Source organism: Xenopus laevis, chromosome 9_10S (genome assembly GCF_017654675.1).
Source record: "Xenopus laevis strain J_2021 chromosome 9_10S, Xenopus_laevis_v10.1, whole genome shotgun sequence".
NCBI lineage: Eukaryota > Metazoa > Chordata > Amphibia > Anura > Pipidae > Xenopus > Xenopus laevis.
The window spans coordinates 112336231-112480409 of record NC_054388.1 but is presented as its reverse complement, the minus strand read 5'-3'; the positions used below and the strand labels follow the sequence as shown (position 1 = coordinate 112480409).

The window sequence follows — 144179 nt, the reverse complement described above, 5'->3', positions numbered from 1 at the left end:
AACAGTGTGCAAATAATGCCTACAAGGCCAACGTATACACTACTACAGCGGTGGATACGGATTACGTAAAATATATGAATGCTGCTTGAAAAAAGTGACTCCGGTGTTTTTTCTGGAGACGGTAATATTATGGATATTTAGACAGAATGGGAACAAGGTCACACAGCTCGATGGCGGGTTGAAGAAAACAGTGTGCAAATAATGCCTACAAGGCCAACGTATACACTACTACAGCGGTGGATACGGATTACGTAAAATATATGAATGGCTGCTTGAAAAAAGTGACTCCGGTGTTTTTTCTGGAGACGGTAATATTATGGATATTTAGACAGAATGTGAACAAGGTCACACAGCTCGATGGCGGGTTGAAAGAAAACAGTGTGCAAATAATGCCTACAGGGCAAATAATGCCTAAAAGGTCAACTTATACACTACTACAGCGGTAGTAAAATAAAAAAAAGTAAAATAAAAAAAAAATGAATATTAAAAAAAAAAATTAAAGTTGGTGCTGCTGAACTACTAGGAGCAGCAGATTAGCACACCAGTCCCACTCCCCAACACTGCTAGACTAATAGCACTGGGCTCTTATAGTAGTAGTAGTAGTAGTAGTAGTAAAACAACAAAAAAATAAATAAAAGCAGTCCTTACAAGGACTACTGTTATTGCAGCAGTCAGCAGATGAGATCAGAAGCAGGACAGCTGCCCACTGCAGCTACATACAGAGCACTGCAGTAGAAGGTAGATTACTAGCCAGCAAAGCTACCTAAGCTAAATGTCCCTCAAACCCCTGCAGACTTCTGTCCCTCCAATAACAGAGCAGTATCAAAACGATTACTAGCCAGCAAACTTTCAACTGTCCCTGAAATCACTAACAGGCAGCAGCTCTCTCCCTACACTATCTCTTCAGCACACACAGGCAGAGCTGAAAAAAACGCTGCAGGGCTTCGGTTTTTATAGGGAAAGGGGAGTGGTCCAGGGGAGAGCTTCCTGATTGGCTGCCATGTACCTGCTGGTCTGGGGTGAGAGGGCAAAAAAAAGCGCCAACAATGGCGAACCCAAAATGGCGAACGTCGCGCGACGTTCGCGAACTTCCGGCGAGCGCGAACACCCGATGTTCGCGCGAACAAGTTCGCCGGCGAACAGTTCGCGACATCTCTATATATATATATATATACCAGAGAACAGCACAGCTTCAGTGTATTCAGCTTGAAAATGGAACTAAAATGTTCAGAAATCCTGCTATGATTCTATTAGTTAGCCAATAAACGTATCACCTTTATACCACTTTTGTTATTTTTTTATTTCAAAAGGGTTGTCACATGGTTACAACAACTTTACCTGCAATTAAGTGAAAGTAAGTTCTGCTAGCTGACCAAGGGGAAGGTGAGAATATATTAAAGGCCTGTGTGCTGCAGTCTAGGCTGTGATATAAATGAAGGTAGCACTCCAGTAAGAAGGAATGGAATATTTATTTGGTAGGCAGCTGATGATACGAGGCCTTAAAGGAGAACTAAAAGCCTAAACTAAAGAAGTAGGTGTACATGATGTTTTGTGCTTCTGTACAAGCCCAAGGCAACCACAGCCCTTTAGCAGTAAAGATCTGTGTCTCCAAAGATGCCCCAGTAGCTCCCCATCTTTCTTTTCTGCTGATTCACTGATTCACATGCTCTGTGCTGCTGTCACTTACTGAGCTTAGGGACCCACTCACAATATACAGTTACACATAGAATAAAATGTCTAAGTGATGGGCGAATTTGCGCCGTTTCGCTTCGCCGAAAAATTCGCGAATTTCGCCGCGAAATTCGCGAAACGGCGAAAAATTCGCGAAACGGCGCCGGCGTCTCGTTTTTGACGCCGGGCGCCCGTTTTTCTGACGCTGGCGCCCGTTTTTCCGACGCCGGCGCCCGTTTTTGACGCCGGCGTCCGTTTTCGAAAAAAAAAATTTTGACGCCGGCGAATTTTTTCCGCGAATTTTCGCGGGAGTTTCGCGAATTTATTCGCTGGCGGCGAAATCGCGCAAATTCGCCCGCGAATTCGCGCCTGGCGAATAAATTCGCCCATCACTAGAAATGTCACAATATAAGGCTGATCAGTAATTAATACAGATAATTACTACATGGCAGCACAGAAACCAGTTGCAATTAGCATCAAGAATTTACTAATCAGCAAACCTGTAGCCATCACCTTATATTACAGACCAAACCTCATTTTCTGCTGGGATAATTTGTTTTTGACCCCTAAGCCATACCTCCCAACATTTTGGAAAATTTTTGGTTTTATGTGTTATTACATTGTCTTCAAAAATAGCCTCTTTACAGTGACAGAACTACCGGGGGAGCAGGGGGGTGCGAGCGGGCCAGGGCCCACACCCCCTCACGGCCCCCCGGCAGCCCGCTCGCCACTGAAAGCCGCTGTGCACGGAGGGGGGCAGGGCCCGGCTGTGCATCACGCACCAGGGCCCGCCCCCCTCTAGTTACGGCACTGCCTCTTTATTGGAGCTCCCCATAGAGGAGATATTCTGTGTAAAAACAAGAATGTGCCAGTGCATTTTACTCTTTTAAATATTAGAATAATTGTGCTTTAAAAAGTAGTGTTTCAGGCTGATTTATTGAATATTTCTGCAAAATCCCTAATAATCCCTCCCTTCCACTTGCTGCTCCCCTGAATTCCCAGGCTGTGCACTCAGCTCACTGCACTGTAGGACAGGAACCAATCAGCAGCTAGCAGGACCTGATATGTCCCAAGGCTTATTTTCAGTAAAAATAAATTATTTATTAGTATTCATATTTTAAAAGGTTTTTGATACATACTGACCCCACATGACCACCTTACACATTTTGTACCTCCGGCACTTAGTCATAGGTCTCCTATTTTGCAGTGTCTTTGTTCTGGGCCCTGGAACTCCTTAGAATCTGTTCTTTCCAATAAAGTGTAGTTTTTTAGGGGTAAAACCTACTGTTAATGGAATGTTTGGCCTTGAAATCAGATGTATGCAGTTTTGTGGAGCAGTGCTTTGCAAATTTTGTACTTTACTGCTTCGGTTTTTGATCTATAGAAGTGAGAAATCTGAGTAAAACTATATATATTTGGTATTGGCGCGTTCAGGAGACATAGAACTTTCCAAATCTTTTTTTTACACTTTGGGGCAAATTGAAAGAGCACAAAATGTTCAAAAATGGTCTGGCAATAGAAGTTCCAACTTGGCCAAATGATTGGCAGTGATAGGGTTAATCTTATTTCGTTTGAAGATAACTGTTTATGTTCCACTGTATTCTATTATGATTAAACCCACAATAGCTGCTTTATTGAAATGGGTTTTAATACCTTGCTGTATATACAGTTAAGCCAAGGACACACCGAGCTGATTCTCAATATGTGAATAAATGGAGGATGAGAATTAGCCCCTACTCTTGAATCAGTGGTCTTCTGTTCTGCACCCGGAACCACTGCATGAGCCCAGGTACAGGCACATGAAGCAGACGTTGGAAGTAAGTGCTGAAATCCACTCCATGTGACTGTGGCAGTGGTTCCACTGATTCAAGAGTTGGAGAGATTCTTAGCTGCTTTTATCCACATTCTGAGAATCAGCCCAATGTGCCTTTGGCCTTAATGCTTGTGTTCATTTATTTATTTTTGTTTTCACACTCAATTCTGGTTATTATGGTAATGATTGGACCTTTTTGTGCTATTTATTTACACTGGGGAGGGCTTTTAATGGTTTGCAACTGCTTACACTCATGTTTGTTTTTCCCAGAGTTATGTGTGGTACTTTTTTGTTATTTATATATTTTGGGCACACCTTGCTAAACAACATAGTTAGTTAATGTAGTAAGTGAAAGTCTAAGACAATTACTGCAAGAATCAGTGAGTTAATAAAAAACATATTTGCTAATGTTAATGCACAATCACATTTTATTTTCACATAGAAATAAAGAAACAATATTTGTGGCAGGCACTGATATTTGATGGAATCAATTCTATCCTAACACAATGAACAATGTTTTATGTGCCACTGGCTGCCACAAAGCTCCAAGGCTTAATATAGCTTCTCCCATGTGTAACAGTTAGTAAGCTGTTTTTTTATATTACTTGCTGCCCTTTATTTCTTCATATAAACCTTTGGAGATTGTGGCCAAAGAGTTTAGTTGTTACTTCATCAGTCCAAAAGATCTGACATGTCTAGCTGCTGGTTTATATACTTTAGATGTTGGTGTTGAGATGACTCGTTCATGTAGATTGTGTTTGTGCAAATAATTCTGTGCCATGGAACAGTACAACACCACCGCTGTATCACCCAAACCTTCCCGCGGCTCCTTTGCAGCCATATGAGGGTTTGTCTTTCTGTCTGACATATGAGCAGTTCTCTGCTGAAGTATTTTTTCCTCATTTCCTTTAAACTGCTATTGTTGATGGCATTACAAACAGTGGACATTGCAATCTTTAATTGCCTTTCCATGCTTTGTAGGCAGGGCCACCATTAGAAATCACGGGCCCCATACAATAAAATTTTTGAGGCCCCCTGGGCCCCGCCCACCCCAGCACGCAAGCCCCACTCCAGATTCCGCCCAATCCACACCACAGTTAAAAGAACACACAGATATCAGCGCTAAAAAAGGTAACCCCCCCACACACACAAGTTATAAAATGCTATTGATGGTCTGGGCCCCCTCATAAGTAAAAAAAAAATAATTGGTGACCAGGGCCCCCCTTAAAAGTTAAAAAAAAAACTGGGGCCCCAAAGAACATTTTTTAAGAAAACATTGGTGGCAGGGGCCTATAAAAATATTAAAATAAAGCACTGGTGGCCAGGGGATTAAAAAAACACAAATTGGTTTCCAGTATAATTGAGCTCATGGCTTCAGGACTTCAATTTCGGCTGTTTTCGTGACTTCGGGTCTTTTTGCCGCTTCAGGACTTCAATTTCGGCTGTTTTCGTGACTTCGGGTCTTTTTCACCGCTTCAGGACTTTGGCTTCGACTTTTTCCATGGCTTCGGGTATTTTCGCCGCTTCGGGACTTAAATTTCGGCTGTTTTAGTGACTTTGGGTCTTTTCTCCGCTTCAGGACTTCGCCTTGGCTATTTTTGTGGCTTCGGCTATTTTTGCCACTTCGGGACTTAGGCTTCGGCTGTTTCCATGGCTTCTGGTCTTTTCACCGCTTCGGGACTTTGGCTGTTCGGCTTTTCAGCACTTCCACATTTCGGCTCTTCAGGATTTCGGAAATGGTGGCACGGCTTCGGCGCTGTCAAGGGGGGCCTGGCTCTTTTGAAAGTGCAGCTCTGCCGGGCCCCCCTTCAGGCCCAGGCCCGGTACACTTGTACCACCTGTGCCCCCCTGATGGTGGTCCTGTTTGTAGGTATCACTTAGCTCCATTTTCAGATCATTACTCAGTTGCTTAAAAAGCCCATGGTTGTAGAGTGACAGCCCAAAGTTAAGACTGTCAGAGATTTTATTAAGCTCTGCAATTGTCAACTGAAGACAACTCTTAAAGGATAAGTAAACCTTTAAAATAAGTCAGTGAAAATTGATGAGGGTAAGAACTTTTGCAATGCACATTTATTATTTATTCTTTTTTCATTCCAAGATATTAAGGGATACATGACCAGTCTGACCACCGAGTAGTCAAGGAAGAAAGAAAGAGGCTGCTCTGATGTTCTTCTGCATAGGAAAGATTTGAGAAAGGTTTCTAATTTTATTCCTAAGCAGAAGAACATCAGAGAAGCCTCTTTCTTTCTCCTGACAACTTCCTTGACTACTTGCTGGTCAGACTGGTGGGAAACTGACCAGCAGGTGGCGCTGTTGGAACAAAATTCATTTATATTAACAGTACACGTATCCCTTAATATCTTAGAATAAAAAAAGAATAAAAAATTAATGTTCATTGCAAAAGTGCTTAGAAAGGCATGCTCATCAATTTTACATTCACTTGTCTTAAGGCCTTTTGGGGTAATTATGGTCATAATTGAACAAGTGGAAGGGGGCCCAAGCTTTTTCCACTTACAGAATTACCTAATTATGTAAATTAGCCAAGGGAGCCCAAATATTTTAATTAAACAATATGTTTATTCATATATATATTGTAAAGTATATGTTTCTAATTAAATGTTCAAGTGTGCTGGTACCTTATACTCATATACTGATAAATATATATATATATATATATATATATATATATATATATATATACATACATACATATATACAAACTAAAACTTGAAAAGAAAAGCTCATATAAATATCTTTTTTTTTTTAAGTCAACAGAAACGCCCTAAATGAAATGATACAATCCAATAAAGAATCTAAGCTCTCTCTGAAGAACATCCTGGACATTGGGCAGGAGAATATAAATGAAGTTGCTCCCCAGACTGTACAAGATCTTCCCTGGGCTTAGGAAACTGATGACTCTGGACAGGACTGCAAGAACAATTCAACTTGACAATATTTCTAAAGATTCAGGAGGGCATACTGATGCTGTAAAACATGAACATTCTCTACAAATTGGTTCAGGGGAAGCTAATGATGGCACAGAAGAAGATGTATCTCAATATTTAGATTTTTATAGTAAAGAGTCTACTTCATTCAATCCTTTAGACATTCTGTGTGTTCTCTTGCATTGCTCAGATATGTTGTTACAGCAGAACATCTTCTCCAAAATGTCCATGTGTCAGTTTGCCGTCCCACTGCTGCTCCCTGCTGGTGATGGGCCAGGCTGCACCTTCATGCTCTGGGCTATGAGAGACATTGTCAAGAGATGGAGACCCCACACTTTGGCAGAGAATAAAGGATTTATAGAAGAATACCTGGTTAAATCAGAAATGCCATTTTTTTCTTTTGTGAGACTGGGGCATATACAATTATCTAAATCTAAAATCCTCAATCAAATGCTCAGCCCAGCCCAACAGTACCAGGACTTTTTTATTCATGAAAATATGATTGGTGGTGATAATGAGAGAGAAGTATCTAATGGCCTAGTGGAAATCTCCTGGTTTTTACCTGTTGGAAGAGGAGAATTCTGACACTTTCCCAGAACCCATAGCTGTTACTAATTTACGTGGAGACATAGAGTCTAACTGGACCCCAATTCAGCTTCCTAACCCAGGTCTCATCAGCAGTGTTTGTATTTTCTGAGAGTATTAATGAGAGAGAGTGTGAGCTATTAGCCCAGTGTAGTAAATCCTACTCCAACTTCTATTTCATCATTACTCCAAGTGGCACAAGTGTCAGTAAAGAGACTGTGAAATTCTTAAAAGAGTTACAACCTTTGCTACATTTCAACCAATCACATATACTGATAAAAGACAAACAAGCAAATGAGGCTGGGTTAGTAAAAAAATTACAAAACATAATCCAGATTTTTTTGAGGAAAACTGACAAGAAAGTAAAACTGGAAGATTTAGCAAACACAGCCACTGAACTTGGCATAAATGTGGATGAAAATTCCCAGGAATGTCAGAAGCAAAAGAATATACCACTGAAATAATTAAAGAAATACAAGATATGGTAAAATATAAGAAAGAGACGATGAAACTACAAGGGGATCTGTGGAAACAAGTGGCCCAGGTAGAAAAAGAATTGTGCAGAATGAAAAACCAAGGGGCTAAAAATACAGAACAATATCGATCTCAACTGACTGAAACCCTCAAACAATTACACAGGGAGCAGAATCAACATGTTCTACCTGATACGATGAGTAAGTTTATTTCTGCCATCACACATTTGTCTCAATCAGAGAAACATTATTTCCTGACATGGATGAAATTTGCACTTGACTCAATGGCTAGAAACAACCTCTCTGTGTTAAAAGAAAAATACAAGGAAAAATATAATAAAACAAATAATCAGGTAGAACTGAAACAGTTAGACCAGCAAATATGTGACAGTTCTTTGGGAGTAGAACATTTTCTGCGTGAGATGGGGCAGTTTTATGAGGCAGAATGTTCGATGGTGAATCAAGGAATACTCAAACCAGATATGATACAGTTTAGTCTTCTCCCAGGAATAGCTGCTGATTTATTGCTGGATGGCTTCCCATTGGAGCTGATGGATGGAGATGCCTCCAATATCCCCCTGAAGTGGGTCACTGACCTTCTGACTGAGCTGAATAACAAAACAGGAGGGAAATGCAGAATGAGAGTAATCACAGTGCTGGGAGTGCAGAGCACAGGGAAATCCACTCTCCTGAACACCATGTTTGGCTTGCAGTTTTCAGTGGCCAGTGGACGATGCACACGAGGAGCTTTCTTAACATTGATTAAAGTAAAAGAAAACTTTCAGAAGAACATAAACTGTGAGTTTATTCTGGTAATTGACACTGAAGGTCTTAAGGCTCCAGAATTGGCTTCTCTAGAGGACAGCTATGAACATGACAATGAGTTGGCAACTCTAGTGGTTGGGCTCAGTGATATCACTATAATCAATATGGCCATGGAGAATACAACAGAAATGAAAGATACACTGCAGATTGTGGTTCATGCATTTCTTAGAATGAAGCAAATAGGGAAGAAACCCAACTGCCAGTTTGTGCATCAGAATGTGAGTGATGTTTCTGCTGATGATAATAACATGAGGGACGGAATAAAACTTCTGGAGCAACTGGATGAGATGACCAGAATAGCAGGCAGCATGGAAAAAAAACATGGAATAAAAAGCTTCACTGATATCATTAGCTATAACATTAAGAGAGACAATTGGTACATCCCTGGGCTTTGGTACGGTGTCCCACCCATGGCTTCTGTAAACTCCGGCTACAGTGAAAATGTGAATGAACTGAAAAAATATTTGTTTACATTTATGGAGAAAAGTGAATTCTTCAGCCGCCCCAGAATGTTGTTGAATTTATTGAATGGATAAAAAGCTTGTGGAACTCTGTTAAATATGAGAATTTTATTTTCAGTTTCAGAAACAGCCTGGTAGCTGAAGCTTACAATCAATTAGCAATGAAATACTCCCAGTGGGAATGGGACTTCTGCAAACACGTTCATACCTGGCTAATTAGCACTGAGAATACTATCAAGAATCAGTCAGCAGATAAACTGCAGCCAGAAATGTGCAGAGTATTTAAGGATAATTTAATTTCTCTACTCTGGAAAGAAGAGAAAAACATGTTAGATTTGATAAAAAAATATTTTGAAAATAAAACCGATAATGTTCATCTGATTGAGAAGTACAGAGAAGATTTCTCCAGAGGGGTGAATTGTCTTCGGAAAGATCTGGAACGTTCTGTCACAGCAAAGATTGATGAGACTATTAGAATCCAAAAAGGGAAATATCAAATAAAGAATATAGAGAACAGTTATCAAAAGACCATTGAGGAGAAAGTCACTGATCTCCTAAAACAGGTCAGACAAAGGGAAAGTCGACTTGAAAGTGATGAAATAGAAAAGGAATTTGAGAACATGTGGGAAAGTACAATAGCTGAGTTACCAAGGAATCTTTTACAAAAACGCAATGTCAGTCAGGAAATGTTACTGGAGCTCAAACGTGACTTGTCCAACAGAGGGGCCTCTATAAAGGAGAAATTTCTTAAGATAAAATATTTAGATGAGTTTGGAAAAGATGAATTCAAGATTAAAGAGCAGCATGTTGACTTGAAATGGTATTCATCACTAAAAGGTGTGAAAGAACTGTGGACCAATGAATGCAAAGATAAAACTGCCAGTCTGGCTTACTCTTTAATAGAATTATGTTTAAATTATGTAACAGAGAAGGTTAATACAGGAGAAGACTATGATGGGACATATTGCCAAGAATTGCTTAGTAAAATTAATGAAAGGCTCAGGAAGGAAGATGTTAAAAACCTGCACATTACCCATGAGTTTGACTTGGATATAAAACTCCATATCTTGGGGAGTGCGGCTCGGATGTTCCAGAAGATGCATAAGAGTTTTCTTCAGACTGATCCTATGTTGTCTCTGGAAACTCTAAAACCTCATTATTTGACAACTTTTAAAAATCTATTCCAGGAAAAAGATGAAACACAAAGTAGAGCCAAACAATTCTGTGATCTCTGCCTGAAGCCGGCAATAACCAATCACATTAACCAGCATCTGGGGAAGGACATTGTAGATGATATTCTGTCCAATCAGTGTCCCAAAGAATTGAGCAGCCGCACTTTCTTTCAATCACATGTACTTGAGAAACTGCTGGAAGAGGAGGAATTTTCTCAGTATGTGACTTACATTAATTCTTATGAGAAGTTTGTGAAAGAATGGCTAAAACAATACATATTAAATATGTATAAAAAAGGTTTAGAAAAGTTGCAAACGAATATTCTCTCTGATATCTGTAACAAAATCAGGAGCACACTCAAAAAGCCACAAGACATGCCCACTGTTTCAGAGTTCTTGAAAGCCTTTTGTGAGATGTTAAGGAGTGAATTGGTCATTTCTCAGATGGAGTTGCAGTTGGTCAGTTTCCAAAACCAAGCAGACATCAGGCAGTTCTCAAAGGATATTGAGTTTTTTCTCACAGAAACTGAGACACAGATCAGATCAGAGATGGAATCTTCCAGCACAGAATCTGTTCTTGACAAACTCCGACTGAAACCAGAGGATGTTCTGTTTAAGAGAGTGTTTGGCTGTGGGAAGCGGTGTCCCTTCTGCAAGGTCCCCTGTGAGGCTGGAGCTACTGACCATAAGGAACACTTTGCATCTGTCCATCGGCCTCAAGGTTTGGGAAGATATCGATGGATATTTAGTGACAAGTTGGCTACAGAATTATGTTCAACACATGTTGTCAGTGATTGTGAATTCCAGAATTCAGATACAAAGATGGAATCTCACCCTTATAAAGAATACCGGACAATCTACCCAGACTGGGCCATTCAGCCTGACCCCAGCATTACAGCCTCAGACTACTGGAAGTTTATTTTTAAACAGTTTAACAAGGAATTTGCTAAAGAATATGAGGCAGAACCAGCAGATCTCCCTGAAACCTGGCTCCAGATAACAAAAGAACAGGCTTTTCAAAGCCTAAAAGAAACATTTAATATGAAGTAACAGCAGTGAAACAGGTTACAGCATTATATTCCCAAAAACCTTATTTCACTGTACAAGCAGCATTTCAATACATTTTTGGTTGGATATGGGCATATTTACTACACCTTTAAAGGGGATACATATTTTACTTTTTTATACATACTATACTAGTTTTCAGTACAGACGATGTATACTAGTATTAATAATAACAATAATCAAGTTGTATTATAGACGAGATCTAGACTGACCAATAAACAGAATGATGATAATGATGATTTTATATAACCACTGTGTCTTCTTAATCAGAAATCCAAATAAATAAAGAGTTTTCAATATAATGTACTGCCTGACTTATTTGTTATATAATAAAAGTGGAGAAAGAAGTATAAAAGTACATAAAGCACATGGGACCATGGTGACCTGACTAATGTTACAGAAAGCACAACAAGTACCAATCAATATATTGCAGAATGGAGACAAACAATAAAACATTGATCTAGAAAGGTGAAACATATATCTAAGCAATCCCAAGTCAAAATGATTAAGTCAAGTTATCCCACTCCATTAAGGTTGTACAGAGAGGGGAGACAATTCAAGTCCTAATGGAGTGGCCTGTGGAACTAAGGGTTCTCACATCTTAAAGGAACGGTAACACCAAAAAATGTAAGTGTTTTAAGTAATGTAAATATAATGCAGTGTTAACCTGCAGTTGTAAAACTGGTGTGTTTGCTTCAAACAGACTACTATAGTTCACATAAACATGCTGCTCTGTTGCCATGGGAGCAACCATTCAAAGTTGAAAAAGGACAAAAGGCACAAGATACTCAGAAGATAACAGATAAACTCTGTAGTATAATTACAGAACTTACAGTATCTGTTATCTTCTGTGTATCCAGTGCTTAAATGGCTGCCCCCATGGCTACACGGCAGCTTGTTTATATAAACTATAGTAGTACTTATCTGTTATCTTCTGTGTATCCAGTGCTTAAATGGCTGCCCCCATGGCTACACAGCAGCTTGTTTATATAAACTATAGTAGTACTTATCTGTTATCTACTGTGTATCCTGTGCTTGAATGGCTGCCCCCATGGCTACACAGCAGCTTGTTTATATAAACTATAGTAGTACTTATCTGTTATCTACTGTGTATCCTGTGCTTGAATGGCTGCCCCCATGGCTACACAGCAGCTTGTTTATATAAACTATAGTAGTACTTATCTGTTATCTACTGTGTATCCTGTGCTTGAATGGCTGCCCCCATGGCTACACAGCAGCTTGTTTATATAAACTATAGTAGTACTTATCTGTTATCTACTGTGTATCCTGTGCTTGAATGGCTGCCCCCATGGCTACACAGCAGCTTGTTTATATCAACTATAGTAGTACTTATCTGTTATCTACTGTGTATCCTGTGCTTGAATGGCTGCCCCCATGGCTACACAGCAGCTTGTTTATATCAACTATAGTAGTACTTATCTGTTATCTACTGTGTATCCTGTGCTTGAATGGCTGCCCCCATGGCTACACAGCAGCTTGTTTATATAAACTATAGTAGTACTTATCTGTTATCTACTGTGTATCCTGTGCTTGAATGGCTGCCCCCATGGCTACACAGCAGCTTGTTTATATAAACTATAGTAGTACTTATCTGTTATCTACTGTGTATCCTGTGCTTGAATGGCTGCCCCCATGGCTACACAGCAGCTTGTTTATATAAACTATAGTAGTACTTATCTGTTATCTACTGTGTATCCTGTGCTTGAATGGCTGCCCCCATGGCTAGGAACAAGGCAGGATCTCGCACACCCAATAAGTAACAACAATATGCCTGGTGCACAATGGTAGAGATTTGGCAAGCCCCACAACAGAGTACAGCAAAGGAATTCCAACGGCACACAGGACTATAGGAAATCTTCAAAATGTATTTCAAAGCGGAGTGCGATGCAACCTTTTGGGGAGTAAAACCCCTTTGTCAAGCATACGTGATCCACATACAAAGTGCAAATAAATAGAACAGTGCTTCATTCAATTAGCGTGTCATTATTGATTGTCCAATCAGTGTAAGTTAGAAACACATCTAAAAAACTTTCTCGTAGATAGTTAAAATAATCCAATAAATAGTGTACAATACACAATATATAATAAAAATGCATACAATAGAAAAACTAATAACCACAGAAGTGTACTCAATAGAAGGAACAAAAATACAGTGAGTAGTCAGAAAAGATTATTCCATTAATATTTACTGTATCACAATGCAGCCATAAATGGTTAAATTAACACTTGCAGGGTATTATTCCAAATTAGATCTTACCCTATACAGGAAAAAGAGATACTGACCCTGCTTGCAATTTACGCTGCCATTTGTAGTGATTATCTGTAAAAGAAAAAAGATATAATTTAAAAATTAACTAAACTAAACAAAGTTTTTTTACAAAAAGCGTGACATGTTAAAATCCTCATTAAGTCCCTTCGGATCACGAGTTTGAAGAAGCCAAATCCAAAAACATTCTCTTTGGAGAAGCAGCCTGTTTATATCCTGCCCTTGCCTTACGGTGACCTTTTCCAATATCTGCCATCTGACTTGTGACACTTGATGACCATGGGAGAAAAAATGTTTAGCCAGAAGTGTCTCTTTTTTTTGTCTTGCCCTTCTCTTTGACTTCGCTATTACTATCTGATTTAAAATTTCGTATAAACAATTTGTGCTCATTTAGGCAAATTTTTATTGGTCTAGTGGTTTGTCCTACATAGGACTTACCACACGGGCATTTTATACAATATATGACATTCTGGCTGTCACATGTGGAAAAGCAGTTAACCTGGTGATTAGTCCCCAATGATGGCCGCATCACCACATCACCAGCAATAATCCCATTACAATGACCACATTGCCTACAGGGAAATGTACCTTTGATATTGGTAAATGTAAATCACCTCTTTTACTGGTACGTGTTCTAATAAGATCCCCAATGTTTTTCCCCCGTCGTTACAAAAATATTGGGGGAAGGTTAAATATTTGTCCAAATTTAGGATCTGCTTGTAATACTCCCCAATATTTCAAGATGATTTTTTTACAGTTAGCAGAATTCGTATCGAAGGTGGAAATAAATGGGATCCGTGTGTTAGCTGAACGTGTTTTTTTATCCTTTTGTAAGGTATCCTGTCTAGAAATTGTGGCAACATTCTCTTTTATTGCCACAAGCTCCTTTCTATTATAGCCTTTATTAACAAATGTCTTAATGATCTCAGAGGACTCCTGCTCAAACAATTCGTCATTAGACATAATCCGTCTTACCCTAAGTAATTGACTCTTGGGGAGATCCCGAATTATACCTGGTGGATGTTGGCTAGATGGACGAACCAAATTATTTTTATCAGTTGGTTTAGTGAAAGCTGATGTTACAAATCTGTTACCCTGCTGTGTAATGTTTACATCAAGGAAATGTAATTCCATTGCGTGTGCCTCAACAGTAAATTTGACACACTATTTAAATAACAAACTCCATCAAATTTTCGTAACTGCTTGTCAATAGAAAAAACGTATCATCCACATACCTCATGAATGAGTGTATGTGGCCTGAATACTCTCCATGTGAAAATATAAAGGTTTTTTCGAATTGGTCCATGAAGATGTTGGCATACGCCTGCGCCATGTTGGCACCCATTGTGCAGCCTTGTGTCTGTAAATAATACTCACCCCTGAACTCAAAATAATTGTTGATTAATACGCATTCAAGTAATGTGCACACAAAATTGATCATATGTGTCTGTAATGGTCCTTGGGACAAGTAAGTCCGAGCACACTCGATGCCTTCATCATGGGGAATTGATGTATAAAGGTCCTTAACATCAAGTGAACAAAGTAAGAATGGTTCTGTTGGCATTACTATCCATTCCAACCTGTTTAAAAAATCACCTGTGTCAATTAGACAAGCACTGAGCTTTGTTAACACATCCTGTAAATAGGAATCCACAAAAATAGCTAGAGGTTGCCAAACAGATCCTACATTAGACATAATAGGGCGTCCTGGAGGGTTCACCAAATCCTTGTGTATTTTAAGCAAAAAGTAAATGTACGGTGTTTTTGGAGACTGGGTTAACAACAATTTAGGAGTTTAATCAGAAATTATGCCGTCGAGAGTGGCCTCATTCAGCATAATATTCAATGTTTGTTTAAATTTTAGTGTAGGGTCTCCTATCAATTTTTTGTAGTGAAGGTGGTTATTGAGTTGACGATCTGCCTCCCTTACATAATCACTAGTATTTAACAGCACTATTCCTCCACCCTTATCAGCTTTAGTGATGGTAATAGAAGGGTTAACCTGTAATCTCTTTAGAGAATCTCTCTCTGCCTTATTTAAATTGATATGGGTAGTGCTCCTTTGATTATACGATAATTTCCCCAACTCCTGTAACAATATCGACTCAAATGTGTCAATTGAGGGAAAAATCCCAGGCGGTACAAAATGACTTTTAGTAGCAAGCTTAGATTTCAAAATTGGCAACATTTTATCCTTTTGTACAGTTTGTGGCTTGTCTGCAAAGAAAACCTTAAATTTAAGCGCTCTGATAAACCTGAACACATTACTAGTTAAAGAAAAAGGAGACACAGTATGTGCAGGGATGAAATTTAAACCCTTATTTAAAGTCTTGCGTTCTAGTTCAGTAAATTCATGTGAGGAGAGGTTAAACGCCATATTTACCTACTCTGGTTCTGCAGGCGTCTGTGTCCCCGCCAACTTGGAGCTGGTTTTTAGAAGGCCCCTCCGGATCTTACGTTTTCCACAGTCCAGCCTTTGCCTAAAAAAGAGTGGAAGAAAGTTGGGACGATGCCGAAGAACTGTGGTTTATCTCGGATGCACCTGCAGCGTGAGGAGAATGTCTGTCGGCCGATCTGTTTGCTGGATTCCTGGAGTTGCAGAACGCCCTTCTGGTCTCCTTCCAGGTGTATACTTCGCCGTGCTCGTAGTCCCGTATATCGCGTTTGAACTTATGCAACTATTTCTTGTTGTAGTAGCGCCATCTCCTGTTCTAATTCCTGCAGTTTGTTTTCGTTGGCCTCGGGTGTAGAACGATAACTCCCCTCTGTCATCTGTACTTGTTGTTTGAGTTCCCTTATTCCAGAGTGGAGGTGCTGCACAGTTACAGGAGGTGTTACCACAGCTCAGTGCTTGTCTAATTGACACAGGTGATTTTTTAAACAGGTTGGAATGGATAGTAATGCCAACAGAACCATTCTTACTTTGTTCACTTGATGTTAAGGACCTTTATACATCAATTCCCCATGATGAAGGCATCGAGTGTGCTCGGACTTACTTGTCCCAAGGACCATTACAGACACATATGATCAATTTTGTGTGCAAATTACTTGAATGCGTATTAATCAACAATTATTTTGAGTTCAGGGGTGAGTATTATTTACAGACACAAGGCTGCACAATGGGTGCCAACATGGCGCAGGCGTATGCCAACATCTTCATGGACCAATTCGAAAAAACCTTTATATTTTCACATGGAGAGTATTCAGGCCACATACACTCATTCATGAGGTATGTGGATGATACGTTTTTTCTATTGACAAGCAGTTACGAAAATTTAATGGAGTTTGTTATTTAAATAGTGTGTCAAATTTACTGTTGAGGCACACGCAATGGAATTACATTTCCTTGATGTAAACATTACACAGCAGGGTAACAGATTTGTAACATCAGCTTTCACTAAACCAACTGATAAAAATAATTTGGTTCGTCCAACTAGCCAACATCCACCAGGTATAATTCGGGATCATCCCAAGAGTCAATTACTTAGGGTAAGACGGATTATGTCTAATGACGAATTGTTTGAGCAGGAGTCCTCTGAGATCATTAAGACATTTGTTAATAAAGGCTATAACAGAAAGGAGCTTGTGGCAATAAAAGAGAATGTTGCCACAATTTCTAGACAGGATACCTTACAAAAGGATAAAAAACACGTTCAGCTAACACACGGATCCCATTTATTTCCACCTTCGATACAAATTCTGCTAACTGTAAAAAAATCATCTTGAAATATTGGGGAGTATTACAAGCGGATCCTAAATTTGGACAAATATTTAACCTTCCCCCCATATTTTTTGTACGACGGGGAAAAAACATTGGGGATCTTATTAGAACACGTACTACTAAAAGAGGTGATTTACATTTAACTACCAATATCAAAGGTACATTTCCCTGTAGGCAACGTGGTCATTGTAATGGGATTATTGCTGGTGATGTGGTGATGCAGCCATCATTGGGGACTAAACATCAGGTTAACTGCTTTTCCACATGTGACAGCCAGAATGTCATATATTGTATAAAATGCCCGTGTGGTAAGTCCTATGTAGGACAAACCACTTGACCGATAAAAATTCGCCTAAATGAGCACAAATTGGTTATACGAAATTTTAAAGCAGATAGTAATAGCGAAGTCAAAGAGAAGGGCAAGACAAAAAAAGAGACACTTCTGGCTAAACATTTTTTCTCCCATGGTCATCAAGTGTCACAAGTCAGATGGCTGATATTGGAAAAGGTCACCGCAAGGCAAGGGCAGGATATAAACAGGCTGCTTCTCCAAAGAGAATGTTTTTGGATTTGGCTTCTTCAAACTCGTGATCCGAAGGGACTTAATGAGGATTTTAACATGTCACGCTTTTTGTAAAAAAACTTTGTTTAGTTTAGTTAATTATTAAATGATGTGTTTCTAACTTACACTGATTGGACAATCAATAATGACACGCTAATTGAATAATGCACTGCTCTATTTATTTGCACTTTGTATGTGGATCACGTATGCTTGACAAAGGGGTTTTACTCCCGAAACATTGCATCGCACTCCGCTTTGAAATACATTTTGAAGATTTCTTACAGTCCTGTGTGCCAGTGGAATTCCTTTGCTGTGCCCTTATGGCTACACAGCAGCTTGTTTATTGAAACTATAGTAGTTTTTCTGAAGAAAACACAGCAGTTGTACCAGTGCAGGGAAACATTATATTATTATCTATTATATTGTCATTCGTTTAAAGCATTTTCATTTTTGGTGTTAAAGGAATTGTTTGGTGTAAAAATAAAAACTGGGTAAATAGAGAGGCTGTGCAAAATAAAAAATGTTTATAATATAGTTAGTTACCCAAAAATGTAATGTATAAAGGCTGGAGTGACTGGATGTATAACATGTCAGTCAGAACACTACTTCCTGCTTTTCAGCTCTCTTGGTTTACACTGACTGGTTACCCTGGTTACCAGGCAGTAACCAATCAGACTTAGGGGGGGCACATGGGTCATATCTGTTGCTTTTGAATCTGAGCTGAATGCTGAGGATCAATTACAAACTCACTGAACAGAAATGTACCATGTGGCCTCCCTTTAAGTCGCTGACTAACTCAGAGTTATAGAGCTGAAAAGCAGGAAGTTGGATTCTGGCTGTTTTATTAGACATCTGTTCACTCCAGCCTTTATACATTACATTTTTGGCTAACTAACTATATTAGAAACATTTTTTATTTTGCACAGCCTATCTATTTAACCAGTTTTTATTTTCACACTGAACTATTCCTTTATTGTTAGAAATCTACAAGTTAAACAAGATTTGATTAGGCCAGAGACTCTAAACCAAAAGCACTGGACACCGCCACCATATAGGACTCATTGTATCCTCCTTTCTTCAGTTTTTAATACAGAAAATATATTGGGATGGGATCATTTAATGCAGAAGTGCAGGGACCAGATACCATACCGGATATAATACTTTGTAAAAAGTTTCCACTTGGGCTAGCTCAACTGAGCATTTATTAGTTCCATCCCACATACTTTATCATTTTCAATTCTGCCATTTGTCTCGATTCCTGTTTCCAACTCTCAGTTTAGGATGGAGTTATATTGTCAGCTGATGTCATCAGGGTTCAGTTTAATGGAGACATTAAACTTCTTGAATGAGCAACGTTCTTACATAAAGTCTCAAAGCTGAAGCAGGTGGGCAAAGAGGCCTGTTTGTATATTGATTGCAAATAATGCTGTAATTGGTAAAAAAAAAAAATATTTTGGAGTAACAGGTGGATGAATTTTTTTCTCAAATGCCTCCTAGGTGAACCTGCCAGTAGCCCAATAAAGAACCCCAATGTAATTTATATGATTTTCACATCACAACATAAAGGGAGCAGGATTAAGTCCAGGTGAGAACTCTGGGTTACCCTTGAGTGAAGTAGACAGTTTATGGGGGGCTATAAAGTTGGCCATATATTTAATTGAATCCCAAATAGTAAGGGTACACAGACATGCATTTTGGATGTTCATGGGCAGTAAGCCAAGGCAGAGCAGCTGATCCACCGGGTCAATCAGTGACTTCAATCTGAAATTAAAGGGGGCCAGAAATACATTTGAGTAACTGGTCCACTTGATAGCACTTTGCTTTGTTGTTAAATGCTAAGCCCCCACTATGTTTAGTTCTGTAAAGGGTAATTGCAGAAACAAAGCCCCAAATAAACATAATGAGAGATTTTTGTAAAACCATGAGATCCCACCTAGGAACAGGAACAGTAAATGGAAAAGATGTAATAATTTAGGTAATATAGCCATGTTGACTGCATTCATTCACCAAAGCCAAGATATCATTTACTTGTTCCATTGGTGTAAGGTTTATACCTAAATATTTCTGTGGGAGGTTGTCCAAGTATATTCAAAATTAAAGTTAAATGTTAATCTTAATCAAAATCATGAATTTGATCTCATGTGCTAGTAAATTAAGGCTCGTTACTTCAGATTTGGAATTGTTAACAGAGACCAGAACGTATCAAATTGTTAAAGAGACAGGCTTTATATTATTTCATTAGTAGGGGAACGCCATGGAAATGTGGATGCAGATTGATGAGTCACAGGCTTTACCCTTGAAGGAAGAAGAGTTGATGAAGGAATAGGTAAAATTTAAGAATACACTGATACACTCTCTGTCAATTTTCACTCATCAGGAGTGCATGGACTTGAGCAAGATGAAACTGCCCACGGGTTAGTGAGGCCCTTGGAGGGCTTGGGGTATGGGGCTGCAAGAATTGGAATATTGACAATGGAGAGTCTACAGCTCAGAGGCAGCAGAGAGAGAGAGAGAATGTGAAAGTTGCTGCCTGGCAATCAGATTCCATGTGAAAGAGGGTTTTAATGTGCTTTCACTTCAGATAGTGGTGGGAGCTTGCCCTGCTGATTTGAAGAAGGCTTTGTGTGCTCAGCTTGGATAGTTAAGGAGCCCATCTTGCAAATTTGAGACACTCTGGATGCCTGTACCAGCTCTGTGTGAGCCATGGTGAGTCCTGCCTGTGGGAAGGTATTGAAAGACTCTAATGTGTGTCCCCTATGTGAGAATAGGCATTGTCCATGTGCCTGCTACATGGGAGCTACTACCTCTGTCCAACAGGAGAGGTATTTGGGCAGGTATTGCTACCAGGCGAAAGTTAAGAGCTCTTGGGGGGGAAAAGGGACTGTGACTCTATTTGTCCACTAGGGGTGGAGTGTGGGAATGTACCTGGTAAGCACTGTGCCATGGTTAAACTTACCACAAAAATTCCCAAGGGCAGGGGTGTAATTGATATTAATATTGTAATTGCATTTTGCCTTTTCTCTACTTTTCTTTATTTCTATACAAAGTTATATTTGTTACTGCACTTGTGTGTTATTATTGCTATTTCCTAATGGGGACACCCATAGGTGTATTCCTGGATCCCACTTTCTCTGTGTCAGAGAAATTCCCTGTATCTATTATATAGCATTCAGGGCTCTGTATTGGTAAGAATCATTATTTTTATTCAAAGTGTACATCCTATAATAAATGGGGTTATAATAGGGTTGCATAGGCAAGCCAAGAATTCATAGAAAACTGATGGTCCATACTAAGTGAAAGAACGAACGCGACCGTGGTGGGTCTCATCAGCATACAGAGAAGAGGTACAGCGGTTAACAGACTGGTGCAGAGCCAACAACCTGTCTCTCAATGTAGACAAAACAAAGGAGATGGTTGTTGACTTTAGGAAGACTAGGAGTGGCCAACTGCCACTGTACATCGATGGCTCTAAAGTGGAGATTGTCAAAAGCACCAAATTCCTTGGTGTCCACCTGGTAGAGAACCTCACCTGGTCCCACAACACCAGCTACTTAGCCAAGAAAGCCCAACAGCAAGCTGAGAAAATCCTATCTAACACTATCCACTAGAGGACTGGAGGAGATTTTAAACTAGGTATGGGGGGGAGGGTTCAGTAAAAGATTCAGTGGAAGACAGGTTAGATGAGATAGTGGGCAAAGAAAGGGAAAATGGGGGAGGAGATTTGGCTGGGGTTACTGTTAAAGGGATACTGTCATCGGAAAACATGTTTTTTTCAAAACACATCAGTTAATAGTGCTACTCCAGCAGAATTCTGCGCTGAAATCCATTTCTCAAAAGAGTAAACAGATTTTGTTATATTCAATTTTGAAATCTGACATGGGGCTAGACATTTTGTCAATTTCCCAGCTGCCCCAAGTCATGTGACTTGTGCCTGCACTTTAGGAGAGAAATGCTTTCTGGCAGGCTGCTGTTTTTCCTTCTCAATGTAACTGAATGTGTCTCAGTGAGACATGGGTTTTTACTATTGAGTGTTGTTTTTAGATCTACCAGGCAGCTGTTATCTTGTGTTAGGGAGCTGTTATCTGGTTACCTTCCCATTGTTCTGTTGTTTGACTGCTGGGGGGGGGGAAGGGAGGGGGGTGATATCACTCCAACTTGCAGTACAGCAGTAAAGAGTGATTGAAGTTTATCAGAGCACAAGTCACATGACTTGGGGCAGCTGGGAAATTGACAAAATGTCTAGCCCCATGTCAGATTTCAAAATTGAATATAAAAAAATCTGTTTGCTCTTTTGAGAAATGGATTTCAGTGCGGAATTCTGCTGGAGCAGCACTATTAACTGATTCATTTTGAAAAAAATGTTTTTTCCCATGACAGTATCCCTTTAAGGATAGGGAGGACCACATGTCATATGTTCAATATGGTACCAGTATTAAATGTATGTTTGCAAATGCAAGGAGTCTGACTGGTAAAATGGGAGAGCTGGAGCTGCTGGTGCTGGAGGGAAAATATGATGTGAATGGTGTGGCCAAAACATGGCTGAATGAGTCACATGACTGGGCAGTTAATATCAGCCGCTATACTTTGTTTTGGAGGGACGGAGGCAATAGAAAAGGAGGAGGGGTATGTCTGTTTGTTAGGCAGGATTTAAAAGCTTATATAAAGGAGGAGATTATGTTAGAAAATGAGGGGGCAGAAGTCTTATGGGTGGAGTTCTTCACCAATTATAAAGAGTCCAGCAAATTAATTGTAGGTGTCGCTATAGACCCCCTAATGTAAGTGATGAGGAGGAGGCTAAGCTCCTGAAGCAAATAGAAAAGGCTGCTAGTTTGGGTAAAGTAATGATAATGGGGGATTTTAATTACCCAGATATTGACTGGAGCAACAGTACTGCTATATCAGTTAATGGGAACAAGTTTATAAACTGTTGCATGACAATTCTATGGCACAGGTTGTTGAGGAACCAACCAGAAAAAATGCTATTCTGCATCTAGTGATCTCAAATGAGCCAGAACTTATAGCAAATGTGCAAGTCATTGAACCCCCCCCCCCCGGGTAATAGTGACCATAATGTTATATCTTTTAATGTCTGGTGCAAATATTCACTGGGGCAACAAAAACCATGAATTTTGGAAAAGCTAATTTTAGTGCCTTTAGGGCTTCCCTACAGAGTATTGATTGGGGCATTAGGTTTTCAGCTAAAAACACAGAACAGAAATGGTTGTCATTTAAAATGATATTAAATCATTACTGTTCTCAATTTATTCCCTTAAGAAGTAAATGTAGAAGCTCTAAGAATCATCCTGTGTGGCTTAATACAGAAGTAAAGAAGTTAATAGGAAAGAAGAGAAAAGCATTTAAAAACTACAAATCTGTGGGGACAGAAGCTGCATTTAATGAATATAAACACTGTAATAAATGTTGCAAGTCAGCAATCCAGAAGGCAAAGAAAGGAAATGAAGAGTTAATTGTGATGGAGGTGAAAACTAACCCTAAAAAGTTTTTTAAGTATATTAATAGTAAAAAGATGCAGGTTGAGAGTGTTGCTCCATTAAATAATGGGACCAGTAAGGTTGTAACAGATACAGAAAAGGCAAATGTGTTAAATCAGTTCTTTTCTTCAGTGTATACAATAGAGGAGTCTGAGTTCCCAGGCTCACTTTATAACTGCACTAATGGTTCAGCTCAATCTAGTCAGTGGCTGACTCAGGTTATGATTCATGAAGCTTTAATACAAATTAATGTAAACAAGGTGTAACGAAAATTAAGACTTACCCTAGTGGTCCAGTGGTTCGGCAGGGACGCCCGCCGTGCCATCGGCGGGGACGCCCACCACGCCAGTCCATCTCTGCCACCATGTTGGTTCCTTATGGCGTGCGCGCCCGCATCTCGTTTTACTTATAGATGCGCAATCGCCTGACACAGTTGCGCAATGGCGCGAAAATTTTGGCTCGAAATTACCGATATAAAAGGTCCAGTTGGCTTGCTAGACATTGCCCAAGATAGAACATAGTTCTTGTGGTTAGCTGAGCCTTTTGCATCTGATTTGAATTCTGATCTGATTATCCGTGTTTGACCCAGCCTGCTGCCTGACAATCCGACAATCTGTATCCTGATCTTTGCCTGCCTATGAAAACTCTTCTGCTTAACCCTTTGATTGATCACCCGGTTTGATCCTTTGCATATTTGACAATTCTGATACCCAGCCTGTCTGACCATCCTTCTGCCTAATCCTTTTGTACCGTGACCTTCGGCCTAACTGACTTTAACAACAGTCGTGCCCCTTTGTCTGCCAGAACTCACCTTGCTCCTCTGGAAAAGTCCAGGTGGCATCTGAGTACGCTGAGGGCTCCTCCCGAAGCCAAAGGCAGTCACACTACTGGTGAAGCCGAGCCGAGACCAGGGAGCTTGGCACTAGTTCTGGTCAGGGTGCCGACCATGACATTATCATGGGCCATGGAAGACAACGGTCATGAAGATGCTGCTGCTCCTTATGCTACTACTCCTCCAACTACCACTGAAGCACTCCTTACTACCTTGCTACAGCACTTGGAGGATCACGAGTGGAAGCAGAACTATCTCCTGCAGGGTTTTCATAACTTAACCCGCCAGCTGGAGACTCCGCAAACCCCTCAGCAGCTGCCTATTCCTGGTTCCTCTCTGCCTCTGGGCCCTCAGACTGCCAACCTCTGATCCTGCTCGTTACTCCCTCGATGCCTTTTTTAACAGCATGGCAATTCTTTACGATGACCAGGATCGTGCATCTACTGCCGATACCGTGATTCATAAGTTGTGCCATGGGAAAAGGGATGCGGAGGTGTACTGCACTGAATTCCGCCGGTGGGCAGTGGAAACTGGGTTGAACAATTTGGCTCTACGGAGTCAATTCCGTTTGGGGTTTTCTGATTCTGTAAAGGATAGTCTGGTTAATTACCCCCTACCTTCTAACCTGGATGGTCTCATGTCCCTCGCCATCCAGGTAGATAGAAGGCAAAGGGAGAGAAGGGGTGAGAGGAGTACAAACTTCTCTGGGATTACTAATATAAGATCTAATGTGGTGACCAATGTAATATCTCCTAACCCCTCTGTGCCTTTGCCTCAGGAGGAACCTATGCAATTAGGCATATCTCATCTAACTCCTGAGGAAAAGGCATGCAGGCGTTCCCTGGGTCTTTGCATGTACTGTGATGAAAAGGGACATTTTCTGAACCAATGTGCTAAGAGGCCGGGAAACTCCGAAGCCTAAATGGAGAAGGGGAGCTCCATTTGGATGCAGGAGTTTCCTCTCCCCATTTTGCCTCTAAGGTTTTGTTTCCAGTTAAACTAACCTGGCCTACGGGCTCTGTCAAGGTGTCCGCATTTGTGGACTCAGGGGCAGAGGCTAATTTTCTGGATACTGCGTTTGCAGCTAAATTCTGTATCCCTTTACTTCCTTTAAGTGCCCCATGAGAATAACGGCAGTAGACAAGAGACCACAAGGTTCAGGTGTAATTTCTAAGGAGACGGTAACTCTTTCCATGTGTACTAATAATTTGCATTGTGAGGAGATAGCTTTTTACCTCATAGAGGGTGCTTCCTCTCCTCTTATTTTGGGGTTACCGTGGCTCCAGAGGCATAACCCTCTGATTGACTGGGTCTCTAGGGAGGTGGTTCAATGGGTTCCTAAGTGTGGTAGGGTATGCTTTCCCTCTATAGTAGCAACTATGTCTCTTGAGGGGTTGCCTGCTGCATATGCAGAATTTGCTGATGTCTTCTCTAAAAAGGCAGCAGAAACCTTGCCCCCACACCAGCAGTATGACTGCCCAATAGATCTTGTCCCAGGGTCAACTCCTCCTCGTGGTAGAACCTTACATTGCCTGAAGCCCAGGCAATGAAAGAGTATATAAAGGAAAATTTAGAAAGGTCTTTCATCAGACCTTCTAGTTTCCCTGCGCTTCTTTTTTGTTGGGAAAAAAGATGGTGGTCTTCGCCCCTGTATTGATTATAGGGGGCTCAATAAGATCACCATAAAAAAACACTATTCCGTTTCTTTGATTTCCGAACTTTTTGAACAGGTCAAAGATGCTAAGGTCTTTACCAAGCTAGATCTTAGGGGGGCTTATAACCTGATACATATCAGGGAGGGTGACGAGTGGAAGACTGCATTTAACGCCAGTGATGGCCACTACGAATATCTTGTAATGCCATTCAGTCTCTGTAATGCTCCCGCTGTGTTTCAGGAGTTTGTCAACGACATCTTCCGGGACCTGTTGGGGATATTCGTAGCGGTCTATCTTGATGATATACTGATTTTTTCTTCCAACACGAAGGAACATCAAAAACATGTTTGTGAGGTCTTACAAAGACTGAGGGAAAATAATCTTTATGCAAAACTGGAGAAATGTACTTTTGGGGTTTCTTCTGTTTAGTTTTTGGGGTTTAACATTTCCAGCAAGCATTTAGAAATGGATCCAGGCAAGGTAAGAGCAGTCCTGGATTGGACCCAACCCCTTTCGTTGCATGCAACCCAAAGATTTCTTGGTTTTGCTAATTATTAACCAAGAAGGGCACTGATCCGAGCATGTGGCTGCCCGAGGCTGTTCAAGCATTTGAATTCCTCAAAAAGGAGTTCAGTTCTGCCCCAATCCTTCGTCACCCCGATACTGTGCTTCCTTTTATTGTGGAGGTTGATGCCTCTGAGGTGGGAGCTGGGGCAGTCCTTTCTCAAAGGCACCCGACTACCAACAAGTTGCATCCCTGTGCTTTCTTCTTCAGGAAGTTTTTACCCGCAGGTGAATTATGATATAGGTAATAGGGAATTGTTGGCAGTCAAATGGGCCTTTGAGGAATGGCAGCATCTCCTGGAGGGTGCAATACATCTGGTGACAGTCTATACTAACCACAAAAATTTACTATACATAGAGTCTGCTAAGCACCTTAATCCGAGGCAGGCTAGGTGGGCTCTATTTTTCACAAGGTTTAATTTTTCTCTGACTTTCAGGCCTGGGACTAAAAACACCAAGGCAGATGCACTCTCTAGGAGTTTCGAATCCATTTCTTCTGACTCTAGTGAGTGTACTCCCATTATTCCCAGAGAAATGATCATTGCAACCCTTGAATCTGACCTTTTTTCTCTATTGCTCCCTCTTCAAACATCTGCTCCTACGGATACCCCTTCGGGGTTTGTACCACAGGATTTAAGGGAAGTATTGAGGGAGGTTCATGATTCTAAGGTGGCAGGGCATCCAGGCATTTCAAAGATGGTGTCCCTGTTATCCCGTCTTGTTTGGTGGCCATCATTCAAACAGGATGCTAAGGCCTTCGTTAATTCCTGCCCAGTCTGCCAAAGATCAAAGTCTTCTTGAAATTCTTCCCATGGTCTGTTAATCCCCTTACCCGTTCCAGTAAAACCTTGGTCCCATCTGTCAATGGACTTCATTGTTGATTTACCCCCTTCTCTGGGTGATCTGGGTGGTGGTGGATATGCAAGATGAGCCATTTTGTTCCCCTTCCACACCTCCCATCTGCTAAGAGTTTGGCTGACCTATTTGTTACCCACATTTTTAAGTTTCATGGTTTTCCTGAAAATATTGTTTCCGACAGGGGGGTTCAATTTGTTTCTAAGCTTTGGCGTGCCTTCTGTTCATTGGTTGGGATTGAGTTATCCTTTTCCTCTGCTTATCACCCCCAAACCAACGGTCAAACTGAGAGGGTAAACCAGTCCTTGGAACAATATCTCAGGTGTTATGTGTTTGACAACCAGTCCACGTGGGAGGAACTGTTAACCTGGGCAGAATTTGCATACAATAATGCTACCCATTCTTCCTCTGGGGAGTCCAATGTCTTTATTGTAAATGGGTTGCAACCCAAAGCTTTTTCTTTTTCTGGGTCTGGTTCCCCTGTACCTTCTGCCAATTCTTCTAAGGTATGGTCTCAAGTGCATGAATCTCTGTCAGCAGCTACTTCTGCTCAAAAAAAAGCTGCTGACAGATCACGTAGAGAGGCACCCCAGTATAAAGTGGGGGATCAGGTCTGGTTGTCTACCAAAAATATCAAGTTAAAGGTGCCCTCTCTCAAACTGGGACCCAGGTTTATCGGTCCATATCCCATTTCTGAAATCATTAACCCATCTTCAGTTCGCCTTCAATTACCTGTTAATTTTAAGATTTCCAATTTATTTCATGTATCTCTCCTGAAACTTGCCTCTGTTATTCGTTCTTTGTCTGTTCCTCCCTGAGTGTTGGTTGAAGGTCAGCCTGAGTTTGAGATCCAAGAGTTCCTCGATTCCCGCCTCGTACGAGGTAAGCTACAATACCTTATTAAGTCGAAGGGCTTTGGCCCTGAGGAGAACTCTTGGGTCTCAGTAGGGGACATCAAGGCTGACAAACTCAGGAAGAAATTCCATCTAAAATTTCCAGGTAAGCCTGGGGGTCCAGTGGTCCCCCTGGAGAGGGGGGCAATGTAAGGAAGGCACCTGTGCGGCGGGGACACCCGCCGCATGGTCCTTAATGCTGATGCCATGTTGTTTTAGGGTGCGCGTGGTGCGCCTACGCGCCTCTTAAAGGCACAGGCGTGCTTGCTCCAGCATGTTTTTGGCATGAAATTTTAAATACTATATAAGAGCTATTCAGTGTACTGACATTGCCCGTGATAGAACTTAGTTCTTGTGGTTTCCTGAGCCTTGTGCATCTGTCTTTGAATTCTGATCTGATTATCCATGTTTGACCCAGCCTGCTTCCTGACAATCCGACAATCTGTATCCTGAATTTTGCCTGCCTATGACAACTCTTCTGCTTAACACTTTGTTTGATCACCCGGTTTGACCCTTTGCCTGTTTGACGATTCTGATATCCACCTGCCTCGACCCAGCTGTCTGACCATCCTTCTGCCTAATCCTTTTGTACCGTGACCTTTGGTCTAACTGACTCTAACAACAGTCATGCCCCTTTGTCTGCCAGAACTACTCACCTTGCTCCTCTCGAAAAGTCCAGGTGGCATCTGAGTAGGCTGAGGGCTCCTCCCGAAGCCAAAGTTGGTCACAGTACTGGTGAAGCCGAGCCGAGACCAGGGAGCTTGGCGCTAGTTCTGGTTTAGGGTGCCGACCGTGACATTAGAGACTCTTTAGAGAAAATCAAGAATACCAAGCGATAACACATACTGGCTGATCCCCAAGCTTAAGAGGAAGAAACATTATTCATTCCTTAAGTCGGTCTTGAGTGCCGGTCACATCCCCAAGCACAGATAAGGGATAGAAGGCAAATATTATATCCCCCCTTAAGTTCAATATGTTGCATTTTTCTCAGTTACTTAATGCTTGATTTATAGAATTATATGCTGAAAACTGAGAATGAAATAAAACAATTGAAGCTCAATACATTGTTTCTTTCTCATTTACTTAATGTTTGATTTAAGGAAAATAAAAGTTTTGCCCTGGACAGTAGCATAACCGGCATTTACAATGGTGTCTCAGGTAGTTGCTGGGGCTCAGTGTTTAAGTTGGCTTTATACATGACAATAAAATCATATGATATTTGATACATGTACAGAGTGTGGAACTACAATGCCCACAGATATTCATGTAGTCTTGATATAAGTTGGGTTGTTGATCAGACAGATTTGGAAATGTAATTTACCAATTCAGCATATCTGCCAGTGTATGATCTACTGAAAGACGAGGAACTGAAGAGGCATCAGAGTTGCTGCTGTTCAATCACTTGGACTGACAGTCTGAATGGACAGATCAGTAGAGAAGCACCAATCAGCATGTTGCATATGTTGGTTATCTGCTTATCATCTGATTGGTTGCTATGGATTACTAGATATGGGCATACGTAAGACTTTTTATCACATTACCCTATTATACCCAGGCATGAGAATGCAGGACCCACCACTAATCAATGAGGAAAGTTTCAAACAGAATTATTAATCTGCTGGGAGATCCAATAAAGCACAATACATGAGTTGCCCCAGGATACTGCAACATACCCACAGGTTCTATTATATGTATCTACTTACTTGTCACCTTTACAGACAGTCTATACAGTAAATGAACTTATTCCATAGTTGCAAAGCATATGATGACCAAACTATCACATGTGTCCAGTTGAGTCCTGAAGTTTCCAAATACCAATATAAAGTTCAAACTCACTTTTTTGTAATATTACTGTATATTGCCCGTGTTAAGTCCAATAGGGCATCTACTTTATATATAAGTAGCTTAGAGACCGATTTATTCCAGATGTTATTTACCATATCTGATATTCTGTGGGCCAAAAGTTTCTATACACTTTGCTAGTATTTATCGGCATATCAGCCAGATATTGGCCAGAAACTTGAAACTTGGTCACATGAAATAATCCAAAACATCCCTCCAAAGATGTAACAAAATGACTTAAACACAACAAAGTGAAAGTGTAGGAGCAGCCATCACAAATAATTCAGAATCCCAGTGAAAATGTGTGGGAAAATTCAAAATAAAAGGATACCAGAGACCTGGGGTTAATGCCTGAATATAGGTTCAACTTCTGAGTATTCGTGGGTACTCTACAATTCTTTATTGACTGATTCCTGGATCCTGACCTTCTTGCTTTGACTCCTGTCTTTGCTATTTGCTGCCTGCCCTAACTTGTTTGCCTGGATACAACAGAAAACTTTCTATAAGCCTTCAGATACCACAAATTGGACTTTCTGTACATAGCCTCCTCCTTGATCCCAACTCCAACCTTACAAGAGCCGCTAGGCCCAGACACAGATACGGTAAATAAAATCTAAAATCTGAAATAAATGGTCTCTGACCTATTACTGTGAAATGTAATATAGAACTAAAAAGATAAAAACACAGGTCATACATGATAACATGATAAGACAGAAGTTAAAAAAATCTGGACATCTTTAGCTTAGGTGCATGGAACATTTAGGACTACACTGAATACATATAGGGGCAAATTTATCAAGGGTCGAAGTGAATTTGAGGGAATTTTCAAAGTAAAAAAATTTGAAATTTGAAGGAATTTTTTGGATACTTCGACAATTGAATTGGATACTACAACTTCGAATTTACTTCGATTTTGATTTGAAGTAAAAATCGTTCGACTATTCGACCATTCGATAATCGAAGTACCGTCTCTTTAAAAAAACTTTGACTTCAATACCTGCGAAGTGCTATGTTAGCCTATGGGGACCTTCTACAATCATTTTCTAAGTCTTTACACATCGAAGGAAAATTGTTTGATCGTACTCTAAAATCGTTTGAATCATTCAATTCAAACAATTTAATTGTTCGATCGAAAAAAATTTTTGCTGAAAAATACTTTGACTTCCATATTCAAAGTCAAAGTATTTCAATTCAATGGTCGAATTTCGAAGTATTTTCTACTTCGAAATTCGACCCTTGATAAATCTGCCCCTTACTGTAGTTTTTCAGTAAAATGCATTATATTTATATATAAATTTATTTATTTATATAACATATTTTTTTTTTAGGAATAATCTTTGGAGTTTACCCTTTCTTTCTATTAAAAATTGTATTTGGGAAAATGTATCATTAAACAATTTGTAAAGTAAATCTTTCTTGTGTTTGAGCTTTAGCTGATCATCCTTAATTTGTTTGTTACATAGAATTATGTCATAAGATTTTACAGGTTTTTAAATGATAATGTAAAAATGAAGCTGTAGGGAATATATTAGGAAGAATGTGTAAAGTTGAGATCATAAACAAGCAGTGGGCCAAGTTATATTTACCTATTTCATTAGATGTAAACTTCTCCTTCTGGGCCATTCTTCTTCATAGTATCAAATATTCAGCTAATATTCAAACTTAGTCATGTACCTCTGGGGTTTTTGTAATTAAAGTTTTCTTAATTGTTTTCTCTTGCTTTTACAGTATAAACAGAACTTTATATTTTTGAATTTTTTTGAAAATCGCGATAGAAGGATTTTAGAATGTCAAAAGCATTTTAATCTTAGATCTAAGATTCAGATGTATTTGAAACATAATACTTTGCCCTATATCTCCTAAAAAAACACAATAACCACAAATAATAGAAAATGAAAACCATTGCAAACTGTTTTAGAATATCACTCTCTACATCATACTACAAGTTAACTCAAAGGTGAGCAACCCCTTTAAGGGGTAATTTTATAAAAGAGTGAAGTTCCGCCACTAGAGTGAAATTCCGCAGCTCTCCTAGCTTCGACTAGGGAATAGTCCAAATTGAATTTGAAAAAAATTCTAATATTGAAATTTATCATGTACTGTCTCTTCAAAACTTTGACCATTCACCATCTAAAATCTGCCGAAATGCTGTTTAAGCCTATGGGGGACCTCCTACAACCTATATGGAGTCAATTGGTGGACTTTTAAAAACCAAACATTTTTTTAAAAATACTATGAATCGAATTCGATCAAATACGATCTAACTTTGATTTGAATGATAGAATACAGCCTATTGACCTGCAAAAAAAACCTTCGATTTTTTTTTTATAAATTTTGGTTGGTGTTTTTTTATTCGAATTTCGAAGTTATGGGAGTTCAAAAAAACTCCTATTACTTTGAAATTCGACCCTTAGAAAATCTGCCCCTTAAAATTAATGTTTAATATATACATTTGGCAAGTCTTTCCTCATAGCTAAGATTTTCCCTTTACCAGCTTAGTTGCCCTTCTCTGTCCCCTCTCTAATACAATAATGTCCTGTTTGAGTGATGGAGACCAAAACTGTACGGCATATTCTAGATGGGGCCTTAAAAGTGCTCTATACAGTGGGACCCCCTCCTCCCGTGACTCTCTGCCCCATTTAATACAACTCAAGACCTTATTTGCCCTTGACACAGACAAGTTTATCATCTACAAGGACTCCAAGCTCCGTCTCCATTATGGATTTGCCTAGTGCAGTCCCATTAAGGGTATACAGTAAGTGGATATTGTTACATCCCAGGTGCAGGACTTTACATTTATCAACATTGAATCTCATTTGCCACTTAGCTGCCCAGATTGCCAGTTAGTCAAGATCCTGTTGCAAGTGCCACATCCTGGATGGAATTAATTGGGCTGATAGTTTTGTGTCATCTGCAAACACTGATACATTACTTACAATCCCCTCCCCTAAGTCATTAATGAACAAGTTAAATAAAAGTGGACCCAATACCGAGCCCTGGGGGACCCCACTAAGAACCTTACTCCAAGTAGAGAATGTCCCATTAACAACCACCCTCTGTACCCGATCCTGTAGCCAGTTTCCTATCCATGTGCAAATGACTTCATTAAGTCCAACAGACCTTAGTTTAGAGCTGCCTTTCTCTCTAAACTGTAATAAATATAAAATATAACAGTTATTAATTAACTATAATTATTACATTACAGTACAGTAAAATGTTCTTTACTGGCACCACACAAATCTAGTGTGTCCTTATTTACCATTTTATTGATTTGCCATTTTTTATAAGCTGAACATCTTATTTAAAAATGACAAGTATTTAATAGTTTACCATTACAGTATGGGGTACATTATAATATGCAAGTGAAAAAACAACTCACCCACTTTCCACTCTTTCCTATGGGATTTTCAGAAATGTATTTATCAATGGGTCAAAGTTAGAGTTCACCATTTGATAAATGCGCTTCTAAAAATCCCACAGAGGTAAACTCTAATCTAAGTAAATATAAGTATATCATTTGAACTGATTATTCCATATCAAATTATTTCAAATTGAACTATACTATAAGGACCCAGCCTGTGTGCCTGAGGGGTGGGAATGTCAAATGACTAACAAGGATCCCTACTGAGTGTTTCACTGCTGCACTTTTACAGACTTCACATACAGATTGGCTGTTTTGATTCTCTACCTCTCGACTCCATTACCACTAGGGTTGCCACCTTTTAAAAAAAAAATTACCGGCCATGGTGGGGGGAGGAAAAGAAAGGGGCGGGGCGTGATAAAAAAAGGTGGAGCCGATGAGGGGGCCGCAAAAGGGGCAGAGCCAAGGGGGAGTAGCGTCACAAAAGGGTCGGGACCATTTGGAGTAGCGTCACAACCACCTGAAGCCGACGAAAATGTAAGGTTTCATCGGCGGGCAGGGGATTTTGTAAATGGTATTACAAATTACCGGCAGCTACATTGCCGGTAAATTTGTAATAGGCCAGTAAAATACCAGCCGGGTGGCAACCCTATTTATAAACTGTGGCATTACATTTAAAAAAACAAGGGTTGGGACTGCAGGTATTATCAGCTAAAAATAAATGTTCTGCTCTTTGATGTGTTAGCCCTTTTTTAAATGAAATAAATGATTGCAGTAAATCTGCCTTTTACATTACTAGCTTGTATTGCCTCAGACAGCACCTCCCTTACACTTAGAGTTGCCACCCGGCCGGTATTTTACCGGCCTAGCCAGTAAAACACCTGCCAAGGCCGGGGCCGGTATTGCAAATTTACCGGCAATGCAATTGCGGTAATTTGAAATACCCTTTAAAAAAATTCGAAAATAACTTACCTTTTTTCCAGCGCTGTGCGATGTTGCTCCGCCCCTTTTAGTGTCACCCCACGTAGCTCCGCCCCTTTCTGCCCGCCCCCCCCACTGGCCTGTAAATTTTTTTAATAAAGGTGGCAACCCTACTTTCACTCCCTCCCTCCACTGCTTGCAACCGGGGCGTAACTATAGAGGAAGCAGACCCTGTGGCTGCAGGGGGGCCCAGGAGGTATAGGGGCCCCACGAGGCCCTAATTCATATACAATTTCAATAAATATTGGAGAAACAAGTCAACCTCTAAAAATTTTGGGGGCCTGAAAAATAATTTGCTGTGGGGCCCAGTAATATCTACTTACGCCACTGCTTGCAACGACTGGTAACTTTCAGTACTCTGAGACTGAGATGCCCGAGAAAAAACAGCAGATGGTGCAATGTGTGTGTGGTGCGCACTCTGCAATCTACTGATCATGTCTGCTGTTTGCAGCCTGCTAGCCCAGAGCTGATTGTTAGAAAAGTACAGGAGACAATGTGGCTGCATAAAGCATACCTCCCAACATTTTGGAAATCAAAAGAGGGACAAAAAGTTGTGCCGCGCGTAGCGTGGCAAAATTTTTTGGCCACGCCCATTTTTGTGTCCACACCCCCTAATTACCATGCTCATTTTACAAATTGTATGGTATGTTACACATTGTATGGTATGATACAGAATAGTGAAGCTTAGGCCTAAGAAAACACTAAAAAATAGACCGTTTTGGCACTGATGAAAAATGGAAATAATGCAAACCACCAGTGCAAAAATAAGAGCACTGCAGCACATGCAATTGCATAAGACGGTGAAGCCTGTAACACCTAGTCCATCAACCTGTACAATCAACACTTGCATGCCACCTACCTTGCACATATTTTTACTTAAATATTATTGGGTAATAATAATATTATTACTTGGGGGTAATAACATAGTGCTGCATGGAGGAAGGCAAATAGATAAAAAAGATAAGCCAAAAATTGTATGTAGCTGGTTACCTGATCAGCTAGCGTGACCTTCCAGCAAGGCCCTACAGGGGCTCCCGGACACATCAATCCCTTAACTCCAATTCCCCAGTCTGTTTTCTCGCCTCTCTCCGTACAGCCCCGCCCCCTCAGAGTGGCCGGGTAATCGCACAAGTCATTGAAAACTCTCTGATTCGACGCAGGCACGCAGCAACTATTGCTCTCATCCTGTGTTCACTCCGGAAACTGCCGAGAAGCAGGGAAGAAGCAAGGAAGATCCGACGCGGGACATTTTCACCTGCTATCCGGGATGGCGGGACAGGCAGGTAAAATCGTGACTGTCCCGCCTGATCCGGGACACTTGGGAGGTATGATAAAGGTCTGTTTGAAAGGAGAAGGGAAGGTTCCAGAAGCTAGGGAAGAACTGAAGATGTGAATAAGTAGTGGCATAAGTTCTGCAACACAGTGAGTAGAGAAGAAGGCATAGGGTCAAGAGGACAAATTGAGGAGGACAAGAGAAGTTTGGAGACTTCAGACATTGTTACTGGAGGGAAGGAATTAAGAAGCATCAACTCCTGAGGGGATAGTGTCAGGTTTATAGATAGTGTTAATGGGGGATGGAGAAGAGAATTTGTCATGGCAGCAAAGGGTTGACACTGCAAACATTTCGTTTTGGATCCAAAAAGAGACCCTTAATCAGACCCTTCGGCATATCTGCCTTTGGAGACAATTCAGAGTTACACCATTTGGGTAAGGACGCTGGACCAGTCTGTCCTTTTTGATCTGGTGATCACAGAAAGGAGCTGGAGAGAATTACGAGAAAAAATATGGATTATAGGATTCACATCCTCATATTTGTTATGAGGAGAGCATAGGCTTCCTAATTATACCAAACAGGGCCAGCCTATATCCACCAGTTAGAAGGGATGGTTCCTGGGGGACTGGAATATGAGGCACACCTCATATTTGGCATCATTCTGATCTCCCCCATATGGATCACCTCATGCCCCTATTTTTACTATAATGTTGTTTTACTGGCAAGCCCTAGTATCATATTGCACAAAATCTGGCCTGAAACCAGCAACCACCGACAGAGAGTAATTAATGACATTGTCCTGGGCACAATCTAATAGCGTAAGCAAGGAAAACCTGGGAGGCAGAAGGTATCTGCTCAAGTGATTTTATTGGTATTTAACACTACATGTTTTGAGCCTCCTGGCTCTTTGTCAAGTGGGCACTCCTACCTCATGCATAAGATAATGAGGGTGAGGGAGGGTGTCCAGCAGCCCACTAAAGAAGAACTAAAATCTAAAAATGAATATGTCTAAAAATTCCATGTTTAAATACTTTTATATGTACTGTATATTGTGAGTGGGTCCCTAAGCTCAGTAAGTGACAGCAGCACAGAGCATGTGAATCAGTGAATCAGCAGAAAAGAAGATGGGGAGCTACTGGGGCATCTTTGGAGACACAGATCTTTACTGCTAAAGGGCTGTGGTTGCCTTGGGCTGGTACAGAAGCACAAAACATCATGTACAACATTTCTACCTACTTCTTTAATGAAGTTTTACTTCTCCTTTAAAAGATCATCTGATGTAATCATGACTGCCATAGATGAGGACTTACCTATGTGAGAGTATGTGCCCAAGTTTCTAACACTTGCCTCAGGGGGACATAAATAAATTCGAGCTTGGAGCATTTATTATAGTAATAGTCCTCCATGCTGGCTCACCTTGTACCTCTCCTTGTTGAACTCCTTATCAAACTCATCCAGATCACTTGAAAATTAATAACCCTTGCAGATTTTTATCCGAGCAATTGCTCTTTACTAAAGATGTCTTTATAAATAGGGAGAGTAGAAGCTGGTACTGTCGCAAAAAGGTCTGGGGAATCACAATTGATCAAGCACCAAACTGGCCTCCAGCTGTGACAGAGTGAGAGCAGAGTAAGACTAAAGATGAATACAGAGATAAAGTGACTTGCAAAGTTTGTTTTTAGTGGGGAAGGTGGTCTGCATGAGGTCCGGTTAAGATGGACTCTGTGTGAGCTCCAGCCACGGGCCTTATTATTCCTGTATCCAATCCTGGAACTGGTTACTCTTCCCACACTAAACTGCAGCCAAATATGGGAGAAAATAGTTCCTGGTGCACAAGTTGATGGGCCTGCACAGCACAACCAGCAAGAAGTCGGAGGCACACATGGCAAGTTCTACACAAGATGGTGCCGGCTCCCCAAGAACTCAACCCTAGGAAGCGCACTCTGGGACAATGCCAAACCTGTGGCAGCGGCAATGCAAAAACTGGTGCCGTTTTCTAGATACACACAGTGGCAGAGTTCCCACAGAGGTAGGAAATCCCCCACACTCTGACTGTGCAAGTACCACTGCATCATACCCAGACACAGCAAATGCCCAAACTTCCCCAGCAGCAGGCTGCAACTACTTCTCCCCATTGAACCTACACTGGCTGAAATATTGGGCATCAACGCTAGCAACCACACTGCCCTAATCACATAATTCGATTAAATAAAAATAGACTTTGCCATATTAAAACAGATTGTAGAGAACATCAGGGAAAGGCCCCGGGGGCCAGAAACTAGAATTGGGGACTTAGAGGACATAATATCCCCACTTCCTGGTCGGACTAAAAGTTCTGATAAACGTATTACAGACCTTGAGGCAAAAGCAGATGATCTGGAAAATTGCTTACACAAAACAATATCCGTATTTTAGGTCTCCTTGAATGGGCTGAAAGCCCCAACATTAAAATAGTTCCTGTAAAAATGTCTCAAAAACAAGTTTGGCATGGCAGCCTACACCCCGATGTTTACTATTGAAAGAGCCCATCGGGTACCCAGCAGGCCCCAGCTCCAGGGGCACCACAAAGACCCATGATCGACAAGGTCTTAAACTACAAAGACAGGGATGCTGCTCTGACCAAAGCTCAGAAAGCTGGAGACATAATGCATGAAAACTACAAAGTATCACTGTATCCAGACTTTTCCTCCGAAGTAAGGAAGCAGAGAGCCAAATTCACAGAAGCAAAGAAACCACTGACAAATACCATACACAATGATCTTCCCCAGATCAGCAGGGCAGATACATTGTACTCCATGGCTTATTTCAGGGCTAACTAATCACAACAATAGTTGTGTACATGCCCCCATCCTTTAATCATGTGGTCTTATAATGCATAAAATGCTTACGCTCCCCATGGCCCCTCTAATACTCATGGGGGATTTTAATGCTATAACTGACCCTACAAGAAACAAAAAATTTATTTCATACTTACTGTAATTTTTGTTTCCTGGTTACTATGGGCAGCACTCACACCTCTGGGTTATCCCCGCCCCCGCTTTTAATAGGACAGAACAATTAAGTTAATTAAATTAACCCATGATTATATATAAACCCCTCCCCCCTCAGACCAGTGTCTTCTAAGTCCGAGCTTTAATTTCTTTGGGAGGGTTCGGCGTGAGTGCTGCCCATAGTAACCAGGAAACAAAAAATACGGTAAGTATGAAATAAATTTTTTGTTTTTCCTGGTCACTATGGCAGCACTCACACCTCTGGGTTAGTACCTTAGCAGTCAGAGAGGGTGGGAGAAAGAAATTCAAATAAACCTCTTCATTTGCAGAATAGTGTATTTATTTTGCAGATTTTACTGCTTCCAATACTTTTTTGCCAAATAAAGTATTATCTGGTGAAAACACATTAACATGATAATGTCTCAAGAATGTGTTGGCTGAAGACCAAGATGCTGACTTGCAAACTTGCTCCAACGTAGCTTCTGCCTGAAACGCCCAAGAAGCGCTCAATGCTCTGGTGGAGTGTGCCTTTAACCCTCTTGGAATTTTACGTCCTGATGACTGATAAGCCAAGTGGATACATTTTACTATCCATCTACTTATTGTAGATACTGCAGCTGCTTGTCCCTTCCTGTTACCGTCAGGAATTACAAACATTCTATTTGATTTTCTCCACTCCTTTGATCTTCTTAAATATACTGATATGCATCTAACTAGATCTAGCGTGTTCCATATTTTTTCCTGTTCTGAAGCAGGTTCTGGAAAAAATACTGGCAAGATTGATTCTTGATTTATGTGGAAAGTTGACACCACCTTGGGCAGATACTCTGGCACTGTCCTTAACACCACCCGATGAGGTTGAATAACTGTAAAAGGTGGCTCTGCTGACAGCGCTTGTAAATCACTTACTCTTCTTGAGGAGGTGATTGCCGTAAGAAAAAGAGTTTTTAACGTCAGATTAATATCAGACACTTCTTCTATAGGCTCAAAGGGTCTGGATGTAAGCGCTTGCAATACCAAAGGTAAATCCCACGTGGCTGACAAAATCCTCCTTGGAGGCCTCAAATGCATTACTCCTGCCATAAATTTTGCTATATTTTCTTCCTTGGCCCATTGAACACCTGTTAATGCTGAGATAGCGGAGACTTGTGATTTCAATGTTCTCAGACTCAAGCCTTTATCAAACCCCAATTGAAGGAACTCTAGTACATGAGTAATTGCAATTTGTTCCGTTGTAATTTCTTTTGAAGAAAGCCATTGAGAAAATACTTGCCAGACTCTATCATATGCTTTGTTTGTTGAAAACTTTCTGGCCGACATCATAGTATTTATCACCGAGTCCGAAAACCCTTCTTTACTCAACCTGCTCCTTTCAATCGCCAAGCTTTCAGGCACAACCTTCTTGAGCAAGGGTGGTTGACTGGTCCCTGCGTCAATAAGTTTACTCTGTGGGGGAGTTGAAAGGGCTCTTCCACTATCATTGACTTCGGTAACGTGTACCAAAACCTCCTCGGCCAGTCTGGAATGATGGCTATCATTTCTGCTTTGACTGCCTTGATTTTTCTCAATACTTGAGGAATCAGAGGTATGGGATCAAATATGTATAGGAGACCCTTGCTCCATGATTGATGAAAAGCATCCATTGCTATTGCTTGGGGACAATGATATCTCGAAACAAACTTCTCTATTTTGCAATTGGCTGGAGTGGCCATCAAATCTACTTCTGGCATGCCCCATCTCCTCACAATCTGAGCAAAAACCTCCGGATGAAGCTCCCATTCGTGTCTGTCTATTACTGACCGACTGAGAAAATCTGCTACCACATTCTTCCTCCCTGGAAGATGCAGAGCTGAAATATTCTGTAGATTTTCTTCTGCCCAAACCATGATGGGACGAAGCTCCGTCATGAGACTTAGACTGTGTGTTCCTCCTTGTCTTCTTATGTACGCTACTGCTGCGACATTGTCTATCTTCACCATCAATGATGTTCCCCTCAATCGATGCTCGCAACGCTGAATCGCTGTAATGAACTTACCCTGGTGGTCTAGTGGCAGCGGGGTCCACGCCGCGTCCTCGGCGTGGACGCCCGCTGTGCTGCCTTCTTCCTCCTTGCCGGCTCCTCTAGGGCGCGCGTGATGACGCCAGCGCGTAATTGGCGCGAAATTCAAATGTTTAAAAGGGGAATTTGGCTTTCAGGTAATTGCCCGTTGTTAGGTTCAATTTAGCTTGTTCCTGGGTGCTATTACCTTATTCCTGATATACCTACCGTGTTTGACCCTTGCCTGCCTATTTACTACGCTGATCTCTCTAATCCTGACCTTTTGCCTGTCTGTTAACTCCGAACTCTCCAATCCTGACCTTGCTAGCCTGTGACTATTCTGACATCTCCAATCCAGACCTCTGCCTGTCCATTGACCATTCTACGCTTGCTCCATCCTGATTTTGGCCTGTCTGACTTCTCTACTGCTTGGGCTGGCCCGGCCTGCCTGTCCTGTGGCTTCCTATCTTCCAACATCCTTGTAAGACAGTCGTGCCCCATTGCCTGCCAGAATTTATGCTTTGCACCTCTCGTTAAGTCCAGGTGGCATCTGAGTACGCCGAGGGCTCCTCCCGAGGCCAAAGGCGGTCACTTAACTGGTGAAGTCGAGCCGAGACCAGGGTGCTTGGCATCTGTTCTGGTGTAGGGTGCCGACCGTGACAGTACAACGGGCCATGAGAAAGAAGAAGATGGAAGAAGCTCCTGCTATTCCGCAAACCACTGAACTGCTGTATTCGACCCTCCTCCAGCGCCTCGATGAACAAGAGGGGAAGCAGAATTTCATTATTCAAGGTCTGCGGTCTCTCTCCGAGAGGTTGGATGCACAGCAATCTGAGACTCCTGAAGGGTATGTTCCGTCAGCTACTCTGGGTAATAGAGGTTTTCCCATGACCCAAAAATCCCCTTCCCTGATAAGTTTAGTGGGGATAGAAGTACATTTTTTTGTTTTTCAAGAGGCATGTAAGTTATACCTCAGTTTTTTGCCTCACAACTTCCCTACTGGTGAGGATGAAGTAAGGTTCGTTATGACCTTACTACAAGGTGACCCACAAGTCTGGGCACTAAGATTACCTCCCTCTGACCCTGCCCGTCTTTCCCTAGAAGCATTTTTTGCTACCATGGCCATGTTATACGATGACCCGATTCCGCTATTCGTAAACTCCGTCAAGGGAAAAGAGTTATTGAGTATTGTACTGAATTCCGCCGCTGGTCAGTTGAGACGGGGTGGAATGATACTGCTCTTCGTAGTCAATTCCGGGTGGGTCTTTCTAGCTCTGTCAAAAATAGCCTGGTAAATTACCCTCCTTCATCCACTTTGGATGACCTCATGAAGTTAGCCATCCAAATTGATAGGAGGCAAAGGGAGATACGAGCTGAGGGGGTTACTGATTTCTCTACTATACGTAATGACGAGTTACCAACTTCCTCGTTTCCTAACCCTCAGGGGGAACCCATGCAATTGGGGGCTACACACTTGCCTTCTGAGGAAAGGGCCCGTAGGCGATCTCTGGGTCTATGCATGTATTGTGGTGATAAGGGGCATTTCCCTAAAAATTGTCCCAAGAGGCCTGGAAATTCTCTAAACCTTGGTGGAGAAGGGAAGCTCCATTTGGATAGAGAGATTTCCTCTCCCCAATTTGCCTCAAAAAATTTAGTACCTGTAGTTTTATCCTGGCCTGGGGGTTCTGTTACAGTTTTGGCCTTAGTGGATTCGGGGGCTGGGGGAAATTTTTTAGATGCTGCCTTCGCAGAAAGGTATAATATTCCCCTTAATCCCCTCACACCTCCTATGAGGATTTCTGCTATTGATAAAAGCCCACTGGGGTCAGGTTTGGTAACCCAAAAATCTAAAGCATTATCCATGTGTGTGAACAATATGCATTATGAAAAATTAGCTTTTCACATTCTTGACGGTTCCTTGTCCCCGTTAATTTTGGGGTTACCATGGCTACAGGTACACAACCCCCACATTGATTGGGTAACTGGGGAGGTTATTCAGTGGGGTTCCAAGTGCAAAGACTCATGTCTAGCTTCCCCTCTAATGGTTGCGGTTACTTCCCTAGAGGAACTCCCTTCTGTCAAGCATTGTTCTAAGTCTTGTTCTGGGGTACATAATTCCCTATTGGCAGCTGCATCCGCTCAGAAAAGAGCAACAGATAAATCCCATAGGGAAGTATCCAAATTTCAAGTTGGGGACTTGGTTTGGGTATCCACAGGGAATATTAAGCTTAAAATTCCAGCTCTTAAGCAGGGGCCCAAAGTTATAGGTCCATACCCTATTGTCGAAATTGTGAGCCCAACCTCTGTCCGCCTTGAGTTACCTGAGTTATTTTTATTATCTAACCTGTTTCATGTTTCTGTGTTAAAACCAGCCATACAGGTCCACCAACAATCAAGTCCTCTTCCAGTGTTGGAGGAAAATCTGGTCAAGTCCGATGCCAGGGTGGACTACCTTAGGAGACAATCCCATCCCAGGTCTCCTGGTAAGGTTGAGGGTCCACTGGCCCCTCCTAGAGGGGGGTACTGTAATGAACTTACCCTGGTGGTCTAGCGGCAGCGGGGTCCACGCCGCGTCCTCGGCATGGACGCCCGCTGTGCTGCCTTCTTCCTCCTTGCCGGCTCCTCTAGGGCGCACGCGCCGCGCGTGTGCATTATTTAAAGGCGCAGTCGCGCTGGCGTGATGACGCCAGCGCGTAATTGGCGCGAAATTCAAATGTTTAAAAGGGGAATTTGGCTTTCAGGTAATTGCCCGTTGTTAGGTTCAATTTAGCTTGTTCCTGGGTGCTATTACCTTATTCCTGATATACCTACCGTGTTTGACCCTTGCCTGCCTATTTACTACGCTGATCTCTCTAATCCTGACCTTTTGCCTGTCTGTTAACTCTGAATCCTGTCCTTGCTAGCCTGTGACTATTCTGACATCTCCAATCCTGAACTCTGCCTGTCCATTGACCATTCTACGCTTGCTCCATCCTGATTTTGGCCTGTCTGACTTCTCTACTGCTTGGGCTGGCCCGGCCTGCCTGTCCTGTGGCTTCCTATCTTCCAACATCCTTGTAAGACAGTCGTGCCCCATTGCCTGCCAGAACTTATGCTTTGCACCTCTCGTTAAGTCCAGGTGGCATCTGAGTACGCCGAGGGCTCCTCCCGAGGCCAAAGGTAGTCACTTAACTGGTGAAGTCGAGCCGAGACCAGGGTGCTTGGCATCTGTTCTGGTGTAGGGTGCCGACCGTGACAATCGCTTTCCATACTGCTCTCAATTCTAACACATTGGCCGGTAGTGTCTGTTCCTTGTCTGACCACCGACCCTGTAGATACACATTGTCCATGTGTGCTCCCCATCCGAAAGGGCTGGAGTCCGTGGTCAAAACTTTCCAACTGATCTCTTTCAACACCTGACCTTGTGCTAGTTTCTCCTCCTTTAACCACCATTTCATCTCTTCCATTACTTGAGTCAGAATCCATATCTTCTGATTCCAATCTTGTAATTTTGGATCCCATTGACTCAAAAACATTCTCTGCAGAGGCCTGACATGCCATCTTGCCCATCTCAGCATTGGAAAAGTTGAATTTAGGAGTCCCAAAATACTGCTCATTTCTCTTGCTGAACATGTGGACCTTCTCATAAGACCTTTGATTGTCTGCTTTATTTTGTTCTTTTTCTCTTCTGGCAGCACTACCACTGCCTGATATGTCAGAAATCTGGCCCCCAAATATATCAAATCCTGTGTCGGCCGCAACTGACTTTTTTCTAGATTGAACACCCAACCGTGATCCTGTAAATACCGGATAACATACTCTCTTTGTTGTTCTAGTGTGTTGGGATTCTGTGAGTTTATCAACATGTCGTTGAGATAATGAAAAATGTGTATTCCCAACTTTCTGATTTCCGCAATGAGAGACTGCAGTACCTTTGAAAAGACTCGGGGTGAAGTTGCTAACCCAAAAGGGAGGCATCTGAACTGATAATGACTTCTCTGATCTATCGCAAATCTTAGGAACTTGTGATGTGCGGCTACTATGGGAATATGGAAATAAACATCTTTTAAATCCAAAGATAGAAGCCAATCCCCCTCTTGCACTTCCTTTATGATTGAAAAAATTGATTCCATCTTGAATCTCTTTATTTTCAGATATTTGTTTATTGGTCTTAAATCCAGCACTGGACGAAAATCCCCTGTCTTCTTTCGTAACATGAACAAGACTGAATAAATCCCCTGTCCCTGAAAATGTTGAGGGACTGGTTGAATAGTGCCTTCCTCCAACAATTGTTGTACATAATTGTTCAATATTTCTCTTTGTTGTCTCTTCTTGGGAATTTTTGACATGACAAATTGATTGATTTTCGAATTCCAGACAGTATCCTTGCCTGATGGTTTGCAATACCCACTGATCTGTCACCGACTTTGCCCAAACCTCTGCAAAATGTATTAACCTTCTGGGTATTTTTGAAGTTTGGGCTGTCAAAACTTCAAAACTTTCTTGAAGGTCTGGTAACCATTCCTCTACCCCTTTGACCTTTAAAGAGAGAGTATTGACCTCCTCTCCAATGGCTAGGCTGTTCAAATCTGCCTGAAGGTCCCACTTGTCTCTGCTCTTTGGATGCCTTGTCTCGAAAGGAAGCTCGATTTTATCCAAAATCCGATGTCCTAAAAGATCTCTTCTCTTGTGGTAAAAATACACTTTTACCCCCTGTAACCTTCTTAATTATGTCATCCAACTTTGTTCCAAACAACATATTCCCTTCAAAAGGCAAATTACACAGATTCATTTTAGAAGCTTTGTCCGCACTCCATGCCCACAAAGCTCTTCTTGCAGCTACTGACAAAGCCATTGCCCTTGATGAGGTCTAACTAGATCCACTGAAGCTTCAGTAACAAAGTCTGTCGACAGTTTTAACTCTGCTAATGCTTCTATAATGTTCCTTCTATCCACTCCTTCTCTTAAAGCTGTTTCCACGTTTTGTAACCACATCTGCATTGCCCTAGACACCGATGTAAGAGCTAAGTCTGGCCTACAAGTGGCCCCTAAAGCCAGATAGGTTCTCTTCAAAGAAGCCTCCATCTTCCTATCCATAGGATTAAAAAAGAGATAACATCCTCCACTGGTAACAGGGTTTTTCTAGATAACCTTGATACTGCTGCATCAACTTTTGGTGGTTTATCCCAGATTAGTTCTTCATCTGTAGAAAAAGGATACAATTTTTGGACCTTTTGTGGAATTGGGAATTTTGAATCTGTTTTATTCCATTCTTTTATTACAATTTCTTTTATTATTTCATGCAGAGGAAAAGTTGACCTTTCCTTTTTTAGAAACTTAAAAGGATTTGAGGAAGAGGATTGTTGCTCTGGCTTTTCCGGAAGTTCCAATTGCTCCCTAACTGCCTTTATTAAAGTTTCTACTAAAGTAAACTCAAAGGCTGAACTATCTCCTTCCTCCATCGAACCGTCTTCATCTGAATCTACAGGTGATCGATAAGCCATAGAAGCATAACTTGTTGATTGCAAATGTGATGAAAAGTTTTCTTCTCTGACATTCTTAGTGGCCAACTTTACTCCTTCAGTTACAGCTTCTCTAATCCATTTCATTACTTCTGCAGTATCCGCTGCTGCATCACCTGCTAACCTTCTGGTGCAGCGCTCACACAATTTTGAATGTTTAAGGGCTTGATTGTCACATGCCACACAGACTCTATGCTTCTCTTTTGAGACAGCTTTCCTTGGGGTAGGCACACTGTAACAATATCAGAAAGAAAATGTCTTGATATATGCACTCTTTTAGAATTATTAACCACTTACCAATAGTGGCTCACCTCCTAATATTACTGGCAGCATTTTCAGGGCTACTAGGCACTTAAGGTAATGAGGTCATCACTGAGAAAAAGAAACAAAAAAATTAATTCTACATTTTAACCTAGAAACAAAAACTGTGTCCAGGAGGAAAAAGTATATACCTTGTGCGAATAAATTCTCCCAAACCAGACTGCTGAGTAGAGATGTCGCGAACTGTTCGCCGGCGAACTTGTTCGCGCGAACATCGGGTGTTCGCGCTCGCCGGAAGTTCGCGAACGTCGCGCGACGTTCGCCATTTTGGGTTCGCCATTGTTGGCGCTTTTTTTTGCCCTCTCACCCCAGACCAGCAGGTACATGGCAGCCAATCAGGAAGCTCTCCCCTGGACCACTCCCCTTCCCTATAAAAACCGAAGCCCTGCAGCGTTTTTTCACTCTGCCTGTGTGTGCTGAAGAGATAGTGTAGGGAGAGAGCTGCTGCCTGTTAGTGATTTCAGGGACAGTTGAAAGTTTGCTGGCTAGTAATCGTTTTGATACTGCTCTGTTATTGGAGGGACAGAAGTCTGCAGGGGTTTGAGGGACATTTAAGCTTAGGTAGCTTTGCTGGCTAGTAATCTACCTTCTACTGCAGTGCTCTGTATGTAGCTGCAGTGGGCAGCTGTCCTGCTTCTGATCTCATCTGCTGACTGCTGCAATAACAGTAGTCCTTGTAAGGACTGCTTTTATTTATTTTTTTGTTGTTTTACTACTACTACTACTACTACTATAAGAGCCCAGTGCTATTAGTCTAGCAGTGTTGGGGAGTGGGACTGGTGTGCTAATCTGCTGCTCCTAGTAGTTCAGCAGCACCAACTTTAATTTTTTTTTTTTAATATTCATTTTTGTTTTATTTTACTTTTTTTTATTTTACTACCGCTGTAGTAGTGTATAAGTTGACCATTTAGGCATTATTTGCCCTGTAGGCATTTTTTGCCCAGTGTGTTATTCAACCAACTGCCATCTAGCTGTGTGACCTTGTTCACATTCTGTCTAAATATCCATAATATTACCGTCTCCAGAAAAAACACCGGAGTGACTTTTTTCAAGCAGCCATAATAAATTTTACGTAATCCGTATCCATCGCTGTAGTAGTGTATAAATTGACCTTTTAGGCATTATTTGCCCTGTAGGCATTTTTGCCCAGTGTGTTATTCAACCAACTGCCATCTAGCTGTGTGACCTTGTTCACATTCTGTCTAAATATCCATAATATTACCATCTCCAGAAAAAACACCGGAGTGACTTTTTTCAAGCAGCCATAATAAATTTTACGTAATCCGTATCCATCGCTGTAGTAGTGTATAAATTGACCTTTTAGGCATTATTTGCCCTGTAGGCATTTTTTGCCCAGTGTGTTATTCAACCAACTGCCATCTAGCTGTGTGACCTTGTTCACATTCTGTCTAAATATCCATAATATTACCGTCTCCAGAAAAAACACCGGAGTGACTTTTTTCAAGCAGCCATAATAAATTTTACGAGATCCGTATCCACCGCTGTAGTAGTGTATACGTTGATCTTGTGGGCAGTATTTGCACAGTGTTTTCTTCAAACCGCCATCTAGCTGTGTGAGCTTGTTCACATTTTGTCTAAATATTGATAATATTATCGTCTCTAGAAAAACCACTTGAGTTACTTTTTTTCAAGCAGCATTCATATATTTTACGTAATCCGTATCCACCGCTGTAGTAGTGTATACGTTGACCTTGTAGGCATTATTTGCACAGTGTTTTCTTCAAACCGCCATCTAGCTGTGTGAGCTTGTTCACATTTGTCTAAATATTAATAATATTATCGTCTCTAGAAAAACCACTTGAGTTACTTTTTTTCAAGCAGCATTCATATATTTTACGTAATCCGTATCCACCGCTGTAGTAGTGTATACGTTGACCTTGTAGGCATTATTTGCACAGTGTTTTCTTCAAACCGCCATCTAGCTGTGTGACCTTGTTCACATTTTGTCTAAATATTGATAATATTATCGTCTCTAGAAAAACCACTTGAGTTACTTTTTTTCAAGCAGCATTCATATATTTTACGTAATCCATATCCACCGCTGTAGTAGTGTATACGTTGACCTTGTAGGCATTATTTGCACACTGTTTTCTTCAAACTGCCATCTAGCTGTGTGTATTATCGTTTCCAGAAAAACCAACTGAGTTTTTGTTGTTGTTGTTTTTTTAAAAATAATGCCAGGCAAAGGCAGGCCGCCACGCAGAGGCCGTGCTAGGGGCCGTGCTGCTATGCAATCCTGTGGCCCTAGCAAATTGCCCAGTTTTAAAAAGCCAATGACCCTGAACTCCCAAAATGCTGAAGAGGTAGTTGACTGGCTTACACAGCACACCCCATCCTCTACCGTTTCTAACTTTACCACAACATCCTCCTCATCCTCCACACCCGCCATTGCCGCCAATGCCGCCAACTTCTACTGTTACCGCCAGATCGCACACTTCCAAAAAGTCAGCAGTGTGGGATTTTTTTAATGTGTGTGCCTCTGACAAAAGCATTGTAATTTGCAATGAGTGCAGTCAGAAACTGAGCCTTGGTAAGCCCAACAGCCACATAGGTACAACTTCTATGCGAAGGCACATGAGCGGCAAGCACAAAGCACTTTGGGAGCAACACCTCAAAGGCAACAGGCAAACTAAAAGCCACACTCCTTCTGGTCCAGCATCTTACTGCTCTACCTCTGCTCTCCTTGACCCGTCTGAACCACCCTCCACTCCGCCTTCCACCTTGACCACCTGTTCCCATTCCCAGTCATCTGCCACCAGCCAAGTTTCTGTGAAGGCCATGTTTGAGCGTAAGAAGCCAATGTCTGACTGTCACCCCCTTGCCCGGCGTCTGACAGCTGGCTTGTCTGCACTCTTAGCCCGCCAGCTTTTACCATACCAGCTGGTGGACTCTGAGGCCTTCCGCAAATTTGTAGCAATTGGGACACCGCAGTGGAAGGTACCCAGCCGCAATTTTTTTCTAAAAAGGGAATACCACACCTGTACCAACATGTGCAGAGCCAAGTTACCGCATCTCTGTCACTTAGTGTTGGGCCAAAGGTCCATATGACTACTGACGCATGGTCCTCCAAGCATGGTCAGGGCAGGTATGTCACCTACACTGCCCACTGGGTGAACTTGGTAATGGCTGGGAAGCAGGGAATGGGTAGCTCAACAACAACAGTGGAGTTGGTGTCACCGCCACGGATTGCACGCGGTTCTGCCACCACCTCTACTCCTCCATCGCTCTCTACCTCGTCTTCTTCCTCTTCTTCTTCTTACTCTGCTGCTGGGTCCTCCTTCTCCTCCTCCACACCTGTGCACCCCCAGCTCCCCCTAGGCTATTCGACGTGCCAGGTACGCCGTTGTCACGCTGTCTTGGGGATGACGTGCCTGGAAAGCAAAAACCATACCGGATCTGTACTCCTGTCATCTCTGCAGTCACAGGCCGATCGGTGGCTGACCCCACACCAACTGCAGATCGGAAAAGTGGTGTGTGACAATGGAAGCAATCTGTTGGCAGCGTTGAGACTAGGCAATTTAACACATGTGCCCTGCATGGCACATGTGTTAAATTTAATAGTCCAACGTTTTGTCTCCAAGTACCCAGGATTCCAGGACGTTCTCACCCAGTCCAGAAAGGTGTCGGCCCATTTCAGACGTTCCTACACAGCCATGGCACGCCTTGCTGACATTCAGCAGCGCTACAACATGCCAGTCAGGCGTTTGATTTCTGACAGCCAGACTCGCTGGAATTCAACGCTCCTTATGTTGGAACGTCTGCTGCAACAACAAAGGGCCGTCAACGAGTACCTTTTTGAACTGGGTGGTAGGACTGGATCTGCACAGCTGGGGATTTTTTTCCCCCGTTACTGGGTGCTTATGCGCGATGCCTGCAGGCTCATGCGACCTTTTGAAGAGGTGACAAATATGGTCAGTCGCACCGAAGGCACCATCAGCGACCTAATACCCTTCGCTTTATTCCTGGAGCGTGCCGTGCGACGAGTGACAGATGAGGCTGTAGACCAGCGTGACGAGGAGCTGGAAGCGCACGATTTCTGGTCGGAATCACCAGAACGAACCCAGGCACCTGCTGCAACGCAGGGAGAGGTGCCAGAAGTGGAGTCAGAGGAGGAAGGTGGCTTTGTGGAGGAGGAGGAGGAGGACCAACAGGAGCAGGCTTCCCAGGGGGCTAGTGGTGACCTTTTGGGGACCCCTGGTCTTGTACGTGGCTGGGGGGAGGAGACCGTGGATGATGCAGTCCTTGATAATGAGGAAGCGGAGATGGATAGCTCTGCATCCAACCTTGTGAGAATGGGGTCTTTCATGCTGTCATGCCTGTTGAAGGACCCCCGTATCAAGAGGCTTAAGGAGAAGGACCTGTACTGGGTCGCAACGCTACTAGACCCTCGGTACAAGCATAAAGTGTCAGAAATGTTACCAACATACCACAAGTCCGAAAAGATGCGGCATTTACAAACCAGCCTGCAAAACATGTTGTACAATGCTTTTAAGGGTGATGTCACTTCAGGAACTCATCAACATTCCAGGGGCAGAGGTGCCAGTAATCCTGCCACGAGCACACCTGCAAGGACAAAGCCCTTTGGCCAGTCTGTAATGTCAGACATGCAAATGTTTTTCTGTCCAAGGCAGCGCCACAACCCTTCTGGATCCACCCTCAAAGAACGCCTCGACCGGCAGGTAGCGGACTACCTGGCATTAACTGCAGATATCGACACTCTGAGGAGCGATGAACCCCTGGACTACTGGGTGCGCAGGCTTGATCTGTGGCCAGAGCTGTCACAATTTGCCATGAACCTCTTGTCTTGCCCAGCCTCAAGTGTGCTCTCAGAAAGGACCTTCAGTGCAGCAGGAGGGATTGTAACTGAGAAGAGAACTCGCCTAGGTCACAAAAGTGTCGATTACCTGACCTTTATTAAAATGAATGAGGGGTGGATCTCGGAGGGTTACTGCACGCCGGAAGACTTGTTCTGACTTCTATGCAGCTGTCCTTCTCTTCAAGCCTCATGACTCCACACACAGCTGTCCTTTAGCGTCCTCCTCCTCCCTCCGCCACCGTTACAAACTAGGGTGCAAACCCTACTGGTTTAATTTTTTCTGGCCTCTGTGCTTCAGTGGCTGCAACCAAAAAAACTGGGCAAACAATGTCTACAAGGTCAACGTATGGCAAAAAATGACTATTTTCAGCATTTATATGGCATATTTTTTCTGGCAACTGTGCTTCAGTGGCTGCGTCCAAAAAAATGCATATTTTCTGCATTTATATGGCATAATTTTTCTGGCCTCTGTGCTTCAGTGGCTGCAACCAAAAAAATGCATATTTTCTGCATTTATATGGCATAATTTTTCTGGCCTCTGTGCTTCAGTGGCTGCAACCAAAAAATTTTATATTTTCTGCATTTATATGGCATAATTTTTCTGTCAACTGTGCTTCAGTGGCTGCGACCAAAAAAATGCATATTTTCTGCATTTATATGGCATAATTTTTCTGGCCTCTGTGCTTCAGTGGCTGCAACCAAAAAAATTTATATTTTCAGCATTTATATGGCATAATTTTTCTGTCAACTGTGCTTCAGTGGCTGCGACCAAAAAAATGCATATTTTCTGCATTTATATGGCATAATTTTTCTGGCCTCTGTGCTTCAGTGGCTGCAACCAAAAAAATTTATATTTTCAGCATTTATATGGCATAATTTTTCTGGCAACTGTGCTTCAGTGGCTGCGACCAAAAAAATGACTATTTTCAGCATTTATATGGCATATTTTTTCTGGCCTCTGTGCTTCAGTGGCTGCGGCCAAAAAAACTGGGCAAACAATGCCTACAAGGTCAACGACGTTGACCTTGTAGGCATTGTTTGCCCAGTTTTTTTGGCCGCAGCCACTGAAGCACAGAGGCCAGAAAAAATATGCCATATAAATGCTGAAAATAGTCATTTTTTGCCATACGTTGACTCAACGTATATGGCAAAAAATGACTATTTTCAGCATTTATATGGCATATTTTTTCTGGCAACTGTGCTTCAGTGGCTGCGACCAAAAAAACTGGGCAAACAATGCCTACAAGGTCAACGTATGGCAAAAAATGACTATTTTCAGCATTTATATGGCATATTTTTTCTGGCAACTGTGCTTCAGTGGCTGCAACCAAAAGAACTGGGCAAACAATGTCTACAAGGTCAACGTATGGCGAAAAATTACTATTTTCAGCATTTATATGGCATATTTTTTCTGGCAACTGTGCTTCAGTGGCTGCGTCCAAAAAAACTGGGCAAACAATGTCTACAAGGTCAACGTATGGCGAAAAATTACTATTTTCAGCATTTATATGGCATATTTTTTCTGGCAACTGTGCTTCAGTGGCTGCGTCCAAAAAAACTGGGCAAACAATGCCTACAAGGTCAACGTATGGCAGTTGTTTAAAGAGAACAGTAGATTACTAGCCAGCAAAGCTACCTAAGCTAAAATGTCCCTCAAATCCCTGCAGACTTCTGTCCCTCCAATACAGAGCAGTATCAAGCAGATTACTAGCCAGCAAACTTACTATCATCTGTCCCTGAAATCACTAACAGCTCTCCCCCTACACTATCTCTTCCAAGCACACACAGGCAGATTTTTTGCCCTTGATCCCCCTCTGGCATGCCACTGTCCAGGTCGTTGCACCCTTTAAACAACTTTAAAATCATTTTTCTGGCCAGAAATGTCTTTTTTAGATGTTAAAGTTCGCCTTCCCATTGAAGTCTATGGGGTTCGCAAACCGTTCGCGAACCGCTCGCATTTTTGCGCAAGTTCGCGAATATGTTCGCGAACTTTTTTTCCGACGTTCGCTACATCCCTACTGCTGAGATCCGGAAAGGCGCATTGAACGCCAAAACTGTGTTGCAGAATGTTTTTTCACGCCGAACTAGCGTCTCCGCATCCCACAAACCGGAAGTGACGTCACCAGGAAACGCGACTTCGCTTTGGAACGCAGATTCCCTTCGCCGTCGCATCACTTCCTGTTCGTGGAACGCATATGCGTTTCAGTGTCATCCTAATACTGCAGAAGGAAACGCACAGTCCTTTGCGAACCGAAACGAAACGAACGATTAAAAAGATCTTACCTAGTGCCGCCCAACACCCGGTCTGCGACTCAGGTAAAATATTTTTGAAAAATAAAACCCCATGGCTGCCTAATAACGGGGTATCGACTAGCTGATCTCCTCTGGGAGGAAATACATTGCATAGCCCTACCAGGGAGAGAGGCTAACTCCCCAGGCTATGGTCCCAAAATTGGGACCGTGTGAGCCACAAAATAAAAATTCTACCCCAAAAAGGGCTCCAAAAAGCGAGGACAGAAAAAAGACACTGGTCTGAGGGGGGAGGGTGTATATATAATCATGGGTTAATTTAATTAACTTAATTGTTCTGTCCTATTAAAAGCGGGGGCGGGGATAACCCAGAGGTGTGAGTGCTGCCATAGTGACCAGGAAAGACAAACTTTTGCCCACTACCACCTGCAATCAATATTTTTTTAAATGGACTGGTGGATCTTTGTGCTATTATTAGTATTTCTGTTGGTTTGTATAAAATGGAATGAAGCTAAATGGATCTTTTATCTGAATTATAAAATCCCTACAGCTAGAAAAGCTGTAGTATTATTTAAAAATAATACATTTCATTTACCATTCAAGAGGTTCAAAAGTCCCTAAATTGAATTATTTATGCCTTAAAAGTTGTCCACAGTTGGTCACCACCTTGTAATTTTGTTAGGCCGTCCTGTGCAAAATAATCCTCCAATGAGAATCTCATCTGATGTGTATCAATCTAGCTCCCTGTTCTTTGTTCCTGCAACTGGAGTTGGAAGCTTTACGCCCAGTTTCCAGTTTAAGTCTGTCCTTCATCCCCGTGTCTAATTCCAGTGTCATTTAATGAAGAAAAAAGTTACATAATCTCTATATGTAAAATAACAGCAAGATGCCTGACACAGTTCTGGGAATCAGAGATGGGAGGCCCAACTCTCTTTCTTTAAAGAAAACAAAAGTGAAACTTAAAACAGTTACTTGGAACCAGTTCTCATATTTGACACTGCAGTTATAGTGTCCCTGGGCTATATTAATGAATATAATAATATATAATATATAATGAATAATATATCTCCCAGCACCCTCCCACACATATGAGCTGATTTATTATTATATAATTTTCTAGTCTCTAGGAACTTCTTTAAACTCGATTTTGTGAGTTGCTTATAAAAACGAAAGTATTACCATATTTAAGAAAGTCTCAAATTAGTCAAACTCAAACGACTAATTTTCCCCCTTTTTCCTACAAAGTTTGGTGAATCTTTGTGAGTTTTCCCTGCCACAATTTACACTGAATTGATCAAATTCAGTTTTTCAAACTTCCTGTTTCCTGCCATGCAGTCCTTTTTTTTCATACAGGAAGTCTTCCAGTGACCATTTTAGGATGATGTGTGTATTAATCATTCACTTGCTATTTGGAAAAACTAGGAGTAGGATGCATTTAGAGAGCTGCCCAAATAAACTTGATATATTGAATAATGGCCATTCGGAGGTGGCAGGGGGAGGAGAGGGAGTGTATTTTCAGCTTGGAAGAGGTGGGGTTGGAGAGAAGGGTGAGTGGGGTTCTGAGCCAGGGGAGGGGTATATAGTTGGTCCCAAGGGAGTCAGGAAAGGTGAAAGGTCCCAGGCACTGATGTAGTAACATTATTGGTGGGCATCAGGGGTGAAATATGAATAGACAAATGAAAAACAAAGCTGACAGGTGGCAAATCTAAACAGAGTGGATTATATCTCATTACAAGTGCATGAAGGGGACAATAAGGGTGTTATGTATTGATGTTAATGTAATGCCAGTAGATGGCGCTGTTACATGTTAAACTGAGATGTGTCACTCTGCTCTGCTGATAATTGTTTCCCAAGTATCTGCCTCTCTATCTCTTCTTTTCTCCCAACTTGTTGGCAGTTCAGCCATGTTTTCCTCCCTAGTAAAGTTTGTTCTACTCCCAGCTACTGTGAACGTTTTGAGTACTACTACAGGGTCCAGAATATAATACTGGCGACAAGGATTGGGATATAACGCATACAAAATCTACAACTACAAGATCCCAGTGAGTAAAAGGGAACTTAAGAGACTTTATTATTTCCATAATGGTGTCCCTGGGCCACATAGAGGAGTTTGACGTTGCCAGGCCATCCTCCTGGGATTCCTATGCAGAGAGACTGCAGTTCTTTCAAGAAGCAAATAAGGTGACAGACCCTGTGCAGAAACGTGCAGTTCTGCTGAGTGTTATAGGCTCAAAGACTTATGAGATTGTTCGCTCTCTGGTATCCCCCACTAAACCCAGTGACTGCTCATTTGAGGAAATTATTAAGCAGCTTAAAAATCATTTTGCACCCACAACATCTGAAACTGTTAAGAGGTTCCACTTTAACAGACGCAGCCAGCAGTCAGGTGAGAGTATTGCTGCTTATATAGCAGAGCTGCGCAGATTGGCAGAAAACTGCAATTTTGGCAGCAGCTGGGAATCCTTGCTAAGGGATCGTCTTGTGTGTGGGGTCAGGGATGTAGAACTGCAAAGAAGGCTTCTAGCAAGGCACAACCTAACCTTTGCTTTGGCCCAGGAGGAAGCACTTGCTTATGTGGCTGCATCTGCACACAGTGTCGGACTGGGCCGGCGGGACACCGGGAAAAACCCCGGTGGGCCCCGGGCTCTTGTGGGCCCCGCCGGCCCAGATCCGCTACTTAGTGGGGCGGCGCGACCCCACTTTGTTTGGGGTCGCGGTAGAATAGAAGGGCTGCGCATGCGCACAAACGCGGCGCCGCGCGCATGCGCACAAACACGGCGCCGCGCGCATGCGCAATAGCCGCCTGCAGCACTCCGGAGCGGCAGTGGCGGCTGGAGGGGGGCCCTGGGGCAGTAGCCCCGGTGGGCCCCATGCCTCCCAGTCCGACCCTGTCTGCACATTCCAAGGAGATACAGGCCTCTACCAGTTCAGTTATTGCACCAGAGCTGCATCAAGTGTATAAAATGCCAGCATCAGCTCAGGTATCAGATCCAGTAAAATTAAGGTGCCACAGTTGTGGGGGTGGTCATCTGCGTGGAAACTGTAAATTCCAAAATGCTGTGTGTCACAAATGCAAGTGCCGCGGCCACATACAGTCTGCCGCCAAGTTGATAAAAGAAATTCACTTGTAATACTACAAGGATGGAGGTAGATACAGGCTGTGTCTATTCCTTAATTTCAGAGGAAACTTTCCATGCATTATGGCCCACTAAGGCCAACCTATTTTACCATGTGAAGTTAGACTTGTGGATTACAATAAAAAGCCTGTGGATGTTGTGGGCGCCTGCTTTGTTAAAGTCCACTATAGAAAAGACAGAGGAAAACTACGCCTTATTATTACAAAAGGACACAGAGAAAGCTTATTAGGAGTAGAGTGGTTTGAGGCCCTAGGCATTCAATTAACTGGAGTAAATTATGCAACAACAGAATCTTTGCAAAGCGTCCTCAAAGGCTTTAGGTGTATATTTAAAGAAGGCCTTGGCAAATTTAAGGGCTCACCAATATCATTCCTGCTGGATCCCAAAATATGCAAAATATGCATGAAGCCGCGACCTGTACCATTTGCTCTCTGTCCAAAAAAAGATGCCGAAATAGATCGCTTGGTGCAACAAGGAGTGTTTATTCCAATAACCTGCCCAACTTGGGCCACCCCAATAGTGCCTGTACTGAAGCCAAATGGAGAAGTGAGGATATGTGCTGACTATAAATGTACAATCAACAAGGCATTACAGGAACATCCATATCAAATTCCTGCTGTCAATCAGATTCTCAGCACCTTGGCTAAAGGAAAGTTATTTGCCAAACTTGATTTGGCTCAAGCATACCAGCAGTTACCAGTGGACAATGCAGCTGCTGATGCACAAACAATTATCACACACAAAGGAGCATTTAAAGCTACACAGTTGCAATTTGGAGTTTGCATTGCACCAGGTGTGTTCCAGAAATTGATGCATGACCTTCTTTCCAGCCTGCCAGGAGTGGTGCCATATTTTGATGATGTCCTCATTGGAGTAGACTCTATGGAATCATTAACTGAAAGGGTAAGAGCAGTATTACAGTGATTTTCAGATGCTGGGTTAAAACTTAAGAGAGAAAAATGTGTTTTAGGAGTACCAAGTGTCGATTTCCTGGGATACAAAGTTGATGCAAATGGAATACATCCAACAGATGCAGAAGTAAAAGCCATTCATGAAGCTTCAGTTCTCAAAAATAAACAGGAGCTGCAAGCATTTCTCAGCCTATTAAATTTCTACCATTCCTTCTTGAAAGACAAAGCTACTGTGGCTGAGCCACTGCACAGACTACTGGACAAAAATGGTACCTGGAAGTGGTCAGCCCTGTATGAGCAGTCATTCAAGGATGCCAAGAGACTCTTATCATCAGACCGTGTGCTAGTACATTATGATTTGTGTAAACCTCTTAACCTCTCATGTGATGCTTCTCCTTATGGAGCAGTCATACTGTAAGTGGCAGTCGTGAGGCTCCCATTGCATTCTATTCACGGACCATGAGTACCACAGAAAGGAATTACGCTCAGATTGATAAGGAAGCTTTAGCCATTGAGGCAGGGGTAAAGAAATTCCATTAGTACTTGTATGGCAGAAGTTTTGCTATTATTACTGATCACAAGCCTTTATTGGTTCTATTTAAAAATAATGGGCCTACTGCACAGATACTTTCTCCACACATGCTGAGATGCTGTTTATTGCTAAATGCATATGACTATGAGTTGAAGTACCGACCTTGTCTGAGGTCCTCATGCTAGAGTCATTACCTAGTCCCCCTCTGTAGGCATCAGATATTGCCTGCATGACAGCTACCTACCCAGTATTGTCTCGAGTGTTGAACTGGGTATGGAGGGGGTGGCCAAAAATAAGTTTAAAGGAAGAGTTCACACCTTTTGAGAAATGCCAGCATGAACTCTCTGCATACAAAGGTTTCCTTTTGTGGGGAAATGGTAATTCCCAAAGCAGGGCAAAACCATGTTCTTAAAGCCCTACTCGAGAGTCACCCAGGCATTGTAAATTTGAAAGCCCTTGCTAGAAGTTATGTCAGGTGGCCTAAAATGGATGAATGTATTGAAAAATGGGTAAAAAGTTGTGTTCCTTGCCAGACCAACCGCCATGCCCCTGCTAAGGCAGGGCAGAATATAATAAAGGGCAGAACCCTTCTCAAGGCCTCCAGTCTTTACTTGAGTTCTTGAAAATCTATGCCAGCAGCTGTTTCTTTTTAAAGGCTTGTAAGTTGCTCTACAACTCAGCAAACATCAAAAGTGTAATGGCCTACAAGATCTCAAGTAAAGGTTAGTTACAGTTGCACATAAGCTCAAGGCTTGAGCTGCACCAGAAATAGTTAAAAGATAAATAGTGTCAAAAATGAAAGTCCAATTCCAGGTTGTCCAAGGTAAAAATACGTTGTTCTCCAATAAAGAAGCTTTAAGCATGCGTGCTTGTCTCATTTTAATTGCTTAATCTAATTGGTTTTCATATTTTGATTCTTTTAATAGTAAAAAGAGAACAATATTAAAAAAATACTTTCTGACACTATGGCCCCCCAGATCCTGTCAGTTCCATTGCTTATGAAATAGTCAGTGACAAGAGCAAATAGGTTCTCTACAAGACACACAACAATGAATATCATTTGGTAATAATGTATTAGAAGAGTACTATATTTTGCCTTAAATGTAAAATAAGACAGATATTTGTGCCTTTTGTACTCCAATAAACTGTTAGGGTACTTAACATTTCAGTAGCACACAGGCCGTAATGTTTCCAGTTATAACATATGACTATGAAGATTTTCATTCATCCAGGTCATAGTATATCTAGTATAGGTAAATCTAAAAACAACTGGACTTGCTGAGTAATCAATGAAGACGTTTCACTACTCATCCGAGCAGCTTCTTCAGTTCAACTGAACTGAAGAAGCTGCTCGGATGAGTAGTGAAACGTCTTCATTGATTACTCAGCAAGTCCAGTTGTTTTTAGATTGACCTATACTAGATATTCCAGTTATAACCTTGCTAAAAATAAAAAAAGGAAAATAATAAGAAAATATAAGTTGTTCTCCAATAAAGAAGCTTTAAGCATGCCTGTTTGTCTCATTTTAATTGCTTAATCTAATTCGTTTTCATATATTTACCCCTTTAATAATAAAAATACAATATTAAAAAATCCTAAAATAAAAAGATCCTGCCAGTTCCATTGCTTAGTAATAATAATAAGTGACAAGAGCAAATAGGTTTAGGCATAATGAATATTGAATCTATACAAGACACACAACAATGAATATCATTTGATAATAATGTATTAGAAAAGTACTGCATTTTGCCTTAAATGTAAAATAAGACAGATATTTGTGCCTTTTGTACTCCAATAAACTGTTAGGGTACTTAACAATTCATTAGCAAATGGGCTGTAATGTTTCCTGTTATGCCCTTGCTAAAAATTAAAAAAAAGGAAGTGAAACTAAAAGAACAGTTTCCAGGAAATCACATGTTTTACTTGCATTGTCCTCAGCTTTGTATAAAGAGTAAGTCAGCTCCCTCCCACACACAGATTTGCTGAGAAACCAGTGCACAGAAGAAAATTCAGGAGCTGCGTCTGTTCAGAGTTTTGAGGGAAACACTGACTGCCTGAAGGTAATGTGAATTCACCTCTAAATTGATATAGGCAACATAGTGGTGCAAGGGTTACATAGTTACAAAGTTACATAGGGTTAACACTGTTGTCTTACTGGGGTCCTTGGTTCAATTTAAAACCTAGAGGTACTATATCCAAGTGGTCCGTATGTTCTCCCTGTGCTTACATGGGTTTCCATCAGGTAGAGTAGTTCACTCGGAAAACATCATAATAGGCAGGCATCAATCCGGAATACCAAGGAGTAGAATTCAGGAGGCCAAAAAATTTTAAATACTAAAAAAGTTTTTAATTCATATTATGTTTAAAAAACAGAAAGCCTTTATGCATTTTGTGTCACCAAGGGACACTTAATCACAGACTAATCATGTCTAATCTCTGTGTAACAGTTTTTTGGACCATAGATTGTGTCTTACCCAGGCTGGCTTTGGTCAGTAGCAACTCAGTAGCATCTCCTGGTATAGATGTAAAATTGACTTAATTTTCTGTTAAAGTTGTGGGAAGATATATGTTGGACTAGAAGTGGAAGGGGTGGTCATACTGGCAGTGTGAGTGACAGGCTAAGAAGCTGCTTGAAGGAGAGCTAAGTTGGTGGAAACTAGGAAGAAGTGATATTGAGAAAGGAGAAGAGCCTCCTAATTGTAGGAGTATGCTATCAACTCCCTCTAGTGAAGATAGAGGGGCTAAGCTTCTGTTGCAAATCAAAAGGACTGCTAGATCGGGGCAAATAATGATAATGGGGAATTTAATTATACAGATATTGACTGAAGCAACATTTCTGCCAGGACAGTTATTGGGAACAAATTTATAAACTTGATACATGATAATTTTATGGCGCAGGTTGTTGAGGAGCCAAATAGGAAAATGTAATTTGATTTGTTTATGATGAGGTAAGTAAGATGCTGGACAGTGGGGGGGCAGTAGATGTGATCTATTTGGATTTTGCCAAAGCATTTGATACTGTGCCCCACAAACGACTGCTTTCTAAACTAAGGTCTGTTGGGCTTAATGAAGTCGTTTGAACGTGGATAGGAAACTGGCTACAGGATCGGGTACAGAGGGTGGTTGTTAATGGGACATTCTCTACTTGGAGTAAGGTAGTGGGGTCCCTCAGGGTTTAGTAAGCAAAACACTTCCAGATTACAGCTGCCTAGTAGCCTGATAGAGATAAGAAATATAAATGTACATATGCAGATAAAAATGGGGTTTTTTTTGGGGTTTTTTTTACATTGTTTACATCATTTGTGGGTGAAAGGACTAATTTCCTATCATGGCTTGTAAACATGTTTAGTTTATGACTTATGATATGCAGTCTGACATGAGGTCGGGGAATGCACTGCTGGATGATGTTATGATGCTGATTCTGTTAATGACTTTAAGAGGGACTTGGACAAGCAGAATATCCAAGGCTATTGTGATCTACTGTTAGTTTAGTATATGTATATATGTAACATGTAAGTGTGTATACATGCTTTTATAGAGGGTTAAAACATGGACTTTGGTTTTTTTTAATGTAAATATGTACTATATAACTATGTAGCTGCCATATGATTCTACCTTTGTGTCACTCAATATAATATTCTACTTATTAACAATACAATATAATAATTTTACATAATATATAATATAATAATTTTCACAATATATAGTTTCTGCTTTCTTAGATGCACAATTCTTTGCGGTGTTATTTATATACAATGTATTGCTTAACACAAAATTAATTTTGTGCCTGTGTTTCCCACTAACACATTCCCTCACTGACTTAAACATATATATTGCATTTATTTTTGCAGACACAAAAAAGATTATAAAAGATACTGTGAATACAAATATTTGTTTGCTATAGCTTTTGTCAGTACTTTATTGTAACAAATTGCATATTGGCAGGCAAAACTTTTTCGAGTATGATTTATTATTACAAAAAACATTTTACTGTTTCCAAAATTTATTTTCCGTGGACAGATTTCCTTTTGTTACCACAAAGCGATTTAATTGGTTGCTGCAAATAAACATTAATAAACATCTTGCTATCAATTTAATCAGAGGCCATGGTTGATTTTTGGCTATGAATTAAGATTGAAATTTCATCAAAGATTCAATTAAAAAAATAATAAATTGGGTCCAGAATATGCACTTTTAGATATGAAAATCTCATCTCTAAAGACTAATAATGATTTTTTTTGTCAATTCCTCAAATGAAATTCTTGATTTCTGTAAATTACTAATGGCAGCCACTAGGAAGACTGTATTTTTATTTTGGATAACAGAGAAAGCCCTCACATTGAAAGATGTACTCTCATATTTGCATAGTTCATGTATTAAAGAAGTTATTAGATTCAAAATAAAAGAAAGAAAGAAAATAAAAAGGAGATGGTCAATTTATGTGGAAACTTTAGATGACAACAAAAAGGAATTTTTACTCAAACTTATGGGGAAGGTTGATCAAAAATTCAGGAATAGAATCTAGTTGTTACACAATTCACATAATTATATAAATGGTATTTACTATGGTAATCAACTATCTGGATTTTAAAATTCATATGTTCGAGCAACAATAAATAATTGAGAAACAGGTGAAAATGCTTAACAATATTTGTTTATTGTTAATGTAAAAGTCTGAATGTTATTTATTTCGAATATGAAACTGCACATATAATAACATGCTGTAAAACAGTCAACTTGTTTTATTGTAAAATTTCCTAAAGAAGTATGTGAAAACAGTGCGTCTCTACATGCACTCCACCCCAGAGGGAAGCTCATTTTTCCTGATTGTGTATTCACTGAGGCAGATCAGGAACAGAACTAGGTGTAGGCAGAGTAGGCACAAGCTTAGGGTGCAAAGCTGGGGGCATGTACCTTCTCTGGTTCCTACCCCTAGTCCAGTCCCCTCTCCCCTCTCTGAACTGCCATCTTACCTGTGCATTGATTTGGGTTTGCGCTTCCATGTCTGTTTGCAATTGCGCTTCCACATCTATTTGTGCATGCGCACAAAAGTCTATTCGAGCACGCACCATGTCAGCACCGCAGCTTGCCAGGTTGCCTAGGGTGCCTGGCTGGCCTGGCCCGGCTCTGTTGCTGTCCTAAGAAAAATAAAGACGGTTTTATGGAAAAAGGAGTGCTGTCCATTGGATGGAATTTGTATACTCTGGCCCGGCTCTGAAGCAGAGACAAGCACCAAATGCAGGTGGAACTTAATTTGATGTTTTAGGAGGTAATTGGTGAATTTAAAAATGATTTGCTCGTAGGGGAAGAGTTTGCTTTCCCTGGTTCTAAAGAAAGACACAGTTGCAGATGCCTGCAAAACAGATCCTTCCCTTTTCCCCTTCAAATAATAATACTCCATATGTAACCTGTTGGTGGATCTGGACCCTGTGATGCCAGATGTAAATACTCATTTCCTCCCCATGTCTGCTCAGGCAGGTATAGCATTGGCCTGTCAGTAAACACACAATGGATTTTTGCACAAAAATTACAAAATATGCTTTTTGTTGTGCCAAAATCCACCATGTGTAGGCTCTGACATGTGTAGGCTCTGAGCGGGCTTTTGAAGAAAAAACAATACAACCACCTAAAAAAAATATCGGTACCTAAAATCTGCTGAACTTTAAAACAGTGTGAGTTAGCAAAGGCTTCAGCAATCTTTAATAGCCCCCACTGAGACCTTTACCAGCAGTGAGCACTGCACCTTCAGATACACTACACCAAGGATTTTGGCTCTAGGAATAAAATTATAGTTTTTTTACGTAAAACATATAAGTTTTTTAATCTTTTGTGAAGTTCAATGTAGTGGAGTTTTATTTAATATATATGTATATGTGTGTCTGTCCTCCTGCTGCTCTTTAGCACAAAACATGATATTGGGAGATATTCAGTGAAGCACTATGACACTTTTGAAAATAATGGCAACATTTGCAAACCACATCAGTTTGGGCCAGGTGAAAGGATCACAGGGATAGATTACCAATACTTATGTGTTGAATGATGTGTGACATTCACATTCTGCTTTCAGGCACCATTAAAGACATGGACTGCCCAGCAACAGCACAGGATTCAGGAACAGCGATTGGAGAGGCAGAAGAACCTACTGACTTATTTGAGGAAGAAGAGAAATGTACTATAGCGTGTGCTGTTTTTTTGTCAAATAGTTCTCTGACTTCAGCCTTGTGCCTTCAAATAGTCATAGAACTTCTCAGTGACTCAGTAATAATATTCTTATATTCCACAATATGGGTGTGACAATATGTTTAGAAAATACATGTGACTGTACAGGAAAGTTTGCATTTAGGGCTCTTACTCACGAGCGTTTCTTCATGCGCTCCCCTGCGCTCCGTTTGGCTGCGTTCAGCCGCAGGGGAGCGCAGGTCTAGACGCTGCTAATATCTTTCTATGTGCCTGTACTCACACAGGCGCATGTAAGCGCTGAACCATTGAAAAACGCAGAAAAATGCAGCATGCTGCATTTTTCCTGCGTTCAGCGCTTACATGCGCCTGTGTCAGTACAGGCACATAGAAAGATATTAGCAGCGTCTAGACCTGCGCTCCCCTGCGGCTGAACGCAGCCAAACGGAGCGCAGGGGAGCGCATGAAGAAACGCTCGTGAGTAAGAGCCCTTAATGTGTATGATATGGGCTGCAGGGGAATACCTAGTGCAGATAGGGTTAATATTCCCTCATAATCAGGTAATTAATTGGCAGCTGAGAGCAGCTCCGTTACTGCAGATAAAAGGGATGTGTTTCCTCACCTATGGGCTTTACCTTGGATGTCTGGAGGAGACAGATCTCTCCTGTTGTTCTGGTGTATGTGAGGAATACTGAGAGAGGAAAGAGGGGTCTGTGGAGCCTGAGACACAGTGAGTGTCTGACAAAGAGAGACAGAGTGACTCAAAAAAGCAAAAAGCCGCCTCTTGCAACTTTAAGAGCCTAATTTCTGGTTTTCAACCTGGACATTTGGCTCCACTAGTACAGAGATCACTATTGTGCTCAATGCACTAGCGATGCTGCCCCCTTTGGCCCACTGCCCCATGGCTACACAGCAGTTTGTTATATAAACTATAGTAGTACTTATCTGTTATCTACTGTGTATCCTGTGCTTGAATGGCTGTCCCATGGCTACACAGCAGTTTGTTATATAAATTATAGTAGTACTTATCTGTTATCTACTGTGTATCCTGTGCTTGAATGGCTGCCCCCATGGCTACACAGCAGCTTGTTTATATAAACTATAGTAGTACTTATCTGTTATCTACTGTGTATCCTGTGCTTGAATGGCTGCCCCCATGGCTACACAGCAGCTTGTTTATATAAACTATAGTAGTACTTATCTGTTATCTACTGTGTATCCTGTGCTTGAATGGCTGCCCCCATGGCTACACAGCAGCTTGTTTATATAAACTATAGTAGTACTTATCTGTTATCTACTGTGTATCCTGTACTTGAATGGCTGCCCCCATGGCTACACAGCAGCTTGTTTATATAAACTATAGTAGTACTTATCTGTTATCTACTGTGTATCCTGTGCTTGAATGGCTGCCCCCATGGTTACACAGCAGCTTGTTTATATAAACTATAGTAGTACTTATCTGTTATCTACTGTGTATCCTGTGCTTGAATGGCTGCCCCCATGGCTACACAGCAGCTTGTTTATATAAACTATAGTAGTACTTATCTGTTATCTACTGTGTATCCTGTGCTTGAATGGCTGCCCCATGGCTACACAGCAGCTTGTTTATATAAACTATAGTAGTACTTATCTGTTATGGACTGTGTATCCTGTGCATGAATGGCTGCCCCCATGGCTACACAGCAGTTTGTTTATATAAACTATAGTAGTACTTATCTGTTATCTACTGTATATCCTGTGCTTGAATGGCTGCCCCCATGGCTACACAGCTGCTTGTTTATATAAACTATAGTAGTACGTATCTGTTATCGACTGTGTATCCTGTACTTGAATGGCTGCCCCCCCATGGCTACACAGCAGCTTGTTTATATAAACTATAGTAGTACTTGTCTGTTATCTACTGTGTATCCTGTGCTTGAATGGCTGTCCCCATGGCTACACAGCAGCTTGTTTATATAAATTATAGTAGTACTTATCTGTTATCTACTGTGTATCCTGTGCTTGAATGGCTGTCCCCATGGCTACACAGCAGCTTGTTTATATAAACTATAGTAGTACTTATCTGTTATCTACTGTGTATCCTGTGCTTGAATGGCTGCCCCATGGCTACACAGCAGCTTGTTTATATAAACTATAGTAGTACTTATCTGTTATCTACTGTGTATCCTGTGCTTGAATGGCTGCTCCCATGGCTACACAGCAGCATGTTTATATAAACTATAGCAGTTAATCTGAAGCAAACACAGGAATGTTACCAGTGCAGAGCAGCAGTACATTATATTCTAATTACTTGTACACACTTTCATTTTTAGGTGTTTAATTCCTATTCCTAGGGGAATTTTACCATTATTCTCAAAACTATAATAACCCATAAAGCTGCACCCCACAGGTCCCCAGGACAGGATTGCTATTTTTAGTAAACACTGTTTGTTTTGTTCTATCTCCATACAGAGTCTATGTTTGTTTGTTGCAAAGCTTTGTGTGTTGTATTTTCCTAGTAAAAATTTCCTGAAGTATTTTCCTCAGTGTCTACTAGGTTGAAGAACTGTGCTGTAAATCCCATTTACAATATTTTTCATAAGCAAAAAAGCCAAGTCTGTGGAATTTTCAACGGATAATATGATTCTTAGGGGGTTCAAAATATGTGGAGGCAGTGTGTTGTGCAGCTATAACTGTATGTAATGTACAATAAGTGGGCACCAGTGGTTCCTGCAACTTAACCATGAAACTGATTTATTAAAGAACAAGATAATCCATGTAGGAGTTCAATGATACATAAGCAGGAAAATTTAACATCAGTAGGTAGATACTCACACGTACCATTGGTCAGTGTAGACACCGCAGAGTAAGAGAGAGATCAAAACTTGTATGGAGGTACACCCAACTTTTAGCCTTTTCCCTAAGTGGAGCTAGCTCTGACACTTAGTCCCTACTTCTGGGAAATTAGTACCCAGCATGCATGGCTAATAACCTAACTATCACTCCTAGAGTGACCTATGAAAGTGAGTAGCCTTACACTGACTAGACTGGACCTGTCTAGGTTCCACTCCTTCCTTCCTGCCTGCTCAGGTAAAGGAACTGGCAAAATGGACCCTGAGCTCATGTGTGTTCAGCTTTTACATTAGAATCCACCTATGGTGTTGCATGCTTTATGACATTCACATTCTGCTTTCAGGCATTGTTAAAGGCATGGACTGTCCAGCAACAACACAGGATTCAGCTATTGGACATGAAGAAAAATGTAACAACCTATCTGAAGAAGAAGAGAAAGGTACTGCCAGTAGAATAAATGAAATATACAGTTTCCCACAAAAGGAAGACCTTCCCAAAAAAATAATACAATCCCATTCATTTGGGAGGACTTCTGAGAATCATCTTGGGGCCTAGGCAGATTAGTTGGTGTATTCCAATTGCCAGAACAGTTACTAAGAGTGTAGCACAATATCATGTACCAATAACTATCTGTTAGATAACATTGACATTCTACTTTCAGGTAGCAGTAACAATTGGGACAACCCTGAAAGAGCAGAGGATTTAGTGGGAGCTGATGGAAATGATGAAGAGACTGCTGACCTGTCTTTGGAAGAAGAGAGAGGTAATGTTAATGTCACAAATATGGAGACCTAGCCAAACACTTACCATATAATAAATAGTATTTGATAATTATTTCAACAAACTGCCACTATTCATTTATTATAGGAAACATATTCAACAATGTTAGTCATACTTCCATTCAGGTATTAGAAAAGTGAATAGGTTAATCTGTTGTAAGGACTCTTCATGCTAAATAGTCTGCTGCTTGCCTGGTGCTAGGGTTCTGCATGTGGTGGAATGAGTGGACAGATTATTGGGAGGACAGTCTTGGTACACATAATGTAGGTACCAACTACAAAGTTAGAGGAGTTGGTTGAAGTCCTGAAGAATGATTTTTAAATAATCTGTACAGTTGAGGGTGAGGACTTCCAAGATGATTTTCTCAGAGATATTACCTGTGCCACGAGCAACATTAAAGGGGACCCATCACCTGAAAAAAATATTCCAAATCCTATTTTATCACATTAGTTAAGCAAAATAAACTTTAAAGGAATAGTTCAGTGTAAAAATAAAAACTGGGTAAATAGATAGACTGTGCAAAATAAAAATGTTTCTAATATAGTTAGTTACCCAAAAATGTAATATATAAAGGCTGGAGTGAACAGATGTCTAATAAAACAGCCAGAATCCAACTACCTGACTTGAAGGGGGGCCACATGGTACATTTCTGTTCAGTGAGTTTGTAATTGATCCTCAGCATTCAGCTCAGATTCAAAAGCAACAGACATGGCCCATGTGCCCCCCCCCCTCAAGTCTCTGATTGGTTACTGCCTGGTAACCAGGGTAACCAGTCAGTGTAAACCAAGAGAGCTGAAAAGCAGGAAGTAGTGATCTGACTGACATTTTATACACCTATTCACTCCAGCCTTTATACATTACATTTTTGGCTAATTATATTAGAAACATTTTTTTATTTTGCACAGCCTGTCTATTTACCCAGTTTTTATTTTTACACTGAACAATTCCTTTAATTACACTGTATAAAGTATTTGAATCTTGTTTCCATCAGTTTCGGAATTCATAATTATAATAAGCAGGCAGGAGCCATTAAGTGGACACTGTTATTAAGACAAGTCTTGTATCATCTCAGAATCTTGTTTGTGCAACAGAATGAGGGACCTGATGTTGATTCCAATGCACTGGTTACACAATTAAATGGTAAAGAGAACGGGGGAATGTGGGGAGAGCCGTGACATATAGTAAGTGTTGAATGGAAAGTGAAAGTAATTGCCTGCCCCAACTCTATGCCTAGGCATAGATTTTTATGTCTGGGTGACAGGTCCACTTTAAGAAGACAGTGGGAGCTTAGGGAGATTAATGCGTGGCTAAGAAATTGGTGTAAGGAGCAGGGTTTGGGTTTTTTTTGGAGATCTGGGCTGATTCCTTAATCAGCTACAGGCTCTTTGCTAGGGATGGGCTGTACCTCAATGATGATGGTGCAGCTGCTTTGGGGGAGAAGATGGCCAGAAGGTTGGAGGATATTTAAAACTAGGTGTGGGAGGAGGGTTCAGTAAAAGATTCAGTGGAAGACAGGTTAGATGAGATAGTGGGCAAAGAAAGGGAAAATGGGGGAGGAGATTTGGCTGGGGATACTGTTAAGGATAGGGAGAACCACATGTCATATGTTCAATATGGTAACAGTATTAAATGTATGTTTACAAATGCAAGAAGTCTGACTGGTAAAATGGGAGAGCTGGAGCTGCTGGTGATGGAAGGAAAATATGATGTGATTGGTGTGGCCGAAACATGGCTGAATGAGTCACATGACTGGGCAGTAAATTAATATACTTTGTTTTGGAGGGACAGAGGCAATAGAAAAGGAGGAGGGGTATGTCTGTTTGTTAGGCAGGATTTAAATCTCATATAAAGGAGGAGGTTATGTTAGAAAATGAGGGGACAGAAGTCTTATGGGTGGAGTTCTTCACCAATTGTAAAAAATCCAGCAAATTAATTGTAGGAGTCACTATAGACCCCCTAATGTAAGTGACGAGGAGGAGGCGAAGCTCCTGATGCAAATAGAAAAGGCTACTAGTTTGGGGAAAGTAATTATAAATTAATTACCCAGATGATGACTGGAGCAATAGTACTGCCAGATCAGTTAATGGGAAAAAGTTTATAAACTGTTACATGACAATTTTATGGCACAGGTTGTTGAGGAGCCAACCAGAAAAAATGCTATTCTGGATTTAGTGATCTCAAATGACCCAGAACTTATAGCAAATGTTCAAGTAACTGAACCCCTGGGTAATAGTGATCATAATGGGATCTCATTTAATGTCTGGTGCAAAAAACCTACACTGGGACAAAAAAAAACCTGAATTTCAGAAAAACTAATTTTAGTGCCTTTTTGGCTATCCTTCTGAGCATAGACTGGGCCATTATGTTTACTGCTAAAAACACAGACAGAAATGGTTGTCATTTAAAATTACATTAAATCTTTACTGTTCTCAATTTATTCCCTTAAAGGAACAGTTCTGTGTGAAAATAAAAACTGGGTAAATAGATAGGCTGTGCAAAATAAAAAATGTATCTAATATAGTTAGTTAGCCAAAAATGTAATGTATAAAGGCTGGAGTGACTGGGTGTGTAACATAATATAACTAACTATATTAGATACATTTTTTATTTTGCACAGCCTATCTATTTACACCGTTTTTATTTTTACACTGAACAATTCCTTTAAGAAGTAAATGTAGAAGAACCAAGAACAACCCTATGGGGCAAATTCACTAAGATTCGTAGTTGCACCAGGCGTAACTTCGCCGCACTTCGCCACACTTCGCCAGGCGTAGTTTCGCCAGCGCTTCGCAAATTCACTAAAATCCGAAGTTGCGCTCAGGGGTAGCGTAAGGTTGCAAAGTTGCGCTAGCATTGATTCGCTAAGTAAAGCGAAGTTACGCTAGCGAAGGCTAATTTGCATACGGCACCAAATTCAAATTTCAATGGAGGAATACGTGTCAGCACTACAAATGGCTAGAAAAGCTTCAAAACATCAAATAAAATTTTTATTTTGCCCTACACATGTGCCCACTGTCTAGGTAAGTTGCCATGAGTCAGGAAATGTAGGGGGGAAGGAGGGGAGCCCCAAAAAAAATTTCGATCTTTTTCAGCCTATCACCCATAATGTAGAAAACACGCCAGCGTTTTTTGGGACTTAGAAAAAATGTTGCCTTTTTTTGAAGCAATCCCTATCTACTCTATTGCGCTTCGCCTGGTCAGAGGTGGCGAAGGAAGTCTAGCGTAAAAGGTAGCGTTCAGTACACTGCGCGCGTTAGTGAATTTGCATAGTTACGTCGCTAGCGAAACTTCGCCAGGCGTAAGGGTGCGAAGTAACACTAGCGAAACTATGCCAGCGTTTGAAATTTGCGCAGTAACAAAAATTGCAAACGCTAGCGAAGTAACGCTAGCGTTCAGCGCTTCGGCGCTTAGTGAATTTGCCCCTATGTGGCTTAATACAGAATTAAGAAGTGAATAGGAAAAAAGAGAAAAGCATTTGAAATCGAAAAGTCTGTGGGGACAGACGCTGCATTTAATGAATTTAAACAATATAATGTTGTAAAACTGCACTTTGGAAGACAAAGATAGAAAATGAGAAGCGCATTGCAGCAGAGGCTAAAAGGGTAGATCTACTAAAGGGCAAAATGGCTAACTCTAGCGACAATTCGCTAGCATTACCGTCCACAGGAACATAGACAATTTACTAATGGGCACTAGCGGTCATTCACACTCACATATTGCCAGGCGACTTTTCGCTCTGGCGAATGGTTGTTATGCTGCAAATTCACTAAAGTGCGGATTTTACTGAACGCCACCTTTTTTTTTTTTGCCACCTCAGACCAGGCGAGTGCATTAAAGCTTCTATTACTTACATTATATTCTGTGAGCTGAAAATGCATCAAAGTCCAAAAAACTCTGGCGTCTTTTCCTTTTTTCAGCTTGATTTTCAAGACCTAACAAACTTTTTTGGGTAACCGGCTTTCCCCATACATTTGCAAACATGTTGAACATTCCTTTTACAGTGGGCACATGTGTAGGGCATTAAAATAACTCTCTTGTCTGTATTAAGGTTCCCTGGAGGCGTTTTAAAAAGTGTAATTTGTAAGTATATGCACCAACATTTAACATAAAGATGTCCATACAACTTATATAATAAACTTCCCACCGTACGCAAATCGACCTGAGCACAAGATCCCTAACAAAGTTTCGCTAGGCAGAAATGAACGCTAGTGCACCTTCACTATCAATTGCTCGCATTGCTGAAGTAACGATAGTGAAAAGTTGACAGCGTATGGCGGCAATGACGAAACTCTGTATTTTAGTGAATTGGAGTAGCCTGAGCGCATTTGTGGCTGGCGAAGTGTGAAGCTGACGCTGGCGAAATTTGCCCTTTAGTCTGCCCCTAAGACTAACCCTGAAAAGTTAACTTATTTAATTTTTTATATTTATTGTAAAAAGATGAGAGTTGAGAGTGTGGCTCGTTTAAATAATGGTATCGGCATTGTTGTAACAAATATAGAAAAGGCATGTGTGCTAAATCATTTATTTTCTTCAGTGTTTACAATAAAGGAGAAAATATATACAGTCAAAAAAAGATATGTCAAGGCTCCGGTGGTTCGCTTCCTCTGTCGGTGTCTGTTCTCCCTCAGATTTGTAGTAGAATCCAACCAATACTGAAGAAAAAACAGCGCTCACTGGCTCGAGGTTAGACAAAAAGACAAGAAAAATAATACCAATATAGTGCAGTATTTTGCTATTATGTTGATACACCACTTAGTGCTTAAGTGAAATAGTGAACTTAGGTGCCCTTATTGTTCCGCTTATCCAATCTATGCACCCCTTGCAACGCCACTCCAAAGCATGCGATGTGATGTATTCAAATGGTGGGGTACTTACAAACGTTAAAAAGGAAGTGTGCATTAAGGGAATTAATAGGCTGAAGATTCACCAAACTGCTCCAAATTCTGCAGCTCTATAAAAATGCACTGACATAATGTAAAACCGTAAATACTTTAATCATCAATAAGTTAAAATTACACTCACAATGTTTGTAAAAATGCGCATGTAATAATTATGAGTCACCGTCTTGCCGTTTTCCGGGTTCTCCAAGCAGTCTGTGCAGATAATTGCCAGCGTCTCGACCGCCTCATGTAACCCTGGGCGCCTGTGGATGATGTCACTGCCCGACACGTTTTGTCTTCTTTACGACTTCCTCAAGGGCTTTGGAATCTCCATTGCAATCTCCATGTCCTTCTTATGTGGATGTTAGTCCTGGTAACATGAGCTCACTTCCACTTCCTGTTTTCTTTGTTTACATGTTGCCATGGTAACATGCCTCTATAGCGGATCTCTTTTTCCTGCAATAATTTTATACACGTGCCATGGCAACCCATTCTGACTAATATTCAAAGATTCTGGGAATTTGAACTTGGGAGTCTATTACATCCCACTGTTTCCCATATAAGTGCAAAGCCATACATAAATATATATATAAAATGATTTCATTGTATCGACTTGTACGTTAAAAACTTAGCATTAAGAAAGATTTACAGTCACAATATTTAAATTAAGTTATAAAAAAGATAAAACAGTTCATAAAAAAAGCTCTTAGATGTATGTCCACATTGAGCCCTTTGGGTGTAAAGGTTTCTTTCCTATAGATCCATCTACTCTTACTTGTAAGGTTGTTTTTACTAGGTCTCCCCCTCTCCATCTATTTTTAACCTCTACTATGCCCTAGTAGGTTAAACCTGTGAGATTCATGCCATGGACAGCCTTAAAATGTTTTGAAACACTATGTTTTCATTTCCTTTCTTTATATTATTTACATGTTCTCTGATCCTGTCTTTTAACATCCTGTTTGTTTTTCTATATATTGTAGGTTGCATGAACATTGTAAGCAGTATACTGTATAACATTTTTTGTTGTACATATTTCAAATTCCCTTTTATTCACCTCTGATATGAACTTTTTTCTTTTCTTGCCATATTTGCATGCCGTGCATAAACAGCATGGATAGAAACCCGCCCATGTATGTTCTTTTTTAGCTGTTGGTTTTCTCTTTGTGCTGCAATGATTATTTGTCAATATTTGTTTCAGGTTATTCGCTTTCCTAAATACAACCTTTGGTTTATCTGGAATAATTTTCTGAAGTTCTGTGTCACCCTGTAGTACTCCCCTATGTTTTTTAATAATTTTACTTATACTTCCCACCAAAGGGTTATAAGTGGTGGAAAAAACTATTGTAAGGAACGGCTTCCCTGGTGGTCTAGTGGATAACGCTTACCCTGGTGGTCCAATGGCTGTTGCCATAAGTGCAGTCTTCTCACAGATTCAGCATGGAGTGGAGCACCCTGTGCTTTTGCTTCTCAAGCTCTTTCTCCAGCTGAGCAGAAATGTGCAGCAGGAGAGCGGGAGGCACTGGCCTGTATATGGGCTTGTGAAAAGAGGCATCACTTTATGGCAGAAATTTACCCTGAGAACTGATCACCAAGCCCTAACGTCCTTGCTGCCTACATCAGGATCTGGCCATCACCCTCTTCGTATTCACAGATGGTCAGATAGGTTATATCAATGCAACTTTGAAGTTTGCTACAGACCAGGAAAATGTAACAGAGTAGCAAGTAGCAGATTACCTGTCATGTGTAGTCCTCAAGTCTGCACAGGAGGAAGAAGACACATTGATGATGTCCAATTCCTTAGTCTTCACAGTTACACCACAAGATTTGGTGACCTCATCTCAGAATGACCCAGTGATTCAAGAAATACTAAACTACTTACGTGGAGAATGGCCATCTGTTTTACCAGGACACCTTCAGTCATACTACCAAGTGAGAACAGAGTTGTCATCCTGGAAAGATGTTTAGTATGAGGGCACAGAGCAGTTATTCCAACTGCACTGAGGCCAGCAGTCCTCAGGATGGCCCATGAAGGACATTTGGGTGTGGTAAGAACAAAACAGCTTTGCAGAGAAGCAGTATGGTGGCCTGGCATAGACAATCAAATTGAAACCTTGATTCGAAACTGTGAACCATGCTTACTCAGTGGGAAAAATTTAAAGAAAATGGCTGCTCCACTGCAAGTTAGGCCTTTTCCCCAAGCCCCATGGGATACAATTCAGTTGGGTATATGTGGAGAAATAACCGTAGCACCACAACACCAGATGTATTTGTTGGTTGCATATGATTTATACTCTAAATGGCCAGAGGTAGCTATAGCAGGGGTCATTACCTTAAAAGTTGTAATCACTACCTTAGAAGGATGGTTTTCACGGTGGGGGCTTCCACTAGAAATCATTACAGACAATGGAACACAGTTTGTGTCAAAAGAATTTGAAGATTTCCTTCAATTAAAGGGCATAAGGCATATTTTAACACCGCAATACCATCCACAGGCCAAAGGTACACCTACACGAAGGCCTTCTATTCAGCAAGGCTTTAACTACAGTTCTACAGCACTACAGGTCTGCACCCCATAGCACAGCTGGGGAATCACCAGCAAAACTGATGATAGGCATAATCTACGGCTGCCCCTAACACGTTTACTTCCACAGATAAAAGTAACGGAACCCAGAGACTTGCGAGCAAGGGTAAAAACCTATCAGGGCAAAACAAAAGCTTACCATGATTCAAGAAGAAAAGCCAAGACAATAACCCTTAAGGTTGGGCAATGGGTGAGAATAAGAAAACCCTCAACCAGGTCAAAATTTGATCCCATATTGTCTGATCCCATTCAGAACCACAGTCAGTTGGGACCAGTCACCTACAAATTGCAGGATGGATCTACTTGGCATGTGAGCAGTTTAGTACCTATTTCTGAGCCTTCACAGGTGCAGGACACTGCCTCTAACTGGCATTTCTGGAATGATACACCGAATGTGGTTACACAGCCACAAACACCAGAAAACCCATCCGGCAATACTCCACCCCCTGTTGAACGGGCCACTGAAATATGCCGAAGTTCAGCTCGCACAAACAACTCACCTAGGCATCTGGATGACTATGTACTTTATAAGGTTTCCAGGTTTTGAAGCATAATGGAGGGGGGAAGATGTTGTGTGTTTGCATAAGCTGTGTTAAGTTTTATAAAGTTAATTACCTTTGAAGGATGTTAGAATGTTGGGAATAGTGGGAGGAGAGTGGCAAGCTAGTCTCTCTGTGTGTGTGAAATAAAGATGGTGAACTGATAACAGCCTGTCTGCATTACTGAGATATAACACTCCCCAACATGGGTGTCTGCAGAAAATTTTCCAGAGAGGGATGTGTGTGTGAGTTGGAAAGTGTGTGTGTGTGTAAAAGTATTGCTTCATAGGTAAGTGTAAATAATGGCCACTGATAAACAGAGAAGAGTAGGGTTGCCACCTTTAAAAAAATAAATTACCGGTCAGTGGTGGGGCAGGCGTTAAGGGGTGGACCGTGATATAAAAAGGGGCAGAGCCATCGCAGTGTGCCTTGAAAAGGTGCGGGCTACGGGGTAGTGCCGGAAAAGGGGCGGGCCACATCGTCCAAAGCCAAGAAAATGTAAGATTTCACTGGCGGGGTAAGGGCTTTTGTATATGGTATTACAAATTACCAGCCAGGGCCAGGGCCGGTATTACAAATTTACTGGCTGGGTGGCAACCCTAGAGAAGAGACACAGAAAGTGTAGATGCAGCCGAATGAAGTGCTTTCATTTCCTTACCAACTAAAAAAAATCCAAAATTATTTTTTAAATATGTCAATAGTAAAAAAATGAAGCAGGAAGGGGTGGGACCCTTACTATCAGAGGGGGGTCAGCTGGTTGATGAAAACAAAATAAAAGCGCAGATTCTGAACTCGTATTTTTCATCTGTCTACACAAATGAAGAACCAGTAAGTGAAGGTTTCCTTCTTAACACTCCCAATTCTAGTAATACAACTAATGATGCATGGTTCACACATGAAGAAATTCAAAAGAGACTTGAACATGTTAAGATTAACAAAGGTCCAGGGCCAGATGGTATTCATCCCAGGGTAATTAGCGAGCTTAGCTCTGTGATTGCCAAACCTCTTTACTTAATTTTTCAGGATTCATTGAGATCTGGCATTGTGCCGAGAGACTGGCGATTTGCTAATGTGGTGCCTCTATTCAAAAAAGGATCCCGTTCTCAGCCTCAAAACTATAGGCCAGTTAGTCTGACGTCAGTATTCGGAAAGCTTTTCGAAGGGTTAATAAAGGATAAGATACTGGACTTCATAGCAAATCATAATACTATGAGTTTGTGCCAGCATGGTTTTATGCGTAATAGATCTTGCCAGACTAACTTAATTTCTTTTTACGAGAATGTAAGTAGAGACCTAGATTCTGGGATGGCAGTGGATGTGATTTACTTAGACTTTGCTAAAGCATTTGATACAGTGCCACACAAAAGGTTACTGGTTAAATTAAGGAATGTTGGCCTGGAACATAGTATTTGTACCTGGATAGAGAACTGGCTAAAAGATAGACTACAAAGAGTGGTGGTAAATGGAACATTTTCTAATTGGACCAGTGTTGTTAGTGGAGTACCGCAGGGCTCTGTACTAGGTCCCTTGCTTTTCAACTTGTTTATTAATGACCTGGAGGTGGGCATTGAAAGTACTGTTTCTATTTTTGCAGATGATACTAAATTGTGCAGAACTATAGGTTCCATGCAGGATGCTGCCACTTTGCAAAGTGATCTGTCTAAACTGGAAAACTGGGCAGCAAACTGGAAAATGAGGTTCAACGTTTATAAATGCAAGGTTATGCACTTTGGCAAAAATAATATAAATGCAAGTTATACACTAAATGGCAGTGTGTTGGGAGTTTCCTTAAATGAAAAGGATCTAGGGGTCTTTGTAGATAACAAGTTGTCTAACTCTGGGCAGTGTCATTCTGTGGCTACTAAAGCAAATAAAGTTCTGTCTTGCATAAAAAAGGGCATTAACTCAAGGGATGAAAACATAATTATGCCTCTTTATAGGTCCTTGGTGAGGCCTCATCTGGAGTATGCAGTTCAGTTTTGGACTCCAGTCCTTAAGAGGGATATAAATGAGCTGGAGAGAGTGCAGAGACGTGCAACTAAATTGGTTAGAGGGACGGAAGACTTAAATTATGAGGGTAGACTGTCAAGGTTGGGGTTGTTTTCTCTGGAAAAAAGGCGCTTGCGAGGGGACATGATTACACTTTACAAGTACATTAGAGGACATTATAGACAAATAGCAGGGGACCTTTTTACAAATAAAGTGGATCACGTACCAGAGGCCTCCCCTTTAGACTAGAAGAAAAAAACTTTCATTTGAAGCAACGTAGAGGGTTCTTCACAGTCAGGACAGGGAGGTTATGGAATGCACTGCCGGGTGATGTTGTGATGGCTGATTCAGTTAATGCCTTTAAGAATGGCTTGGATGATTTTTTGGACAGACATAATATCCAAGGCTATTGTGATACTAAACTCTATAGTTAGTATAGGTATGGGTATATAGAATTTTAATTAAAAGTAGGGAGGGGTGTGTGTATGGATGATGGGTTTTCATTTGGAGGGGTTGAACTTGATGGACTTTGTCTTTTTTCAACCCAATTTAACTATGTAACTAACTATGTAACTACTGGAAGTCGGTTTAATGTACAACAGGAAAAGCAAAGTGTGTCTTATTTAATTAATTACTGTACATTGCAATTACATTCTGGCTCCTCCTGCACCACTGTGGCTTTGGGCTCAGTTGCACCACTCAGCACAGAGATACCAGGAGGCAAATTGGCTGAATTAATGAGCGATGTCACGTTGCTCACGTACATAAAACCGGTAACTGCACAAGATGTGAGACAAGATAGAGTAAATGATGGACATGGGGTGGAAGCAACAGTCTGTTCTCATTCCTCCCTGATTTCCCTTAGTGGATGAGTCCGGAATGCTACATCCCCCACCCCCCGCCTCAACATCACTAGCAGGGGGTGGGGCACCCAGCCAGCCCTCCTCCCTGTCATTTCTCGCAGCTGCAAGTTCTCCAGCTGTAGCTACCGAGCCCATAGCAGATACCCTAGCACCTCACCAACATTAGGCACACCATCTTTATCTTTTCAATTGAATACACATAAAAATAATAAAAGAAAGTGGGTTTGTTCAGACCTATCCATATTAGCTGCATAAGTGCAAATGCTGTTCTTCTAATGACCAGTACAGATACCAAGCGTGTACCACTGTACCATTTACCAGTGCATGCGTGTTGCTTGTCATCTAATATTTACATTTTGCTTTTAGGTACCTATAAAGGCATGGAGAGCCCACCAGCAGCAGAGGATTCGGGGGTTGTTGTTGTACAGGAAGCAAAAGCTGCTGGTTTGTCTGTTGAAAAAGAGAAAGGTAATGATGCTGAAATATACCGACACCCCATAAACATTAGGATTATGGGATTGTATTGCTTTTCAGTAAACTGGATCTGCTTATTTGCATTTAGGGTTGCCACTTTTTCTTGTCAGTTTTAACTGATGACAAAAGGGGCAGGGCTGAGAGGGGGCCATAAATGGATGAAGCGGGTGAGATCTCACAAGAAAGCAGGGCTTGGGGAATAGAAGAGGAGTGGTGAGAGGGGATCAGGTGCAGATCAGAGGCAGGCTGGTGGCAGAATAACTAGGGATTACATATTTACCTTGCCGAAAAATTTGTAATTTATGCCCCCTTCCCCATGGCTGGTATTTTACTGAGAGTGTGACACTATACCATGTATCAATATTTTGACATCCACATTCTGGTGTCAGACAATGCTAAAGACATGGACAACCCAGTGGGAGAGGATTCAGGAGGGGATGCTGGACAGAAAGATGAGGCTGATGGAAAGTTATTGCACTTCCTGTCACTTCCTGCTGCACTGAGATCACTGAACAGCTGGTTGCTAGGTAACAGCTTATAGCACACACACACAGGCTCTGTGCTTCTGCCTTTACAGGGATAAGAGCAATGGATTTGCACTAATTCCCTACACATTATTAGAAATACAATTCACATGAACATAAAATATAATTACAAAACAGATTAAGTGCTCAGTGTCAATGAGACAAAAGGCTGGAGGACCCTGCCCCATAGTACTTACAGTCTAAATGGGAGGGTAACATACAGACACAATTCAGAGGGGTATTAAGGTGCTGTAGAGGTAGTCTTTGAGTTTCATTTTAAAAACACTGAAGGAGGATTCTCTCCTGAGAGATTCAGGAATGACATTCCAAATATAAGGAGTCACAAGAGAGAAGGGTTTGATACGGGAAACAGCAGTAGTAGTGGGGGTACAACCAAGCAGTTGCTCTGAGAGGAGCGGAGGTTTCGGGCAGGAACATATAGAGAGACAAGAGATGAGATGTAGTGAGGTGCAGAGGAATGAAGGGAAGGTTATGAGGAGGAGTTTATAAGTTATTCTTTGTTTTATAGGAAGCCATGATAAGGACTTCAGCAGGGGAGGGGCCTGTACCCTTTTGGATGAGAGGAGGAGAATTCTGGCAGCAGTGTTTAATACAGACTGTAGAGGGGAAAGATGGCAGTTAGGGAGTACATTTACCACGACATACTTAACATGTATAACTACAATTCTGCTTCTGCAAGTTTGATTTTTTTTTTAGAATCTATAAACCCCCTCCTTGAGTTTTTAGATGTTCTATAATAGGGCAATTGCACCAACAAATATGGGGGGCTGAACTCTAAATACACACCTTGTAGTTTTCCAATCTAAACAGTCCCTCACTTGTATACATCATGAACAATTTAGATCTCACACCCTGTTGGTCACCAAGCATCTCAATCCACTTTGTCCTTAGCACAACAGTGCTATTTATCAGAGAAACACGCAGTTTTCCCAATCATAAGATGCAGATTTAAATAAATCATTTATGCACTGGCCTAAATTCTATAGGCCTAAAACTGACCGCTAACATACAAAAAGCCTATACCACTCTAGAGAACTCTCATATACCAAGCGCGCCAGTGTTTATCATACTGTATATGGTAATTTTCACAGCACAGCACACTGTAAATTCTGAAAAACACTGTGTCTTTCACTCTTAGCAACCCAGTTCAGACAGCCAAATACTTATAGAGACATTGAACTCTGACTTAGCGTAGTTATTTAAAATTGAACTTTTATTATTATTATTCCCAATTAAAAACCTCATGCGGACCATTTAACAGTAACAAAAGCATCACTACATTATTCTGGTAATTCTGCTATATCCATACACTGCCATATCCATATACTGCAACTGTTAATTCTGGTAATTCTGCTATATCCCTACTTGTATTTGTTAACCCCAATAACTTTTGTCTGTCAGGCCTATTCTACTTTTGTTCTTTGATAATATCTCAAGCACACATCTGTGTCCCACTCCTCCGTGAACAAGAGATATTTTTATAGCCCCAATCCTGGTTCTGGTGTCTGTAAAACTCTGCCCTTTGCTAGCTATTTAATTGATTAATTGATTAATTAGGCTCTGGTTTTCCCAATCAGCTACATATAAATTCAGACCCTGTATTGGGGATGGCACTCGTGTCTGGGGCATGGCACGAGTGCTAATATTTCACAAGTGCTTAGAAATGACAGTTAAACAAGGCAGTTGGACAAGGCATTGACAAGGCAAAAGGAACCGGATTCCCCTGCAATCAACAGTGAACCATCTGGGATAAGAAGAAAACAGATTTGCTTGTACCTGCTAGTTTGTTACTTCTTACTCCAAACACACTTTATCCTGCATTTCTCCTCCTCTCACTCTCGTGCTTCATAAAACATTTTTCACTACCTCCTCCATCAAATCCCAGTTCTATACAAATCTCAGCCTCTCTACTCTCCTCTCCTTCCCTCTCCACACATGAAGTTTATAAAGTACTCTGTTTAGCTATTCCACAAAACTCCTCTTTTTCATACAAACCAAGGACTTATAAATCCCACTCTCACTTAGTCTTTCTTTCCTTTCTATTGCTGGCAGCTGGGGACTTTTACCCAAACCCTGGCCCTTACCCCATCCCAGTTATATCACGGCCATGAGCTCCTTCTCTCCGGAGCAATTTCAAACAGTACAGAACTCTTACTCCTATACCCAAAAACCCAGTTAATCTTTCCTGTGCTCTCTGGAATGCCAGATCTGTTTGCAACAAACTCACCGCTATACACGACCATTTCATTGCAAATTCCTTTAACCTACTCGCACTTACTGACACCTGTCTCTCTCCTACTGACACTGCCTCACCTGCTGCCCTGTCCTATGGGGGCCTACACCTTACTCATACTTCCAGACCTGGTAACAGACCTGGAGGTGGGTAGGTTTGCTTCTCTCTCTCCACTGTACTTTTAAAGTTCTTCCACCTGTTCCCTCTTTATCATTCTCCTCATTTGAGACTCACTGCATTAGGCTCTTTTCTCCTGTTTCACTCTGCATTGCTCTTATATATCCACCACCAGGACCAACTGCACAATTTCTGGACAACTTTGCTGCCTGGCTTCCTTACTTTCTTTCATCTAACATCCCATCCATCATATTAGGTGACTTTAATATACCCGTTAACAACATTAACAACTCTTCTGTCTCTAAACTTCTTTCGCTAACCTCCTCCCTAGGCTTATCTTTCTTCTCAGACTCCCCCTCTCACTCCAATGGTAATGCTCCGGATCTCCTATTTACCAGACTCTGTTCAACCACCAATTTTACTAACTCCCCATTTTCCCTCTCTGATCACAATATGCTCACATTTCAACTCTCACTAACTCCCTCCTCACCCCCTGCTATTCCCCAAACACGTACTTACCATGACTTGCAAGCTGTAGACGTGTCACACTCTTCTTCCTTTGACTCTCTTCACTCTAATATCTCAGCCATCTCATGTCCTAATGTGGCTACCTCTGTCTACTATAGTACTCTCACCACTGCCCTAAATGAGCTGCTCCTATAAAAACTAAACGTTCTAGACCCAAACCACTTCAACCTTGGCATACTGCTCCTACAAAAGCGCTCCAAAGACACTCACGTGCACTTGAGCGTCGCTGGCGCAAATCCCGTTCAGAATCAGACTTTTGGAGCTACAAATCTGCCCTGTGCTCCTTTAACACCAGCCTTTTCCAAGCCAAACAAACATACTTTACTTCAATCATTAACTCCCTTTCTAAAAAACCAGCACAACTTTTCTCCACCTTTAACACTCTCCTTTCCCCTTCTCCACCCCCTCCATGCACATCTGTCTCTGCTCAATAGGGATGTCGCGGACTGTTCGCCCGCGAACTAATTCGCGCGAACATCGGCTGTTCGCGTCCGCCGAATGTTCGCGAACGTCGCGCGACGTTCGCCAATTTGGGTTCGCCTTAGCTGGCGCTTATTTTTGACCTCTCACCCCAGACCAGCAGATACATGGCAGCCAATCAGGAAGCTCTCCCTCCTGGACCACCCCCACACCCCCTGGACCACTCCCCTTCCATATATAAACTGAAGCCCTGCAGCGTTTTTTCATTCTGCCTGTGTGTGCTTGGAAGAGCTAGTGTAGGGAGAGAGCTGTTAGTGATTTGAGGGACAGTTGATAGTAACTTTGCTGGCTAGTAATCTACTTGATACTGCTCTGTATTGTAGGGACAGAACTCTGCAGGGATTTGAGGGACAGTGAGTTTAGGTTAGTTAGCTTTGCTGACTAGTAATCTACCTTCTACTGCAGTGCTCTGTATGTAGCTGCTGTGGGCACTGCTTCTGATCTCATCTGCTGACTGCTGTAATAACCCAATAGTCCTTGTAAGGACTGCTTTTATTTTCTTTTTTGTTTTTTTTACTTTGCTACTGTAAGAGCCCAGTGCTATTAGTCTAGCTGTGTTGGGGAGTGGGACTGGTGTGCTGCTCCTCCTAGTAGTTCACCACTACCAGCACCAACCAGAGTCAAAATTGTTATCTTATTTGCACCTGTTAGCTGTTCTGAGCTCTCTGCCAAAAGCCAATTAAGTTAGAAACTGTTTTTTTTCTGGCTGTTCAGTGCAGAGAAAAGAGGGACTTTCCAGTACAAAAGAGGGACAGGGGGTTGAGTGGTCAAAAGAGGGACAGTTGGGAGGTATGCAAGTGCCACCTAGCTGTGTGAGCTTTTTCACATTCTGTCTAAATAACAATAATAATTCCGTGTCCGTAAACATCACCTGAGTGATGTTTTTACAGCAGCAATAATATATTCCGTATCCACTACTGTATACGTTGCCCTTGCAGGCATTGTTTGCCCAGTCTTTAACCAAGTGCCACCTAGCTGTGTGAGCTTTTTCACATTCCGTGTCCAGAAACATCACCTGAGTGACGTAGTGTGATTTCTGCCCTTTACAGCACCAAACGCAGCGCTGTGTCAACAATGTATTTTTCAGATACATTTTTGCCCTTGATCCCCCTCTAGCATGCCACTGTCCAGGTCGTTGCACCCTTTAAACAACTTTAAAATCATTTTTCTGGCCAGAAATGTCTTTTCTAGCTTTTAAAATTCGCCTTCCCATTGAAGTCTATGGGGTTTGCGACATTCGCGAACCGTTCGCATTTTTGGACGCAAGTTCGCGAATATGTTCACGAACATTTTTTCCGCCGTTCGCTACATCCCTACTGCTCAAGATATTGCCAAGCACTTCAAAAACAAAATTGACACTATCAGAAGGGACATTACACTACTCAACCCCCCTAGACTTCCACCACCCTCCCTCCACACTCCCCAGTCTCTCCTGTGCTCCTTCACCCCTGTCACTGATGAGGAAGTCTCAAAGCTTCTGGCCTCTTCTCACCTTACCACCTGCCTGCTTGATCCAATTCCCTCAAAACTTCTCCGCAATACCAATCCTTGTCTAATCAAAGCCTTAACTCACCTATTTAAACTTTTGCTCTCAACTGGACTGTTTCCTTCTCAACTAAAACATGCTCTTGTCACCCCTATTCTGAAAAAACCCTCTCTTGATCCCTCCAATCTTGACAACCTCCGACCTATCTCTCTGCTACCTTTCATCTCTAAACTACTTGAGCGCCTAGTCTACAACCAACTAACCTCATTCCTCTCTGACAATAACCTGCTGGACCCCCTACAATCTGATTTTAAGCCACAACACTCCATAGAAACTGCCCTGACTCGACTAACGACCTTTTAACCGCTAAAGCCAACAATCATTTCTCACTACTAATACTGCTTGACCTCTCAGCCGCATTTGACACTGTAGATCACCCTCTCCTCCTCCAGTCCCTCCAGTCGCTTGGCCTTCGTGACGCAGCCCTGTCCTGGTTCTCTTCCTACATCACCAATCGTTCCTTCAGTGTCTCTTACAATGGAGTATCATCTTCTCCCCTACCTCTTTCTGTTGGAGTTCCTCAAGGCTCTGTCCTGGGACCATTACTATTCTCCCTCTATACTTCCTCCCTTGGCAAATTAATAAATTCGTATGGTTTCCACTACCACCTCTATGCTGACGATACTCAGATCTATCTCTCATCTCCTGATCTCAACCCAGAACTCCTAACTCGCGTCTCCTCCTGCCTGTCCGCTATCTCTACCTGGATGTCGCAACGCTACCTTAAATGAAACCTCTCTAAAACTGAAATGGTTCTCTTTCCTCTAACTAACACCAGTAGCATCCCCGAAGTTTCCATCATAGTTAACAATTCCACTATCACCCCCTCTCCCCAGGCCCGGTGCCTTGGGGTTATCCTAGATTCTGCCCTGTTATTCACTCCTCATATCCAGTCACTTATTAAATCATGTCACTTCCACCTAAGGAACATATCCAAAATACGATCATTTATCACCCAAGACGCTGGCAAAATTCTTATACACTCGCTCATCATATCGCGTCTAGACTACTGTAACTCTCTTTTAATTGGCCTCCCCCTCCATAGACTGTCACCTCTCCAGTCCATAATGAACACTGCTGCGAGGCTCATACACCTCAGCAACCGCTCCTCCTCTGCCTCGCCATTCTGTCAATCCCTGCACTGGCTTCCGTTACCTTTCAGAATCAAATTCAAATTAATTACACTGACTTTCAAAGCACTTCATAACTCTGCCCCACCCTACATTTCTGAACTCATCTCTATATACTCACCCACTCGCTTACTACGGTCCTCTACTGACCTGCTACTCAACTCTTCTCTCATTACCTCCTCACATGCTCACATTCAAGACTTTGCAAGGGCTGCACCCCTCCTCTGGAACGCTCTTCCACGGTCTGTCCGACTTTCTCCCAACCTTTCTGCTTTCAAAAAATCTCTGAAAACTCACTTCTTTTGAGAAGCCTACCCTCACTCTGCTTAACTACCAAACACAACACCACATACAATACCACATTTCTCACCCACTTAATTTGATCTTGCCCACTCCCACACCTTGTGTATTACTCCCTTCCCTTTAGACTGTATGCCTATGCATAGGGCCTTCCTCACCTTTTTGTACCTGTATTGATTGTGATGTTTGTTACTCCATATATTCTATATATGTAACTCATGTGATGTAGTTGTATAATCACATTTACTTTAAAGTGCTACGCAATATGTTGGCGCTATATAAATACATGCTAATAATAAATACACAGGCTCACTTGGTGACCTTCTGCTGCGCAGTATTGGACCTTGTCTGTAAAACACAGAAATAAAACCTTGCATAAAGTGGATGAGTGGTTGAGTGCTAAAAATTAGCCTGCTCACTACAAGGTTAAGGAATATAATCAGTGGATCAATCACCAGTTTCAATAGCCCCCCTTCCAAAAGATACCAAGGCGCAACCTGCCTATCTACGCGGGGAGCGGTATGGAGCTGTGCATTTTAGACCTATCAATATTAGCTGTATGTGTGCATATTCTTTGTTTTTCAGTGGCCATGAACTCTGCCATATCTATATATTAGGGACATTGTCATTTGTGCATACATTTACAATGCCACCCGCCTTTATACAATGGGATTCTTTGTCCATATACTGCAATACACAGAACTCAAGCTAGCCAACGCATTTAAAGTCAGACATAGGATGGTTTTTCTATGTTTTATAATGTCTGTAACATCTAATAGTATAATATGTACTTATACTTATGTGTTTGATATTTTCTATTTATATTGTTTATATTGTCACTGAACAATTATTTCAAATGTGGCCACCTTTATAGTCCCTGACTAACTTAGAGTTAGAGAGCTGCAAAGCAGGAAGTAGTGTTCTGTTATATTATGTTACACACCCAGTCACTCCAGCCTTTATACATTACATTTTTGGCTAACTAACTATATTAGATATATTTTTATTTTTCACAGCCTATCTATTTACCCAGTTTTTATTTTTACACTGAATTGTTCCTTTGAGGACTACAGCCCAAAACTGCACTGCATACTCAAGGTCATACATGGTTACATAGTTAAATCGGGTTGAAAAAAGACAAAGTCCATCAAGTCCAACCCCTCCAAATGAAAACCCAGCCCCATACACACACCCCTCCCTACTGTCACATACAGATGCAGCCACTTTGGTTTGTCTGTTTGACACAGAATAACTAAACACAGATATCCCATTTATCTCATTTAACACAGAAAACTGCGTCACAACATCCCATCTAATTAAAGCATTCACCATTGTTCACAATGGTGCTTTGGTATGCTAATGGGAAGGTTAAATGCATTAAATGAGTTAAGATGACTTTAGATAACGCAGTTTCTTCAATTAACCATGAGTCATGACGCATTTATCTCACAAATCCAAGTGGCTTCATCTGTAAATTCTATATACCCATATCTATACTAACTATAGAGTTTAGTATCACAATAGCCTTTGATATTATGTCTGTCCAAGAAATCATCCAAGTCCCTCTTATAGTCATTAACTGAATCAGCATCACAACATCACCCGGCAGTGCATTCCCCAACCTCACTGTCCTCACTGTGATGAACCCCCTACTCTGTTCCTTTAAATGAAACTTCTTTTCTTCTAGTCTGAAGGGGAGGCCTCTGGTACGTGATTCTCTTTATGGGTAAAAAGGTCCCCTGCTATTTGTCTATAATGTCCTCTAATGTACTTGTAAAGTCTAATCATGTCCCCTCGCAAGTGGCTTTTTTCCAGAGAAAACAACCCCAACCATATCAGTCTCCCTCATAATTTAACAATGAATGAAAAGCCGATACCTTTTTTCATAAGTGATGAAGGGCCATGTGGTCCCGAAACGTTTGATCTGTTTGAACTGTGTCAAGAGCACCATGGAATAAAACTTGGGATCACCCCGTTTATTGCATAAAAAGGTATCGGCTTTTCATTTATTGTTGGATTCATTGCTGGTGTGTGGCTAGGCCAGTGCCAATACCTGAAGCCTAACTTCTGTTCCCCTCATAATTTAACTCTTCCCTCCCTCTAACCAGTTTAGTTGCACTTAGTCTCTGCACTCTCTCCAGCTCATTTATATCCCTCTTAAGGACTGGAGCCCAAAACTGCCCCCATACTCCAGATGAGGCCTCACCAGGGACCTATAAAGAGACATAATTATGTTTTCATCCCTTGAGTTAATGCCCTTTTTATGCAAGAACTGTATTTGCTTTAGTAGCCACAGAATGATACTGCCCAGAATTAGACAACTTGTTATCTACAAAAACCCCATGATCCTTCTCATTTAAGGAAACTCCCAAACACACTGGCCATTCAGCCTTGTTTCAGCCACACCAATCACACCATATTTTTCCTCCAGCACCTCCACCTCTCCCATTTTACCAGTTAGACTTGTTGTATTTGGAAAACATTTAATACTGGTACCATATTGAACATATGACATGTGGTCCTCCCATCATTAAAAGTGCCCCCAGCCAAATCTCCTCCCCCATTTTCCCTTCCTTTTGCCCACTATCTCATCTAACCTGTCCTCCACTGAATCCTTTACTGAACCCTCCCCCACGTTAATAGAGTCCACACTCCAGTTGGGGGTAACAGTAGTTTTTTCTCTTTTCAAATTAAGCGGCATTATTTGGGCACATGAATAATGAGTGAAACTCCACGACTTGCTCATTATGTACATGAGAGTGACGTCAAAAGCTCATTATGTGCATGCACTCTGCACAACATGGCCACAGGGAGCTCCCTCCTGGTGCAAATGTCCTAGCGCTGGCAAGACTAATTTAAAAAAAAATGTACTGTTACCCCCATCTGGAGTGCTAACTCTATTAGACCACACCTTTGGTTGGGGAAAATAGTTTTGCCTAAAAGTCCTTTAAAGGAATAGTTCAGTGTGAAAATAAAAACTGGGTAAATAGATAGGCTGTGCAAAATAAAAAATGTTTCTAAAATAGTTAGTTAGCTAAAAATGTAATGTATTAAGACTGGAGTGAACAGATGTCTAATAAAACAGTCAGAATCCAACTTCCTGCTTTTCAGTTCTCTAACTCTGAGTTAGTCAGCGACTTGAAGGGGGACCACATGGGACATTTCTGTTCAGTGAGTTTGTAATTGATCCTCAGCATTCAGCTCAGATTCAAAAGCAACAGAAATGACCCATGTGGCCCCCCCTCAAGTCTCTGATTGGTTACTGCCTGGTAACCAGGGTAACCAGTCAGTGTAAACCAAGAGAGTAGTGTTCTGACTGACATGTTATACATCTGTTCACTCCAGCCTTTATACATTACATTTTTGGCTAACTAACTATATTAGAAACATTTTTTATTTTGCACAGCCTGTCTATTTGCCCAGTTTTTATTTTCACACTGAACAATTCCTTTAATTGGGTAGTAAACCCTGCTGCACTACACCGCTCAACCAAACTTTAATTAGTTGTTGCTGGATTACAAATCCCAGAATAAAGTAACATAGTATCAAGGTTAAGGTATGCTGGGAGCTGTAGTCCAACAACATCAGGGTTGTATGTTTAAGCAATATTGCTCAATAAAACTTTCCCCCAAATCTCCACAGTCAGCATCTGCTTTAAAATGCAAAAAATCCCAGCTGATCTCTATAAATCTTGCTCCATGTTCTTTGTTCCTGCAACTGGAGTTGGAGCTTTAAGCTCAATTTCCCAGCAATGAACAAGTCTTGAAGAAAAAATGGTATTCATATACACAATTAATCATCATCTGATTACCAGCATTGTAGTGAGAGAAAAAAATTGCACACTTGTGAAGTGGTCGCTTAAAAATGCTATCTGAAAAATGCAGATCACTGTAAATAATTAGTTAATAATTTTACACAGCACGCGAAATAATCACTTGTGTGGTGCTAAGAATTCACATACTTTGATATATATTCAGTTATATAAAATGATTAGGCCAGGTGGATGCACAAATGTTGTGTGGATTTTTACCGGCCTAAATCATTATATATATATATATATATATATATATATATATATATATATATATATATATATATATATATATATATATATATATATATATATGTCCTGTGTCATTCACTGTCCTGTAGTTCATGATATTATAAAATGCTCTAAAACACTATGCCACTGCTAAAAATAAATACTATATACTTTTGCCCAATTCTTTGTGTCAGGAATTTGACACCATGCCAGTTTGGGCCAAGTGAAAACATGATTGCAATAGAAAGTTGGGTTGGAGGTTGCAATCACAAGGATAGATTGCAGATAAGGATAGATAACAAGAGTGAGTTGAGAGAGTGAGTGAATGTTGTTAAAACATGTACCAATGCTTATGTGTTGGATGATGTGTGACATTCACATTCTGCTTTCAGGCACCATTAAAGACATGGACTGTCCAGCAACAGCACAGGATTCAGGAACAGGACTGATAGAAGAAGGTATTGGCCTATCTGAGGAAGAAGAGAAAGGTAATGGCAGTAGTAGAGTAAAAAAAGATACCATTGCCCCTGAAACAAACTTCCCAAAAGAATGACTATAAAACCCATTTGTAAGGACAGGAACTTTTGAGACATTTCTTGGAGCCTAGGCAGATTAACTGGAATTTTCCATTTGCCAGAACAGTTACTATGAGTGTAACACAATCTCATGTACTAATAATTATCTGTTAGTTACCATCTGACCTTCACAATCTGCTTTCAGGTACTAGAAACGATAGGGATAACACTGAAGGAGCAGAGGATTTAGAGGGAGCTGATGGAAAGGAGGAAGAGGCTGCTGAACAGTCTTTGGAAGAAGAGAGAGGTAATGTTAACTGTAGAATTTCTCAAATATAAAGACCACCCTCAACAGTTACAATATGATTAATACTATTTGATTTTCAGCTGGGCCTGGTAATTTGTTATAGAAAGCAAATTCAACAATGTGAGTCATAGTTTCTTTGACTATACTATGCATATAAGACCCATATACAAAGAAATTTTGGAGACTTTAGGGGGCACATTTACTAAGGGTCAAATATCGAGGGTTAATTAACCCTCGAAGTAATATCCTTCGAATATCGAATTTGAAGGATTTTGCTCAAATACTACGATCGATCGATTGAAGTAATAATTGTTCGATCGCACGATAAAATCCTTTTAATCGAATGATTAGAACAGGGGTCAGCAACCTTTACTATCAGAAGAGCCATTTTGCCCCCTCTTCCACTAAAGAAAAATAGTCTGGAGCCGCAAAACATAACACCGCTTATAAACTTTTAAAAGTTTTAACCTTTTTTTAATTTTGAACTGTTACAACAACAAAATACAACAAGCAGAAGTGCATTGTAGGCCTACTTTGAAATAAACACTGAAAATAGACAAATGCTAGTGTTCTCATCTGTTTAATGTGACTTCTGTTTCTGAAGCTCCATGCTGATCTTCCTTATGTCAGGGCTATAAGATGTGACTTTGATCTTCAAACAGGACTTTAGGCTGTCATCTGTGAGGCGGGAGCGATATTTGGATTTTATAAAGTTCATGTTTGAAAAAACTTGCTCGCATAATTATGTTGAGCCAAAGATGGACAGGACTCCAAATGCATACTTTTTCATGTTCATATATGTGTCGGGAATGGCACTCCATGTTTCAAAAACAAGCTTGTCGGGTTTGGGGACGTTTTCAATATCATTCCATTTGTGCTCTTTAGCGAAAGTGGCCTTCTGACGGGCGATTTCTTCGAGATCCACTGTCAGGTTTTTGAACTTGGACACCCATAAGTCTTTATCCGCTATATCAGCCAGTTCAATTTCAAGATCGGGCTGACTTATCCCTGTGAATGCGGATATGTTCGGCAGGGATGGGTCGATGTCCAGAGGTGTGACAGGGAAGGACAGAGTGTTTTTTTTTCCTTTCTGAACTCGCTGAATCTTTCTCCAAATGCAGCTTGCATTGCCATAATTGCACAGTGTAAATAATCACAATTTATGATGTGATTGTTCTTTTCTTTGAACTCTCTCAGGGAGGGGAAGTGAGAGAGCGTACCTCTCTGTACATCTCTGGCAAACACTGTCATCTTGCGCTCAAACGCCAGAACATCCACCAGCAACTGCAGGGCCGTGCTTCCCTTTCCCTGGAGATTTTTATTCAGCGTGTTTAAGTGACTTGTCATATCCACCATGAAATAAAACTTTTCCAGCCAATCAAGGTCTCCCAGGTCGGGATAGCTGAGGCCTTTACTTTCCAAGAAGGTTTTCACATGTTCCAGACAAGCATCAAAGCGTTTCAGCACGTCTCCCCTTGACAGCCACCGAACTCTGTTGTGCAGCAGGAGATCTGAATATGCGCTTTCTACTTCATCTAACAATGAACAAAACTGTCGGTGGTTTAACCCATTTACAATTATTTTGTTCACTATCTTAATAACAAGGTTCATCACTTCCACACATTCAGGGGGGAATGTTTGAGCGCACAGTGCTTCTTGATGCAAGATGCAGTGAAACGTCATCAGCTCTCGATCCAGCGACTTTTGAAGTAAATTCACAAAGCCCTTATGTGCTCCTCTCATACTGGGTGCACCATCAGTAGACACTGACACAAGGCGAGCTGTGTTTATTCCTTTGGCTTTTAGACAACTCAAAACAGCCTCACAAATGTCCTGTCCCCGCGTTTGGCCTTTTAGTGGTATGAGTTCAAGCAGTTCTTCCTGTGGCCCATCAGCGTTCACATATCTGCATAACAGTGCTGTCTGCTCAATATCATTTATATCCCTTGACTCATCACAGGCAATTGAATATGCTTGAGCTGAATTGATATCATCAATTTGCTTACTGGTGATGTTTGTTGCCATTTTAATGGTCCTGTCCTTGATGGTCTTTGCAGAGAGAGACATTTCTTTAATTTTCTGAATAATTTCCTGTTTGTTTTTGAATTCTGAGAATAGATGCTCTGATATTTTTATGAACGATTCTTTCATGTATTCTCCATCTGTGAATGGCTTCCCCCTCCTTACGATCTCATGAGCTGCCACAAAACTCGCAGCTGTAGTTGAGTTTGGAGAGTTGATCCACTTCTTGAAAGTATGTTTGCTCTGCTCAACTTTCTGTAGTAGTTCTGAAATTGCTCTCTTTCGCTCATCTTCAGTTGGGTACTTTTTAGAAAATGCTGAGTGCTTGTTTTGAAAATGTCTTTCAACATTACATTTTTTGTTGTTTGCTAATTTCTCGCAACACATATCAAGCACACAGGCAAGCCAGCGTCGTTGGCAGTGAAGGCAAAGGAATCTGTCCATGCAGAATTAAACTCTCTATTTTCTTCTGAGATTTTTCTTTTTTCGGATGTATTTATGGCTTACCCGGTTTAGACACTCAGTATGGCTGTCCCACAGAGGTTTATTACTCAATACACGTGAGTGACTGGTCAAGAGGCCCTTGGCAATAAAATCACCCTGGCCTGGCCTATGGCTGCTCCCTTTTACTAGCTCAGTGTAAGAGCAGGCTTGGGCCACAAGGGCTGTATCTGCAGGTAAGTAGGCTTTTCCCTTTTCTGTAATATTCTCTCTATATTAATAATATGTTTGTTTCCTTTGTGTCCCTGCACACTCAAGAAGCTTCCAGCGCCAGCAGATAGGCGAGGGATATAGACGTCATTAAAATATGCATCACATAGCCCTCACACCTGCTGCTGGACTCTGACTTCTCACAGTAAGAACCACGATCATCTTGCTGCTGCATATTAATTATAGAACAGGTCATCTGGAAAATAGGCAAATATGTAATAAGGCAGTTGTACACTTACCGAGCTCCAGTGCAGCGCTGTATTCCTCAGAAGACAGCCTTCACCTTAGTCTCCTCCTTCAGCCACTTCTCTAGCATTCTGCCCAGGAACGCGAAGGGGACGCATTGGCACTAGCAAAGCTGGCGGGGTCACAGAAGCCTGCACTCTTACACAAGAGCAGCCATGCTGAGCCAGCTTCGTCCGGAGGAGCTTAGGGTGCACGGTACATCAGAGAAAAGGAGAGAGCCTGGAACCGCTCCTCCACAGCGCTCCGCTGCCCCTCATTCAGCACCGCCTACTGAAGTCACCCCCATATCCGATATGTTCTCGTTCCCCATGTGCCGCAATATTGCTGCAACTGGACCCTATCACCCTCCTGTCTGGGCACACGTTCTGCAAGAGATGCCTGCGTGGGATGGAAGGCGCAAAGTTTCACTCGCAGTCCATTTCACTCGCAGACTCACTCGCCGAGCTCGCATGCTCTCGTCGGGCTCTGCTTCATGCTGCTGCAGGCGAAGAGGAGGACTGCGAGTGAAACTTTGCGCCTTCCATCCCCACATTTCGCGATCCGGGGTCTCCGCAGCTTCCTGCATTCAGTAGTAGGGTCTCAGAGTATAGACAAGAGCATGCGAGCTCGGTCCCGGGTCACACCATGCAAGGTGCAGGATCAAGAGCAAAGAGAGTGGGACGCCTGCAGAGCCGACCTTTCCCTCAGTGTGAGCACTCCTCCGTGGTGTTAGGGGACACAGCGCAGAAGGAAGGCAAAGCTGGGGGACAAGCCAAATGTGCCGCTTCTCCTCTCACTAACTGGGTGTCCTCCCCTGGGAGCAAACGGTGCGCCTGGCTCTCCGGATCATGGCTATTCAAACAGCAATGAGTGCGGGGCCCTAGAAGACTCGCCGTTCCATTTTGCCCTTCAGCTTGTCACCCCCACACTGGCAGCACTGCGGTGGCTAGCTGGCACGCAGGCATCTCTTGCAGAACGTGTGCCCACACAGGAGGGTGACAGGGTCCAGCTGCAGCAGCAAGAGCCGGCACATGGGGAACGAGAAGATTTCATTACGTGTCGCTGAATGAGGGGCAGCAGAGCGCTGTGGAGGAGCAGTGCGAGTCTCTCTACTTTTCTCTGATGCACCGTGCAATGCTCCCCACTAGCACCCTCAGCTCCTCGGGACGAAGCTGGCTCAGCATGGCTGCTCTTGTCTAAGAGTGCAGGCATCTGTCACCCCGCCAGCTAGTGCCAATGCGTCCCCTTTGCGCAGCTGCTCTTCCAGCTCAGAGCCGTAAATCTCAGCTGTCAGTTCAAAATTACCCACCCTGTAAGTGTCCTCTGCCACCCCCAGCATCTCCGAGAAATGTCCTGGGGGGGGCACTGGCAAAGGCTCTGTCTGGTCTGGGGTATGCTGCTGCACGGGTTCCACAAGAGCTGCTTGATTATTGCTTGCGTCTTGCCTGTCCCGAGCCGCAGCAAGCATGACAAAGAGCCGCATGAGGCTCTGGAGCCGCGGGTTGCCGACCCCTGGATTAGAAGGATTTTAATCGATTGATCAAAGGATTTTACTTCGATCAAAAAAAGCTTAGAAAACTGATGGGGAAGGTCCCCATAGGCTAACATTGTACCTTAGTAGGTTTAAACTGCCCAAGTATGTAGTCAAAGTTTTTTTTAAAGAGACAGTACTTCGAATGGTCGATATTTACTTTGAATCGCTTGAAACAAAGTCGAAGGTCGTAGTAGCCTGTTCGATGGTTGAAGTACCCAAAAAATACTTTGAAATTCGAAGTTTTTTTCATTCGAATCTTTCACTCGAGCTTAGTAAATGTGCCCCACAGTATGTATATTAGTTGTGTGTGTGTGCACATGCTGTGTTTCCAATCATTGGGACAGTGAATGTACCAGTATAGATTACATCAATATCTGTATATGTGGTAGACAACATTCATATTCTGTTATAAGATACCACTAAAGACATGGACAGCTTTATAGCAGCAGCAGCACAGGATTCATGTGGAGCCACTAGACAAAAAGAAGAAGCTATTGGCCTATTTGAGGAGGAACACAGAGGTACTTTTGTCATTTAATAACATTAACCGTAAATATATAGATATTCCCCAAGTATCATTAGGATAAAGGTATCATATTGCTGTTCAAGAAACTGGACATGGTTATCTTTCTCTGCCACATTATTCTAGGCAACATCTCACCAACATAAGGCACAGCCCCTCTATCCTCCCAAAAGAATGTTGATAAAACCCAGTTACACTTATGTGGGCTTACAGAACTATCAACTCCCCTGATTATCCTAGAAATTACCCATTTTAGGTGTCCCTCCCCAGTCTCCCAACACTGTTAGGCTAGGGTCAGACATAGCAGACCTTGGCCTGCAGAAAATTAGAGAGAGCTACTGAGTATAGATTGCCTATTGTCCCAACAAGGAGTAACTAGGTGGGGGAGAAAGCCAATATTAGGAAACTGAGAGTGACAGTGTAGGTTTAGAAAAGGGAACATATGGTGGGAGCTGGGGCACTGTTATTTATTTCTAATTCATATTTGTTCCACACTGGTCTAGACATGCCCAGGCATTTAGGCCCATCCCTGAGACCCTATAAAATACCAAAAGTCATGTCTGTACATGTCTTTTTTCGGTAATCATCGGTAGTTATAGCAATAACCACATGATGGACCTCGCAGTTACTCAGTGACCACATATTGCTCTTGTAATATTAAACATAACCACCTGGTGATGCTCACAGTAGAGGATAGCTAGGGTTTATTGTTATTACACAAAATGGTGTCTTAATTTTCCAAAAATGGCGGCTGCACAGTGGGCGGGGAATGCTTTGCCGCAGTGGGCGTGGCTATATCAGGTCAGAAAGACCAGATTAAATTTAGCTCCACCTATTAGGAGCAGTAACTCCACCCATTAGGGGCGGTAACACCTGTCAGGGGGTGGGGACCTGTCAAGTTGATACTGTAGGGATATACTAGTACTATATTTAGGTCAGACCCTTGAAATGCCTGCCAAATGCTCAGCCACACCTACAAATGCCCTGCCCCATCTCAACACTTACGCCTACTTTCCTCTAAGCTGTTTTAGACAACCTAGTAAAAATCAGGATCATTAGGGGTGTTAGGTTAGCAAGAAGGAGAAAGGAAGCAAGTAGAGAAAAATGAAGCAAAGTTAATAGGAGAAAAGAAAGATGGAAGGAGAAAACATCAGGCAGTTACTGCATGTATGGACACATAGCTCTGTTTGCAGGACGGCTCCACCAATCATACAAATGTGTCAGTAACTTCTTCCAGAAATAATGATATATACATTTTTGCTATTATTAACATGTATTTATATAGACATAGTTTGCAATCCCATACAATTGATGGTTGTATACACTGATCTAACAGATTCCAAACAAATTGATTTAAAGAGCAAATTTGTCCCATTTCGCCGAAAAAATGTGCAAATTTTCGGAGGAAAATTTGGCGGAAAATTGTGCGAAACGCGAATGTTGGCGCCTGCATCAATTTTGTCACTGGCGTCAATTTTTATGCACGCATTAAAGATAATGGGCATCCAAATAACATTTCTTTTTTTTATGCTGGCGATTTTTCACAGCAGATTGTATTCGCCTGTGGTGAAACACTAAAATTCACTACAAATTTGTGCCTGGTGAATTTATTCGCCCATCACTATTAAAGAGTATAATTGTCTTTTTATAACTTATACCCATAACCAAGCTAAACATCTATATACAGACATAAATTAGCAGAAGAGAATGAATCCTGTGAATATTTGTTTCCTTTTTCTTTACCAGAAAACCAAAACACCCTGAATAAAATGATAAAACTCTATAAAGAGTCGAAGCTCTCCCTGAGGGACATCCTGGACATTGGGCAGGAGAATATAAATAAAGTTGCTCCCCAGACTGTACAAGATCTTCCCTGGGCTCTTCTTAGGAAACTGATGGCTCTGGACAGGACTGCAAGAACAATTCAACTTGAGGATATTTCTGGGAATTCATGGGCAGATACAGATATATTTCAGGAAATGTATTTGTATAGCAATTATCATGAATCTAATTCCATCAATCCTTTAGACATTCTGTGTGTTCTCTTGCATTGCTCAGATATGTTTTTACAGCAGAACATCTTCTCCAAAATGTCCATGTGTCAGTTTGCCGTCCCACTGCTGCTCCCTGCTGGTGATGGGCCAGAATGTACCTTCATGCTCTGGGCTATGAGAGACATTGTCAAGAGATGGAGACCCCACACTATGGCAGAAAGTAAAGGCTTTGTAGAGGAAAATCTGGTTCAAGTAGAAATGCCATTATTTTCCTTTGTAAGACTGGGGGAAAGCAAATTATCTAAATCTAAAATTCTCAACCAAATGCTCAGCCCAGTTCAGCAATACCATGACTACTTTATTCTTGAAAATATGGAAGGTGGGAATATTCAAAGACAAATCTCTGATGGCCTAGTGGAAATCTCCTGGTTTTTACCTGTTGGAAGAGAGAATTCTGACACTTTCCCAGAACCTGTTGCTGTTACTAATTTATGTGGAGACATAGAGTCTAACTGGACCCAATTCAGCTTCCTAACCCAGGTCTCATCAGCAGTGTTTGTATTTGCTGAGAGTATTAATGAGAGAGAGTGTCAGCTCTTAGCCCAGTGTAGTAATTGCAGCACCAAGTTCTATTTCATCATTACTCCAAGTGGCAAAGGTGTCAGTAAAGAGACATCAGAATCCTTGAAAAAGTTACTCTTTCTGCTGAATATTTGCAAATCGCACATACTGATAAAAGATAAAAAAGCAAATGATGCAGGACTAGTAAAACTTGTACAAAACATTATCAAACAGTTTATGAAAGAATCAGATAAGAGAGTAAAACTGGAAGATTTAGCAAACACAGCCACTGAACTTGGCATCAAAGTGGATGAACATTCCCAGGAATGTCAGAAAGCAAAAGAATGGGCCACAGAAATAACTAAAGAAATACAAGATGTGGTACAATATAAGAAAGAGACAATGAAACTACAAGGGGATCTGTGGAAGCAAGTGGCCCAGATAGAGAAGGAATTGTGCAGAATGAGAAATCAAGGAGAGAGAAATACAGAAGAATATCGATCTCAGCTGACAGAAAAACTTAAAAAGTTACACATGGAGCAGAACCAGGATAATCTACCTGATCCTATGAGTACGTTTATTTCTGCCATCACACATTTGTCTCTAGCAGAGAAACATTATTTCCTGAAATGGATTAAATTTGAACTTGACTCAATGGCTAGAAATAATCTCTCCATGTTAAAGGCTAAATACAAGGACACATGTAACAATAAAGCAGATGACCAACAGGAATTAAAACAGTTAGATCAGCAGATATCTGATAGTTCTTTGGGAGCAGAACATTTTCTGCGTGAGATGGGGCAGTTGTATGAGGCTGAATGTTCCATGGTGAGTCAAGGCAAAATCACACCAGAAAGGAGACAATTCTGTAATCTCCCAGGAATTGCTGCTGATCTGCTAATAGATGGGTTCCCATTGGAGCTGATAGATGGAGATGCCTCCAATATCCCCCTGAGATGGGTAACTGATTTTCTGACTGAACTGGATAACAAGACAGGAGGGAACTGTAAAATGAGAGTAATCTCTGTTTTAGGAGTGCAGAGCACAGGGAAATCCACCCTCCTAAATACCATGTTTGGCTTACAGTTCCCTGTGGCCAGTGGAAGATGCACACGAGGAGCCTTCATGACTCTGATTAAAGTAAAAGATAATCTTAAGGAGAATCTGGGCTGTGAGTTTATTCTGGTAATTGATACTGAAGGTCTGAAGGCTCCAGAATTGGCTTCTCTGGAGGACAGCTATGAACATGACAATGAGCTGGCAACTCTAGTAATTGGGCTCAGTGATATTATTATAATCAATATGGCTATTGAAAATAGTGTAGAAATGAGCGACATTTTGCAGATTGTGGTCCATGCATTTCTTAGAATGAAGCAAATAGGTAAGAAACCCAAATGCCAGTTTATTCATCATAATGCGAGTGATGTTTCTGCTGATGATAATAACATGAGGGACAGAAAGAAACTCTTGGAGCTTTTGGATGAGATGACAAGAATAGCAGCTAACATGGAAAACAAGAGTGGGATCACAAACTTCAGTGAAATCATGGATTATAACTTTACAGAAGACAATTGGTACATTCCTGGCCTTTGGTATGGAGTCCCACCCATGGCTTCTGTAAACTCTGGCTACAGTGAAATTGTGTCTGAACTGAAAAAATATTTGTTTGAATTCATCGAGAAAAATGAAAGCCTTCAACAACCCCAGAATATCTTTGAATTTATTGAATGGATAAAATGTTTGTGGAACTCTGTGAAACATGAAAATTTCATTTTCAGTTTTAGGAACAGCCTGGTAGCTGAAGCTTACAATCAATTATCAATTGAGTACTCCCAGTGGGAATGGAACTTCCGCAAACAGGTTCATACCTGGCTAATTAGCACTGAGAACAGTATAAAAAATCAGTCAGCAGATGAACTACAACCAATAATTGTCAATGATATTACAGATAAGTTGTTTACTTTCCTTTGCAATGAGAAGCAAATGATGTTACAATTGCTACAAAAATATTTTGAAAGTAAAAAAAAAAATGTTCACCTAATTGAAAAATACAGAGAAGATTTCACCAGAAGGGTACATTCTCTCCAAAACGAATTAAAAAGTTATGTAACATCAAAGATCGATGATACTATTAGGATCCAAAAACAAAAACATCAGATAAATAATATACAGAAAACTTACCAAAAAACAATTGAGGAGAAAGTTTCCAATCTTATAAAACAGGTCAGAGAAAGGGAAAGTCAGCTTGAAGATGATGAAATAGAAATGGCATTTGAGAAGATGTGGAAAAGTACAATAGCTGAGTTACCAAGGAATCTTTTACAAAAACGCAATGTCAGTCAGGAAATGTTACTGGAGCTCAAACGAGACTTGTCCAACAGAGGGGCCTCTATAATGGAGAAATTACTTAGCAAAAACAATTTAATAGGGTTTGGAAAAGTTGAATTCCAGGTTAAAGATCAGCATATAGACAAATGGTATACAAAACATGTGAAAGTATACTGGAGCACAGAATTCCATAATAAAACATCCAACCTTGCTTCTACTTTAATAAGAATATGTTCAGATAATGTAACAGAGAAGGTTAATACAGGAGGAGACTATGATGGAACTTATTGCCAAGAATTGCTCAATATAATCAATGAAAGACTCAGGGAGGATGATGTGAAGAAACTGCACATTACCCATGAGTTTGATTTGGATATAAAACTCCATATCTTGGAAAGTGTGTCTTGGAAATTCCAGAAGATGCATGATGAGTTTATTTGGGAAAATAACCCGGTACTGTGTCTGGAAAAACTGAAACCTCATTATTTAACAACATTTAAAAATATATTCCAGGAAAAAGATGAAATACAAAGTAGAGCCAAACAGTTCTGTGATCTCTGCCTGAAACCTGCAATAACCAATCAGATTAGGGAGCATCTGGGGAAGGCTGTTGTAGAGGATATTTTGGCTAATGAAAGTGCCAAAAAATTTAGTTGTCGCGCTTTCTTTCAATCACATGTACTTGAGAAACTTTTAAAAGGTCAAAAATTTTGTCAGTTTTTCATGTATATTGAGCATTATGAGCTGTATGTGAAAGAGTGGATTTATCAGCACATAGTAAACACTTATAAAAATGGTCTAGAAAAGTTGCAAACAAACATTCTATCTGATATCTGTAAAAAAATCAGGAACAGTCTTGAAAGTTTACAAGATATATCCACTGTCTCTGACTTTTTGATTAAGTTCTGTAAGATGTTAGAAAGTGAATTAGTAATCAACCAGACAGAGTTGCAGTTGGTCAGTTTCCAAAACCAAGCAGATATCAAGCTGTTCTCAAAGGACATTGAGTTTTTTCTCACAGAAACAGAGAAACAGATCAGATCAGAGATGGAATCTTCCAGCACAGAATCAGTACTTGACAAACTCCCACTGAAACCAGAGGATGTTCTGTTTAAGAGAGTGTTTGGCTGTGGGAAGCAGTGTCCCTTCTGCAAGGTCCCCTGTGAGGCTGGAGGTACTGACCATAAGGAGCACTTTGCATCTGTCCATCGCCCTCAAGGGTTAAAACGTTTGCAACATAAGAAGAATAGAAAGCTGGTTGCAGAGATTTGTTCAACTGATGTTATTAGTAAGTTTCGCTTTAGAAATTCAGACACAAATGAGAAATTCCATTATTATAAAGATTATCGTCTAATATACCCAGACTGGGCCATTCAGCCTGACTCCAGCATCACAGCCTCAGACTACTGGAAATACATTTTTGTGAAGTATAATAAAGATTTTGCAGAGGAATATGATGCACTGCCTGCTGATCTGCCTGTTGAATGGCATAAGATAACAGATGAAAAAGCTCTTATGAGTTTAAAAGAAGTATATGAAATGAAAATTGTCAAATATGTTCCGCCTTAGAACTTGTCTAATAGTGTTTTGTCTCCTTCTTTCTCTTAAGAAAATGTAAAATAAAGTTATGTAAAGTGCAGCAAAGGTGATCATTTTAACTGAGAGGTTGTCTTTAGATTAACTTCTAGTATGATGTTAAGAGCGATATTAATCGATTTGCATTTTAATGTTGCATGGTTTTTAATTATTTGGCTTTCTGTTCTATCTGTGTTGCTAGGATCCAAATTAATCTAGCAACCAAGCAGATGTGCATGTCAGACTGGAATATGAATTGGAGAAGGGATGAAAAGAAATATATGTAACAATATGTAACAATAACACTAAAGCTGCAGCTTCAGACAGCAATAGTTTTTGGCTGCCAGGGTATTTTCAAAGCTATAAAGGGTCAGAAGAAGAGAGCAAATAATTCTAAAACTATATAAAATGAATACCAGTTTAAAAGTTACTAATAATTATTCATTATATAACATTCTTGAACTTAACATTTTAAATGTATTATTTCTAAACCTGTGAAAATAAATTGTTCCAGTTAAAAACAGAATGATGCCTGGCTCCTAACTAATATTTACTGTAAGTTGGCAATATAAAGGACTATATATGCCTAGTGGGGCAGCATAATTTAAAAATTCTGAGCTTTGTGATTTCTTACATTTGATTTCTAATATTTTAGTTGATTAAATTGAATTTACTGAACACTACATACGAAAAAATATGATTATGGTCCTGGAATTGAATTTTTCTCTCTCTTACATGTAATGTAATGTAGCTACAATTCACATTTTCTGATCTTTTGGAAAGCATTTGCAAAATAAGAAGTATCAAAAATCAAATGTATTCATTACTTTCCAATTAAAGCAGAACTCATTTACTAACAACAAGCAATGTATAAAAAGTGGCACAAGTTCCCATATTTTTACATGCAATACATTTCTTTTACCAAGATTTCCAGAATTTTATGAGCATTCCAAAATGTGTAATCATAACAAGAGCTATCACTAGATCTCCACATTCCATGAATACTTGCACCATATTTGCATTCATCTATATATATATATATATATATATATATATATATATATATATATATATATATATATATATATATATATATATATATATATATATATATATAGCGCGAACAAGGAGCATTAGTGTCAGTGATGTTGAATATATTCTGGAATATCTGAAAATTCCACACTTGCAAATTTAGTTGCAAATAAAATATCTATGCCAGGATTATCTGTATGTTGTATTTCTTGCAGATTAGTAAAAGTAAGTGGATCAGGAGAAACAAAACATTAGGAGGAGGCAGAGATAAATTAGCAATATTGTTTGTGTAGTCACTAAAGGAGTGAATGTTTGCCAGATTTCATAGCCCACATTCTGGGCCAGACCAACGTGGTCTAATCATTTGGCCCGCAGCCATCAACTGCCTTATAATGACACCTAGATATTAAGACCTATATTATGGCCAATTGAGACCCATTGGGAGGAGACTGATTTCTAGCCAGAAATCAATAGGGTAGACTTTTTTTGACCCAACACACAGTCCAAGCTACAGACTTGGCTACAGGTAAAAATTACCATTTGAATTGACAGCTGTACTACACAGTAGAGCAGTACACATAAAGATAGGAGGGTCCTTTATGAAATTCAAAAACACTATATCCAAAAGGAAGAATGTGAGGATCTCCAATAATCAAGAGCTAAATATTTTTAAAACAAAGTAGAAAATTTATTAGGACATAAAACCTAACGCGTTTCATGCCTGATAGGGCACTTATTCATAGGCTAAATGGCACACCCCTGTACACATGTTATAAAGGGGCTGTACCCAATCACAACAAAGCAAGCATGTGTTACCACTTTTGTTACAGATTGTGAAGTTCCATCTAGTGGTTAAAAGACAAATCATTCTATACATACACAAAACAATGTTACAAAAATACAAAAATACAAAAGATACACCTCAAACAAAAAACAAACAATAAAGAAAAAAATATATATGTGAAAATTATAGAAAAATGAATAAAATGAAACAATAAGTGAAATAATGAATAATGGAAACCAAAAAATATAAGAAAAAATAATAAGGAAAAATAAAATTTAAAATAAACACTACAGTCACAATTTTGATAAGGTTTTCTTGGTATAATAAATTTTCTACTTTTTTTAAAAAATATTTAGCTCTTGATTATTGGAGATCCAACACAATATCCGCTTGCACTCACCGGCCCTCCTTCGTTAATCCTGCTAGGTGCCCAGTCCTTGGGGGATACGGCAATCCCCACACTTCTGTATAGACAAAATAGAGAGTCCTGGCACTCAATAGCAATTGCAAAGGGGTAAACCCCTACGTGTTTATTCAGTCAAACAATGCACAACGTTTCGGGGGCTTGCCCCTTCGTCAGGTGATACATTACAACCACTTAACATCCCTTAAATACCCTTAAGCCCCTCCCACCAAGGTGAGTAAAAAATACTTAAAAATTCAAGTCCATTATAGAAAGTCCATATGTAGGTTAAAGTGAAGCTCCAATCATGTGCAATTATAACTCGATCCATCTGTAACAAAATTAAAAGATGCAGACATTCTAGAGGAACATTTATTGTATTATTCTTTCCCTGTTTAAAAGAGAAACATTTACCTTTCCCTTTGAAGTTATTCAGTATAATTCTTATCAGTAGATTATCTGAAAAGTAAGGAGATACATGGTTACTATTCAAATACAATGTTCTAAAAATATATTTACAAATAAACTGTAACAATCGTATTAAGTAACAATGATAAGGTTACATATGGAGAAAAAAGTAACCATCTTTACAAATAACTAGATAGGCTGAACTCTTCATTTAAACCTCTTGGGACCTGTGTTTGTAACAGCCAAATCCAATAACTCTCACGTTGGAGTAGTTTTTGTTTAAGATTTTGCCCACTCCTATTTGTTACTTTTTCTAGAATCTTCCACCTCAGTTGTGAAATTCTGTGTTGTTTTTTCAAAACAATGTTTAGCCAAAGTGGTTTCATATTTCTTTTGTTTATTCAATGTGTTACTATCTTCATTTATAGGATTAAAATTGCGTATAGTGGATTTGTGCTCATTCAAGCGTATTTTAATCGGTCGGCTTGTTTGACCAATATAGGCCATACCACACGGACATTTTATGTAATAAATCCCATTACTAGAATTACAGGTGTGGAAGCCTTTTGTGTAGTGGCGGGAACCTTTACTTGGATGTGTGACATAATCGCCTTTGGTAATGCTATTGCAATTACCACAATTGTGGCAAGGATAGGTCCCTGAAGGTGCTTTGTTTCCTCTAGTGTCCATTTTCTTGTGTCTAATCAAATCCCCAATATTTTTCCCTCTCCTGTAAGAAAAAATCGGTGGAGTGGAAAATAGTTTGCCAATTTTTACATCATTCTAAAGTATTCCCCAATTTTTCAAGATAATGTTTTTAATTACTTTGGAGTTGGTGTCAAATGTGGAGACAAATGGTACATGACTGAGTTTATCCTTTTTGCTCCCAGTTTTTATTAGAAGGTGTTCCCTAGGTAGTTTCCCTACTTCATTTCTAACCTTTTCCAGTTCTTCCCTATTATACCCTTTTGCTAAAAATTTCTTAGTCATTTTAGTAGACTCTTCAGAGTATAACTCATCGATAGACGTAATTCTTCTTACCCTCAGCATCTGCCTTCTGGGTAATCCTTTAAATAACCCAGGTGGATGGAAGCTGGTGGGAATTACCAAGTTGTTACAATCTGTTGGTTTTGTATACATAGAGGTTATGAACCCTTTATCTGTGTACTGTATATTAACATCCAAAAAATGAATATTAGTGGGGTGACTCTCCAGTGTGAATTTAATGGACCTATGTGTCTTATTTAGATATTCCAAAAAATCATTTAGTTCAATCTGTGTGCCTGTCCAAACAAAGAAGGTGTCACCGACAAACCTCATATAGGCATAAATATGTTTCGAAAATTCTGGCTTATTGAATATATAGGTTTGTTCAAAATTGTCCATATATATGTTAGCGTAGGCGGGCGCCATGTTCACCCCCATTGCGCAACCTTGTGTCTGTAGAAAATATTTATTTTCAAAGGTAAAAACATTTTTTGTAAGGATTACCTCAAGAAGAGTACAAATAAAATTGATTTTATATGTAGGCAATTGTTTATGACATAAATAAGTACTTATACATTCAATCCCCTCTTCGTGTGGTATTGAGGTGTATAGGCCCCCTACATCTAGCGAGCAAAGGATGATGTTTTGGGGTGGTTCAATAATAGATTTTATACATGTCAAGAAATCTGTTGTATCTTTAAGGCATGGCTCTAAAGTGGGTAGATTAATGGGATTTATTACATAAAATGTCCGTGTGGTATGGCCTATATTGGTCAAACAAGCCGACCGATTAAAATACGCTTGAATGAGCACAAATCCACTATACGCAATTTTAATCCTATAAATGAAGATAGTAACACATTGAATAAACAAAAGAAATATGAAACCACTTTGGCTAAACATTGTTTTGAAAAAAAAAACACAGAATTTCACAACTGAGGTGGAAGATTCTAGAAAAAGTAACAAATAGGAGTGGGCAAAATCTTAAACAAAAACTACTCCAACGTGAGAGTTATTGGATTTGGCTGTTACAAACACAGGTCCCAAGAGGTTTAAATGAAGAGTTCAGCCTACTGAATAACTTCAAAGGGAAAGGTAAATGTTTCTCTTTTAAACAGGGAAAGAATAATACAATAAATGTTCCTCTAGAATGTCTGCATCTTTTAATTTTGTTACAAATGGATCGAGTTATAATTGCACATGATTGGAGCTTCACTTTAACCTACATATGGACTTTCTATAATGGACTTGAATTTTTAAGTATTTTTTACTCACCTTGGTGGGAGGGGCCTAAGGGTATTTAAGGGATGTTACGTGGTTGTAATGTATCACCTGACGAAGGGGCAAGCCCCCGAAACGTTGTGCATTGTTTGACTGAATAAACACGTAGGGGTTTACCCCTTTGCAATTGCTATTGAGTGCCAGGACTCTCTATTTTGTTTATTGGAGATCCTCACATTCTTCTTTTTGGATATAGTGTTTTTGGATTTTGAACCTTGGGACTGAGATGAACTGTGAGTGGATCTCCCTGTTATACACTTAACAATGATATTTTTTGGTTTATTAGAGTGGTACCATTTACATTATATATTTTTTCTTGAGGCAGCACACACTTTATTTTTCTGCTTTATGAAATTTTCAGATACTGTATTAGTGGTAGAGCACTGACAGGTACAAAATTGGCCTCCATGTTGCTCAATTATAGAGCACTTGCATTTGGGGATTTCAGCGTCCAACTGTATCTTTTGTCTGTTGGTATCCACTAGTTTGTACTTGAAAGATGTACTAGTTAAGTGGCTTACACGTGGATGCCCACATACCACACCTTTAATGACAACAGTTGGCAAATGCAGGCAACCCTGTATTCATGGAGAAAACAGAGCTCTTTCTGTTCCATTGACAAGCAGATAACCTATACCCATGTCAGTTGTGCCTCTCCCACGTGGCATTCAGAGAAGAAAAGCATGGATGCACTGTATAGTAAAGACAGAAAGTGGTAATGATCAGAATAACATTGTATTTCATAACAGCTTAAAAATGTTTCAAACAGTATACATATATAGAAAATTATTAAAATAAATAAAATGCATACAGTATTAATGATATATGAATGCCTTCAATAAAGAAAACCCTGTATTCCTTTTTAGGGATGTAGCGAACGTCGGAAAAAATGTTCGCGAACATGTTCGCGAACGTCCGGACAAAAATGCGAACGGTTCGCGAACGTTGCGAACCCCATAGACTTCAATGGGAAGGCGAATTTTAAAAGCTAGAAAAGACATTTCTGCCCAGAAAAATGATTAAAGTTGTTTAAAGGGTGCAACGACCTGGACAGTGGCATGCCAGAGGGGGATCAAGGGCAAAAATGTTTCTAAAAAATCCATTGTTGACACAGCGCTGCGTTTTGTGCTGTAAAGGGCAGAAATCACCCTACGTCACTCAGGTGATGTTTCTGGACACGGAATGTGAAAAAGCTCACACAGCTAGGTGGCACTTTTTTAAAGACTGGGCAAACAATGCCTGCAAGGGCAACGTATACAGTAGTGGATACGGAATATATTATTGCTGCTGTAAAAACATCACTCAGGTGATGTTTACGGACACGGAATTATTATTGTTATTATTTAGACAGAATGTGAAAAAGCTCACACAGCTAGCTGGCAGTTGTTTGAAAATGAAGAACACACTGGGCAAACAAATTGAAACAATGCCTGCAAGGTCAATGTATACACTACAGCAGTGGATACGGAATATATTATTGCTGCTTGAAAAACGTCACTCAGGTGGTGTTTCTGGAGACGGTATTATTATTGATATTTAGACAGAATGTGAACAAGCTCACACAGCTAGCTGGCAGTTGTTTGAAGAACACACTGGGCAAACAATGCCTGCAAGGTCAACGTATACACTACAGCAGTGGATACGGAATATATTATTGCTGCTTGAAAAACGTCACTCAGGTGGTGTTTCTGGAGACGGTATTATTATTGATATTTAGACAGAATGTGAAAAAGCTCACACAGCTAGCTGGCAGTTGTTTGAAAATGAAGAACATACTGGGCAAACAAATTGAAACAATGCCTGCAAGGTCAATGTATACACTACAGCAGTGGATACGGAATATATTATTGCTGCTTGAAAAACGTCACTCAGGTGGTGTTTCTGGAGACGGTATTATTATTGATATTTAGACAGAATGTGAACAAGCTCACACAGCTAGCTGGCAGTTGTTTGAAGAACACACTGGGCAAACAATGCCTGCAAGGTCAACGTATACACTACAGCAGTGGATACGGAATATATTATTGCTGCTTGAAAAACGTCACTCAGGTGGTGTTTCTGGAGACGGTATTATTATTGATATTTAGACAGAATATGAAAAAGCTCACACAGCTAGCTGGCAGTTGTTTGAAAATGAAGAACACACTGGGCAAACAAATTGAAACAATGCCTGCAAGGTCAACGTATACACTACAGCAGTGGATACGGAATATATTATTGCTGCTTGAAAAACGTCACTCAGGTGGTGTTTCTGGAGACGGTATTATTATTGATATTTAGACAGAATGTGAAAAAGCTCACACAGCTAGCTGGCAGTTGTTTGAAGAACACACTGGGCAAATAATGCCTGCAAGTGCACTACTATTGGTGCACTACTATGAAGAACAGCAAACAACACTGGACACGTTAAAGAACAGTGAGATAAGTAAAATAAAAAAAAATATATATATATTAAACAAAAAAAAATTACTCTGGTTGGTGCTGAACTACTAGGAGCAGCACACCAGTCGCACTCCCCAACACAGCTAGACTAATAGCACTGGGCTCTTATGGTAGCAAAGTAAAAAAACAAAAAAGAAAATAAAAGCAGTCCTTACAAGGACTATTGGGTTACAGGCAGCAGTCAGCAGATGAGATCAGAAGCAGTGCCCACAGCAGCTACATACAGAGCACTGCAGTAGAAGGTAGATTACTAGCCAGCAAAGCTACCTAACCTAAAATGTTCCTCAAATCCCTGCAGAGTTCTGTCCCTACAATACAGAGCAGTATCAAGTAGATTACTAGCCAGCAAAGTTACTATCAACTGTCCCTCAAATCACTAACAGCTCTCTCCCTACACTAGCTCTTCCAAGCACACACAGGCAGAATGAAAAAACGCTGCAGGGCTTCAGTTTATATATGGAAGGGGAGTGGTCCAGGGGGTGTGGGGGTGGTCCAGGAGGGAGAGCTTCCTGATTGGCTGCCATTTATCTGCTGGTCTGGGATGAGAGGTCAAAAATAAGCGCCAGCTAAGGCGAACCGAAATTGGCGAACGTCGCGCGACGTTTGCGAACATTCGGCGGACGCGAACACCCAATGTTCGCGCGAACTAGTTCGCGGGCGAACAGTCCGCGACATCCCTATTCCTTTTCTAAAATTCCAGCACTGGATACAAGAAATAATGATCATAAAGGGATTGGTCCAGGGTCCGAATGGACCAGCGGGACTTTGGGCGAAAACCCTGAGAGCCCTGCCAGCCTAGACCTGCTCCCTGTCACCACTACCTTGAACCTAGTACTCCTGGTTGTGAAAGATGAAAAGTATGAGCGAGCATGCATTGGGGTGGGGGGAGTTCTCTTGTGCGGCAGGGGCCCCTAGAGTGGACTTTGAGTTATGAGCGGGATTTGATATTTATTATATACAATTTATTCTTATGTTTTCTCCGGGAATAAAAAGTGACCCTAATAAAACTGCAGCATTTTGGCATCCAAAAGCTTAATTTCTTTTAAAACCTATATCAAACGCAAGTATACAGAAAATTACTATACTTTAAATACATTCTGATACATTTATCCATAATGTGATAGAAAATGGCTGGATTGGACTCCACTGTGAATGTGAAAATGAATTTACAGGTCTGCAATACTGTCATAAAAGGCTGGACAGGTTGCCTCTTCTTAGCATTTAAATCCCCATGCACAATCTATATATATATCACAAAACACCTGCACTCTGTCATCTTTACTTGTGGGGTGCACGGTCAATCTTAATTCATGCAGTCTATTTGGAAAATAGTTTCTGGACCACACACAGAGGTTGTAGAAACTGCACTCACAGGGATTATCACAAAATATATCTCTTTTATTAGGAAACTAATGTTTCGGCTGCAACAGTAGCGTCACTTGAGGGGGGCGGGCCCTGGTGTGTGATGCTCAGCCGGGCCCCGCCCCCCTCCATTCGGCTGCATTTGGCAGTTTTTTTCAGTGGAGCGTGAGCTGCCGGGGGCTCTGAGGGGGTGCGGGCCCTGGCCCGCTCGCACCCCCTGCTCCCCCGGTAGTTCCGCCACTGGGCTGCAACTCAACTCTGACAAAGGCTGAGTTGCAGCCTAAACGTTAGTTTCCTAATAAAAGGGATATATTTTGTGATTAGCCCTGTGAGTGCGGTTTCTACAATTTTGGATTATATATATATATATATATATATATATATATATATATATATATATATATATTGTAAACCCATCTTGGCCACGCCCCTGTGCCATAGGATATACATCATCAATTTCTTACCATCCACAAGTCCTGAATCTCCTTTGCTAAATGAACAGATACTGGGAATTTCTCTCCATGGCAGTGCTTCTACCTAGTGGGATCCAGGGATTCACCTACAGATGGCCCCACTAGGAACAAATGATTAACCACACCATTGCAGTAAAATAAATTAAACTTTATATAAGAAGAAAAGGCAAAAGGCAAAGTAAAATACACAATGCACCATAAATCCTGCCCTGTGGTACCCATGTGGTCTTCCAACTCCTGCCTCAGTCTTTACTCAGGACACAGACCCACACTCCACTCTTGGTGGACACTAGTGATCAGCCATGGATTCACTGCAAAATTCCCAATTTTTTTTTCATGTAAAATTTGCAGTGAAAAATCACTATAAGACAAAACGCCCATTGACTTTAATGCATTTGGAGAGAGTAAATTTGTTGTGTGTAAAAACGCCCACTGGCTTCAATGCATTTCATGAAATTTCACTGTTTTGCAAATTTTTTGGCAAGGCGAAACAGGACAGATTCACTCATCACTAGTGGACAAACAATCACAATCCCAAAAGCTCTTTACCCCAGGTAGCGCTACCTGGGATACCTTTGGATAGTTTCAGTAGCTCCCACGTAATAGGTTATTGAGCACAATATTTTCACATTCAGGAAAACACATGCTGGGATCCTTCCAATACCTTTACCTCAGACAGATCACTCATCGATGGCTTACACAGAGTGTGTATTGGTAATACCCTTTTCTCAGGCCAAAACTCACTGAGGGCTCCCAAGCCTCTTTCCTTGGAATCCATCTCCAGGCATCTATTACCGGGGTCTTGTTATCCCCAAGCCCACACAGGTCATCACCACCCATGTGGTTTCTTTACATAGTCTGGGGCCTGGTGGTACTAGCAGCCCAGAAGGAATAATCATTCCATTCTCCTTAAAAGTGAAAGTAGACTGAACATGGAGCACATGGCATCTAACTATATGAAGAAGTTATGAAACAGTGACACCTTCTGGTAAAACCAGGAATTTGCCAAGGCACAATGCACAGGGACAAAGGACTCACTCCCCCTGCCTTATCCAATTTAGGTCCAATACTTAGTTGGCCAAGCAGAGGATTTACAGCCATGCAATACTTTTAGGACCATGGGGGAGCTTAACCATATGGTTCCCTACAGATATATTGTAATAGGCATAGAAATGAGGACCTTGCAAGTTTCACGTCCAGCCTGCAGGGGGCAGTGTTAGGAAACAGTAAGACTGATGCCATGTGACTGTGTAAGGAATGCTGGGAAAGAGGAAGCCAGGGCAATAATGCAAGGTGAGCATGCACAGGGAGACAGAGATCCCCTGGGATATAAAGTTGGTAAAGTGCAGGGAAAGCTGCACCAACTGCAGGTTCTACTTATTAAGTCAGTGGGGGTCATTTATTAACACTGGGCAAATTTGCCCATGGGCAGTAACCCATGGCTACCAATCAAATTACTGCATTAATTGTTCTACTTGCAGCTGACTTCAAAAAGCTGATCACTTATTGGTTGCTATAGGTAACTGACCATGGGTAAATTTGCCCAGTGTTGATAAATGAGCCCCAGTGAGTGTCAGTCAGGGAAGGACTTCACCCTTCCTGCAATTAAGGCCCCTTAGGTACCTGTTACAATAGGCCTCACTGTAGCTGTTGCAGATCTAGGGCCCAGTTAGGGACTCAGGGAATTGTCACGTAAGAACCAGAACGTTCATCAGTCTGGCCCCTTCCTTGATCAGAGTAGGTTAGAGACCCAGGTTCTAGTTCCCGTTAGGGTCAGTCACCCTGGCTTAGCTAGTGGCCCAGAAAAGAGCCAACACTAACTACTGGACACTGCAATCTCTGGGAATTCCACATGGATAGTCATTAATGTATTACAAAGCAAATATACTATATTTTAAGGATGATACACCACAGATAGGGTTGCCACCCGTAGCCGGTACAACACCTGCCAGGGATGGGGGCCGGTATTACAAATTTACCGGCAATGTAGCTGCCGGTAATTTGTAATACCATTTACAAAATCCCCTGCCCGCCGTCGGCTTCAAACGGTGGCCCCACCCCTTTTGTGGCGCTACTCCCCATGGCCCCCCCCTTTGCGGCACCCCTCCTCGGCTCCGCCCCTTTTGTCACACCCCACCCTTTCTTTTCCACCCCCCACCATGACCTTTAATTTTTTTTTTAAAAGGTGGCAACCCTAACCACAGATTACCGATAAGTAGGTACCAACATAAAAGGGCCTATTTATCGTGCTGTATAAAACATTGAAGAAAAACATAGAAACCAATCAGCAATTCAATTTCAACAGTTAGAAAACAAAAGCAATGATCTGATTGGTTGCTATGGGCAACATCATCTGTGATGTTTTCTTTTCTTGTTCTACACAAAATGACAAATAGGACCTTAGCCTGTCAAGGCTATATATGGTAAACCACAGGGGGTTAATATATTGTTAATTACCTTATTGCTTTTCTTTGCTTATTGCTTTACTGATATTCATTGTATTTGTTCTTTTATGGTTCTGATTTACATATTCTAGTAAAATAGAGAGTACTGTATTCACTCTCATTAAGTACAAGTGTGTCATCTTTTTCTTTGTACCAGGTTAAAACCCATGCCTTGCCAGGCTACCCACAAGGTAACAGATCATTTGGTACAAACTGGTGGCAGTTGCAGTTACAATACACAGAATTATTTACTACATTGTTTGTGCAATAGAGTTGACCCAGGTCAACTCTACAGGGACTGAAGGGCAGATCCATAAACCAAATCTGAGGCCTGATCCATTTGATGGTATTACTAGGGAGTGGACAGACTGACTTGGACCATTTGAGTTTAATGCTACTATTAATAGATGCGATGAGGCTTAACCTTATGCTACAAGGGAAACTTAAACTTTAAGGCTATAATAAAGGGGAAGTACAGCTGCAAAAGACTGCTTTAAAGCAAGTTTTTAATCCTGACTATGGGATAGAACGGCATAGTCAAGAATTTCTCAATAAAAGACCAGGAAACATTGTTGCAGCATTTGTATTATAGAAAGTGTCAGTTAAAGCTTTCCCTCATTCTATACCAAAGATGCATGATTCACTAGCCCTAGACCAGTTAATTATGTATGTATGTAGTTGAGATTGTTCAAACCTAAAAATGTATCAGATGCCATACAAGAAGCTAGAAACTTTGCAAAGATAAAGTCAAGATCCTGAGCACAAAGTAACAACTCATCTCCAGGTACTGTTCAGCCTGTCACAGGCCGATCTACCTGTGATGTCATGGAGACTATTTACATGTCATGAAATTACAGAAATAAAAGGTCTTTCAGGAAAATTAAAAAATTAAAAGGAATATAAATGGGGGTTACAATAGAAGTACATAAAATGCTGGAACTCTGAGAGATTTGGTCTTACCCAAAATGAGTATAAATGAGTATAAAGCACAATGAAAACACAACCCTCAAGGTCAGTCATTCACTACCAGCTGCCTACAGCTTATAAAAGCCATAAAGCTGAAAGAGGTACTTTCCAAGTTGGAGGTTGTCGTTACTTCTTACAATTTCACATTGGCGGAGTCCATGCCACCTATTTATTAACTGAAGTGTGCAAGTTTCTATTATCCACAAGCAAGTGTGGGACCAGATTGACTCCAGAAACTTGTCATACCATACAAATTGCTGCTAAAGGCGAAAACATGTGTGTTTGGTAAATACGAAACAATTTGCTGATTATGCAAACCTTCAGGTCAGGCTCTAAAATTTCAGAGCAATATGCTAATATCCCCATTTCGCTGACCTGTCTGCAGATACTACGGCTTCGAGAAGGGAATATTATAAGATGACATAAGCACTACGTAACCAGAGAATAGTGTACCACTGGGGCTTCCCGTTGTGTTTGGTGGTTTATAGAAATGGCATACACCATGGGGCAGATTTACTAAGATCAAGTGAAGAATTCAAATGAAAAAAAAATTTAATTTCGAAGTATTTTTTTTGGTACTTCGACCATCAAATGGGTCAAATTCGATTGGTTAAAAAATACTTCAACTTCATACTACGCCACTTTAAACCTACCGAGCTGCAATGTTAGCCTATGGGGACCTTCCCCAGCACTTTTCTAAGCTTTTTTTTTGATTGAATAAAAATCCTTTGATAGATCGCTTAAAATCGTTTGAATCATTCGATCAAAGCACTTGCGCTAAATCCTTTAAATTCGATATTCCAATTCGTATGATTTTACTTCGAGGGTTTATTAACCCTCGAAATTCGACCCTTGATAAATCTGCCCCCATGTATTCCAAAATCCAAAAGAAGCTGCAGCTGCTTTGAGAGAGTTGATTCTGCCCATAGAGGGAACGAAATAAGTAAAAAAAAAATGGACAAATAAACATAAAACAAAGATCTTTGGATGGGTTAATATCTTTATTCCGGAAGGTTAAACTACTTTTAGGTACAATTTTGCATATGTCTGATTGGTTAATTTTTTTATGTGAGAAATTTTGTATTCAGAATGGATAACTGTGGTCAATGTCTTGTTACCTAATAATTAATCAGGATGCAGAAATTGTTGATTGCTTTGCTAATATTTCTATTTAGGATCTCTATTCGGTTATTTATAAAAAATGTTTGTCTTTTCTTTTTTCTTTTTTTGCCATACTCCGCAAAAGGCTGGAAAGTGCAGCGTTTAAGAATAGCTGGATATAATTAGTACTATACTATAAAACTTAACAAGCCCTGAGTGCTGTTGAAAGGTTTTTTGTTTTTCTAGATTTCCTACTTTTTTGTATTTCATTTTTCATATATGACTTTTTATTTTGCTGGACCCCATTATACGTTCATATTAAAGAAATAACGCATATAACACATGAGTTAATAATACTGTGCATACTTCGGTTAATGCAATTAGTATGAGGATCCATATTTCCTCGCTAAATGTCAAAGGGCTTAATAGCCCACAAAAAAGGTAGATTCACAATGGTAAACACTGTATTAAATACAGAAAATTATATCAAAGTGAATCGTTATGCCTAAAATTCTCAACAGGTAAGATTTTCTAATAGTAAAAAAAAAAAAAAAAAGTGTTGAAAAAAACCAAAAATGTATCCCGGACATAAATGTATTATAATAGGTGATTTTAACTTTCCACCAGATCCATATTTTGATAAACATCCAATATCCCTCGGGGGAATACTTATGGCAGTACACCTCTCTAAAGCTTTTTCCAAAACGTTATTGGATTATGATTTATATGATGTCTGGAGATCTTGGCACCCTTCTGAAAGGGATTATCCTTTTTTTCTGTTCCTCACTCTACTTATTCAAAAATATATTTAATTTTAGCAGATAAACAACTTATGCAGCAAATGAAAAAAATTTATATTGGTGTTGCTACGTTGTTTGACCATGTTCCAGTCGGATGCTTTCTTAAAGGAGAACTTAACCCTAAAAATGAATAGGACTAAAAATGCCATGTTCTATATAGTGAACTTATTGCACGAGGCTAAAGTTCCAGCTTGTCAATAGCAGCAATGATCCAGGACTTCAAACTTGTCACAGGGGGTCACCATCTTGGAAAGTGTCTGTGACACTCACATGCTCAGTGGGCTCTGATTGGCTGTTGAGAAGCTAAGCTTAGGGCTCGTCACTAATTATCCAGCAGAAAATGAGCTTCCCTGGCTGTAATATAAGCTGATGCTACAGGTTTGCTGATTATTCAATTCTGATGCTAATTGCACTGGTTTCTGTGCTGCCATCTAGTAATTACGTGTATTAATTACTAATCAGCCTTATATTGTGACATTTCTATTCTATGTGTACTGTATATTGTGAGTGGGTCCCTAAGCTCAGTAAGTGACAGCAGCACAGAGCATGTGCAGTGAATCAGCAGAAAAGAAGATGGGGAGCTACTGGGGCATCTTTGGAGACACAAAAGGGCTAAAGGGCTGTGGTTGCCTTGGGTTGGAACAGAAGCACAAAACATAATGTACAACTTTTATAGCTACTTCTTTAGTTTAACTTTCCTTGTCCTTTAATTTGAAACTGTCACGAACGGCACCCTAAATCCAGAACCCAAGCTAAGGACCCTGGTCTTGGCTCTCACTTCTGCCTATAACCACTGCCTTTCACTTTGGGAGGAGCCCTCAGCTAATCGGATGCCGCCAGGTCTTATTTGAGAGAGGAGCAAAGCTAACGGTTCTGGACAAGCAAAGGGGCACGATCGTCTCACCAGGATACTGGAAGGAAGAACATCACTTGGAAACATAACAACGGGCACTGTGCTGTAACCTGCAATCCCCTTTTATACAGTTTGAATTTTGCGCCATTGCGTGATGACATCATCACGCCGGCGCATAAACCCACCATAGGGGGACAAGGCACAGGAGGAGAATGAGCAATGCAGCGGCCATCCATGCCTAAGGAGTGGCAGTGGACCCCGCTGCCCACTAGACCACCAGGGTGAGTCCTTATAGAAACATACTCCATCATCCTTTTCCTCATGGAGATTAAACAACTCTCTTTTAGCTAATAAAAAACCTTTTGAACTTTTGGTTTCCCTTACCAAATTTTCGATTGTAATGATTCCCCAACAACAGCGAAAGATATTTTATGGTGTTCGTATAAAGCATACATAAGAGGTCATTTGATCTTTATAGCATCTGAAGAGTAAAAGAGTAAGATGGTTAAATTATTAGATCTTAATAACAGTTAAAAGAGGCAAAAAACAACATAAAGCAAATCCGATTGCAGCCTGGTCCCAAAAGTTTCACACGTTAACCCTTTCCCTGCCAGCTATTTTGTCCTAGATGCGAACATCTCCTGCCAAGCAGTTTTTAAATATTTTGCACTCTTTCACTTTAAGGACCTTTCCTGGGGTGGTCTTTTAGTTTACCCAGGAAAACAATATATTGTTTTTTTCAGGACAACCTGAACTTTCAAAATATGCAAGAAATTTGGTGTAATTCTACTTCTGTAAAAAAAAATATAGGCTTCTAAGTGTCTAATAAAATGAAAAAAAAAACATGTTTCACAAAGAACAATCACATATACCAGAAACATCATTTATTTTATGTATGAGAATACAGCCGATTTGGAAAGGTCTATGTCTCCTGAACGCGGCAATACCAAATATATATAGTTTTATGGAGATTTCTCACTTGTATAGATCAAAATCTACAAGCAGTACACAACCAAATTTCCAAAGCACCGCTCCCCAAACGGCATACTTCTGATTTCAAGGCCAAACATTCCAGTAGGTTTACCCTAGAAAGAACAGATTCTAGTGAATCAAAATTGGTCAAAGTCACTGTATGATATTTGTATTAAAAGTTTTACAGATCTCTGTAATAAAGTCTTAGGTTATACAATACAAAAAATAAATAAATAAAAAAGTAATAGAGTGTGACGTAACATTTTATTATGATAATTAAGTGCTAAGGTGTGTAATTATTTTCTTTTAAGTCTTTTCTATGTTCATTGTCTTTCCCCATTCCCCTTTTTTCTTTCTGTACCCTTAGGGAAATTTAAAAATTTAATAAAAAGAGATTTTAAAAAAAAAAAGAAAATGGGTAAATATATCTTTGTACTCCAAACTACCAAGTTGCAATTGTTTCCTAAAGTTATAATGTTTTATAGAAATTGGTGAATTTTTTTGAAAAATGACCTCAAAGCTTCCACTCTACAGCATCATATCTCCCACACATCATTAGGTATCAATGTAAATCACCCCAAATATGAAAGCCTGGGGTCCACTGAACAGTTTGATGCCCAATATGTATAGGTGTACCCAAGCATGTGGTATATAGGGGTCCTAAAATGTAGACACCTCATTTGAGCTATCAGTTCTGTAATTCCAGATACTGCAAAATCAACACATTTACATAGTTTGGGGGGGTCAAAGTTAGAAAAAAGTGAGGGGGGGCAGAGCCAACTGCGAGACATGGCGGAGATGTTTTAGACCAGCTCCCTGTTACATGAGGAGACATTCGGCCTCTAACCCAACTTTGCCAAATCTATCTGCTATCTACAGGTGCTGACCACAGTGGAGAACCAGTGCAGCCGATTCTATGGCTCCTAAAGTAAAGAAACCAACAACCAATGACATGCTCCTCATTTTCCACTCTAGCCAGAAAGACCAAGATGGGGTCCAAGCTGGGGAACAGGTGGAGGGAGAGGAAGCCGAGAATATAACGAAACAAGACTTACACTTGCTCTTCCAGAACATTGATAAAATGGTTAAGGTGGAACATGCTAAAACCACTAAAGAACTTGCAGCGGAAATCACTACCCTGGGCACTTGGGTAGATGATCTAGAGAATCATGTAGATAGCACTGCAGCCTACCTCCATAAAGTTGATAATGACATCACAGCCATTCACTCGCAACTCGAGCATTTGCAGTACGCTCAAGAAGATGCCGAAAACTGCTCCCACAGAAACAATATCCGATAGAGAGGGATACCGGAGACGGTGACGGATCTTAATTCATTACTTACCGACATGTTTCAGGAGGTTTTACCGGACACACAGCCAGAAAGGCTTGAGATGGATAGGGCTCATAGAGCTCTGCAGCCTAAACCAGGTCCGGAGGAACGACCATGAGACGTTATAGTGCGTATGCATTATTACAAGACAAAGGCGGACATCATGCAGGCTGTTAAACCTACAGGTGAACTGGAAGTGGGCCATAAAATCGCTCTGTTCCCAGACATGGCACCTGCGACTTTGGCTAGATGCAGAGAGTTCAGATCGATCATGGAGATCCTGAGACAACATAAGATAGTTTATCGCTGGGGATATCCTTTCTCCTTACAAGCGTCTCATCAAGGCTGCACCTTCACTATCCGAAATCTGCAAGAACAAGACAAGTTTTTACGTGCCTTGCACCTTCCGAATGAGCTACCATCTCCGATTAGACTGAACCGACTGAAACCACCTCAACTACGCCAGAGAGCTGAGTGAACCTCAAATTTCCATGGACGGTAATGTAAAGGTTATACTGGTTAGAAATCTCAATCCCCACATCATCGTCTACCGGGCATACCGAAATGGCAATTGGGCCCTGAAGCTTTGCTTCATTTTTCTTTGCATTTTCTCCTCATGTTAGGAGTTGTAGAAACACCTTTGTCGTCTGAGTAACGACTCCGGAATACCATCACCCGCTGGAGCCCACACGTCTATAGACAGACCCCTAAGGGCATGATAGTGGCCAGACCTACCCTCTCGTAGACTTTCTTTGAGACGGGAGGTCCCCAAGTTGTATTTGAAACGTATTTCATTTTATTTTATATCTGTATTAACTCTTGTTTTCTATGTCATCTTTACTCTATACTCATCCTAACCACCCCCTTCCTACCCCAGTAGGACTCTGGCCCGTTGTAATCGCCACCCCCTTCTTTACCCCACTCCAGCCGTGACACTACCCACGAACCTCCTAAATTGTCACAATCTGATCTTAAAATAGTCACGTTAAACTGTAAAGAACTCAATACTCCAGTTAAACGCAGGATGGCCTGCCATGATCTGTTGGCAACGAGGGCACATATCCTTCTTTTAACTGAAACGCACTTAGTGCGCGAAAAGGAACCTAACTATTGGCATAAAAATATTATGAAGACATTTTTTTCCTCAGCTAAAAATAAAACCAGAGGCGTTGGAGTATTATTAAATCTTTGTATAATGCAAATTTTCGTCCAGTAATGGAAAAATATGATTTATTTACGCAAAGCTGGTTAACAAAAGATTTATCCTGGATAGGTAGAATGGCCACGGTGAAAACTATATTGCTACCGAAGTTACTATACTTGTTTCGGACTATTCCTAAAAATAAGTTTTTCTTTTTACTACTTAAAGTAATATTGACATTTGTTTGGAAACATTTCAAACCAAGGATTGCTACTAATATACTTACAAAAAGTAAATCTCAAGGACTTTAAAAAATATTACAAATCTGTTAATTTAAACTATATACAAAGGATTTTTTCTACTGATTCACTTACAGATTTTAAAGGTATCATACCTAATTTTAACCCATAACCTTGGCTTACAGCTGGTATTCATTCCGTATAAGACAAAGTGCCTAATAATAAACTATATTTTGAAGGACTTCAATCAAAATGGGACATTCCAAATTAATCTTTTTTAACATATTTACAAATAGCAAGCTAGATCAGCTAACTAAGATCTGTAAAATTAAGATCCTATCTTCTCAACAACTGAAAATAACTTTCTTGGTTCGAGCTACTCTTAAAATATCCCAATACTATGCCATATTAAACAATACAGTTCAAGACTTATTGGATCCACAAGTTAAGTGACAGCAGAATATAAGTATTATAATTGATCCACAGGAATGGAATAGCGCATTCAAGTTAATATTGAGTTGAACTAAATCTACAGGACTACTGAAAAAAATCACATAAATTAATGTATCGCTGGTATTATGTACCAGCTAAACTACAAAAGATTTTTCCACTAACAACATCTAAATGGTGCTGGTGTAATTGTGGTCAAGTAGACACGATCTTACATACCTGATGGTCTTGCTCTAAACTGTGCTTATACTGGTCTCAAGTTTTTGATTTATTATCTAAGATTATTACTATTTATTTTCTGCCATGGATTCCATCTATTGCCCTTCTAAATTTAGAATTAGGTCCTTTGAGACCACCGCAAAAAGACTTATTTAGACTACCGATTGCCCAACATTGGAAATCTAAAGAAATTCCCGCAATTTCAGAATTTATGAATTTTACACAATCAACAGAGAAATTGGAATATTATAATGCTAGAAACAATAATTCAATGTATAAACATAAACAAAGTGGACAGCTTGGAATGCTTTCTTTTAAAAAGATCTGGGGTCTGTCTAAATGTACTTGTAGAAAATCAATGTCATATGAATTTATTAATGGCTATATTTTTTTTCCTTTCTTCTTATTTTTCTTTTCTTTTTTTTTTCTTTATGTCTTTTGATTTTGGCCGCACTTTTACCATAGGTTTATCCATATATTTTTTGGTTACACTGTATAATAATTTTACATTTATGATCATGTTTAATAGTGTAATTGTAAAAATTATAAATAGAAGAAACTATATAGCTGACAGATCTTGCACACTGATGGGCCAAAGATTTTTTCCCCAGTCCTCTCCATGTCAATACTCTTCAGGATAGGCCCCTCCCTCTCCTAATTATAGAACCCCCCCATTAATTAAACAATAAATTCTCACCCTTGAGCAGCCCGCCGGCGTCTTTTTTGGGTTCTCTCTTTTCTCCTAGCTCCTTGGAGGAGCTTGTTATTATTTTTGGCCAGAGGTGTAGCAAGGGGCTGCCGACAGCATCCCAGAGACTGAGTTTTGGTCCCACATGACCTTTTCTCTCTCGAGCAGTCAGCCTCATGAAAATGGAAGCATCACTTTATCCTGACTGCTAGTCTCCCTGCCCTTTGCCTAAGACCGGCCTACGCTGGCATCCAGAGGCTGGGTTCCCTGCGCACAATGTTGCCTTTTTAAAGAGAGGATGACGCAGTTAGGCCAGTATAATCCGGTGGATACAGCTTCCCTGGGAACGAGGGAGAGAAGGGAGAAGCGGAGCAGGCCACTTCCACTAATTCCTATGCTGGCAGCCATTACTTTCGGGGCATGTGGAGTTTGGTTAAGCCACTTCCGGGATCACCCGGCTTCCTCTCTGGCCGTGCTGTTTCTCTCTCCCGCGAGTTCATCCAGGGTAGCAAGGAGCACAGTTGGCGCAGGCAGGATGCGATGCAATACAGGGGGTGGAGCTTCCTAAGCATAAAAGGAACCAGGAAGCAGCGTTCAAACTGTTCATGTTGAGTGCTGACACACTGCTCCTGCTCTGCGTTACCATCTGCTCTGGTAGGTAGGGGAACATTGCCCTTTGTATGGGATGCAGGACCTGCTAATACATTGTGCTTTTTCTTATTGTGCTTGGGCAGGTTTTCCCAGTCGCTGGCTTGTTCCAGCCGTCATCCCCAAAAAGACTACACCCCTGGTTGAGGTAAAAATAAATAAATATAAAAATGATGTTAGTTATCATGCAGGGGTTTAAAGGATGCATAAGTCCATGAGGGGATGCTTGTTTAGCAGGTCCCAGGACTTCTAATCTATTCTCTCTTCACCTGACAGTGCTATGAAGCCATTGAGAACGAGAGAAAGATCTAAGGAACAGTCTCTTCCCAGAGAAAAAAATATACAAGCACAAGCTCAATGCTTAGGATGCTCTCAATCACCACACCCAGACAAGAAATTATGCCAAGCATGCCTAAATGCAGTGGCAGGACCATCGGGGGCCCCAATACCGATATTCTGGCTTGGATCAAGGAGATGGTAGCCAAGGAAGTACAGACAGTATCAAGGGATATCGGAGGTTCTTCTCGGAATCTGACCATTCCGGTGGAAGAGGAGTTATGGACAGGTTCAGGTTTGGATTTAGAGACTGAGGACAAAGAGGAGGCACAGGACTCATCTTTCGATTTTACCTTAGTACAACCCCTGATAAAGGCGGTAAGGGTCTCCTTACCCTTGCAACAAGAGGAACAGTCAGCCTCATCCTCTTTTCTACCTAAAAGCAGGGGCTCAGTCCAAGCTTTTCCACTACACCAGGAGGTGTTAGAATTGGTGAGGTCAGAATGGGAGACAGTGTCCAAACGTAGTTCGACTCAATCCCGGTTCAACAAATTATATCCATAAAGGAGGAAGATATCAAGGATATACCGTATATACTCGAGTATAAGCCAACCCGAGTATAAGCCGAGGTACCTAATTTTACCTACGAAAACTGGGAAAACTTTTTGACTCTAGTATAAGCCTAAACCCAACTACAGCCCTGTCTCCCAGCAGTGCACATTCTGCCAAAGCGACCCCCCCAGCGATCAACCGGACTTCTTTGCAAAGTTGATGGTGACAGAGAATTGCCAAACGGATTACTGTGTGCATTGTCCCACTGTCCCACTACCATGTGCAGAGGGTGCTGTGTGATATTGCCATCACTGTTAATCCTTCATATAACCAACAGAGGGCGCTGTGTGATATTGCCATCACTGTTAATCCTTCATATAACCAACAGAGTGCGCTGTGTGATATTGCAGTCACTGTTAATCTTTCATATAACCAACAGAGGACGCACTGTTATTCTTTCATATAACCAACAGATGGCGCTGTGTGATATTGCAGTCACTGTTATTCTTTCATATAACCAACAGAGGGTGCACTGTTATTCTTTCATATAACCAACAGAGGTCATTGTGGGATATTGCAGTCTCTCCCCAAGTGAACTGTTGGTATAGGAATGATTAAAAGTGACTGCAATCTCAGCTACTGCCCGCTGACCAGAGTATAAGCCGAGGTAGACTTTTTCAGCATATTTTGGAAGCTGAAAAACTTGGCTTTTACTCGAGTATATACGGTATCTACTCTCCCTAAGATTGATTCTCCAGTCCTTAATTTATCAAAGAATACAGTTCTGACCATTGAAGATCAACCTTAAGGGACTCAAAGGACAGACGTCTGGAAACAGATCTAAAGAGAGCTTTCCTGGTGGCAGGAGAATCCCTTAAACCAGCAATGGCAGGTTTATCCGTCATTAAAGCTCTGGAAGTCTGGCTATCCAATATTGAGTCAGCACTGAGAGAAGGACGGGAGAGGACGGAAATCATTGACGGTTTGAAGGAACTCAAGTTGGGATCATCATTCCTAATGAATGCCTTAGTTGACCAGATTCGCCTCTCTTCTCGAGCCCTCTCTCTCTCTCAGTCTCAGCAAGGAGAGCCCTATGGCTTAGATCCTGGGAAGCCGATAAAGCCTCTAAACTGGCTCTATGCTCCTTACCTTTGCAAGGCCAATTATTATTTGGTAAGAAAATGGAGGATCATATCTCGAAGGCCTCAGGAGACAAGAGTCAGCTTTTGCCACAAAAGAAAAGAAGGAGATATTCTAATAAGCAGTCGGCCAGGGGAAGAGGTTTGTTCAGAGCCAGATCTTCATGATATGATCAAAGGTCATTTCGTTCCAGAACGGATACTTCGAGATCAAGCAATTGGAGAGGGGGACAGTCAGGATTTTTCAGAATGGCCAGAGGCAAGGTCCCTAGCAATCCCAGGAAACAGTTCTGAAGGTGGTGCTCCCCAGGGGCAAGCAGTAGGAGTAAGATTGATACTGTTTCGAACCCCTTGGAAAAGTCTATCGAAGGCCAGTGGATCCTGAGCATTATCTGAGAAGGGTACAGCCTAGAGTTCAAATACCTTCCGACTCCGTTCCTTCAACTTTCACCTCTTCTCGCTTGCCCCATAAAAAGGGCAGCTCTTCTGGAGTGTCTGACAACCTTGAGGACTCAAGGGGTTGTATCACTAGTTCCAAGAGAAGAATGGGGCCAGGGGAACAATTCAATCTTCTTCATAGTTCAAAAACACGCAGGAGCCTGGCGGCCGATCCTAGATCTAAACAGGGTCAATCAAGCTCTGAGGGTGCAGCGATTCAGAATGGAGTCTCTAGATTCAGTCAAAGGAGCAATCACACCGGAAGATTGGATGTGTTCTCTGGATATCAGAGATGCATATCACCACATACCAGTCCACAAGGAGTATCAGCAGTTCTTGCGATTCAAAGTCGACAAAGACCATTTTAAATTTTGCTGTTTACCTTTTGGCCTATCCACTGCTCCAAGAATATTCTTGAAGGTTATGGTGACCTTAGTAGCCCAACTGAGATGGCAGGGCATTCGAGTTTTTCATTATCTGGACAATCTCATAATTCTAGCCTCATCCCAAGCTCAATTCATCAGCCACAGAGATCGAACAATGAACTTCCTCAAGTCTCATGGTTGGACCCTGAATTTACAGAAGAGTCAACTTCGGCAATATCAGACACTACAATATTTGGGAGCGATCATAGACTGCAGGAAAGGAACAATTGCCTTGTCCAAGGAGAGACAAGAGTCTCTAAGGATGGCTGTCAACTCAATTCAGGGTTACTCCAGGATATCGGCAGAGATTTGTCTGAGTATGGTAGGGAAGATGTCTTCCACAATAGAGCTCGTCCCTTGGGCTCATTGGAGAATGAGACAATTACAGTTTGTGTTCATCCAGCAGTGGGATGGCTGGAGCAAAGATCAGGAGATCGAGATATTCCCTTCACTAATCCAGGATGTAAATTGGTGGCTAGTACCCTGTCTCAGGGGTCCGACCTGTTTCCAGGAGCTTGGACGATAATATCCACAGATGCTTCAGGATGGGGAGCTCAGCTAGGTTTCCAAGTAGCTCAAGGATTATGGCCAGCTCATTGGTCAGAAGAGCCATCAAACGTCTTGGAGCTAAGGACTATTCTTCAAGCTTGCCTGCACTTTCAAGATCAGCTCAGAGGCACAAGACTAAAGATAAGATGCAACAACATTACAGTGGTGTCATATATCAGGAGACAAGGGGGAGCAAGAAGTTCATCGCTACTGGCAGAGGTGGAACCAATCTTTTTCTGTGCAGAATCAACATTGGTGGATCTCACAGCTGTGTATCTTCCAGGAAAATTGAATGTAGCCGCAGACTTCCTCAGCAGGTTCACAGTAGGAAGACACAATTTGTGCCTCAACCAGAAAATCTTCAGAACCCTCGTCCGGATTTGGGGACAACTGGTCATAGATCTAATGGCTTCATCCAGCAATACCAAATGTCCTCTCTTCTTCTCGAGGGAGCCGGATCCAGGGGCTCTAGCAGTGGATGCACTGACTCAGAAGTGGACTCACCGTTAATGCTATATCTTTCCTCCTCTACCTCTGATTCAGACAGTGCTTCAGAAGATCAAGCAGGACCAAGCAGAGGTAATATGCATTGCTCCAGCTAGGCCAAGGAGACCGTGGTTCTCGGATCTACTCAAACTGTCAAGAAATCGACCATGGAAACTTCCTGTTTCAAGTGATTTACTGGTCCAGGGTCCATTCACCCATCCAGACCCAGGGTCACATCGATTTCCGGGGTGAGATGGTCTCAACATCTATTGGTCTCAAGATTTTTCAAAGCAGCAATCAGGATCTTACCAGTCAAAAGATCAAGGTTTCCTCCTTGGGATCTTCCTAGAGTCCTCAAGATGTTGTCTTCTCCTCCATATAACTCCACTGAGGCTCTTTCGTTATGGCAGCTGACAGTCAAGGTGGTCTTTCTAGTAGCCATCACTTCAGCAAAAAGAGTTGGCGAATTGCAGGCTCTTAGCTTTTCTCAAGACAGTCCAACCTTCTTACCTTCTTGAGGTTCATTTCAGCATTTAAACCATAGGTAGTTTTGTCCTTTCACCTCAAAGATGAATTGGTCCTACCAGCCTTTCCTGAAGAACCAGGGTCTTCCGAGCTACAAGCACTAGATGTAGCAGAAAATATCTGAGCCTACTGCAAAAAAAAACGAGTCTATCAGAAACTCAGATAGACTCTTCATTATTCCATTTGGCTCAAGAAAGGGTAATGCAGCTTCTTCCCGATCCATTTCCAGTTGGATCAGATGGATAATTAGGAAGGCCTACTCTTCTTCGGATCTCCCAGAACCATCCAATCTCAAAGCTCACTCAACCAGGGGCCAAGCAGCATCCTGGGCGGCCGAAGCAGGGGATCCTGATTTTAGAGCAGCATCCTGTTCCACTCCAAGCACCTTCATTTCCCATTATAAGCTGGATGTGGCATCCTCAGAACATTCTCTCTTTGGTTCAAGGATTCTTAAATCTGCTTCTTCTATGAATTAAATTTTTTTTGCATGAATTATGTCTGAAGGAATATCATTTTCCCACCCGGGAAACTTAACTTGCTACGTCCCGAAGAGTATGGACATGGAGAAGACTGGGGAAAAGGGAAAATTCTATCATACTTACCGTAATTTTCCTTTCCTGGTCCTCTCCATGTTAAGGTTTCCCAACCCGCAATGTTTTGATGATGTTAGAACTTGTAACTAGACGCCGGCGGGCTGCTCAAGGGTGAATATTTATTTTTTAATTAATGGGTGGGTTCTATAATTAGGAGAGGGAGGGGCCTATCCTGAAAAGTATTGACATGGAGAGGACCAGGAAAGGAAAATTACGGTAAGCATGATAGAATTTTCCCTTTTCCTGATATCTTCAGATGATAGAGTTCAGATTCATTGCATGGTTGTTGATAAAAACACAGTTTTATCACCCAAAAGTGAAGTAATTCCTGGAAAAGTAGAAGGCCATTAATTCTCTGGGCAGGAGGTTTTCCTAGAACTTGTTTGTAATGACAATTTACGGACGCAGGCATCAAAACGTCCGCTAACGTGAACGTGCTTCATATAGGGAAAAAATGGATCAGCGCCTTTGGCAACGGAGTCGAACTCACCAGAAACAAAAAGAAGGGGAGAAAAAAAAAAAGGAGAGAATCGACATATAGTGTAATATTTTTGGAAATATTCATTTTACACCAGATGCTTATGTGAAAAATTTCTATTTTATTGTGTTTGTTCCCCTTTTTCCAAAAATTCCTTTTATTTTAGTCCTCCATTTCGGGGGCTGTGCCTAATATTTAATTTTCAGCATGCATGTGCGTCTTTCACCAACAAATAGTTAAAGTGCCTACTTACAAGACTTTTATTTTTTCAACCACGTATAGTAGTGTTTTCCTTTCCCTTTACGACAAATTTCTGTGCCTTTCACCAAACAACGGCTAAAGTGCCTACTTACAAAACCTTGGTATATGGCTCGCATGTAGTATTATTTTACGACCCTTTCTTCTTTTCTCAGTTCCTCCAATCAATCCCACATGGAATAGAGACGTATATTGTGTAATACGTTTTAATAAATGTTTAAAAACTTTCATAAAAAAATTTTGCACTCACATTTTAATCAGGTTTCACAAGCATTTCTATAAAATCAGCTGTCCTTTGCAGGTTGCCCAGATCTTTCCGGGGTAGGAATAAAAAAGCCGGCTTTTCCTATCCCTCGTGGTTGCGTTCCTGCTGGTCAGCGTCCTGTCCCCTACTGCCTGACGCGTTTCGCTGGTCCAATCAGCTTCCTCAGAGGCATGGGGATATCCGTTGCATAATTTCCTTAAAAAGCCGATCCTCGGCTGGTTACCTTGGTTACCGTTCTATTTCCTACCGCGGTGCGTTCCACATGCGGTCCAAACCTCTCTCCAGTGTTTCTTCGTGGTTCGTTTCCATGTCGAAGTTTTCTAGGCAACCGCTACTTTATCTGCATACACAGTCTCTACTATCACTTCCTATCGTCTACACGGTACTTTCTAAATCCTACTTTTATCTAAAGATTCATCCTATCTGTATATCTGGTTCTCTAGCCATCCTAACTTTTTCTTTAGCGCTAGTATGGTGTGCCTCGACTTCTCCTTTCTATTTTTATTCTATTTAAGCGATCCCCTCCATTTATAGGTCCTAATTTGTTTTTTAGTTCTTTATTTATTAACCATTTGATTCAAAGTGTTATTATTTTCATGTTCCCCTGATTTTGTCCTATCAATTTTATTTTTTTGTGTTTACGTGTTTTTCTTTTCATTATTTCCATTAAATTATTTGTTATTCACTATTTCAGGTGTTTAATTTTGTGTTCACTCTTTCCCTTATGGTGTATCAATCAATTATTATATGTTTTTATTTTACTATTTTCTAACATTTATTTCTTTTAGCTTCTGTGCTTTCTACATGTGTCATCATATTAAAGTGAAATATAAATGAATTTGAATACTAAATCCATGTGTTCTTTTGTGAATAAGAATCTCTTACTCTATGAATTTTGTATTATTTACTTAACGTGTGTCAGTGAAATTACTTTGATTACAAAAAAGCCTGCAAATTCATATCCAAATTTAATCCTTGAGGTTTTAAGGTCTGCATATCAAATATCCATTTACTTTCCTCTTGCAACGTTCTTTTAACCCTATCACCCCCTCTCCAATTTCCTTCCACCTCTTTTATGCCTGTCTTGCTACAAGTTCCCTTGGCAGACTTATCACAAACTAAATGTCTAACTGAGCACTTCCCCCAGTAGACTTATCAAATATAGGGGTGGAAATAAAACACACACACATTGATCATCATTAAACCAGAATAATATATTGTAAGAAAAGTAATACAATACCGATTGAAGACAACGCAACGTCTAGCCGAGCTTCCCTTGGCAGACTTCTGAGAGGAACATCAGCTGGGGGACCCCGGGCCCAAATCAAATACAGCGACTCCAGAGCACATCAATCGGCCAATGGTCCTTACAAGACCAATTATTCTACACAACACGTCTGCTTGTAGATGAAGTCCCGAAGCCCCCCCAGCTGAGCTCCTTTTTATATTGGTACAATAACAAAGTAATAGATCATTACACATAGACATATAAAATAATAATAATGGCTACATGCCCAGGACATGGCCATGAGAATGACCATGAAAATGGAAATAACTATGTGAATGAAAATAATTGCTGTATATAATTGCTGTGTATTTTGATTATAACTATGTGAATAAGATATGAGCTTCCTCCTTAATAAACATATTTATATGTTTATGAGTCTATTACCTTAACTCCTACTATTCCCTGTTCTCCTGCTAATAACTGAATAACTCAACTCCAGTTGTTCCCTGGTCTCCTATTAATACTACTCCGGTTGTTCCTTGGTCTCCTGCTAATATCCGTACATCCATTTTACAACTAAGGAGCCATATTGAATGCACTTGATCACACTCACATTCATACATGGCCTGCCATGTCACATTTGTATCACATTCGACCCTTGATCAATTGCATTCAATAGAATCTCACACGACCCTCGGTTGTTTGCAATACAAGCGAGAGACTTCACAACATATGAAAATCAATGATATCAATATTGGATATACTACCAAATTATATTTCTTACTTTCCTACTATCGAAGATTATGGTAACTTTAACTATACCACTAAATAATTGGGTTATATAGTATACCTATAAGTATATACTTAAAAAGTTATACTTTTTTGTTGCTTTGGGGTACACATAGATATTAGTGAGGGTAAGCATTGAATTATGATCAGACAAAATATCACAACCAAAACTACTTCTATAACTGTTTGAACCCAACCTCCCTCATCAGGGATCCAACTAGTAAGCCAGTCCCACCAACCTTCATCCTTATGTTCAGTGATGTTAGTGACTAAACTATGTAGAATACCTAATTGTTGGTTAATGGCATGAGAATGGTCAGAAAGGTTAAAACAACACATACCTTTAAAATATTGACAACCATGGTTATGCTTAAAAAGTAAATAATCAAGGGCAGCCCTATTTTGTAGTACTGCATTTCTAATATCTCCAAAATCTGCTAAGAGACTAGTAATAGCTTTACTGGTAGCATTTATACTCTTGACCATAATACAAGCAATCTTATTAATTTGACGGCCTTGATACAGTATATGGTCAACGCAGGTATTGTAACCAGTGAAGCACCTAAAGCTATAATTTCTGATTTATCAAACAAATGTAAGTCTGATTCACAATCAGATGGGAGTTGCTCATACGATGTCTTTCTTTTATAGCGATGTATGGTCTCATCTTGTAATATATGGCTTGTAGGGATAGTTAAACTAAGCAGCAAAAGACAGGTTTAGATATTAAATCGGAGCTCACCCTTCTTGTGCAGCGTCTCTACCTTCAGTCGCAGCTCTCGCGGGATCCTCCTCACCTCGTTGAGGAGGTAACTTTAGTGCACAGATTCACCCCGTTTCACGGCGCAGAGCGAAGGAATCACAGGAGACGGTATTGCTCAATTATCTTGCGGCTTTATTTGGCACATTTAGTGAGTTTCTAGCAGTGGGTTGGTGTGGAAAACCTACGCGTTTCGTGCCCTCTTCCCAGGCACTTTGTCAGGGTCTAGTGTGAGTCACGTGTTCAGGGCTTTAAATAGGCTAATTATTAAGTGTCAATCAATTACATTGAATACTCCATATAAAAAACTGTGAATTGTTGTTTCAATTGTTCATAAAAAGTGATAAAACATTGTGCAATATCTTATATATATTTTAAATGATTTAAAAAATAATTTAAAAGTAATTATGAACATTATAACCTTGCGTGTAGTGATTACAAAAAATCGTTTGTGACACTCCTTAATTAAAATACATCTGTTTTTAATCCTTTCAATACTTACATCCAACTGATTTAACATCACATTCTCTGTTGAGTCCACCACCAAAGGGACTCAACAGAGAATGTGATGTTAAATCAGTTGTAGATTGAAATATTAACTGACTCCCCATTAGCAAATTAATCTGATTTTTATAAGCACGTTAGAATATGAGCAATTAACCAGAGAGAATTTATGGATTGTAATGAGCCCTGTATAAACAAGTAAGTAACGGTTATAAAAACAATTGGATAATACCAAGGAACAAATAATAGTATAGTTCTTCACATAAGGTGAGGTAAATAATATCAGGGATATTCTTTATACACTGTTTAAAATATACAAAATATACACATTAATAGTATATAATTAAATAATACCTTGAGAGTAAAAAATGAAATATAGTAATATCTAAACGAATGAAAATTATAGATGGTGTATTATTATTATATACATATATTTTTTTTTTTAATAAAGCATCCAGTCAGCCAACAGTTATTTTTCAATAAGTGAAATAAATGAAATCTACTAAATTAACTGTTGGATGTAAGTATTGAAAGGATTAAAAACAGATGTATTTTAATTAAGGAGTGTCACAAATGATTTTTTGTAATCACTACACGCAAGGTTATAATGTTCATAATTACTTTTTAAATTATTTTTTAAATCATTTAAAATATATATAAGATATTGCACAATGTTTCATCACTTTTTATGAACAATTGAAACAACAATTCACAGTTTTTTATATGGAGTATTCAATGTAATTGATTGACACTTAATAATTAGCCTATTTAAAGCCCTGAACACGTGACTCACACTAGACCCTGACGAAGTGCCTGGGAAGAGGGCACGAAACGCGTAGGTTTTCCACACCAACCCACTGCTAGAAACTCACTAGATGTGCCAAATAAAGCCTCAAGATAATTGAGCAATACCGTCTCCTGTGATTCCTTCGCTCTGCGCCGTGAAACGGGGTGAATCTGTGCACTATAGTTAAACTAAGTCTGGTAAGTGCACAAGGCCCCCCAGAAATATTGGCTGGAATATAAGTAAAGGAAATGTTTCCACAAGAAAAGAACCATCCTTTTGGCAATGGGACATGCCTATCTAGACTGGGAGAGAGGATTGTATGATTACACAACATATTAGTAGTAATATTATTACATTCCTTCATAGTTCTAGAACATACTGGTGGTTTGGGTCTTTTAGTATCAATCTTTGCCTGAATACATGCAGGAATCTTTTCACTATCACAAGTCATATTATAATACACATCTGCTGCAGTTATATGGTGAGTGATCAAAGAAATAAAACTTTTTTTCATTTTTCTTGTAGCATTCTGATCTGCAACATATGCATATAAGAATTTGACAAACCCGACCTCCATTTCCTGGAGCAAAGATTGGGTAGGGCCACAAGATAGTTGATTGTCCTGGGAATCCAACTACCATTTTGGGAAAGAGTTTTTCAGTCCTCATAAGTAAGATTTCTTTTTCCTTTAATGTTGATCTATAAAGAGATACAGTTTATTATTCTCGTAAATAACATTTTTCTATTGGGACATAATCCCATTTCTCTTGACCTGGTCTGATTACTAATACAACATTATCTTTTCCTGCTGCAATTACTTCAGCAGGTTCTGGTTGTTTATTTGGGTGCTGTATCCAAATTTCTTCTACGTCCCTCCATGTCAGTACACATGGGGCATTGCCCCTCCCAGACCTGGAGGTAGGACCTATAACATAGCCAATCAAAATGAATCATGACCTATAAGACCACATGACTTCCTCCTCACCACAGTTATTTTTTGTCCTACTGGACAGGGAGGTAGGATCTCCCTCCTCACTTTTTATTTTTTGTTGAATTTTGAGAGAAATCAAACACAGTTTTTGTTTTTCTTTTGCATTTTCTTTTTGTTTATTTATTTATTTTTTACCTCTGTGTAGACACAGAGGGATGATTCCCAGGTAATGGAGAAGATTTTACCTGATGCCTCAAGACGCATAATCTGTAAATTATTGCTTATTGGGAAGAAGTGCAGGTGTGGGCATATCCATGGTCCTAGCCCTGTGCTAAAATAGCCCCCCTGCTATATGCCCAGCGAGGCACAAGATTCAATCTAGTGCTTTTTGGGAAGAGACACAGTTGTGGGCTTCCCACATTATTACCTATGAGCCTTTTGTTTTTTCTTCTGTATTTTTATTTATTTATTTATTTATTTATTTTTGCTTATTTTTTACCTTACCTGATGCCTCAAGACGCATAATCTGTAAATTATCGCTTATTGGGAAGAAGTGCAGGTATGGGCATACCCATGGTCCTAGCCCTGTGCTAAAACAGCCCCCCTGCTATATGCCCAGCGAGGCACAAGATTCAATCTAGTGCTTTTTTGGGAACAGACACAGGTGTGGGCTTCCCACATTATTACCTGTGAGCTTTTTGGACTCCCCTTTTCTTTTGAGTTATGTGAGACTTTACAGAACTCTACAGAACTTCTGCAAAAGGGCCGTGGGTATGCATATGGGCTAGTTATAACTGCCTGAAGCTGGTGAGTATGATTCTTCATTATCTACTGTGTGTAGTGCACTGGGAAGTCTGCATGCTAATTAGCTAATTATGTCCCTCAGCTGAGAGCTATTGGGGCTTTGGCTGGAGTTTCCATCCAGCTAATTAGCCACTCTGATAAGGTGCAGGTGTGCCTTCGCCCCATTTTGCTATTGCTGTTTAATATTTGAAGCCTTGTATGGGTGAACCTGCATCCTCTGTGCAGACACAGAAGTTATATTGGCACCTCCAGGAAGGACTAGAGGTTGCACTGCTCAAGCAGTATGGCACCTCCTTCCTTCTTATGAGTCTGCTCTTAACAAGCAGTGTTCCACCTGTCTGGATATTCCTGCTGACAAGCCTGAGCTATCTGGTAAGGTGCCTGTGTTCCCCTGACTTCTTGTATTATCTGAAGTCTTATGTTGTGAGCTGGCGTCCTCTGTGCAAAATACAGTATTGGCTCTTGCTACACTTTTAAGTACTGGCTGGTGAATCCCTCTGCCTAAGCAGTGTGGAACCTGAATCCAGAGATTTTGATTTCTCGGTATCCATTGTGTATTTGAAACATTAATTTCACTGGGAAGTCTGCATGTTAATATGCTTAATATGTCCCTCAGCTGAAAGCTATCAGGGCTTTGGCTGGAGTTTCCATCAAGCTAACTAGTCACTATCTGGTAAGGTGCAGTTGTTCCTTTGGCCCCTTTGCTATTGCTGTTTAATATTTTAAGTTTTGTATGGGTGAACCTGCATCCTCTTGGCTGACACAGTGGTTATATTGGCTCATGTGCTCAAGCAGTATGGCACCTCCTTCCTTTCTTATGAGTCTGTTCTTAACAAGCAGTGTTCCACTGGACTGGATATTCCTGCTGACAAGTCTGAGCTATCTGGTAAGCTGCCTGTGTTCCTTCTTATATTATATGAAGTCGTATGTTGTGAGCTGGAGTCCTCTGTGCAAAATGCAGTTACACAAGGTACTAAGTCTGCATGTTAATAAGCTAATTATGTCCCTCTGCTGAAACCTATTCGAGTTCTAGCTGAAGTTTCCAACCTGCAGACTTTTCATTGCTATCAGGTAATGTGCAGATACTCCTCAGTTTGCTTCTGTTGTTTCTATTGTCCTCTGTGCAGACACAGAGGTTATATTTGCCTTTTATTACACTGGGTGCTTGCAGGGTTGGCTGGAGGCTTGCACTGCTGAAGCAGTATGGTAGCCCCTTCCTTACATTGAGTCTGCTCAGTGCTGTAACCTGATGTCATGGGGCCCCACAGCAAATTCATTTTAGGGCCCCTAACATATCCAGAGGTTGTGCTTTTTTACCAATACGTATTGAAATTGCTCTTTATTTGGGCCTCATGGGTCCCTATACCTTTTGGGCCCACCTGCAGCCGCAGGGTCTGCTTCCTCTTTAGTTACGCCCCTGAGTCTGCTCCTTAGAAGCAGTCTGCCACCAAGGATCTGTCTGGATTATTCCTACTGTCTAGCGCATATTATCTGGTTAGGTGCCTGTATTCCTCTGACTTCTTGTATAGTTGTCATCTGAGGTCTTAGGTTTGTGAGCCCGAGTTCTCTGCGCAGACACAGTAGGTAAGTGTGCTCTTATTACACCTGGTATTTCCAGGACCGGCTAGGGGTTTGTTCTGCTGTAGCAGCATTGTACCCCATTTTTTCCTATGATGTTTCCACACTTAACAGGCAGTGTTCCAAGTTATATGGTGTCTTTTTGTGTGATATAGGCCTTCTCTTAGATATTCTATTCCCATCTGGTGGCTTTTGTTGGGAGCTCAGTTGTAGTTATACTACATCTACTGAGTTTTTGTGACTGTAGGTTTCCCTTCTTTAATTGTTGGTAGATTAAAGGGCACTTACTGTTATGTCTATTGGCACCTTAACAGGCTTGAAGCCAGCTTGTCTATGGCCCTTTGTGTGGCCTCGGGCATCTCGCCAGGGAGCTGGGTTTGTGTGGCCTCTGGCTTTCATTATGGCCCTTGGCTTGGGTTAGAGCCCTTGTTTTGGTCCATGGCTTTTTACCATGGTCCTCGGCTCATGGTTCTGCTGGCCTTTTACAAGGGCCCTTGTTCTGCTGGCCTGTTGCATGAGCCTTTGGCTCATGTTGTCTTTTACCCTTGGCACATTTGTTTGGTTGTCCTTTTACCTGGGTTATTATGGCTGCGGGCCTGTTTTCATGGCCCTTAACTTAGGTGCTTGCTTGCCTTTTACCAGGGTTCTTGGGCTGTTGGCCTTTTCTGTGGCCCCTGGCTAAGGTGGCCGCTAGTTTTTATTATAGTCCTTGTGGGCTTGTGGCTGGCAGTCTTGGCTGTGACCTATGGTGCATAGGTCACCAGCCAGGCTGTGGCTGCTGAGGTGAGGCATGGTTACTATTCTTGCTGTGGCCCTTGGTGGGCATGTCTGTTTGCCTTGCAGCAATCATTGGCAGGACAACAGCCATTGGTTTTGTCTTGTCTGCAATCCTTGCAGGTATGGTTCTGGTTACACCAGCAGTAGGCATGATTGACTATTTGGTTGGATCTAGCATGGGTTGTACCATCAGCTGGTGTTTGCTCTGAGTTTCACAGCCCATAGCTAATTTTGTTGCCGATTGGTATTCAGCAGCTGATGTTGGTCATATGTTGGCTTACAACTACCTTTTCTTCTGCCTTACATGCATTGTTTTTGGTCTTGTATGCCACTGCTTATTATCAATAAGGCTGGCTTGTGGACCAGGGTTTTGCAAGTTCAACAACTGACGTGCTCCGTTGTTGCATGTATGGAAATTGACTTTTGTGTCAGGTGCCAGTGCAGTTGGTTACCTTGTCCCTAAGGGTGGCATTCACAATAGCTGACTTATTTACTATTGCTTGTGTATTCGAATTCCACTCTGGTTTTTTGCAAACACTTCAGCTGACGGGCATCTTGGCCTGCTAGTGTGACAATGGCCTTGCACATCTATGTTGGAATACATAATAGCTGGCTGGTCCACCACTGGTTGCATGTATGGTGGCTGGCTCTCTGCCAGTGAATTGTGCATCATTGCTGGTTGGTACCAGTTTTTGTAGGCTATAAGCTTCTGGCATGCCTGATTTTGGATTGTGATCCCAGCTGTTGGCTGGTTCAGTAGCTTCTATGTATGGTCACAGGTTTGGTTCAGTTTTTGCATAAACTGTAGCATTGTTCAGCTTGAGCTGTAGTGGCCTCGGCTTTTGTGGGTGTTTTCTAGAACTGTAATTGGCTTGGGTCCCATTGCTTGCTTGTGTAGCAGTTGGCTGGGGCAACAGCATAGCTTACGGGTAGATGGCTTTAAGTCCCATTGGTTGGTTCAGCAGCTTATCCTTGTGCTGTTGTATACCCAGTTTAGATTTGGTGGTTGGTGGAGCTACTGGGCTGTACCAGCATGGCTCTACAATGGTTACAATGATATGCTGATTTATGATAGACCAGAGTTGGTGTTCATTTAGTTAAGTCTTCATTAGGTATTATTAGCATGGAGTTAGTGGATCTTGGACTGATCTCTGGTGTAGAGGTGACTCCGGTCAACACTGGTTTGAGCTGCTTCCATTAAGATGCAGGACCAGGCTAATGTGGGCCAAGTCTTTTTAGGGCCACTTGCTATTGCTGAGGATCGTGTATTTCTCCAGCACTGGTGATAGATGCATTCAAGTTGTGTTTAGTTTCTGATCTGATTGATTTCCTGGTGGTTTCTAGGGTGTTTTAGTTCTGAGATGGCTATTGCCATCATTCTGGTTCTGTCCTAGGCACCTTTTTTGTTTTAACAGTTGCAGGATTTTTGTTCTTCCCCAGGTGGGGTTTTGTCAGATAAACATATTGCAGGTATCCCTCTAGTCACTGAGGGAACCTTTTTAAACAGAATATGTTTATTCTTAATCTGCAATGCTTGATCCTCAAGTACCGGTCTCTGTAATTTTGTGGTTGATTTTGTAGCTCTTGTTAATCGTTTACCATGTCCTAGGACATGTTCTTGTGCCTTTTATCTACCCTTTTCAGGAGATATACATTTATCAGCTCCCTTGTTGGATGGATGTGATGCTGGCCTTTTCTCAGGGCCTCCTTAGCATCCGTTTGGTTTTTGCATTATGTTGGTTATTCCCACCCCTTGTTTTCGGTGCATGGCTTGGTAGATCCCATGTGTACTGACATGGAGGGACTTAGAAGAAATAGAGAATTTTACTTACCTACTTGACGTAAATTCCTTTTCTTCTAGTCCCGACATGTCAGTACAGGGTTTCCCATCCCAATTATTTATTTTGGTTACTGTACTGCTATGGCAAAAGTATAACTGTGGTGAGGAGGAGGTCATGTGGTCTTATAGGTCATGATTCATTTTGATTGGCTATGTTATAGGTCCTACCTCCAGGTCTGGGAGGAGCAATGCCCCATGTGTACTGACATGTCGGGACTAGAAGAAAAGGAATTTACGTCAAGTAGGTAAGTAAAATTCTCTATATTCAAAATGCTAATTTTTCCAAAAATTGCGTTTCCTATTCTGAACCTTCCGTTATTGCTAAAACATCTTGATGTGCAGAAGTTAGACCGAATCCTTAGAAATTTTATTTGGCATAACAAAAAACCTAAAATTTCTTTATCTAAACTTAGAAAACCTAAAGGTTTAGGAGGGCTTAATGTCCCAGACTTAAGAAAGTTTAATATTGCTGCTAATACTAGATATATTGTGGAATGGTTGTCGGGTACTGAGAAATTTACTAATCTGAATCTGGAACTATTTTTGGACTCAAAAGAACATATTATATCTTCTTTACATAAAAACTGGTCTGAGCAACATATAGATATTAAGAGAAATCCAATTTTTAGGGATACAACCAGTACATGGAAAATTCTATGTAAACAGAATAATCTAAACTTCAATGTCTCACCTTTTTTATCTCCTTTCTTTCTGAAGGGGTTTCCCATAAAGCAAAGAAATCAATTTTCTTACAAATGAAGAAAATTTGGCATTTCTCAAATTACTCGCATTTTAGATCCTATTTTGGGAGACCCACTCCCTTGGAAAATGTTTAAGGAAAAGTATAGTCTTTCTGAGAAGGAAAGGCTCAGTTATTTGCAGATTAGACAAGGCTTTCAATTAATTGATGATAGAACAAAAACACAGCTACGTCATCATCAGTTTTATAAAGGTTTATTATAGTTGGTTGAAGACATTAAACTAAATAATATTTCATGGATCTCATTACATCTTTTAAAGTCAGTTTCCAAGGATATGGATCCACTAGAGAACTCGAGTAAAAAATGGTCTTCATTTTTGGGAACTAATGTTTCTTCCAGGGAACTTCTGCACTCTTTCCAAAATTTTAGAAAGAATATATGTTCTGAGTCTTGGAGAGACCAGCATTTCCGGCTCATTCATTTAGGTTATGGCTTATTGTTCCAAAACTGTGATGGCTCACAGAAGATTTCTTTTTGCCCAAAATGTAAAGAGCAGAATGTTGATTTCTTTCATTATATCTGGGATTGTCCGTTTATTAGAAACCTATGGGAAAAAATAAAAGGTTTTATTAAAAAATCGATTAATTTAGATGTTTCTTTAAATCCTCAATATGCTCTAGTAGATGTGAAAGACTTTTTTCAGGTATCTTACAATGGTTCTTCTATTAATATCTCAGATGAAATATTATCTTTTTGTTGGTTAGTTATGGCAGCTACTCGGAAATCTATATTCTTGTACTGGATAAAAGAGAACCCCCCTTCTTTGAAGGACGTGCTGTCTTATCTATTTAACTTATGTATTCAAGAGGTAATTAGATTTAGAATGGATGATCTTCTCCAAAGAAATAGAATAAGGAATAGATGGTCTCTTTATATCTCATCTTTAGAGGCTGATAAGAGGTCATTTATCCTTAATCTTATGGGACAAGATTTATGCTAATGATACGTTAAAAGAGATATTTAATGCCTTCATTCACAGAAATGTTTCTCCATGTATTTTTGCATTGTCAGATTTTAATTTGTAAGGAGAGAATATCAGGTCTATTTATCTAACTTAATTTTATTTTACTTTATTATTATTATTCTAATATTTTACTATTTTATGTTACTTGTATTTCCCCTTTTTCTTTATTTATTTAGTTTTCTTTCATGTCAAATGTTTTTACCGTTATGCTTATGAATATTTCTTTTGCTCCTTGTTGAAACACTGTATGTTTATCATATTGTCATATTCTTGTATTTTATTGAAAATCTCAATAAAAAGAATTTCAAAAGAAAAAAGATAAGCCGTTTTGATGCAATTAACAATCCATCTACTTATTGTGGATGTAGCTGCTGGTTCACCTCTTCTATTACCTGAGGTAATAATGAATAGCTTATCTGATTTTCTCCAAGACTTAGTCCTATTTAAATAAATCGATAAGCTTTAAGCTTAATTTTTTTTTTTTTTTTAAATATGTCTCACCTCCTGACACTATGGGCCGCATTGTCTGGGCTACTAGGCACCTGCAACTCCATTCCTGTTGTTTTTACTGTTCCTACAAACAAACAATTGAAACACAGATAGAAATAAAAACTCTTGTGCGTACAAGACTTCTTTCTAAATGCTAAGTGCAGAAGAAAAATCATCCTTGTTATAGCCATTATCCTCATTGTACCTGAAAACACACTTCTCTGTGTTTGGCATCTTTCTCTCTGTGTGCTGCTCTGCACTGGAAGTTCTGTGCTCAAACTGGAAGCTAATTATGCTTCCCCACTGCCCAAAACTAAAATGGTGCTTTGTGGCTTAGCGTTGCCTAGCAACAGTGCACACCTGCGGATTCCTTGTGTGTTTGCCTGGTGTAACACGCAGGCATTTCTCCGGTGACTGTGATCAGATTACATCTGCTCTGCACCTCTTAACCCTTACTACCCTGGCTGCGAATCCGGTATATAAAGGCTTTTTTGTCTCTTTGAAAGCAGACATCTTTTAGCCTCCTATCAGCAAAAAAAAGACAAGGACAAGAGGGGGATGAAAGGAGATATAGGAGAGAAGGGACCTCATTGGAGTTTTTTGTTTAAACCTGTCCTATCAGCATGAGGGGGTGGGAACACCCTTAAGGTGGCCATAGGCACACAGATCCGATCGTACGAATCGAGGATTCGTACGATTTTCGGATCGTGTGTGGCGTGTGCCGACATCTTTCGCCCGGCGGAGATCGGTCGTTTGGTCGATCAGTCAGGTTTGATTTTGACCATATAGCCATGACTGTTAATGGCACATCGGGGAAAGATCCGCTCGTTTGGCAACATCGCCAAACGAGCGGATCTTTGCATCTATGGCCACCTTTAGTGTGGGGGCTGCCATGTTGAACAGGGAAATATCATTTGTGTGAAAGTAGGGAGGGGTATGTGTATGGGGCTGGGTTTTCATTTGGAGGGGTTGAACTTGATGGACTTTGTCTTTTTTCAACCCAATTTAACTATGTAACTATGTAACTATGTAACTATGTAATATTATTTTGCTATTATTTCCTCGATTGTCATCAGAAGATACACAATCTTTCTTCTGCTGCTGTTTGGTCTGTCCAGGTCTTTAGTGGCATCTGAACAGAATATGAATGTTACATACAGTAAACAAATGACTGGAGTTACAATTAAGAGAATGTCCAAATCACATAATATGCAGTTTAGAAATGTGCAAAATTAAAAATAAATAGATCATTTATAATGACATTTGAAACATCTGAAGACCCATTTACATTTGAGGCAAGTAAAGACAGAAAGAAAAAGGAGAAGAAAGGGAGAGGGTTCTGCCCAATTGACTAAATATTTAGAATAAGAAGGAGGGGAAATAAAATAGGAAAAGAGAAGAAGTGAAGGAGCGGAAAGCTGAGATTCTGTGCCACAGAGTATTTACAAGTTTCTGAAGCCTTAAATAAAATCCAGGCTGTTCATACACAAGAAGATGAAGTAGTTAAAGAGAAACCAACACAGATAGCAGAGATCAGGCCTCTTCAGTTAATAGAAATGTCACCTGTGAATTTAGTTAAACAAAGTGTAAACAACATTTGATGTTATTGTAATGCTTTCTTGGGCTAGGCAGACCACAAGAGTTAAATTGTCCAGCTAGTGAGATGAGCATGGGTTACACTGTGACTCACACATCAGGGTCAGGGCCTTCGTCAGTGGAAGTTTTCCCTTAAGGGTGTAGTGGTACTACAACACACAGGCTACTGTACATACAAATATAGAATTGATTGGACGCCAGGAGGTTCTTATGGTGAAGACAGATGAATGGTTTATTAGTACAAGACAATGACCACGAGTTTACTCACGTATGAGGAGGTATTGCATATCACAGTGTCAAGTGGATAGAGGAGGGTAATACAGTAAATTACTCCCATAAGGCATGGCAGACAAGGAGTACTTCAATTCCCTCAGGTGGATATACCTCTAAGTGGTCTGGATCCCATCCAGTGGAGTGGTCAGGTAGAAGAAGTCTAGGCCTAACACCCTATCCACTGTGGTCCCTTCACTAAAGGCATACAAGGAAGCACTTTGGGAAGCTACTCCCTGCTAAGGATCCTTGATGGAGCACACAGCTGCTCTTGCTATATTTCCTGACTATCTCACTCTCCTTGAGAGTCTATAACATAAACTGCCCTGTGCTTGCTAATCCTCATTCACATGGTTCCCTGGTCCCCAACTTTGTCTCAAAAGGTACAGCTCCCTTTAGGATGGTGGCTTTACTGGTCCTTGGTATACCCAGGCTCAATGGGAAACACCTAGCTGGAAGGACACCAGGAGCCAAAGAGGAACACCCACCCCTTTCCACACACTATATAGAAGTGTGGTAGGGAGTGGTCATTATACTATTGGCCAATAACTACTGGTTGAGTAAATGGAAAGATACATAGGCTTTTGCCTAGTAACTAGGAAAATAAGGAAGAGTAGGGATTTAAAGGCATAGGAGCCGTTTAGAACCTATGGGTCCCTAGATTTTAAAAATAAAATAAAAATTCAGAATGTGTTTATTTCATGCAAGTGTATCTGTATAGCTGTTAAAGGCCAGCAATTTTACATTGTAATCTCCATCATTGAAAAGTTCCCAGTAGAGGGGAATTTAGATGCATCAGTGGTTCATTTTCAAGTTCTGATCAGATGCAGCTCCCAGACTTGATTTTCTTCTGTGCTGTGATGATCAGTAAGTGAGTCTGGGAGGGAACTGGCTATATTCACATTCATAGGGACAA

At 40.8% G+C, this 144179-nt stretch overlaps 2 protein-coding genes and 1 pseudogene across 6 annotated transcripts; all 3 read left to right on the top strand.

Moving 5' to 3' along the window:
• The first annotated feature begins 6255 nt into the window (after positions 1-6255).
• Positions 6256-11458, top strand: XB5997626.L (provisional ortholog of upregulator of cell proliferation L homeolog). Its single transcript, XM_041578746.1, is given in 6 exon segments — positions 6256-6382; positions 6384-6999; positions 7001-7075; positions 7077-7458; positions 7461-8801; positions 8804-11458. Coding segments are annotated over 6 exon segments (4713 nt in total). The 5' UTR covers positions 6256-6275; the 3' UTR covers positions 10996-11458.
• Positions 11459-55347: 43889 nt separating this feature from the next.
• Positions 55348-58876, top strand: LOC121398809 (annotated as a pseudogene).
• Positions 58877-59708: 832 nt separating this feature from the next.
• On the top strand, positions 59709-102702 carry LOC121399001 (up-regulator of cell proliferation-like). Of its 5 annotated transcripts, XM_041578740.1 has the most exons (8): positions 59709-59905; positions 63913-64014; positions 67198-67293; positions 67516-67617; positions 78853-78954; positions 90274-90369; positions 90602-90703; positions 97465-102702. In XM_041578740.1, exons 2-8 carry the CDS (start codon positions 63927-63929, stop codon positions 102168-102170), a joined length of 5292 nt encoding a protein of 1763 aa, XP_041434674.1. In that variant the 5' UTR covers positions 59709-59905; positions 63913-63926; the 3' UTR covers positions 102171-102702. The 5 variants fall into 5 exon arrangements, with proteins under 5 accessions (XP_041434674.1, XP_041434675.1, XP_041434676.1 ...); XM_041578741.1 differs by lacking the exon at positions 63913-64014 and having other exon boundaries at positions 59711-59905; XM_041578739.1 differs by lacking the exons at positions 59709-59905; positions 63913-64014 and adding an exon at positions 64523-64752.
• The last annotated feature ends 41477 nt before the right edge of the window (positions 102703-144179 follow it).

Coding starts and splice junctions, on each gene's coding strand:
- LOC121399001 (XM_041578739.1), top strand. CDS start 64,647: ATGGGCTTTACCTTGGATGTCTGGAGGAGACAGATCTCTCCTGTTGTT. Junction 67,618..78,852: donor GTCTTTGGAAGAAGAGAGAG/GTAATGTTAATG, acceptor TTTTGCTTTTAG/GTACCTATAAAGGCATGGAG. Junction 90,704..97,464: donor GTCTTTGGAAGAAGAGAGAG/GTAATGTTAACT, acceptor TTTCTTTACCAG/AAAACCAAAACACCCTGAAT.